The following is a 121,896-nucleotide window of genomic DNA, read 5'->3' on the forward strand; positions in this document are numbered from 1 at the left end:
ATTTTTTATTATTTATTTCTTGGTGGGGGAGGGGTTCTTTTGAAAGCTTGATTGAAAGAAAGGATGATTGGTAAGCTTTATTCTATGTTTCTCTGTCGCTAACTAAAGCGTGATGTTGGTATGGCCAGAGCAGTGCTCAAAGAGAAAAGGTTTGGAGGAACTAGCTCCCTTCTCCAAGACACTTTTGGGGTCGCTGCACTTTGCGCAGCTGATCAATGCTGCTTCTCCCAGCCCACTCACAGCGACATGGGGCTTACGCAGCAGTCCCTGTCCCCAGCCCTGGTGGGGCCACAGGGGTCCTCCAGCCCCACCAGCCTCGTCTGAGAAGAGGTTGCAAGTCATTTATCTTTGCACTTCGTGGAGCCACAGAGGCAGATCACGAGCCGACACCTGGCCGCCTCCCCCACTCGAGCCTCAGTCAAGAGCGGGGAGAGAAACCGCTGGCTGCAGAGTCACCCCGCAGTGCCACGCAGTGATGGATTCCTGCCGGCTGTCCTCACGCCGCGCCAGGGCCCCGGCTCCCAGCCCCGGTGGCCATTTGGACACGGTCCTGTGGGTGCATGGTGCCATTTGGCAAAGCTGGCTGCGGCTGCTCTCCCCGCGGAGGGTTACAGGCCCCTGGGCAGCGTGGGCACTGCAACGCGTCCCGGATCACCCCGCGACTCGAGCGCTGGCCTCTGCCTGCAGCAGGCTGACCGAGTCTTGGTCACACATAGTGAAGATCTGGGGGCAAAACAATGTTTGCAACACCTCCCACCAGCTGAAGTTGTGTGAAGAAAGAGTCCACCAAATGCAAATCACTGGTTTTCAAATAGGAACTGGGTGACAAAATGCACCTAAAATTAAACATGCACAATAACAAAACAGGACAATGTGAAACCTTACAAAGTGCACTTAAATTGGATTTTAATTAACTCCCATGCCATGCTGGAGTTCCAAGAATCTCCCTTGTTAGAAAAATAAAGCGACAATCTCACAGTAAAATACTTTGGTTCCTCTAATTACAGCAGACACCACCCAGCCACTTCACACCTGCATATGAGAGCTGTCTTTAAGCTGTGAACATCCCTGTGCCCCCCTTGCCTCCCCGAGGAGTGTTAGCCCCTCCTATTAATGGGTATTATCGCTAAGGACATCGTGAGGTCTGAATGGACCCTGTGGCCCTTCCCGTCCCACTGCCAGCTCGCTGGCCTCACCGCCGCTTGCTCCCAGCCCCGGCAAGATGGGAAGCTCAGCACACCGCTGGCTGCGGGACGCACACCCCTGTCCCAGGAAAGGGGGGACTGTAGGGTTGCATCCCCACCGCGCATACAGCAGCGGGGGCTCTGCTCACCATGGAGGCTGGGAGCTGTTTTCCAAAGGCTTCAAGGCTATTTTTAGCACTTCCCACAGCATTTGGCACTGCATGGCTGCCTCTGAATTATACGGAGTCTTAATTGGAGGAGTTGATGTAAAAGCAAAGTGAGGGGAAGGGAAATACCAGCAGCCTCCCTGGGGACACCCTGCCAAGCCTGTGGGGTGACATTCGTGCTCAGTGTGAACTGTCTTAGCACATTTGTACTAGCAACACAAAGAATTAAAAAAATTTCAGGGTTTGATTTTTTTCAGGTCTGGTGTTTTTCTTCCTTGCTGATCTAATTGTATTATTGCACCCACTGCTGGCAAAGGCTGAAAATTGCATTTAGAGATGCTGCTGGTCATTCTTCCTATTTGCACATAATGCTTAGACTCTTTGACAATTAAGCTCTAAGCCTATACATTATCTGCAAGGTACCTGAATTTAAATCAAAGTTTTGATTTTTATGTTTGCCCTCAGAATGGATTAATATTGAATTCCTGATCTACAAGGTATTTAAAGAGTCTCTGGACAATGGAGCAGAAATCTTTGAGTAGCTTAAGTTGGCCTGAAAGTGAGACAGAAAAGCTACTTTGTATGGTCCAGATGGTAATTGCTAAAATCATATCCTAGTAAGTATTCATGTGTCTTATTCATCTGAATCAGAGCTCGCTTCTGCTTCAACATGGAAGCTGATTTCTGTGTGATCTTGGGAAATCATGTAAGCCAGGCATGTTCAAGTAAAGGTATCTAAAATAAAATACCCAGATCAATATAGGAACACAAGGGGTGGCTGAGGGTGCTCAAACCTGCTGAAAATTGGGCTCCGTTGGTAAGGTTTCTGAATAGGAATCGCAGTCCTTGTTAGATGAAAGCAACCCCTCTGAGGGGGCAGAGTTTCCCTATCTCAGATGGAGCTAATGCTTTGCAAAACACTTGGCGATGTGTGGCTGGGGAAAGTGCTAAACGGTATTACCACGCATTTGTTTTTTCTTTAATTACACTAGAGAATATCTATGTTGCCTTACATATGTGTGTGACAAGAACAAGTCTGCTACACTTTCTCCAGCAGATGCCAGGAGCGGTGTCAGTTGATAAGCTTGCCAGCTCCCCACAGTACTGCTGCAACGCAAAATTTTAAGCAGCATGCCTAAAGAGAAAACAATCCTCATTGTCGAGCTAAAACCTGCAGAGAGTACGAACCGCCCACGTTCCAGCACAGGTCGTATCTGTTGTGGCATTGCCTTTCCCCAGCGGTACCCCGGGGCACCGGGCTGGGCCTCACGGATGAGCCCTTTGGCTTTGCTCCTCTCGGCTGCTCTCAGCAAGGTGCCCGCTGGTGCCAGGGCATGGAGCAGCTGCAGGTGCCGGGAGCCATGTCCCCACGCCAGGCCCCACATGGCCCAGTGCTCTGCTGTGCACCTTGGCCAACAGCGGAGAAAGGGAATGGGCTGCCTTGAAGGGTGGGCTTACATCTAGGAAGCTCCTGAGAAACCTCTTCCCTTCAGAGGGGCCTGAACAAAATCCCACCGCTGTTGCCCAGATACACTCAGTCCTTGTCAGTCCACGTGGTTGGTCTCCTGAGGGGTTATATATTCTCTTCTTCCCTTTCCTCAAGCTCCCTCCTACGTCTCTGGGAGGTTACCCAGTCTTTTTTTCCTGCTGTGACCTCATGTTCATTTATACACAGTCAATTTTTCGTAAGAGCAACTTCTATCCCAGCTCTTTGGTCCTTGAGAGTGTTGCTACCTGTGCTTGGGGATGGCCACGAGGGCCTTGGTGTCTGAGCCTGCTGACACGTGAAGATAATTGGGGCAGCTGCGAGGGCAGGAGATCTCCTCCTCTCTTCAGCCTCTAATGCCGTTAGCGTTATCCTGGCAATAACTCTGGTTTTCAGGGAAACCCACTGCAACCAGCCTGTGATTTCCAGACTGATGAAGCAAAGATTAGCAAAACCCTGAAAAGCAAGCCATCCATCTGGGTCTGCCAGGCTGAAGCAGAACGTGAGCCTTTGCTTGGGAAGACTCATATGACTCCAGCCCTTGCAGAAGGGCCTTGCCATGTCATGGTATTAAAATCAGGGGGGCAAGTTGTTCAGTGCATATGTGTTGTTATCATCAGGCACAAATGCCTCAAGCTGCTGCTGATGTGGAGGAGAGCCCAAGCACCTGCGAACAGCCAAGGGTCAGAGAGGCTCTCAGAGCAATAACAAATGGGGGTGAAGAGCCTGCCCCTGCTTTTAGCTGGGCTGGGAAGCAGTCTTCCCCTACACTTTTCCTTCTGATTGCTCCTCGTGTTGGCACTGGTGCTAACGCTGGCTCTGAACGTGCCGATGAAGCTGCAGGGTGACTACCACAGCTGGGCACATGCATGCATTCTTGTGATTATTGTATTCTTGGATCTAAAAATATGGTTAAAATTTGGCTCTTGAGAGACAGCATAAAAATGGCAATTTTAAGGGCCTAGCTTTTTCACAATAGGGAAATTGTTCCTCGCTAGCTGTAATTTAGTTCCTCTTTCAAGGAGAAGTGGTAGCGGTATTGCCTGCGCGCTGCACAGACAGGTGAGCTGGAAGGAGAGGCAGGTGTTCAGTTGTGCGAAAGGCAATGGTTTCACAGGCAGCATTGGACGGAAAACAAACACAGACTTTTATAAATCATTTTGGTTTATAGGCAATTCACCTTAGATCAGAGGAAACAAAGTATCCAGTAGGTGAAAAAACCATCTGACTTCAGGGATGTTACAATAGTTTCCTCCCAGAACATCTGCTAGCCCCAGGGTCAGTGCAAGGCAGCAAACACATGCTACAGCTCCCAGCATAGAAAGGATGTGTCACTTGCAAGAAGGAGTAGGAGGAAAATAAAGCAAGTTGACAGCTCACATCCTGTGCCATAATCCTAGAAATTGTTAATATTTGCAAAATTAACAACCAATATAACCAATGACAATCTCACTCCTCCTGGTTGTCATGAGAATATTAACAGTTACCACCTGCTCCAAACTTGGTAGCATCATTACCCCTCTCCAAAGTGCCTGCTGCTCGGCACAAGCAGGAATGGCACAGATTTGCCCTCTCACCTTCAGATACGCCAGTGACCAACCTCAGCACTGAGGCCTGAGCCCGTGCAGGGTACTCAAGTGTTGCTGGTGCTTGATACGCTTCCTCACGGTTTTGTGACGGTGCCTCTGGAGAAGGGGGGGTCAGGAAGAGATCTTGCTCAGGTCCCTCAAAAGCCAGCAAGACTGGGGAGATATTTCTGGAGCCTGCAACAAGGACAATGAAAAAGTGGGAGTAGTAGGAACGCAGGGGCCCCAGCACCCAGCTCACGTGCTGCAGCCCCGGGGGGATGAGCCCCGGCGGCTCAGGCAGGAGAACACCCACCTGGGACATGGGGTGCTGCAGGGAGGGGAGGCCAGGGCCAGGCTGGACCTCTCAATAAAGTGCCGTTTCGGGGAAGTGCTCATGGTGCTAGTATCACTTGCCAGCTGTAAGGTTGGCAGCTAATTGATGAACAGATGCTAAAGCGTCATTTCCTTCATAGGAAAGACCTGGCTAAAAACAAAATAAAGATGCTTGTATTCCAATGACTCTATGGAAAACATATTTTCAGCCTAACAATGATAAAAAGGTGAAACTTTTTAGGATCACAAAATACTGCCGGTTGTCACCCCCATTTATAAAAAAAAAAGACAATAACAGCACTGCCTAATTCTCAGAGTAGAGCTGTTTGTTCTGTTTTATTTTAACTATGTCTTTCCATGAGGAAGACTGTACGAGGCAATGCAGGTCGTTAGGGTTAACAGGCACCCTAAGCACAAGAACAACGTGGATGGTGCCTGTACACTCTGGGTTTCTGGCTTCAATTCCCCCTATCGTTAGCAAAGATCATTCATTCCCTTGGGCCACTCTTTGTACACACAGCAGATCAGTCTCTTCAGGAATTTTCCAAGCAGTCTTCTGGTAATTTTAAAGTTTTCTTCATTAGGGTGCATCATATACAAAAAATCCCCCAACTGTTTCCAGTGCACTGTATGCAAAATCAAAACAGAGAATTACCTACATTGTTATTTTCAAAGGAAAAAAAAGGAAAAGCTGTGAAAATCCAATTTCCTTCTCACAGGAGGCATTTTCTCCTTTCAAAGTGGCAAGTTCTTGGCTGTATGAGCGGTTGGCACAAAGAGGCAACCTGAAAGAGTCACTGTGAATGACTGGATGGCAAAGAAGTCCCTTTCAAGGCAAACGGAGATCAGAGATCTCACTGTCAAATTAAGCCAGTGAAATAATATTGACTGGAGGAGCAAGGGACAGCCTTTATAGAGCCCCACCACCACTTTGCACCTTGAACAGCGCTGGGGCTTGCTGGAAGGGGCCTCAGGTTGATGGCTCCTATGGTGAAGTGGCCACAGCGACAACCCCAGAGGCCATCAGGAGCTGTGACGCTCATTAATTGGTTCCCCACAGCCGGACACAGCATCTCCTTTCCTTGCAGTATTGTGGGGAAATAAATGTGACCCAGTAAAATGAAATTAGCTGTTCTTACATATTAAAAAAGGAATGGCTCTAGAGAACAGATACATAACACCGGCAATCTCACATTAAAACTGTTGTGTAGTTTGCTCTAAGCTGGCACCTTTTAAAAATACTAAAACATTAGCATGTTACATCCCCAATGATTTTCTTTTCTTCTGCACTTCTTTTATTCTGCTCTGAACATCTGAAGAGTACTCTTTTTCCCCCATTTTGTTTTCTGCTTGTGGAGCTTTATACATTTCAGTTTTACATCTTCTTCTCAGATCATTATCTTATTTTTTTCATTTTTCTTTTCAAGAGACTTCTCTTTTCCCCATCTGCCACCATCTTCAGTATAATACTTCTCCCTTCAGGATTTCTTTTATCCATCTCATCTTTATGCCTTTCACTTATTCTTCCCCAGACCCTTCATTCTTGCTTTTGCTTGTCAAAACACTCTGTGTTTTTTCATCCTTCATGGGGAAAAAAGTGGGAAGGCTGGGTGGATTTTTTTGCTACAGAAACCCAGGAATGCTCCTATCAGTACTTCAGAAATATTGCTGAGGAGAATATGATTCTTTCAACATTTTCAAAATTTTCAACAGCAGCTAATCAAAGTCTGACTCCTCCTTCAAAATCAGCAGCTTCTTTTAAAATCTTGACGGTGTAGCTCCCCACCAATAGCATCATCAGGCCTTCACAAACCAGCCTTTCTTTAGTATTAAAGACTCTGTCTGTGCTTTGAAACTCTTGCAGCCCCTTAGCCTCTGCACTTCTCTGTCCGAGCCCCAAGGCGTGTGGTCAGCGACAGAGGCATCGCAGGTGCCACACTGGCTGTGTTCAGCTCTGGCTGGATTTGTGTTCAAACCCGAGGAGAGCCATATGGCTGCTGAGCTCACAGATGGCCCCACGCAGCTGGACCCATGGTGATTTCAGAGCGGCGGCAGCTTTAGTTGAGGCAGACATGCTGCCTTGCTCGGGGTGTGCAGCCCTGGGTTGTCACCGCCCCGAAGGGCTGGGGCCACGTACAGCACCAGGCACTGATATTGCAGGAAGCACCTAGAGCCTCTTTATCCCTTCCCAATAGATGTGCCACTGCTATTTACTTTGCTCCAAAAGGAATTTGCAACACTAGTTTGACATTTCTTCAGGGCTTTCTGTAGTGTGAATATGATTGTCATTAGATACCCTAACATTTTAATGTCTACATCTAGATTTAACTGTGTGCATTCTATCAGGTGGCCACTTTTCACCGTGAGTTCTTAATAAGCAGCCAACCTAGCACCTCAGCAGACCTGTTTCAACTGGACCTGTTCCCCTAGATCACTTGAGGTTTGGAAAATCCTATCTAGAGCTTGTAATAACTAGAAATGACTCTTGCTGACAAGTCTACTGTTTTTACTGTTTTCCACCTGCATATCAAGACTGCCTCATTTTTCAGAAGTACTAAAGACCACTTAAAAATGTGTCTAAAGCTTGAAGCTGACTTCCTATCCCTGTCTGCCAATTCAAAAATCTGTTACAAAATATATGCCAATACATTTATTTCCAGACTGAGGCAACAATTTATTACTTAAATATTGGTGTAACCCTAAATGTAGTGGAGAGGCTGGGGGTAATAAGAGAATCTTCAGATACAAAATGGTTTTTACAGAATGTATCATTTCTGGCATGAGATATTTAAACCTTTTTATTTAACACAGCACACCTGCTTCAGCAGTCCGGGCATGTTTCCTGGCTTGCTGTCTGGATGATATCAGAAAGTCAGCAATAGGTTGCTCAGGTATGAAATTCATGAAAGCGGTAATCAGGGGGCAGGAAGGTCCTGACATGAGCCATCTAGTTATGAATACTTGTTCTTGCTCCATGAGTTTCCTGGTTAACTTCTGCTCTGCTAAGACTAAAATTATTTGGAAATCACCATGTGTAGTTTTGTTTTTTCCCACTGATGAGACCTGAAGCTATTTCAGATGTTAAGCAATTGGTTGTTTAATCCCTTCACAACTGCAGCTTCTGATCTTGGTTTTGGTGCAGGCTTTGTACAGATAAATATAGAACCTGTGGCATTTTCAAAAGCCATTTGGAACAGTTCTTCAATTTAAGCATTTTCATGGTAGAGATTAAATACATTATTTGGGTTTTCTGCTTAAAAAAATCACTTAAAAATTGGCAGAAATAACATTTTCTTCAAACGAGAAAGTTCTCTTTCCCCAAATTGAGGCTGGCAGTTGGCAGCTCTTTACACACATACAGTTTTTTTCTTTCCTCTCTCCCTTCCCTTACTCCCCAATTTTAAAAACCTTCAGAGCAAAAAAGCAAGAAACAGCAATGTGAAAAAGAAATGGAAACTGATTAAAAATTTTCACTCCTTGAACAGAATGTTTCACATTTTAACTAACTTGTATCAGATAAAATGCTATCAGATTCCTACAAAAGAAATCAACACATGGCAGGAAACAGGACACATATATTCCTCAAAAAAATCACTTTTCAGAAGTCCTACTCAAGAAAGCAAAACATGATACAAATAAAGATCTTTATTAAAATCATTTGCAATATTATATGAAATTTAATATAGTATAATATAGGTGCAGAAAAAAATCTGATATTAACAGAACATGTGATACATGTGAACAGAGGACATTAATATACATATAAATAGAAAAGCTAAAATGTGTTTAACAGTGATATATTAAATGGCTACATAAATGTGATCATAATTAGGAGAATATGTAATTTTATATTCCTTAAGCAATATCTTATAAAGCAGTACACATGGTAAACTACTTTTACCTATAGACTCTGCTTTCTTATAATACGAGTAACACGAGATATGTAGGAATATCGTAGGAACATGCAAAAAATTTTAAAAGACATAAAAACAGAGGCTCAAGCCAGTGACTTATTTGTTCTTGGCTGCCAGAGGTTTACGACTGATCTTCTTTGACTTGTCGTTGTTCTTCTTTGGAGGTTCTGGGTTTGCCTGCATGTGTCTGCCATAAAGACTGTAAGGAAGTGAGATACAGAACATTTGTGATACAATCATTAACCACAGGCTTTTAATCTAGAGCATGCATAAACAACGGATCTGGTTAGTAGAAATCAAAAAAATGGAGGCTCATTATGCTCATTTTGTCTCAATACACTGAATTTACTATTAGATCTCGTGCTGCAGTCCATAATATTCATTTTTTGTAACTTATCAGGAGAGTAGCACTGGAAAGGAGAGGCCTTTGGAGCAGTGAAGGAGCAATCAGTTTTGCCTTCAGAAACCAGCAACCTTTATTCCACAGTTACGGAATTAAGGCTTAGAAGGCTGCAAGTATGTGTATTCAAGTTGACAATGACAAAAATTGGGTTGAACTGGAGAGATAGAGTGCCCACTTACAGCAAAGTGAGCATCATCCCTAACCAGAAAACCCAAGGGCTTGATAATTTGACAGAGAGCAATGGTGTCACAGCCTTCTCTGCTGCTCACACATGATTGATAGCACTGGGACAGCTACCAACACATCAATGCCACATTAGTAAGTACCACTGATTAAATGTTGACAAAGTATCCTACAATTAAGATGGCTAGCACTCACAGCAAAGCTAAATAGACTACATGGCTGAGAGGATCTAGCTAAATATCACACAGTAATTAATAGATAATTTATGAGTAATAATGATTAAACTAAATTAAAAACCTACCCAAAATAAATACAGCTCAAACTTAACTTCCCATATTGACATAAAGTGTTTTTTGAAAATGTACTTTGCAGGGGTGTCAATGTAGCTGCAAGGGAGCCTTGCTTCTGCTCACTCAGCTGTACACACATTAGGAATGTTGCCGCAACTACTGAAATCCCTGTGAAAGGTGTCCCCCTACTCATACCTCAGCTGCCTTCTGCTGGGTGTCCACTCCAATCCCATACTAGGCTGTTGCCAACAAAGTTGGACACTAACTTTTAAAAAACTGAAAGGAATTTTGCTAAAAAAAAGCTAACAGCACCATTTCCCACAAGAGTCTTCTACGACAGACACTCCACCTTTCAGTGACGGGATTTGTCAGGAAACAGGACAGGTCTAGGGGCTTGGGTTGAGAAGCTCTGAGACTCTTCCTAGAATTGCCTTTTGGCATGTCAAAAGCTAGATTGGTAGCTGTCAGCACTGCCACCACAGAACCCAGGCCCTGCATTTTCATGTATTTGTGGCATACAGAGGGTCCTACCGGTCACAAAAGAGCTGTAACGGTCCATTACACACACTCGTGTGTACGCTCTCCCCCTCTGAAATTCATGTACATAGCTGGCATGTCTGTCCACCCCTTGTTGTGAAGAAGGACCAGATACAGATCATTTTCCTATTTTTGCTTAGTCCTGCCCAGACAGAATTTGTTACTCATTACATGTTGTTGCTTATCCAGAAAGCATGACCTGATACACCATTTTGCAGTGGATATCAACCTGAGTGAAGAAAGTCCATCTCTCCGCAGAAGATAAAATGACTTAGGTATAGCTAGATGTTTCATTAATCCACCCACAGCAATCCCTACAGTCCAAAGCCTTGCTCCTAGTGCGCAGGCTGAGCACACAGGGGAGATGCCTTAGGTTACAAACAGTAGTAATTTTAGTCCTAAGAAAAGGCAGAGCTGGCTTAGGGATGCTGATGAGAACATTTCTGGCCTGCTGGCTGCTTGTAATCTCAGCCGGTGAGGAGATCCTGCAGCCCTGCCCACAAATCCACAAGTCCCTGTGGCACAGAGGCTGTATGAATCCCTACCTAATTTTCCAAATGCCACCTGACCTCTTGGCTTGCTTCTGCTACAAGGAGGCTACTGATGTGGAAGTAGGAAGGATAATTTGCTCCCACAAAGATGTGAGTTTGCCCTGGTAATGTAGAAGGACATGAGCTATGAGGCATTCCCAGGCCCTGTGTGTTGTTGGAGTTCTGTGCCTCACTGGCCATGGGCACATTAATTCTCTGCTCTGAGGACCTGCAAGATGGTTTCCTACACTGGAGGTGACAGTTTGCCACAGGAGAGCTGAAGCTTGAAGAAACTTGCTGTGATCAACATGTGACCAAAAATGCAGGGATGGTGTCAACCCCTTTTACTTTGCAGGCTGAAACTAATTTCACCAGCAGAGGACCGTCCCTGCTTCTTATATGGGGCCCGGTGGACTATTCAGACACCAGGTCCACTGGCAACTGTATGCAAAAGATACTGAACAAGGATCCAAATAGACAGAGATGCTCTTGAATTCCCATGCTGTGTGGCATGGCTGTGGAGCAGCTATTTATTTCAGACAGTGAGAGACTTTAGCTAAGACATACTGAAGTCAGGAGGTTGAAACCTACCAACAACTGCTCTGAGCTTTATTGTGCTGCATCTGGAGGTACTTCATCCCTCGAGTTCCTGGATGCCAATGAGGGATTAGAGCTTCTCGCAGAGTGGGGTGGAGTGAAAGTATTCATTTTTCACTCCCTCAGCAACTGTAGTTTTACAGCATGCTGCTAAACAGGCCGCTGTCAAGGTGCACTGTTCCCAAAACAGCCTTGCTCAAGGAAAATACAACTGTAAACCAAGACATTACTTCACCTTGCTGAAATTTTATGTATGCCATCACCTGTTGTCAGCAAGGAATCAGATGCCATTTCCTGACCACGCAGACAGCCCTGAACCTCTATGATAATTGCATGCTGACTATTAGCTGGAACACACATATATTCTTCTCTTCATAAGAGGCACAGCCCCAACAGCACAAGGCTGTATTTTATCCAAGTACATGGCAAGTGTACTAATCGAATACTCATCCTAATGGAAGGGGTTAGATGAGTTGAGGAAGGGAAGATAGGGAAGAAGATGTTTTGGAATCAGGAAATCATATCACTGTTGAAGAGCACAGAAATATTTCAGCTGTTATCAAGGAGGCTGTCTCATCAGAAACCAATTTAAGGTAGAAAAAGTCAGGGGATGAAGCATCTTGTTCTCAACTATCTGCAGTTGAGCATTTGAACCACTGTCAGCACTAATTTTATAATGCTGAGAAGCTAGCAACTGAGAAGTGGAAACATATGCTGAAATGTGTGTAGTTAAATACTCCATTAATATTCAAGTTGCTTTTTGGTTCTAGAGAAATAGCATTACCTTGCAGTAGAATGTGGTTTTTCATATAACAAGGAAGTCCCCATTTGGGACTTCAAGTACTGAATTAACAGTGAATTCACATATCCGAGCACTAAAGAACCGAGTGGATGGGAGCAGAAGTTCCCTGTCACTGTGCTGTGTCTTCACCCTGCTGCTGTCCCACAGCTCCTTCTCCCCATTAGTGCTGACATAGAGAGGACTGGAATGGCCTTAGCATTTTTCAGGTGTTACATAGGAGTTTTTGCTCAGGTTGGTTTAGGCTACACTTTTTTGCTTTGGGAACTTTGTATGAATTTTCCGCTCAGATGACACCTCTGGCATTAATTGTGTCTCTTATTTTCTGCTTTCTCTGTGCAAATTTTCAAGTTTGTGGACTGGCAGAGTTCAGATTAGTGACCTTCTTCTGAGGTAGAAGAGTGTGGTGGGAATTTTACTGATTACATGGATGCTTTTGAAGTGGAGAAACAGAGTACTGACACCTTTAAATAAACTTTGAAATTCTGGCAAAGTCTATTTGGGCTTTTGACTATGAAATGATATTCAGCAACCACTGCATGTGCTAAGCGGTAAAAATTCCAATTGACCTATAAGTATTTTTGGTATCAGTTTTTCTTTGATATTTGCTACTTACAATGTTTGCTTATGTCAGTGCTCCAGCAGCTTTCCCCCACACATGCAAATATTATGTTAATACTAGTAATAGATCTGCATAAGTTGCAGATATCTGCAGCACTCTTACATTCTTTTTATCTATTCTCATGTATGACCACTTCTATTGGCATATGCCCCCAAAACTTTATCCAAAAAAGTAATTATGGAGTTTGAAATAAACAAATCAAACGTGTCTACTTAGGTTTCTCTGGCAAGGTTCCAAGGAAGTTTCAGCTGCACATTGCTATCTCAGCTGAAGATAAAATCTTTACAATCTATCACAGTAGTCTGCTACACAAAGAGCAAGGATCAGACGTATTTAGATTATATAAGCCTTCACAGACAGGGACTCTTGCTCTTGTGTTTGCACACATCAAATAGGAGAAGACATATGGTGTCACAACAACATTTAAATACAATAATGACTGTGAAAAAGCCTCTGGGACAGAATTTGCCTTCTGTTACATTAAGGAAAAGAGAAATCACAATTTTCACTGAACTTGTAGTACAACAACAGACCCCACTTTTATAGCTCCCAGGGAAAAACAAACAACAGAAAAACAAAAGAAAAAAAAGCAATTGAACTGATCCTCATGGAGAAGTTAACTATCTGAATTACAGGAGGACCTAAACCCCTTTGAAACGGAGTTTATATACCTAGTCCTGAATGATTTTGATCCCTATTGGAGGGACACGGCCACAGAAACTCTTGCTTGCAAGTCACCACCTGTCTGCCAAGCTGTATTAACTAACTGCGTACATGCTCTTGGTCTGCTATCACTGAGAGGTAAAACATGTTAGGCTGAGACACTAACATGCCTTCCTCGGCGGTGGAGGTCAGCTTAAAACAGGGACACAGACAGTTTCGCAGTCCAGCTGACGGCTGGTAATTTACTAAGGGATGGCACCTTGATACATTTGTTTGCATGCCTGGACCCTCAGCAAAGGCAAAGGGTCTTGATAAACAGAGACAGGAATATCGAGGCTGATTGTGCCTACTCTTTTTAGGCCAGATTTGTGAGATGAGTGCTGATAATATGTACATGGCTGGCACCTTTACACTTGGTATTTCAGAACATCCCCTCTTCATGGGGATATTATAGCTCTGCGGAGATTGCTGCGCACAACTCTCAGTCAAAAGCCTAGCCTGAAGAGTAACATCTGGAATGCAAATAAATATTTCATGTATTTGCAGTTTGCAGCAACAGTCAGAAACTAGCCATTATAACTACAGTTAACAAATTGCTGAGCTCTTGTAAACTCAGTAGCTACTGTATTGTATGCAGCCTTCTCATTATGTCAAGTTAAAGGGGAAATTAAATGCAAGACTGAAAATGCAGAAAACCCTCAGATAGAGATTTCCAGTTGCTTTTATTCCTCATATATATTTTTCAAAGTAAATATTTAACAAAAATCTCTTGAGAACACACATGTTTCTTTGTATGCAAACAAAAACATAAACATAAACAAAACTCATGTATTCTCTATCCGCCCCACTGGAGGTAACAAATGAGAGCACTATGGCTGCTGCAGCAAAACTAACAATATCAAGTGAGAAAGATGCTCATTAAACTTCATCATTCTGTCTACTTTAATGACGCTTTTACTTAACAAAAATTCCCTGAGCAGTTGCAAGGATATTAGGCAAGGTCTTTGGTTATGTATCAGGGGTCTAAGCCGTCACTAGCAAGCATGCAGTTCAGGAGGAGCATTCCCAAGAGGAAGCAGTGAATACAGCTTTCTTGTAATAAATTCAGAGAGAATCAATAACCACAGCCTGCTATGTTACTTAAGCATTTAAGAAGCAGGTGATCCTTCTAAATTAAACTATGAATTGCTAAATGTTGCAATTTACAGTATAAGTTCAAGCATGAGCCTTGTAATTTGAAAGTGTACAGTCTTGCTCCTAAAATCTCTGAATTTAAAAAAGAACCATAGTTAAAATTCTAAAGTTCAAAAAGACATTTAAAAAAATCACCTTCAGTACAATTTTCTCCAAAATTTTCTCTCTTGTATAACATAAATTGTATACAATTGTAAATTGTAGCTAAAGGCTAGATATTTTCAGAAATAAAGAGCGTGAACTAGTGTAAATATTTAAAAAATACTGCTAAATAAATAAACCAGTAGTTTTAGCCACTTTTGATCTTTCACCAGACTGCTTGGACCTTTCAGAACAGTGTTTGTAGATCCCTGTTTGATGCACATTGGTTTTCTTGAGTTTAAGCATTTTGAAATAGGATTTCAAAAATCAGCCATAAGGAATGTATTACCCTTTCACTTTATTTCTGTGACAGATCTGTAGGGTGAGTATGCAGAATAGAAAGGACATGCACAATTAAACATGATACTGGTGAGATACTATATTCAGATATGTACCATAATATGGAAGACAAACATGAAAGGTTCCTCTGTTGATTGACTTTTCAAAATCTAAAGCCTGGATTTAGCCAGGTATTTAAAGCTCGCACCCAAATTAAAACATGAGTATTTACAGTGACCTTAAAAAGATGGTTCCCAGGCCCACCTGCTGAATCAGGTTAGGGAAAGGCTAAATCAGTAACGCTGGTTAGTCTGTATTAGTTAAAATTCACAAGCACTTATTGCAAGATTCTTTCACCCAGGCAGTTTCTGCACTGATTATTGCTGTTTCAGTATCTCCTCTAAGCAACTGAAACTGGCCTTTTCCTCTGTGGGAGCTGCTAGTTTGTTAGTTCCTCCAACCATGTTCTCCCAGGAAGGAGGCAGACACTGGGGTTCAATTTGCTGGCAGTGTGCCAGTCAAGAGAAAAGAGGAGTTAAAATTATTTTGCAAGTGGCATATCATTTTGGTAGTTTATCAATAATTTATTTTTCTTCTCTTCGATATAAGTTGGATGATTTAAATTAATAGAAACATTACCTGGGTAAGTGATACAAAATATCCGGTTTCCTTGCAAGCTTGGATGGCAAGCTGCAGTTTTTGGATTCTTAATAAGGACGAAGAGACAAGAGTGACTCATTTTATTCAGCTAATCTTTTGCCCCTTGTTTGTGAGTGCTCTGAGAGCAGATGGCAGTAGTGTCAGAGACGTTCATCATCTGAAACTCTCAGCAAATTTCCTTCCAAAAAATCAGCTTTGGCCTGTAATCTGTTTGTGTACCAGCTCACTCTTCATACTGGGAAATTCAGGCAGTGCTGACTGGTTAAACAGCTCAGGTGCTGGGGTTTCTGCTTGTCTGCTACTTCGTAAAAGTACATGGGCTACTAAAGCGGCAGTTCTCACAAGCTGTAAAACTGATCCAATATTCTTAGAATTATAATGTTTTGTCTTCCTTTATTTTCCCACTCACACTCAGGTACCCCTAATACTTTAGAAAGCCTCTACACCCCAAATCCTAGCTCCCAAGACACTCCTGAGTGTAACAATCTGTGGTATTTTTCCCTTCCTTCCACCTGTCCCAATAATCTTCATAACCCAGTATTTCTACAGAGTCTGCCCATGCCCCACTAATCCCTCCAAATCCTGCAAATCTCTTCAAAGAGACTCACTGCATCCCTAGGCAGAGCACTGGAAATCCCAGTGCTTCTGGGGCCATCTTCATGCTACCTCCAACCACAGAGATGGCCCAATGGGTAATTGCTCACCTCTTCCCAGCACAGGTTGTTTGGCCCTAGCTGGGGAACCCCAGCTCTCCAGGGGGGGCATGATGCTGCTCAGGATGCTGCTGTGATCACCTCACTGCCCAGCCCAGTCTGACTTGGACATGGATGAGGAGGAAACAGCCTGTGCCGCATTAGTTGGCTGTTACCATTCTTGTCCATGTTAATAAATACAACAAGCTTAACATGGCTGCCAGAGCAAGAGCTTCAAGAAATGGAAGATAGAGGAAAGTGGGAGAGAGAGAAAAAAGTGTGCTGGATTTTCTGGGGTCCACTCCCAAATCCCTCACATATTAAAAATATGAAAAGAAGCACATCCTTCCCAATGTAAGAATGATGGCATTAAGGCATGGGCTAAATTGGGCACCCTGAAACAGCCTGGTTTAGCTCTTGTTTGTAGTTTCACATTTTGGAGCCTGAGTCAGACAAGAGGGGTGGGATTCAGTATGGGTGGTGAGCTAGATGTCCAAGCCCATGTTATAGTCAGTGGAGATTTGATTAACAGTCAGTGGGGTAGAGAGAGCTTTTTGGTTTACCAAATATAAGTGTCTGCTGTGAGATGCTTAGCTGCTTTCTAGATTCTGTTATAGATTTCCACTGACAACAATGGAGATCGCACAGCTAGCTCACATGTAAACACTTACATTTAGATGTCTTAAAATGCTAGATGAAGTCCACCCAGAGAAACCACTCCTTTTCTGTTCCCTCTTTTGCACACACTTGCAAGCTGTTAGCTACATTACATTATAGACGCATCTGAGTCACATAGTCCAACATTGACTTCTTGTGAATTCCTTTTTAAAAACACTCCAAGTGTCAATAAGCAAAAATAGTATTCTGTCAATATTGTCCAAGGGTTCACCATCTGAACTACCGGGTAGAATGGGCTCCTCCAAACAAGCCCATTCACTCCATATGTCTCTCAGTCGCTGGAGCTCTCAGTCTTTTCACTTCACCGTTCAATTCCACATAGTTCCCTTCTGCCAGATCCCCAAACCCAGTCTCTCCCCTTTACATTTGCTGTATCATATACTGCTGACTGCCTGAAGAAGGGGAAGAATCAGTCTCGCCTTGCCCTGTTTATAATGTTCTTTCTCTAAAGGTTACTGTCAGAGACAGACCCTGACCAGACGGACCTCTGGCCTGAGCTCAGGTGCTCCCTGTGGTGCTCCTCACCATAGCATAATCAGTCCTGCCAGGATGGTTCAGCAGCCCGAACAGCAGTGATGAAGTGAATACAGTCCAGCCAGACACAGAAGGAGGTGGTAGGTCCCTCTCTCGGGGGAGATATGTGCATGTGGGGATATGTGAGCTGAGGCAATTATGATTTACAAACATCTGCTCTCCTACAGAGCTGGCAATTGCTGGATGATTTTAATTTTGCCAGACATGTCAGCTCTTAAAATGGTTAATTTAATTCCCACTTCTTTGAACTCACTATCCTCTATGTTAAGGAGAACTACATTTTTTTTTCCAAAAAGGAATTCCAAGTAGGTGCTAGGTAGCTCTTTAATTAATATACAGTAATAAAAGAAAGCCATCTCCTGATATTCTCAGACGCCAGCAGCCTTTTGAAACAGGTACTTTAAATGAGAGGCTTGTTAGGGGAGCACAGCTGGAAGCTCATAAAAACCTAGCAAAAAAAGTCTTTTAAAGGAAAAAGTACAGGCCAAGATTTGCAAAACTGGTTAACGGCATTGCTCATTCAACTTGAAAGAGCTTACAAGAAATGCAGCATTTGGCAGACAGGTTTTTGAAAGCACATGCCACACTGGCACCTGTCTTCTGAAAATCTGACCTATCTAATACACAGGGAGTTGGGCACTGAGAATCTCAGCTCTAATACAAAGCCACAGAAACATACAAAGGGGACCTCCTTGGAACTGTCCAAAGATGGAAAGAAGAGGATGCATTTGTATCTTTAAAAACAGAGAGAAATCCAAATTAGGATTTCATTTAAGGAGTCTATTATGTTGATAAAATAACCCCCACCAGCCCCAGAATAATGTGACGGCAGCCTGAGAGAACCAAGAAGAACATGATTCGTTTCTGCACCTGGATAGAGTCCTATCAAATTACCTCAGTTATGACATATGTCTCATCTGGGACTCACATCCTTAAGTGCATCCAGGAGGGGTGATCTCCTTGCTCACACTCCATTTAAAATAGATCAGTGAGTAGTTCAGTCTACATATGCAGTCTCTGCATGAGCTCCAGTCGTGGAGAAACTTCCTGAGTCAAAACCTGAAGTCCTCACTGCTGAAAATTCTCACTGACTTCAATGGAAACTAAGGTATTTTTGCCCTTGTTTTCTTTTCACATATCAAAGAGTACTTTCCCACTTATGTATGACCAGAAAAAAACAATGTAGTGACAGAAATGGGAATCATCTGCAAACCTGAGGGCTGAGGTTTCCACTAGAACAAATGACATCCTCCATCTAATGAATAAAAAGGAATTAAGAGCTGCAGAATCTGCATGAACAGGCTCAGCATCTTTAGCAAAAGCCAGCACAGGTGGCTGCAGAGCAAAATGTATGATTGAGAAGAAAAAGACTGTTCAAGTGAGAAAGAAGTGTGTTGTGTTTACTTGAAGTCATCTGTATCATCACAACCCTTGTCTTTATGCATTTCTAACTCCAGGAGCATGTAGTGATACTTCATACCGTTTCAGTGAATTTATGTTGGTGGGGCTGTATTCAGGGCCACTGATCTGAGAACAGGCACACCTGCCTGCTCTCAAACCAACCCTGGAGGGGCAGTGAACATGGTACAGAAAACGTACTGGCATGCAGCACAGTCTCATCTTCCTTGGGCAAACTTCAGACTTGAAGACTCCTTGAGTCTTCTTCATTCTTATGTTCTTTTAATATTGTTGTCCCCACAGAGTCTTCTGGACTTAAGTAAAACAGCGCTCACTTTTCCTTCTGAATGCCACACTAAAGGATTCAACGCTTAGTTAAATTCCCTTATATAATCTTTACTATTGATTTACTACATGCATTTTGCTGTGCATCTAACTAACACTAAAAAGAAAATAGAGGGTAAAAATAGCTAAATGCAAACCAAGGAACTTTTTTCAAGTTATTCTATGGTTGGCAGGTATGTATTTCTTTCCCAGTAACTAGACAAAGTGTACCAATAAAATGTACAGAACAGGGACTCTGGGGAAATACTGATACACATAGCCATCTTCTTTTTTTTTTTTTTTTTTAACAAGTACTGAAGTGTCAGAGTTAATCTAAGCCCGCTCTGCTGCACACAGAGGATGGCTGATTTCATTGACAGTGGTAGGGCAACATTCGGGGACTGCAATTCTCCACATGCAGGGTTTGCAGGGCTGCCCTGCTCTACTGGGCTGCCTCACCTGCCTCTCCTGGGGTGTCTGCCTTTGTCATTGCTACGGGTTGTAAGGCTGTCTGCCTGATCGCTATTCAAACAAGACACGAAGGCTGAACAGTGATGAGGGACACAGTAGGAGGGTGGGGACCCAACCAACCTAACCCCTGAGTCAGCCCCTCCTGAGACCATGAGCCCTTGTCCTTGCTGCGCAACCCGTGAAGATGATTTAACAAAAGAAACTCCTTCTGGAGCACTATGCAAAGCTGGGGGGCCACTGTGCAAAAGGGTTATAGGACTTCTTACAGGATGCCTAGGGGGAGCTTGGGGATTGAGCAAAAGTATTTGAGGATTATACCAGACTTCTTACAGGATGTTTAGGAGCAGAGCCAAAACAGGAGAAAGGCAGGAATCAAGGCAGATGGGGGAGAAAAAGTGCAGGAAAATGGAGAGAAAGGGAGGGATAAACAAGGCCAATTGCATGCAAGTGGGAGGCTGGTCAGTACACTTGCTTGGCCAAGCCTGATTACCTCCAGTCTGTCCTACCTTCTTATTAAACTCTATTTCAAACTATTTTCTGTGCAAGTGTGCTGTCTATTCTGAGAGCATGTGTATGCAATCCACCAGTGAACTGCACGCCAGACCAGCCAGTCAACAGGAACAGAGTGCTGGCTACTGGAGACACCCACGTTTTGGGAGCCAAATACCAGAGGGACCACTGAAATGGTGTTTTCCCCGAGCATTGATCCGTAGAAATGGGGTCAGGCTGTTTGTGCTCTCTGTGTTTATGCAAGTGCCTGCCCTCCTGCCACATTAATCTGTTGGTGGCCGGTGGTGTTTGTATAGCATTTGTGTATATATGTGTTTGGGATTTGTGCTCAGCCTCGCTGCTGGCTGGACAGGCGAACAGGGCTAAGGAGCAGCTGCTCACTGTGGCCAGCCCGGGAGGGAGGAGTCCCCAGCTCCTTCACTCCACTGGATTGGCCCCCCCCAAATACTAATAGGAAAAGAGATGAAATTAAAAAACTCACTTCACCTTCTTGACGCAGTTGTAAAAGGTTAACAGGACTGTAAAGTGTGGAACTATACAGGACCATTATATTATCATGTCTGAAGTCCTGCACATCACAGACCATCACATTTCACTCAGTTACCCGAATTAGCTGTGTCTGACTCATGTTTGATTTACCTTCCAGAAAGGTTGTTCCAAGGGAATGTTCTTGGATTAATTTTTAAACTTGCATAACAGGTTAATGCAAAGATTGAATTTTGCCATCTTCCTTGTGAAATCTCTTTCCGGTTTCCAGATACAGCCCTTTCAACTACCCCCTGACCATTGGCTCAAGCAGATGTTGATATTCCAGATGCTTTGACAAGTTGTCCTCAGATAGCCCCATGTATGCGTGAGCAAGAAGATCCAAAGTCAATTTCAAAGGCGTTTTCACAGTTCATATTTAAAGGTTGGAATTTTGAAAGCTACACATCATTATGGAGAGACGAATGACATTGAGAAACATACAGGTTTTCCACTTATATACATTTACTGTGGCAGACCATAGATGGTCACACAGACACCATCCAATAAAATGGAACAGAGTATTCACTGCATTTTCCAGCCAATTTTGACCAAAGCATCATACCATTAATATTTGGCAAACAAGTACTATGTTAAGCAAACCTTTGGTGTTTTTCCATGGCTGTTACAATGCAGACAAAGCTGTTTAGAATCTTTTCAGGAGGGACCTATGTTATGTAGCAGCCAATAATCTTTATGGTAACACTGCAATGAAAATGTCGTTTACTGTAATGAGCAGAGATCATAAGTTAAGCCCCCAGCTACCTTTCTATTATTTTTCATTATACTCTTTCTGGGTTTGTTATGTTTCAAGGGTACTCAGGGAATTACACCAAACTAGGCTCACTAGTCAGCTCTTCATTACTCAGACCATACTGAAACTGAGCAATCAGCAATCTGAACCAGCCCTGAGGTAATACAAGACACTAACATTTGTTTGAATAATTACCATTTTTTTTTAGGTTGTCCTCTTTCTTAAAGCTCTGTTCTGAAAACAAACTTGCCTACAGTTGGAGGCGGTTCTGAAACAAAAGGAAAATCACACAGTATCTTTTCATGCAATTAACACCTTGAGAGAAGGACTGGACTTCCTTCTGTCTCCCAGAAACAAACCCTAATATACTCATTTTTGCAGTATTTTCCCTAGATTTGTGTTCCATTGTGCTAGATGAGCTGGGTGAGACAAGAAGTCTCACTTGCTAGGTGAATCCTTCTCACCCTAAGAGGATAAGACCACTCTATTGCAGAGCTTTACATTGCCTTCCTTCTCCCAAAGCAAAATGGTGGAACATTTGGAAAGCAGCAGTTCCACCTTTTTGCCTATTTAAAAAACCTTCTTTGGAAATAGCAGCAATGGCTGTAAAGGAATAAGCTCTAATATTATCTAATCTGCATGATACCCTGAGTTCCTTTCGATCTGCTTCAAGGCCCACAGTGCGCAGAATGCAGAACCTTTTGAAAAAAAAGGCTTCCTTCTCCCTCAATGTCCATTACGATGAAATGGTAATAAATGTTCAGCCTGATTCTAGTTCAATAAAATGAATACAAGTTTTCCTTCTGATTTCAGTGGGTGCAAGGTTTGGCTTTAATTATCAAGCAGTCTGTGCTTGACAACTGAAAATTGAATAGTGTACACTGCACAGGAGAGGCTTTCCTCTGAGCTGGTCTCATCACAATTGTCTTGGAAATCACCTGAATTTCTTATTTTAGCTCTCTACTGACCAGAGTGACTCGAAAAGTGCAAAGATCTCTAGATTACTCATGGCTAAGAACTACAATAGAGGTTTCATAATAGTTTGTCTTGTCGTTAGTGTTAGCAACTGAGGCATTTCTCAGAAACTGTGCAAAAACAAACACCTCTTTATGGTGGCAATCAAGCAACATGCTTTTCAGTATTTAAATCATCCAGGCATGGTCATTTTCATGAAGCTTTTCCATGCAAGCAAACAGGCAAACTGCACTGGCGGTGCAGTATTGGGTCATAAACCCCAAACTACATAACAACATATTAACATCATCTAGGCTGCCTATGAACAGTGGAGTGAAAATGGTGCCTTCTCATCAACTTTTTTTTTTTTTTTTTTTGAAGAACTAGGGCTAATGATTCACCCTGTAAATTTCTTTATGCATGCATTAACCAAAATAGTTTCTCTTGGGGCCATGCAAACCAATAGGAACTGTTTTTGCTGAACATCTTTTTGATGTAGGTAGGCAGTGCTCACATCCTAAATTGTTGGTGCCTACATATGTTGAGTTACAGGAACAAATGTGGAACTTTTACTTAAAAGGATAGGAACTAGTTTACTCAATCACCAGACATTTGCAAAAGGTACCTATGGGAGCCTTAAAGAGCGAGGCAAAATAAACAACTGTTCCCTTCTGCTTCTGGGCAAGCGGAAAAGAAACATGGCTTGGAAACTATTTACACTGAATCAGTACAAGTGCCACAGTACCAACAAAGGCAGAAAGAGCTCGAAAACAGGGAGTCAGCCCCCTAGATGCAGTTTTGGGTGATAAACCACATGACACTCGTTCTATGTCTTCTTAAAAACACGTTGGCAAACACACTGCACAGAGGGCAAGCACGATCCTTTGACTATCGTCCTCACTTTCCGGTTCCCTGACACACAGGCTACTAACATGTTCGCCAAATCCCACCCTATGCATGCAAGGCAGCAAACAGCTACCCTCTTTCTTGTGAAACTGTCCCAGTGCTTGTGGCATGGAGATTTCTGAGAAATCCTAGTGCAGGAGGGAGAAGAGGAGAACTAGAAAAAGGTTTGTCAACAGCTCTCTGTCAACCGGAAAGCACTTCATTAGCCTGTCAATTGCACAGTGTCTAGGAGATACATTTATTGACAACTCACTGCCAATTGATTCAACATCTATATAAAGCTCTTTTTATGCAATGAGCATGCTGACTCACATGATCATGAGATCTATAGAGAATTAATAGCCTTACTAAGCCCCAGGTTGCTCTCATTTCTAAACAAAATGAAACCAGAAGTGGTAAAATCCCACCAACATCTTAGCAGCTATATCATACCATATTTATAGTCTACAGCACAATGTTTTAAAATGAGACTCATTTTTGATACACTTCATAGCTGGAGTATGAACTCATAGTGAATAAAAATCCTTATACAAAACACTGTTTTCCACTTCAAGGACAATTTGTGCTTTATAGGATTACTTCTGAACTACAGGCAGTGTGCATTTTCTAGTCTCTGTTTAGTACGGAAGTACTCAGTGATATTAGTGTTTAACAGTTCAATATGCCAACCAACTACTCTATGTGGTCAGCTCCCCTGATCTTTCATGGGCTTAGGATCCTGCTGGGAATGGCTAATTGATCCTGCAGTGACTTCAAAGACTGGCAGTCACCTCGCACTGCCAGCAGCATTCCTCCAGTGCGTACTCTCCGAACCCTTGCTTGCTTTGCTCTGTCTACCTGTTTTATCACTTCATGATAAGGCAGCATCAAAGACAGCAGGAGCAACCTATCCTGGCACCTCTATCTGGTACAATATATCTGACTTGTGCTGCTCTGGTGGATTAGTTTCAGATCCCTGTTGGCAGATCAGAGGCAGCAATAATAACCACAAATCAATCCCTCTTTAAGGCTTAAAACATCTTCTCCCTTACACAGGATACCTAATTTCTTCACCACCCCAGAGCCCTTATAAATACTGACTTTGCCTAGACGTGATAGCTCTATGCAGATACTTGCACACTGGAGATTTGGCACTTCGTTCACTGTTGCCTTCTTCTATTCACTGACAAACGAAATCAGCAGCATCAGTAGAGAGGGGTTCATGTAGATGTATCACTTGATTCTCTCTCTGAAAGTTGGAAAGCTGCTTGGTGCCAAAGTGAGGGACATAAAGAAAAGATGGCCCACTTCCCTCAGTCTCATCCGAGGTACTTGAACTTCTAGCACCCACTTCTGAGGTATTACTGCATTTTCACTCAAGCAGCCTAGCTACTGTCAGCTCATGGCTCAAAAGCAGCAATTATAAACAGTGCTTTAAGCTGACCCATGGATGCTTTCAGAGCACATGTTCAGATACAGAATAGATGTAACCCCAGTCAAGCAACTGCACCATGGACAGGCTGGTTTCTAACAGTGTTCCCAGGCACTTTACCCACCTGATTAGTACGTGCACTAGAAAACAGGACTGAGAAGAAAGGGGATTCAGCAGGTTCTAGATCTGCATAGTCACTTCAGTATGGGCGATTTCGTAAAGCTTGTGACTAGATTCTTGAGATTGCACTTGAATTTTTGATTCTTACATGTTCGGTCTTAGCTTTAAGGCTGAAGGGGTTAAAATATGACTCAATGGATATTAGCTCTGTCCCTGGCTATGGCTTTACTGTCAGAATGTCTTTACTTCAAGAAAAGTAGCTTCTGTTTGCTCCCTCTCCATAACATCTTCATAAAGACTAAGACAAAACTGTATTTACCATGAAGCAGCTAGGCAGTTCCCTAGGACTGACCTTACCCAGAGAAATTGTGGTAAAAAATATCTGTGCCTTGGATTTTACAGTAAAGCATCTATTATTATGCAAAAGATACACCTGCATGGGCAGTGAAGGCATAAACTCTTCTTATCTTTCTTTAAGTCTTTCAGTTCTTGTAGCTTGCAGTTTGAAGTATGTCTCTGAAGAGACTGCAACATCGTCTAGAATAGAAATAGTTCAACATTCCTACATTTTTCCTAAAAATAAACCAAGGGATAAATAGTGAAAACTATACTTGCTTACAGATCTTCTGAAATCCTTAAGAGAAATATATCAATTAAAGGCAAACACCATAAAATCTTTGGTGCTAATACTGCATACTAGTACAGTTTGCAAAGGACAGAAAGACCTAATATTTCAAGGATGCCACATAAGGACCCAAAGAACATTTGGTTCTGAAATTCGTTTCAATACAAATGCAAAGTACTTCGATCCTCATTTTTTCAGTGCAGTATTCAGTTATTAAGATACAGCTCCACTCAACTGGTTGTTTATCACTGATAATTTTTTTACTACACACATAAAACTAGGACATTGTCTCAACATATGGAAAATGCAGATAGTACATATTGCTCATAGCTGCACATAATTTTAAGAAGAACTGTAACTGTACTATTTCTAGATATTTTAAAAACTATGACAAAGATGCATGCTATTGAAGAAAAATGGCAAAACTATAAAAAGCAACATGTTTGAGCCAATCAAATATAGAGAGTATAAATTTTTTCTTATAGTATGATTCTTTTTGCATGCTACAATAACTAGAAAGTCAAAAAGATTATCGAAAGATCAAGAAAAAAAGACCACCCTCCTCACCCATCTCACTGTGCTTAGAAAAATATCCTAAAAAGGAAAAAATTCAACACGAGCAGTTTCTAAAACAGTTTAATAAACCTCAGGGAAGGCCTTGGTGTTGAATTTGCCTTCCTGGTAGTATCAAAAGCACTGCTACTAAGGCAATACAATAAAGTTTATGAACTTGTCTTTACTGCTACATAATTTATCTTTGAGAAATAATGCTATAGTGAACAACTGTTCTCTATGAATCTCTTTGGGGCTTCAGTGTACTGCAGTGTTTATCACAGCAAGTAAACTGGATCAAGATTGAACACCAAACTGAAATATATATCACAATAGTTTTTATTTAATGAAAGATATTTAACTGAAAAGTTAAACACCACTACAATCGAGTGTTTTTTTATGATCTACATCAACTTCCCAACTAAAATCTTTTTGAGATAATTTACACTGAAAACCAAAAGAATCAAAATCCCAAACCACTCCAAGAGTGCCTTTCCTTTACCTTTCTGTTCAGGAAATTATCTCTGTTTTTTATTGTTTTATTAGTTTTCTGCCTTAGGAAAAGCAAATCTAGCCCTACACAGCAAAATAACCCCCTGCAATTTCAAAATAAACTTTACCAATACCCAGCAGCCAAAACCAAAGGCACACTGACTTCACTTCTCCACCTGGTCTAGTGGTCATGGAATAATTTGCTCAGACCATTTTCCAGTGCCATAGTGCTGCTGCTCTAGAAAACTAATCCTTTATTTTTTGAGTGTAGGCTTTCTGTCAGATTAGCCAGTTAATAAAACTAATCTTGCAGCTGCATGGTCACTAGATCTACTCCATTAGAGGCATGGAAACACCTAGCCAGAGGAGGAAGGTAAAGGAAGTAAAGTGGATCAATCCATTTTTGTTAAAAAAAAAAAAAAAAGAGAGAGAGAAATTAGATGTTATGAAGCAGAAGGTGAAACTACACAGAAGAGAAAGCATGTATGTTGTGAAGAAAACTTGATTACTCAAAGCCCACAAATATATGCAAATCTTACACAAAGACTGCTGAGGAATCTGCACAATGGAGAACAGGCTCAGAACAACGGCCAGCCAGAATTTCTTGTCAAGGAGGTATTAGACCAGTTTGTAGAACAGCTTTATAAGAAAACTGTTAGATATTCAGCATAGCCTGGAAAAAACAATTGCACTGAGAGACTGATGGCTTAAGAGTACAGAAGGATAGTTTTCATCCTTGGATCTTATGATGGTTGGCCGAGTGGCATTTCTCAGTGCATTTGTCTGTAATAAGCTAATTTCAGAACTCTGGATTATTTGATGAATTCCAGCATTTCAGGGAATGTTCTAGGCAATGGGCAATGTCATATTGATTTTGGCGAAAACAAGAAAATGGAAGGGGAAAGGTATATATACACACAGAGTCCCTGGCTTTGTGACCTCTTGCATTTAGTTAGAGGATTCAGCTGTGCCAGACATCCAAGTCTGCGGGTAATGGTCTATAGATCAAAGAGACAGTGGAGGGCAGCCCTCTTCTTTGCCAGCTTTGCCCCTTTCTCCCTGTATCCTCGCAGCACTTGCTCCCAGCATAGCTTAGAAACGCTGACACTCAGAGCAAAATAGCTCAGGGACAAGAAAAAGTAAGAGCTAGGGAAAGGATGGAAGAGAGGAAGGAAGAACTGTGAGGACAAGGGAGGCATGAAGAGACATGCAAAGCTTCACCTATGGAAAAGCAGCTGACCTTGGCATGGGAAAAAGAGGGTGACACTGGTATATTATCAGGAATACACAGGGAACCCTTACTAAGTCAAAAAAAGGGAGCATGGAGTGAATGAAGAAATGAATGAGTGTACAGACCACGTGAATTTAGGGAGCCCTAATGAACATGGGGGCCCTTGACTGATGCAAGGAACATATCCTCCAGGTGCTATGCAGCTTATGTCTAGTCCATGTTTTTCACTATCAGGACTTCAAGACCAAACACTTTCATCATGAGCACAGACTTCAGCAGACCCTTCCCCATTTAAACATACATGGTGCTTGTCACTTCTTCACATCCATCTTTCAGCCACATTAGCACCATTAATGAAAAAATAAATGTTGCAAAAGGGAAGTATTAACACAGCCAGTGCCAGGGACATTAATTTTAAAAACGCTATTTACTTTGCATCAGGGCAGTCATATATCTTGATCTTGAGCAGTTCTTAACCTTGTCCAGATTCTGATTCCATGTTACAGAGGCAAACTCTGTCCTGACTCTTCGCAGCCATGATTCACTCACTTGACATTTTTAGTACTGCACCCACTGGATGGGCTTCACGTATTTAGTAAAAGACAATAATTCTTATTAAAGCAAAAATGAGTTTTTAGTTCAAATCCTACATAGTGACTTATTGTGAAGTACAGACTCACACTACAACTCAAGCTGTTTGCTGACCATCTTCTTGGCAATTTGCTGCCTTCAGGAGCTAAGTTACCTGGCTCCAAACACGACAGTTGGCCTCATGTTTTGTGAGAAATATGCAGCTCCATGCTGAGAGTAGGTGGATTTCCAGGCTCTGGGAATAAGCATTCAGTGCAGTGAGCTGCTGACAGGTATTGCCCAATGTTTGGCTCTGAAGACCCGTTATGTTCCAGTGACCTTGGGGCTTGCACAGGTAACTCACACTATTAATGTGTTCCCCGACACAAACCCATGACAGCTAACAACTCTGCATTATCCCCAGCTCAAGAGAAAAAAACTACAGAGAGCACAAAACTCTCACCTAAACACAAGGAGGATGGTAGACCATGGTTACTCCTCACACTGTTCCTGAGTGGCCACAGAAAAAAGCAGCTAGCACGGGAGACAGCATGCAACTTCTGGGATACTAGATTGGTGCTTTCACACAGCACAGTGGACCTCGACATTCTTCTCATAGCAGGAACTGCCAGAATTAAACCCAGTGTTTCCAAGAACAAGAGAGAGAGCAGAGGCAATTACCCTGTCAGAAACTGTGTCAATAGATAACTTGGGAATGATCTGCAAATGGGAATACAAAGTGGGTTTATTTTCAGACTGAGGGCACCACCTCTCCATCTGTCTGAGCAATGATGTTACCCCCCCCCACCTGCCCAATGGGACTCTCACTCAGACATCAAATGCTAACTTAGCATTATTGAAGCCTGAGCTGATATTCTCTTCAAAATTCCTCAGTTCCCCACTTTCTTGGTCACTATGGCAACAACTATCATCCTGCGAACAGTACCTTCCAACTCTGGGCTTCTTCTTGACTTATTAATCTAAACCATTTTAAGACTTGCCTCTTTTCCCTATGAAGTGTTTCCAAAAACTGAGGTTTATTCCTTGCAGATCTCACCAAACTTTGACACAACTCCACTGTCTCAGGTCTCAAACCCATGGCTGCCCCAAATGTAGCCCCACTCAAGCCTATATAAAATAGCTAAAATTAAAAACAAATGTAGAGCATGTTTTCTAAGTATTATGTCACCATGCTTTACTGGACATAGACTGAGGACCTTCTCCTGCAAATCCTGGCTCTCAAGAGCAGTTTCTACCTTCAAAGGTTTTGAAGATCAGCTGCAGATAGCCAAAGTAAAGACAACAAGGCAGGAACAAAATACCGAGGCTTTACTTTGATCTGGATCTTTTCCAGTAAGCATCTCCCTTACTTGCGATTTTTTTTAAACTGGAACATTACTATATGTTATTATTCCTCACATTACATCCATTCTGTATTTACATTAATCCTGGCCTAGGAGAGACTACAAAACTTCATTTAACTTGATTCTGTTTTTACTTATGTTTTATTATATTCTTAAAATATTATTTCAATGCAGGAACAGACAATTTTACATCAGATATTCTCACAGTCCTTCTGAATGATTTTTATCTAGTAATTATTTTTAGGAAGGGGAGGGGGCACAGCTGTAAGCATTTTTTTTTTTTTAAGTCTGCCAGAATTGTGAAGAAAGGCCAGGGGTTCACTGCTTCAAGATAAACCAACAAGCACATAAAATAAAAACATACAAGACTGAAGGAAGACAGACACTTTCTTGAAGGAGTCCTCTGTAATTTTTGCAAAAACTACTTTAATAGTACTGCTGTTTAAGTGTATGTGGATAAAAGCTAAACATGCTACAATGGGAGATCTGTAACATCTCCCAATACATGGGAGAAAACCACATTTTCTTTGAGAAGGAAAAAGTCATTTTGGTTGAGGCAGTATATAATTTTCCACACGCAAATGTGTTCATCCAAACCCAACCTACATGTCTCTGTACCTTATGCTCAAATTTTCTCTCACTGCATTCAATACATTAAGTGCTGCCTGACTCCCACCTCCCAAACTGAGAGAAAAAAAAAAACACCCAACCAATTTTTCCTTTAAAAAAACCTTTAAAAACAAATGTATTCTTATTGTTATAGCCTACGAGTTAGAGGCTGAAAACAGCCATTCGTTAACAACCTACCCACTATCCTGTAAAGCCTTAACACCACAGGGAACGCTGTCGCAAGGAAACTGTCCAAAGCAAAGGGCAGGGTGCACTCCCTGATCCACTGCCTTCTGCAGAGCAAAACTACTTGGGGCTTACACTGCTCAGAAAGGCTGGCTCACTTATCCTCCCGCGCTGCTAATCTTGGCTAGTCAGCCAGCACCAGGACGGGCCACAGCACTGGCGAGGGTTTACTACCCCTGCACGGCCTCATGCATCCAGGTCAAAGTCAAGCTCTCCTGAAGACACTGCACTTCTCCTGGGACCACAATATCCTCCAATGGTCAGGACAGTTTTTGTGAGGACCCGCCGTATTTGGCACACTAAAGGCTCCACACCCCTTACATGGATGAGTGATCAGGTTTAAGTGTTTGCTGGTTACTGTATTAAAAGAGGGGAGGGCTATAACATGTGCTGACACTTGCACTTTATTGGAAGCATGAGGAAAAGAGACAATCCCAAACTGCTCAGAATCATTTTAAAGCCCACTAGTTCAAGTTAAGGTCCCAGTTTGTTTCAAATAATTCAAAGCATTCGCCAGCGATTAGCAATACATTAGTATTTAAGTGCACTTTACCCAAAATAACTATGGTGGATGCAAAATAACACAAAGGAAACTCAGTATCATGAGAAGAGAAACAAACTAGAAAATACAATTTTGTTGTGCCTTTGACTTTTGTCTCCATCATTTTATCTTCCTCTCTCCCAATTACTGATTGCTGATGGGGGGAAAAAGCAGCCCATAGCCTTTTAACTTCTATTCTTTGATTATTTGGTGTCCTTGATATCTGCTTTTACTAAATTCTCCATTTTTCTGCTATTGCTGCACTTCCTTCCTATATCTTTCCTTTGCCTAATCAGCTGATTCTCCTCATTTATCTTCCCTGTCGAGAATCTTGGCTCTTCCCATTTCTCTTGCCTTTCCAGCTCGTCAGCCTTCTCTTTCTTATTGGTCTCCCCCCTTACTTTTATGTTTTCTTCTTTCCTTTCCTTGTTTCTCATCATTTTATCACTTTTTTTTTTATGGGATACTCATCTTTCCATCTGTGCTCCCTTTTTGCCTCTCGGGTGGTTGGACCCGAACAGGAGTGACTCTGTTTTGAGACATTTAGCAGGAAAATGAATGACTTTTCTTGGTATTTTCCTCAGCAGATGGACACACTACACAGAGGGGATCTGCTATGATGTCTTTTAACATATTTTCCTGGATCCCATATCATAACTCAAAATAAAATATTTTAAAAGTATATATGGATTTCATATGGAATATTTCATATAAACCTTTATGAGGATTGCAAGAAGTTCCAATTTTTCCTTAAAAAGTAGGCATGAAATAACAGTTATTACTGACATCTGTCATATTTTAAATTCCTTTACAAAATTTAGTAGTGGCAGCAACAGATGTAGCATAAAACACTGAAATGATCTCCTTAATAGAGCATCCTTTAAGGAAAGCAGCTTCATCACTGGCAGTCACTTAGTAACACAGCTTTCCAGAAGATATTTGCTACTGTTGTATCTGAGGTAATTAAACTGTAAGGTGATTTATTTCTTTGCAACCATGCAACTGAAATTTCTAAAGCCATTAATGATATTTTATAAAGGTATCAGCAGATATAGAGCATGATTACCCCAAATAAAACTGTTTACAACAAAAATGTAGTCATTAAAATTGTACAAAATGCCATTTGCTGTCAAAACATTAACATATTAAGCCACAAAGGATGTGCACCCTCAGTGCACTGAGGGTAGCAAGACTGTCCTCAATGGTACTTCTCTCCCTCACCCTTCCCCCAGCTCTCCCTTCCCTGTGACTGACAGTGACTTTCTGACAGTAGGCATTATCTCCAGGCATGAAAATCTGTGTACATAAAAAATAGTTTTATATTAGTCCTACTGCAGCACTATTGACTACTACAGGAAGCTGGAGGCAACAAAACATATTTTGTAAAAAAAAAGAATGTGCATTTAAGAGGGGAAAAAAACCCTATCTACAGAAATTCGAAGGAATATCAATGTTTCACAAATTTCCCCCACCATATTAACTAATCCAGCAAAAAAGATCCTTGATATGTCATTTGCTGATTGATGAGCACAGAGAGCTGAGACCCAAGCACGGAATTTTATTGCTGAAGGCATTTTCATCTGCAGCCAAATCACCAGGGAAACACTTTGTCAAACAACTTCATTCTGCAGGGAGACTTTGTGACAATATTGGCAACTTAAGAATTTGTTCTGCTTTTTCCAATGGCATCTACCTGTCCGCATTGAGAAATATTTACAGTAGCCTGCAATTCATGCAGATGTCCAGCTTAAGACCTGGGAACAAGTGGAACGGTTCATCTTTCATTGCAATAATATGTAAAAAATAAATACTCACAAGCTCTATTTTTTAATATATATAGGAATGATCCAAAATATTTTTGGCAGAGTTTAATACCAAACCCCTATACTCTCATAATAGCAACTGATGGTATATTGAGCATCTGCAGGGCTACAAATTGTTGCTTGTTTTCAAGAGCTCAATCCTGTTTTAGTACTTTTTTTTTGCAACTGGGAGGACTGGATCTAACAAAATGCTGCTAACTTTTATACCGTCGGATAAGGCAAGATGTTGGGCTTCCACTGGGACACAATGAGCTAATACATCCAAACTGCTATCCTCTTGTTGCTCCTGAAATTGCTATGGAATTTGAGTCCTGTTGATGGTCTTGAAACTTCTAATTATTTTCTCTGTTGAATGAAATTCCCAGGTTTCACAATTTTTTACTGAAGCAGCAGCAAAAATGACCTGCAATTCCACCATGAGATTTTCTCAGGTGAGCAATAGGCATTCAACATTCTCAATGGTTCAGCTACAATGTCCACAATGGGCTAAATCTGAAAATACAGAAATATGTAGCCCAAATTGGGATTTATGTATAAAATTGTATGTACACACAAGCATAAGAAAACAAATGGTCAAATATGACAGTTAAGACTATCTGGCATACGATAGAGTGGGGGAAGTGAAGAAAAGTGCTACTATTCCTTTGCAGATACAAGCATGCTTTCAACAGAGTGGAAGAACATGGATAAACTCCCAGCTTCAATTCAAGATAATGATAAACCTCAAAGGCCTTGCATTCAGTGGAGTAAGAATTGCTCCTTTGGATTTTGGGGTTAAATCTTCTAAGCCCCATTTATAATTCAGAATCTGAAAATGGGAGTTAAGCTGAATGATAGTAATTTCTCGCAGAGAAGTTTCCCTAGGTACTGTGATGCCATTTTACCTGGGCAGTCTGCCAGTGGTGTTGTTCCACCAGCCAATTTAAAGGACAGGAGATCAAGTGTTTAATACTAGCTGCCAGTCAGCTTGCAAATAAAAAGGCTTTCATCTAGCACTGAGCATCCACTTCCACCACTCCTATCACCACAGGATCCACTCAAACCCCTGCTGCTGCCAATCTTCCTGATGTTGTCCTTGCAAAATACATAAAGAATTGTGCTTTAAAAAAACCCACAAGTATACTAAGCAAAAATAATATGCTGAAATATGCTCTGAGCAGGTCACCACCAACTTCATTACCTTTTTTATCAGCTACAAATACATTTTAATAGTTAGCTCTTTTGAAACAATTAACATGTGACACAGATATTTCACAGTGCTACCTCCTCTTATGTGAAATCTTTTAGGTCAAGTCTTACCTCAGATAAATCACCCCTTTTATTTCTAGATAAATTTTGGCAGGGATGAAGGCTGAAAGATTTGGCACAACATTTTTAAACTTCAGTTCTTCATATCTACTATTTCTTTTGCTTTTTTTCATAAAAGATGAACTAAGAAAATACACATTTTTTTCCTACACCATGGTCAGCTTAGCAAAAAACAAGTGGGTGGGTGGGTCTTTTACTGGCTAAATTACATTGTGATTAGAGTCACATGCCTAACACTCTTGTCCAACACCAGCTACACATCTTTCCAAATGACAGCTGTGCTCTGTCTTGCAGGGGACAAGTCTAAACCACTTTAACAGGTGCTGGTACAGGTTTCTGAGGAGAGTGCCAACCACCCTTTTCACTTGTCCTAGGTATGAAGTAATTCTGTGTCCTTCTTTCTGGCTGTACACAGGCTTGCTGCAGAGTATCTGACTGATTATCTCAAAATATAAAAATGCATTTATTTTCATAAGTGCGCGTAAACCACCTATTAAAGAGCAGTGCTGAAGACTTTATTCCAGCCAAAGACACCTAAGTCCTCTCAAAAGTACCTTAGTTTTTCTGAGAATGCTTTCTGACCCCAAAGAGAAGGGAGGACTCCCAACAGACCTCCAGCAGAGATTCCCTGAGGCCTGGCAAGGGAGGAGAGCAGCAAACTTCAGGAACTGCAGTACAGACTGCCCACAAGGACTGGATTCTGCAGAGCACCATTTAGATACTCTGGCTCCATTACTAGTGTAAAATAGCCACTACTGAAAATAGGTGTGCTGTGTACTTTCCAGGAATACCTTTCCATGCTTGATCCATTTACCAGGGTGATGAAAATACAGCCCTATGAACCTGCCACTGAAAGGGGGTCCAGCTGTGCAGTGCTGTGGGCATCAGTCTGGGTTAGGTATTCTCAGTCTAACACTGCTGGTTTTTTTCTAGCAGATCATTTTTTAACTTTTCCTTGACCTCTGCTTTATGACCTTTGGCTTGATCTCCAGTTGGTTACCACAGCATGAAGTTCAAAAGGCATGCAAATAAACATTCCAGACAGCAGCGTGGTAATTCTTACACTACAGAAGACAGATAGCACAAGAACAGGTTCAGTGGACACCTTGTCTCATAGCTGGAAGAGGAATTATTTTTCCTTTCCTACCAGAATGTATGAATACGGCTTGTTATTGTTATAGGCACTGCTGTGCTAATGTGACAAGTTTGCAAAGCCTTGGCTTTCTCAGCAGTAATGATCTTTCAACTTTTCTGTCAGATCAATGCCTGACTTTCCTCAGGACCCATTTACTGGAGCACTGGTCGGGGGGGAACCTAACTTTCAAAATAGAGTGTCCAAAACCGACAGCTCCCCTAGGAATTACGGTAGTAAGAGACAACAGGGCTGTCTGCAAATTCTTTGATTCAGTGTGCTGAAAGGATGCATCCCTGACCCTTCGCAGATCATGCTACAGCACAATATTTCCTTGTGTTATGTATAATCATTGAGGATTTTGACTGAATGATCCAGATTTGTTGCTAGTCCATTCCTGTCACTGGGCTGTAATTTCTTGCAAACATCTCACCCCATCTGGTCCCGGACACGGGCAGACCGGAGATAGTGGGAGGCAGGTAAGGCATTGTCCTGAATATACTTTGGCAATGTAACTGCATTGGAAAGAAAAACTGCAAATGGAAAGAAAGCATGCAACATATCATTAACAACATAAAAGCATGCTGTTTTTCACTCTTCCCTAAATATAACTGTAGCTACATGTAACTTGACTGTGATGACCCGTTAAAAAAAAGAAACAAAATGAAACATTCAAGAAATTATAACTTGGCAATTACCATTAGGTAACAAGTCATGTCTTACAGAGCCCGTACAGTAACTTCTTCATCTGAGACATACTAGCACCAAAACAAGGTATTTGGGTGAAGGGGGCAGAGGAGAAGGGTTTGGGTATTTTTCTTTCTAAACACTTGACCATTACAATCAAAGGTGCTGGAACTGAACTTAGGTGGTCTTTTTATTTTATATCTAAGCCATGAAGTTTCAATCCTCCTGTTTAGCCAAGAATAATAGCTAGCAACAGCATTACTATTAGTGCAAAGGTACTTCAGAAGGTAATTAGTTACAGTTACCTTAATCACAGATGGAGATCATATAAATAAATCATTTATTTTGAAATTATTATTTTTTGGACAATGAAAAGTCTAGCCCACAATTTGGAAGTTGTTTCTGAAGGATCTTCATCTTCACAGCTCATAATTACTAATTTCAAGACACCTTCTTTCCAAATGTCAAACACAAGACACTAATACTGCATGTGCTTGAGTCCCAAACACAGTTTCACTGAAGTGATGCTGCCTCTTTCAAAGCTGCCTTCTCAAAGAGGAAAGTCACAAAACCTTACAAAACTGTGCTAACATTGTCCCTCCTCAGGAAGCTGAACCTCAGCTTCTCAAAGAAATGTGAGAATACTTCTAGTATGGACTTAATAGCTAATAACAAGCTCTGGGGTACAAATGCTAGCTTCACCTAAAATGCATTAGTTTAGTCATAAAATCGGGCAGCTTTACAGTAACTCAACAGGAATGTACATTGCTTTTCAGTGCACACAATCTCTTAATAATAATTAGTCTTTCAGATCTGTTTTAAAAGAAAATCAAAACCAGAGTGCTGGATGACAACACTCCAAATCAGAAGGAAATGAACAAAAATAATTAGGGCAGTCTCACCACCAGCGTACCATTGTTGGGGGCATTTACACAGTTAAAGTTATAATGGAGCAGACGCAAATGCTGTGTTTTCAATCTTCCTACCAAACTATTATTTAATTCTCAACATATTGCTGTCGCCATCTGAACACCAGAAACAGCACAAAATTAGAACTCAGTACTTATTCATGAGATCAAATTTAAGCAATTCTTCTTTTCAGGATTACAGGCTTGAGTCTCCTCTCATTTGCTTGCACACAGAAGAGGAATAATTCTACTGAACTTAATGTCAGTGCACGAAAGGGAAGAGTGATTTTTTAATAGCAGGTCTATATTGAAAGGGAAGATGAGATTCCCAGCCAAGGCAGCACAGACAACAAGCAGTGAAAAAGCAGAGCTATGAGTTTCAGCTGCACAAGACTACTGAAACTTATGTTGTTGAACCTTTTCTGCTATTTCTACTCATTAAAGGTAGCTCAAAAATGTCTTGCCACAGTGAGGATCAGACTTTCTCTGAAGTACAGGCATAACTAGTGTCTGAATTGTGCTCTATCTACATGTCATACATCCTCTCTAGGTGTAAGGTGGAACAGCATGATGGCACCTTGACCTCTTCTACCAGTGGACCAGTCTCCTTACACCTTTAAGAGGCTAAAAGGCAGTGAAGCTACAATTTTGTACATTCTGGGGTAAAAGATCTAGCTTTTAATATCAACCACCTAGATTATACTCAAGAACTTGACTGGTGGAATGGCTACAGAAATCAGCAGGCAAGTCCACAGATGATTCAGAAAAATTACCCACAGAATCAAGTCACAGTGGTAATCACACATAACATGCAAAGACACCAGCAGATTAGATTAAAACCCACTGAAACAGCTGCAGTGAGACTGAAAGTTATTTAACAGGGAACAAGGTTCAGATGGACACACGTGAACAAAAATAGACAAGATGAAACAAAACCCTGAAGCTCCCTCGTCTTTACTGCAGAAAAGAACTGTATATTAAAAAAAAACAAACAGCCATGGGTATTTTACAAGTGTAAGTATTAATAATGATTTCTAAAACCCTTTTACTTCCCTTCTGAGGGAACATTTTTTTCTATTGGGTCAGTGATACTTCTTTGACAGACAAGAATACTCTTCAACTGCACAAGGCACCAACTTTAAGCTGCCTCTTATGAAGGCTCAAACACCTGTAAGAACCAAAGAACTTGTAGACTGCCAAACTTGGTGACTTGAAAACTCCTATAAAAATCTTGAAAATGAACCCCACAACCTCACACCTGTTTGAAACTAAAGAGACAAACAACAGAAAGAGCCACTCTGTTTGCAAGAAATTTCAACCAGCGCTACAAAGCCAGGATGATAGTACAAAGAAATCTGTCAGTCTGGACAGAGACTAAATTTCAGAAATAGAAGAGTGACATGACAAGTCAGGCAAAATAACACAGCAAACATGAGCAGCTAAAAGGCTAGGCTCACCACTGGGGATCTGCAAGGGAAATAATATGCAGATAAGACCTCCTTCCACATACCTGCTGTCTCTCTTGGAAGAAAGAATGACAAAATTTTAACTTGATGGGATCTGGATAAATCCCACAAGAACAGGAAGAAATTTGTTTTGCAAAGTTTAAAATTCATTGCAGCCTTCCAGAAAGGAAAGCTAGAGGAGGCCTGGATAACAGAATAAAGAAAGAATGGAGAACTAACTCAGTTTTACCAATCTCTACTCAGGAAGAATTAGCAACTTTGTCTTACAAGACAGGAATGGTAAAATGAGCTCTGACCTCAGTGGACTGGGCCGACCTTGAGTATGACAGGTATCATTAATATCCTGATGCAACTAGGCAACTTTTTTTTTTTTTTTAATTAGCCATGCACCCCCAGAAGATCAGAACTCACTTACCAACCACAAGATGCAAAAACGTGGGATACAGAAGGCCAGACTCGACCAGATGATTCATCACTGGAAAGATCCTTTGAGATCAGATCTGTGTAGTATGCAGAAGTATGCTGGAGCACCAATATATCTATTAGAGTTAAGCGGCCTGTGAGCACCAAAGAATGTGAAGAGAGGTCCTTCTCCACATTACATCTGCTCGCAGCGCTGTTCAGCTTTAAAACAACGCCTCTCTGCTGCCTACTCAACCACCCCACTCTCCAAAACAACCCAATAACTCAACTTAAGCATGTTTCCCCCCTATCTGTTCCGAACAGGCTCTTTTGGAATTGTCTCAGGGAATTTATCTTCGATGCTTTTCATCACTTAAGTTCTCACCTCCTTTAATTTGGCAAGTGTATAGCATTATGTAAAGGGACTTCAAAAGTTTAAAAATTCAGTTTCTACATTATCTGGATTGTGCCTCTAGGGCTTAAAAATGAGCATCTTTTCCTCCCTGAGAATTACTTTTTTCTTTTGCTTGACTGCTACTAGCATGTGATAACTATCATGAAGACCTATTGGGGAAACTAGCCGCTGCTCCTCAGAAATGCAACAGAATTACCTCACTTTTCTGCAAAGAGGATTTCCTAAAAGTTAACTATTTAGGACACTTCTAACCCGCAGGAAAATTCTTCCCCTGCAGGAAATGCAAGAATCTTTCTGTAGCTAAATCTTATCTGTTTCTCCAAATTTCCCAATCAGTACTTAAGAATGAGGTAATTTTTTTAATCAAAAGCCTATTCTGTGAGCTGTCTGCCCTCAGGTCCATCTCATTCATCTCTCTGGACATGGGTTTCAGTTTTCTCCTCCAAAGAGGTTAACGGATTGCTGTAATTGGATGGCCCCAAAAAAGCACTTCAAGCACCATAACAGCTAGAAACAGAATCCAGCTCATGTCCTAGCCAATGAAAGATTTTCCCCCTTGTTAAATACTGAAAACAATGTGTTTTAAGTATTTCAGAGGTCAGTATGTTCTAGAGAGTTAATCTACTGCCTTACATCTTGCTATGAGAAGGCCTTCCCTGACATTCAGGCTAAAACTGTCTGTCTCCCACCTAAAATTAATTGTAATAAGCTACCAAATTACTCTGACTACTGTGTTCATCTTTTAAACATCTGTAGAGTGTTATGAACCTGTAATTAATAACCTTTCTCCCCCCTACTGCATTACCAGCAACCACTACTGCCACAGTAGCACAGTTCCTTATGTTTTCTCATGTTTTATTTGCAAACCTGTCTCCTTAATTATTTCCTATAATGATTTCCTGAAAATGCACACATAAGAGAAGATGTCTTTACTGAGCTCTGACCTTGTAAAACGTGTACTGTATTTCTCATCATTAACAAACATCTGATTCTGTGTTCTTTCTGATCTTTTAGGGGGACTGTAACAAAGTTACAAGGTATCTAACTGTAATTAAAACAACCAGAAGATAACTTTCAACTAATCACTCACAGTCCGTTAAAATAAATGTCTGAACTACATGCAAAGCAATGTGAAGCGCCATCTTTTCAAAAGAGTATTTCTGTAATTGAAAACTTATTTGTCACATACTCCATCATAACTAAGACTTCCCTAGCAGAAGTTTCAATCTGAATGTGCCTTACGCTTCTCAATTCTCAAAAGAGTTGAAATATCCATCTGTATTTCCTGAACACTTATTCAGAGTTAGCATAACACAGAATAATCAGATAAGGGTAAATATATACGTGCAATACTCCTTGATGCCTGTGAGAGAGAGAGAAATTATCTGAAAAACACTAACTAGCAATTCAGATTAGACCTTTTAGTATTATAAACTAAACCAAAGCCTTCGTCATTTTAACAAAACTGAATATATAAACTCTGCACTGACAAAAACTCAGTTGTTATCTGCTGATACCACTCACAGATAAAAATGGTCTTGCGTATGGCACAGCATCACACAACTGCAACCTAAGGTATGCAGAGCTCTGGGAATAAGTCCCACAATACCCAACATTCTCAATCAAAGAAGATACATCTGGACAATGTCAGTTAAACACATAAATATGGTGAGTCACTGAAAGGATAATAAGATATCATCTCTTATTGAATCAGGAAGTGCAATGATGGAAACCCTAAAGAATGATGGATATGCTTTGGTTAGAGTGAGAATTTCTGCTAGACATATGAATATATGGGGTAGATCTGAAAAAAATATTTACAGCCTTCAAATGAAACAAAAATATTATATCAAAAGCATTTGCTATATCGCTTAACCCAGGCAAAGATATAAAAACACTTTAATGTGTCATCTTTTAAAAGCAGATCTTTCAGAAAAATCCAGTTATCCAAAATATATTTCTTCTATTCCCTGACACTAGAATTTTGAAGCAACACATTAATCATTAATCAAAACTGTTTCTAAAAAGTGGTGGGGTGTGTGTGCTTTTTTCTAGGGTCAGAACAAAGCAGTGAGGTGAAAAGGACAACAGACCCATTCATTAAATTATATACACACACCCATTCTTTTACTCACACAGAACCAAGAAAGTAAAAAAAAAAAAAAAAAAAAAAAAAAAAAAATCACCATCACCCAAGTGTGAATAAAAATGTAATTATATTGAGAGTTCCTGGTTAAAGGCACAAGAATATCTGTCACACCAGAACATTATTCTGCAGGTCTGACGGACAACTTTGAAAGGTATTTGTCACTGACCCGATTCACTAGAGTTACTGAACCAATCTGCACAGGAAAACTGTTAAATCGGCAGCAGCTAAAATGCAACTGAACTGAAAGAAATACTTGCTCAAAGTTTAAAGCGTGTAAGACATAGGGAGAGAAGAAAGCCAAAAAAGGTTTCTTTAAAAATACTGTAACTATCAGCAAGGGTTGTTTTATCAAGCACAAGTGAGAGCTCTCTGGGAGCACAAGCACACAAACACCAGTGAAGCATTTTTCGTACACTAAGCCCTGATCCTAGCATCATTTACGTGTATTGTTATTCACATGCTGAGAAATCCTTACAATGCACTGAACTAAGTGTGTTTAAGTCTTTGGAGGAAAGACTTAATGACAAATACTATTTCTACAATAACACCTCCTTCTTAACAATGTTGTCTTGAAATCTAAGTACAGATATAATATATTTACTTCTTAGAAGCTCTGATGATTTCCCAAAGCCTTGCGTTATGATTGTTCCTCTTCTCAGACAATCTTTTTCAGCAGGTTCTAAAACAGCATGGCAATTTCTAACATAAAAACTAAACATATCTCCCAAAGCATCAAAAAATACAACCAATAGATAAAAGCATTTTATCTGACTTTTTAAAATACTGTGCTGGAGTTACAAATCCAGGAAACATATATAAGAACTGGGGCTACTATGTGCTGTTAAAAGTAAACTCTTTATATCTTTATACGGTTGCTTTGAAGCTTCTATAACTCTGTCAAAATGGAGGAGAGAGATTTTATGGATCCAAAAAAATATTCCTTAAGTTCTAGGTGCTTCAAACTCACCTAACAAAACATAAGCACACTGAATATATCTGAACACGGGCAGACAGGCAAAGGACCCCTACATTACCTAAGATGCAGAATATAGGTCCAATAAGTATACGATTTCACAATCAAGTCACTATAGGTAAACTGGGCTGTGAATTTACTGCTTGTTAGCTATTGCCTCAGGAACTGCCGCGTGCCTGCTCCAGCTGCGCAGTAGAAGGCAAGAGGCTCTCAGTGGAGGGGGAAAGCCCACCTGCCCCTGGCACACGTCGCGGTGGGTCTCACAGAGCAGCTGCTACGCCACGACCACATAGCCTCAGTCCTGCAGTAAGGTCATCAAGGCAAATTTGCATTAGCTGAAGTCTAAAAATAGCTTCCAGCCCAAAAAGCTGAACTGGTCCTGAATTAATCATATCCTCTCGGGCAAAGTACTGGTTACAGAGCTACTTTATATAGACTACGGGTCAGCAATCTTACCCAAAGGGCATGTCAGACTGCATGTATACATCCCAAATCAAAGGGTGGAGCTTACCAGTAGAAACCCAACTGGTACCAGAACACATTGTGTATTAGAGAAACTGGGTTTTCCTGGTACCAGCAGCATCTATCCTCTGCTGAGGAAGCTCTTCTGACACCAGAACTGGGTGGGCAGCAAGTGCCAGAAATGCAACCTCTCCTGGACTCCTCTCATGATCCTACAGCTGCCAGTCCCTTTCTTGCTAAATGCCCCTTGAAACATGGGGCACTCTCTCTGCACTCTACTCTTATGCAGGCCATTTCCAAACAGATGGCTGATGTAATTCCAGGTGCACAGACGAGAGGAAGAAAAATCCATACAACAGGGTATTCTCAGTCCTAGATCTCAATCCATCACCTCTTACGTTTGTGTCATGCTCTCTTCCTGTCACCCAGAAGTGACTTCTGCACAACTTTCTTCTCACACACATCTTCTCTATAGCACTGAATAACAACAGTTTTCCTGCCTGTAGAGCTTGAGCAGATACTGAGGTGAACCCAGCCCCACTAACCTGAGTATGACTCATTTACCCGGAAGATGAGTACTCCAGCTTTGCACAAAGAATCTCCAGGAGACTGAAATGCAGCTCCTTCCTGAAGGTAACATTATGGCTGGAGGGTAACAGTGTAGCTGGGACATGTGATGGTGTGCTGTGTTACTGATCACCCTTCTACATACATACCAGATTTCTGTGTCGTATCAGAGGCCGTGTGTAAACTGCTCTGTAGATGCATGCTACAACATCCCACCACTGTTCAAATCAATGTGCCTATTCCTATCTGGCCCATGCACTCTAACTCCTTTTCCATGGGAATAATGGTGTAAGGGGATATGAAGAACAGCCTTGCTTTGGGACAGCATCAGTATTGAGGCTGGGGCATACATCTGGACAAGGAACTTGGAGGTTCAGATACAACATCCATCACTTTCTCTGACATGCTGCTCTTCATGTGTTCGTATCACTGTTATGGTGGTTAAGCAGTAGAAAAGATCTTTCAAAAGCTAAGTGTTCAACTAGAAGCACATTAAACATTCAACTATAATATATACATTTCTTAATGACCCTAGAAGCAAGAGGAAAAGGATGTCACATAACAAATCTTTTTGTACACGCTCTTTTCTTGTACCTATTAGAAGCATTGTGAACTGAGGACTGCAGGACTGGATGGGTCTTTTTGTGACTCAGCACAACCATTCAGAAACAGGTACAGACAGTGCTTTCCTGGGGCATATCCTCTTCTTTTTCTGCAATCACTTTTAGACAATTCCTGAACTGAGGTCACATCTATCTAACAGTCCTTTATGGGCCTTTCTTCCATCAGTCTGTCCTACTGCTTCTGCAACCAGTTTATACTATCAGTCTCTACAACCTCATGATGTATGAACAAAACCAAACTCTCTCTCTCTTTCTGTTTCTTTGTTTTAAATCTGCCTCAGATTATTATTAATTCTTGGATTAAGAGAAATAGTGACTGAAGTTCTCTATTCATCTGCCTCATGCCACTCATTTTATAGGCCTCCAACATACCCTCTTTGGCCATTTCCCTTCCAGGATGGAGAGTTCTCACCTGTTTTTACACATTTGCATTTCCTTCCTTGTATTTCTTCACTGACTATGTAGTTTTCCAACTACATTCATATCTTAGTTAATTTAAAAGCCTTTCCTTCCTAACTAATTAAAGTCACTCAAAGCCTGCAGGGCCTGGATCTGCGACAAAAGTTCAACTGCTTCTACTATAAATCTGATCCAAAACTGTGGATTTCTTTTGTCACCCAATGGACTTATTTTTAACTCTTCTCTTTCCATGTGATTCAAGGCTGAAAAGATTTTGTTATACTTCTACAGATGTGTACTACACAAATCACTTTTAGATACAGATATGGATTATCTTAAACTACTATTTTGAGAGTTACAGAACAAGAGAAATTGTTTTACGGTCTTCAATTGGCAAACCACCTCTACAGACAAAAATACTATTTTTATTATGACTGCTGACCTAGCATACTGTTTTTACCTAATGAAATCCAACAGAATAAATGAAGAATTACAAATTCTTTTTTTTTTCTTTTTCTAAATTCAACAATCCTTATGTGTCATAATCTCCCTGCTGGGCTGTTCTAGGCCATGCTGCCCCTTCACTCAGGAAGGGATTTAAATCTTTGTTTTGAAACAAACAAAAAGCATTTCCCAGAGGAATAATTTTATCACTCTCTAAGTAAGCTCCCCCCCCTTATATACCCCTATTACTCTTGAAAGACACTGACAGCAGACTGAAGGCTCTGTCACATGAAAATTACATCTGTAGAGGACAGGAATTTAATCTTGTAATACTTGGAACACATCTTTCGACTGGATACAATTTTTGTATACCCTCTCCTAAAATGGAAAGTGCTTTTCTCTTTCTAATGTGTTTCTTCTTTTGGCAAAATGAGCCTTCAGTTTCAAAGGAGGGTTGTGAATGTGCTGATTCATCTGAATGGAAAACAGCATCTACTTGCTTTCTAACTGTCACAGAAAAGAAACACAATTAAAATATTAGCCATCCCCTACTGAATAGAAAGACTACAGGAAATAGTTATTTTCCTGAAAACTTGCTAAGAATATAACTGTAACTCTATCTAGTCAGAGATTTTGAAAAAAAAAAAAAAAACAGAAAAAAGAGAGTTTGAAAAGGAAACTGCACTAGGTGGAGACCTGTGTTTTAGGCTGGATACAATACGAGTCTGGTCTCAAAGGCATGCACATGTTGGTCTGTGTTGACACACCAAACTTCAAATTCTAGAAATTAACTAGTCCCACCGCAAGCAAAACACTTCAGGTAATGACAGGCAGAAATCCTGTTAGTGATAACCCAAATATTCCTTTCCAGTAACAGATGTCCACTGCAGTACAAAACATTTCAAACTTCAGAGTTTGTACTGTTACTCTGAAAATGCTTCACTAACAAATACAGATACAAAAATAAAGAAATAAATTTGATAAATACTTAGCAAACTTACTACTTAAGGAAAGAAAAACACTATCGTGCAATAGAGAAAACTTGAAATCAAAAAAAGCAAGATGATTACCAAAAGAATGTCTCCCTCAGCTACACTGAAAAATAAGAGCAACAAAACACACGCATTTTCCTAAAGACAGTATATGTAGATCTTTTATTTCATTTTTTTATGCATACTAATTTTACCAAGCACATTTCTAGGTTAAATAAAACACAGCTATTTGAAACATTTTACATTTGAAATGTCTTTTTCTACTTTAAAACAACCTGGCATGATAGTCACAGTTTTATAAGATGATAAAACATCTCTATTATGGGGCAGAACTACTTGGAGCATTTCTAGAACTTCATCTTCGTGCTCAACAATGCACCCAGTGCTGCAGCCGGACAAACAATACCTATTTTGCCATCTCTTACTGTTTAAGGAGTTTAACAGTATTTTGTTTACATAAGTACCTTACAACCGAATACTTTGGCATCTATTTTGGCAGTCATGTATCTAGAGTTTACTGTTAGCCACAGCAAATGCAAATTTATTTTTTTGAAAGGAAAACTACAAATGCTTATTCTTGAAGCCTGTATTTTACACCTTTTTTGAACATAAGCAGATAAATTTTCAGTGTCACTGTTGCTGAGTTTTCCTGCTATTTTTATTTTCTACTGACAGAATATTCAAAGCTGACAAATGTTGTAGAACAGACATAGTTATTAAAAGCTTCAATTTACAGCAAATAGTGACAGTTTGCTTTTGCTGCTCATAAACCAAAATCTAAGAGGTGTAAATAGAGGGAAGGTGGCAGCAAAACACTTAGATAGTTCTTTAAATAATTCTACTAAGTAATGCTGATAGAGAATAACACACTTGCTTTCACTGTGCGCATCCAACAACATCAATGTTTACGTATCTTGTAATAGCCCTTTTAAATTTGGCTTACACAAAAAAAACCCACAGGTATAATGCACCTAAGTGAACAAAAAGACCAAAACGGATAAAGAATATGCATGCTAAAGATAAAGGATATACTACATTTAAATACCCCTCCTCGAACTTCTGGGCCTTGACATAGAATAGCACTGCAGCACTCATGGGTGGTGCTTACGTTTGATGAAATGTCTCCAAATTTTCTATAGCTCTAGTCACTAATATGATTATTCTCCTCCCTCACTCCCCTCTCTTGCCCACCACAAAATTTGCATAGCAATTACTACTGAAGTTGAATTCAACACCCAAAAGGTTTATACTTCTCTTTCAATAACCATATCAAATACCAAATTTCAAAATACAGTAATCTGATTCAGATGAATTCTGATATGTCAGATGAGGATATGAAGACTTCTTTGTGCAAAAGTGAGCTGGATGTATGCGATGATGATGATCCCTGAAAGCATGGCGTTCTCTCTCCTTAGAGATGGCTGGTTAAATGCATAATACATTCCTGGTTTTAAATACTGAATTGCTAGCTGTACATACTGTAAGTTAATAATATTGTAAAGTAGAGTATGAAGGATAAGGAAGGAAAGCACACCTGCCACCACTTCAAGTAAAGACTAGCAAGACTCTGCTATGTCCAGGAGAGCTTCAACACTTCATATTTTGGATATTTTGCAGAGCAGCTCTGCAGACAGGCAGCTCTGCAGACAGGCAGCCCCCCTCTGCAAAGGAGTTTAGGTGTTTGATCTCACTGCTAGCAAAGAGTACGGGATCAACCACAAGACTGCAAAGTCCTAGGACCCTGTAAAAACCTGGCAAGTAAGCACAACCAAGTAAGTCTGATTGTGCATTTAACTTTTAAGAGAATTCCCCGTATTTCTTCTTCCTCCTTTTCCCACCAAGAATTTATTTATCTATCTATTTTTACATATTCAACTCTCACTTGAAAAAGGCCTCACTGTGCTTGGAAACTCTGTGTTAATAAATCTGCATTTTGCACAATTGACACAAAACAGTTTTACATAATTTTTCCTTTTACTGCACTGTGAAAACTCCCAGCACTAATAAAATACAGCACACGTTGCTTTGCTCTCCAATAAATTAAAAATTCCTAATAAGACTAATTTTCAGAAGCTCAAGCCTGTAGGAAAGTATTTTTTAATTTTAGGTATAATATTCACAGAAACTGCTTTGAAGGTTGAAGCAATGGGTGTTTCAAATAAAACACCAGTTGTCGTCTCACTGGGAAGAATAATTAAAATATAGGTATGGATTTTGACAAATACAAATTGGAGCATGTTTCAATAATACAAGTGGTGATACACCATCCATATACCATGGAATGAATAAAAAGGAATATTTATTACATACCTTATTGCAAATTTTAAATAAATAAGAAAGTTAAAGATAGCAATGTATGGTGCATCCATTCTAATTTTACTGCTTACTTTCTCCAATTAATGTTGACTAACAAAACAGTGAAATTCCATTTATTCCAACTTTTGCACTTAAATTCCTAAAGATGACCTACAGAAGACAATCTTTCAGCATGGCTGTTTCTTCCAAAAAAATCCCCAAATGAAAAACCTTTTCAAAGTCACCTTCAGCAAGAGAAGAAAACAACTCATAAGAGTGCAGGCACACTGTGGCTCATTTTAAATACTTATTTTTGCTTACTAAGAAACCATGATTACAACTGGTTGAAAGCTTCTGTCCACATTCTTTTCTGACAAATTTGTGTTTTCATCTATATGAGTATTTTGTAAAAGCACTTAACGTTTCTTTTATAAAGTAAACAAACTTCCCTACTTCTGTCATCTAAGAGTCTTTCAGGCTTGGAATAGAAAATTATTCAAAAAGAATTTCAGAAAAGTTACCGCAATGTCTTAAGCAACATGTAGTTTGGATACTTCACACCCCCCCCTACCAAAACATAGGCCATAACACATCATGATGGGTGTGAAAAAGGAGGACTATACAGCATCATGACAGACGTAAGATGACAGAGGTATTATCTTGTAATGAACTCTGCCCACTGAGAAAGCGGGAAGCAAAATTAACCTCCAATCCAGATTTCATGAAGTCTTTAGAAACAGTTGCTTATCAAAATACTGGTCACTGCTGAAAATTTTTTTTCCACTAAAAATACGCACACTTCCAAGACTTTTTCCCCCCGGGATCACTATTTTAAACTTTGTTCAATTAAATATTACATATCTGCATAATATTCATGTTATATACATGTATATATTACATAAATATTATACCTAGAGCACCATGGACAGAACTGAGGATCATCTAACACTACTTAGCAACAAAGAGGGTCTTACTTTTTTTTTTTTTTTCTATCACTCCAGTAGTTGTTTGGGAGAATGAAAGCACTTAGTACTTTACTTCTTTATCCTTGTTTTGAGGGAGGGGTTATAGTGGGGGTGGGAAAGGGAGAAGAAGGGAGAGGAAAGGCCAGACTTTGAAAACAGAGTAAGAAATAGAGTCAGAAAAATAAGGCTGACTGGACCTTGAGAGGTCATCTGGTTCAGTCTGCCTCATGACGGGATAACTCTAGTTTGTCTTTAGATCTCCTTAAAGATCTCCAGAGATAACAGAAGTCAGTTGAGTCCAGCATTTCTCGTAGTATTCCCACCTGAGACACATAATTTTTTCCCTTTGTCTTCTTCAAAGTCTTTCATATATTTGAAAACTTTCCAAAATTTCCTTCTTCAAGGTTAACAAAAAACAAACAAACAAACAAAAAAACAAAACACCTGTCCATCTTTCCTCATAGGGCAATTTTTCTAGACTTCTGATTTTTTGTTGCTCTCTTCTGGACTGTCTCTAAGTCATTCACTTCTTCCTTGCAGCAAGATACTACCTTAAAGGAGGGCTCATCAGAGGTACAGTAGCTGCGTTAGCTCCCAAATGTTACATATGACATTACACCAGTGACGTGGTGTCATTTGCTCCATTTTCTGACCCTCTCTAGTTCAGAGTTCATTCTGCAGACCTGGTGCCCAGCAGTAATTCCCAACCATGCATTCATGCAGCTGGTACTTTATGCTCAGCTTTGCCAATCTGTTGTCCATTTTTTCCATGACATAGTAGTGGCAGTAGTATTTGTATTTCAAATGTTATTTTATTTCCCCAAATTACCAACAGTGGACATTTACTGTAACTGCCTACTGTATTCTAACTTCTCTTCAAGTCTCACTGTTAATCATTTTATCATGCTGTCACATCTACAGAAAAAATACTGGTTTACTGTTCTGAAATATGCAATTTTTTTTTTCAGCTGAATGCTTTCTCATACAAATAAACTATATGACTAAGCAGTCGGTAGGCAAGTAGTACAGGAAGTAGAAGTAAGAGAAGGAAAAACAATGACGACGTCTTAAACACTGATATAGCTTGTACCTGTTGTTCATTGTTCCTATTTTTTCCTTTATTCTTAGCTAGAAACTGCTTATATTTCAACTTCAAGACCAAGCAGTAGAAGGAGATGTGCTTTAACCCTTTGTGCAGTGGACAGGCAACTTCTGACAAACAAGCAGCAGTGGAGGAAAGTAGACTTGCACTATGAGATGGGGTTGAAGACGACTACCAGAAGGAACTCCAGAGATCTTCTGCTGAAACTTTTGGCATCTCCTACAGAAATACTAGCTACTGTAGGAAAAACAGCAATTGTCTTCCTGTAAGTTTTCTTCATTCAGACTCTGATCCAGAAAGAGGCTGAAGACTTGAAAATATTATCAAACATTCATGCTAATGCTGAAAAGTCATCTTCCAAATAGAGACACCTATACTCTAATCTAGTAAAATGCTAAAACTAATGTCCTACAGGCATAGGCACCTATAAGTGGATATATTACTATTAACTGAATTATGTAACACCTGAGTCAGGTGCCCAGTGCAATAAGCAAAGTAATGACAAACAGGAGTCAGAGCTCCAGAGGGTTTAAAGCTGTGGTGGAATAAGCACAGGTTAGCTGATTTGAATGAAGTCCTGGGTGAATTAAGTTTTGGTGCAAAGCCTGAAAATAATTAATTCTTTCATCAGAAATCAAACTTAAGTTGCAGAGCTAACAGAATTTGAATTCTGATGCTGCTTACTCCACAACAATCTGAAGTTCTGGCCATTCCCCTCTGTCCAGACAGCAGAGAGCATCCTTTTCCCCTGAATACATCACTCCTCTACAGTCCATGCCAGAAGCTACCAAAGATAGTTTCCCCTTTCTTCACTGCACTGTGCTCAGGTTTCTTTTTGTCTCTTTAGTGGTTCTGCCCAGCTCTACCCTGAGACAGAGAGACCATCTTTTCCTGTCAATCCCATTTCCTTTGCCCTATTAATGATGTTAGCTTTGTTGTCCCACTTATCCATTTCCCATGTAGCAAACTGTTGCTGTTCTTCCACTGACTCACATATGGACATGCCTCTTCTGACATACCATGGCATGCAATTACCCTCTTATACATCAACATTTTCTTGGTTCCATTTATATTGTGAAGTAGCTTAGTAGTTATACAAAAAATAATCATGAAATTAGAAAGCTATTGGAAAATGTTTATTCCCTTTGCCATTTTTTTTGTCTTCAGACTCCTGAGTTCTTAAGAGCAGGAACTGTTTCATATTTTGAGTGTCATCCAGGATATTTTGGAAGCATCCAAAATCCAAGTAAACAATCATTAACAGCAATAAAAGCAATAACACATTTCAGATGCTGTCCTTAGAGATTTCATGTTGCAAAGGGTTCAGCCAATTAATGGAAAAATCAATGTAGCCATTAATTGCTTTTAGAGTCAGTTGGTTCAACCCCTTTTAATATGATGGTTATATTTCCACCCACTGGGCAAACAACCATGATAGAAAGCTCATTTGCATGATTTTAGAACACACCAGCACAAACTGAAATGATCTGCATGATTTGCAAGGCCTACATCATGTTTTTTCAGTGCATGTGCCAACATTAAAAATAAACCTCTCTTGCAACTCACTGAACAAGTAGGGTATTAGGAAAAAAAAACTAATAAAATGCTGTCTTTTTAGTTATAACACCTTTTGAACTTCTTGCACCACTTAGTCAACAAAATTAGCAATCAGTAGAAATCCTAAAGTGAGATGGATGGTTTAGTTACTGTCAGTAACCTATTTCATAGGTCTGTAACAAATAGCAGCTTCAAAAGAATAAATAATGTTCAAAGTCTAACAGTCGGCTTCCCTAACAGTGTGAAAATATGTAAATGTTACATCGCTTTAGTCTTCAAACTGGCTCTCCTTTCATTCCTCAGAGACTTTTCTGTCAGAATAACAAGTTAAAAACAAAATGTGAATGACAAGTGCACATACTTAGCTGATGGAGAACACGGAGTCCAACAGTAACCATATTAATCTCTTCTCTCAAAGAGGCTGTGTGAATTCCAGGCAGAAATATTGATTTTGATCTAGTCTACTGCAATGTGGACTGATAATCGGAGTGCTTTCCTCCAAAATGGCAACCTTTAGAGTGCCTTCCCTAGTACAACTAGGACACCTAGAATTTTATACTTAAACCCATTAACGATGCCAAAATTCTCTGCTATCACTATACATCCTTGACAAACAGCTGACTTGTAAACTTCCAGAATATACATAATCATAGTCTACATATATAAGAAAACAGTGAATGTTATTAGTGATGCAACTCTTGGTTTGGATTTTTTCAGAAGCAAGTACTTGTCATGCTTGAGCCAGTTCTCTCTTTTGTGCACTCTTATTTGTCATTCAGACCTGCCTGACTGTAATACTGCAGTGACATTATTACTCTTCACACTGTCCCCAGCCCAGCTTGACACGACCATCCCATGCTCATTCTGATGCTAGGTGTGCAGTATACAGAAGGGGACACTCTACAAGAACCTAAACTCATTTCACAAAATTCATCGTTCTCTTTTCTGCACCCCCCCTCCTCAAACTCCCATCCAATTCACACACCACCTCACCTGAAGATGCTTTAAACACGTATGGGACTAAGATACAGTGGATTACTTGGTACACAGTAGCTTACTTTTGTATTTAACAGTGGCTTTCAGGTCCCATCACTATTCATTATGCTGCCTCATCTGAAAAGCTATGGCTGGCTCAGCCACGGTCACAATGACAGCTGTCAATATCTCTATTTGGGTGTTAGCAGAAGAATTCTATCTTAAATATAATCAATCCCATTGTTTGGCCCTCAATGAAACTAGAAGATCCATTCAAATCAAAAAAAGAAAGTACTTCTTTGCACAGCAGCTAGTGAACTTCCGGGACTTGCTGGTCCAGGAGATTGTGATGGCAGACAGCATCAGTGTGTCCAGAAGAATGAGATAAATTCATGGACAACGGGTCCATAAACAGAAGATAAAGAGGAATCAGTGATGTACTCTCCATCCTCCCTACCACAACTGTGGGTGCTGGGAGAGTACAAGGGGAATGGAATGTAGGAAGCAGTCGGTCTTGTATGTCCTTCCTGAACAGCACCTCCTACTGCATCTGTTGGAGAGAGACTGCTGGGCTCAGTGGGCCACTAGTCTAACACAGGAAGTCTCTCCTTATGTCCTTAGGATGTCTGTTGCAGCAGCTGGGAGTTGAAGCAGCCAAACCACAGGTAAGACCAGCCACAACAAATGAATGATGCTGTGAAGGTTTTGTTCAGAAAAAAAAAACAATATATTTGTCCCTAAAGGTCAAGAATCGTTATTTTATATCTAGCCATCAAAAACTTTCAAGCCACAAACTGAAAACTGAAACATTTTGTTTAGAAGTTCCACTGTGAGAGATGAGGGAAGCAGTTGCCTAAACTCCTATTAGTGCTGTATCCCGTGATTTTCACACACTAATTCACAAAGGCTCATTTTAATTAAAGGAAAAACGCCAGGTCACTTTTGCTGGCATCATTAGGTGGGAAAAAAACACACAAGGCAACAGCAACAAAACCTCCAGCAGGCACAAGAAGCTGTTTACCAGCCTGTAATGCCATAAATAACAATTACATTAAATTTGTCTTCAGGAACAAGGCCCAAAGTTTGAACTAGTGTTATTCTTTACTGACTTGAAAAGTTTCTGGGATTGTAATAGCAATAGCATTATGCATTTTCCCCACAATGGAGTAGGTTCACAGGAAAGCAAAGGGTATAATAAAATTGATTACAGTATCTCATTGGCTGCTGTTTGCAGAAGGACTGACCAGGGCTAGTTATTGGCCCAAATTGCCTATTATGTTGGTAAAAACAAAGCAGAGGCTGAAAGTTTTTCAGGCTCCCCTGGTAAAATTGATGTCATGTTGTTCTGGGAGGGAAAAGGGCTGTCTGCTCTCTAAAGGAGAAAAGAAAGGTTAAGCTTTCCAAATGATCCATCTTTCATCCCCAAAACAATTGTACTGACAGTAAAGCTTGAGTTTGCCACAGCCCTGAAACCCGCAGATAGTCAGTAGTGTCACTGCTCCCAGAGACTTTGCAAAGATATTAATGCCACTGGATCATTATTAACCTATGAGCACAAACACGTACTGATCTCTCAGTAGCTTCCAGCCAACTTGCCTCTTTGTGCAGGATACCCTAAAAGAACCTTCTTTCAATTACAAAACTCCCGGAAAGTCCATAATTTATCTTTTATCTGCACTGCTTATGCTGGCAGAAGAGATGAGGGAGGCTGTTCAAACAGTGCACTTCTTTTAAACTGCCACCCAACTAGATGTGTAAAACATTGGGCTATGTAAAGAGAATACCTATCTTTGCTAACTATAATGCAAATTTATTTTCACACAGGGCACTTCTCCAAGCACTGCTCAGTTACCTTGCTGGATCATCCCTTCCCAAATCAGCACTCAGTTTGACATGTGCTGTTACAGGGCTTTAAGATTTTAGAATTCGGTCACTTCAGATATTTGTCTAGTCCATCTGCTACAGAAAAACTTCTAGTAATCACCATGTCTTCCAGTCCATTCATTTTATTACACTGAAAGGCTAATACAGGCAAGTCAGCCCCTATAACCCAGTAGAAGAGTCCCAAACATCTGAATATGGTAATTAGATGAATAAATACCACTGTAGAAAAGTATTTTACTCAGTTTATGGAAAACTCAGATAGAGAAAGGATTAAAAAAAAAAACAAAAAACAAAACCTTAGATTTCTCCTCATGGATGTCTACACTTCCATCTCTTTCTTTCACTGGTTTCCTTCTCCTGCACTTTGTTTCACCCAGGCCAGGAAATCCAGCTAGAAACATCCCCAGGCATATTGCATGCATGTTCTTTCTTCTAGCTTTTCTTATTTCTTGTTCTTCCCATTTTATTTGCAGTGTTATGTCTACGTGAAAGACTTTAATCTTGCAATGGGATTTCCTGTACCACTTGCAGTCCAAACAATTTTTGCTTTGCAAAATCTTTTGAAAAAACAGTGAGATAGTACACTTCTTTGGGAGTAAGGAATACATAGCTATGACATCATCTTTTGTTTGAAAGTAAAGCAATTACTATACCTCTGGCATTCTATTGGCAAATCATGATCATAGCAACAGCAGTCACAAAATGAGTTTCTTTCTGCAGATTTGTTACAGTTAATTTTTGAACTAATAAGTGGTTTTCTCTTAAAACTGTTTTCTGTTACAGTATTATTCCATGTCTTGCTGGAATATATCTGAATTCCTATTTATAATGAATAAAAAGGAACTGTTCCTTTATTCTCCACTAAGACGTATTTAATCAAATGGAAAGCATCCATCTGAAGGTTTGCATAAAATTTCATCAGCCTCTAATTGCTTTTGACAACTTTCTGAAATAATGCTGCATTACCATACAAATAGTGCTACAGTACCTCTTTCTAAGGTATTCACTATAAAATAGAACATTTCAACTACAATATTAGATTCTTTGGATTTACACAAGACCCATTCAACGTATAATTGTTTCTTATTCTTAATCTGAAAATGTTTAACTTTTTCTTCTTGAAAACTAAGCTTCTGCTGCTGTTGCTCCTCCAAGTTACATTACTTAAAAATATACAGAGCTGACAAAAAAAGATACACAAGATGTACTGTCTTGGGTTCTTTCTGGAGAGTGGTACACGCAGACCTTTTTTTTTTTTTTTTTTTCCTGGAACTCCACTGCTAATGAAGATGTCTTACCAGTGCACAAAAATTAGCCAATGCATTTGTAGAATAGCTAGCAAACAGGTAATTGTGACTATCTTATAATCACTGTAACTGCTTATCTGGTTGGTGCAAAGCCTTTCTGTCCCACATTTTTTCAGTTAGAGTCCTGTTTCCCTGACATATTCAGGAGAAACAGTTGTGAGGTACTATTCCACCCTCACTATTTAAATAATTGATTTTCATAACTTTGCTGGGACATCTGTGTGCAAGTTTATGCAGTTGCATTAGGAACATGTTTTGCTGTCCTATGGTATCTTCAAAAGAAGCAATTTATAGTCATAAGCTTGAGAATGGACGAAGGCATAAAAATTTAATTAAATACATATTCTAACTCTTTTTAAGGTGTATATGCCCTTTTCATCTAAATAAAACTTTTTTTTTAAGCAGCAAACAATTATATGTAGAAAATGTGTATTGCTACTAAACTCTTTGAAACTATTCTTAAATGGAAACTGAAAATACATGTTTTTAAGTGATGCTGATAGGGGTTTTGGAAAATGTCCCATGGATCATTCTAAAATTTAGACAAATTTCCATTATAATGCCATGATAAAATGGTTAAGATAATGTATTGAACCAAGATATAAGAATAGAGCAGTTCATCTAGGCAGCTACCAGTTATGAATAATTTCAATAAATATGCAAAGACTACATTCTGCCACATAAAATAGCTAGTCAGCTGTAAACCTGCAATACATTTTTAGGCTATAATATGTGTATATCTAGAATTAAATAATTAATTATGATCCCCATGAATATAATAATTTGGATTCTGCAATATCTGCATTTTGCATCAGTTCTTCCCATGATTCACTCTGATCATCTCAGTATTTTATCTATGAATATTATTTTTACAAACTTATTTTTAACACCATTTGTATTTTTATTTCATACCAACAGAATTCTACATGCTTACACTGCAATGCCTGTTGTTTTCTAAATCTACCCTTCTTCCTCCTAGAGAATAAGATGGAACTGAGTTAATGGATGCATCTATTGAACAATACCTACATTATATCAGCACTAAACTAAATATATACATGAATGTGGAAGAATGCTTATAAATAGATGTGTGTGCATAGACACATAAACCACCAGCATATATACTCACCACTTGTTAGAAGTCCACCTCTCTCTTTGTAGCAGAAACATAGGGGGGTGTTTTAGCTTATCTTATCCCAGACCTCTTTATTTCTCCAGTATGTATATTCATCAGTGTTCACGCATATTTCCCCACACAAACATATTGACAACATACTAATTTGAGTGAAAGTGGCCTTTCTGATTCCAAACTTTACTGTCTATGAGATGAAAGAAGGTTTGTGGAAAGGAAGATTTCTTGTGAAATATATCCTAGTATTGTCTAATATCACAAATTAATCCTTTATAGGGAACGAGAAATGACTAATCTTCAGTCTTGTTATGAAGGTCTCATTTTCTTACATATAATTATTAATACCTTTTCCAGTGAGGAAGTAGTGAAAGCAACTCACACTAGTTACTGTGTGAAGATAGGCAAACCTGACTAGCAAACCAAGTTACAGAGGACTACAATTAAACATTAAATATAATTAAACAGTGAAATAAAGTTCATGAACAATTATCTGGACTAGAACTACCCCAAACTGGATATATTAGTTGCCAGGCAGAAGGAATATGAAGTTTCAATTACCATTCATAAGCAATACAATGCCAGGCATTTAAAATATGTAAGTATTAGTGCAAAAAAGTCAAACGAAGCAATACTTAGAAAACTAAATCTTCAGAATAAGGAGCAAGCATCAGTATTGACATAATCCAAGGGGAATCCATACACGACACTAATATTTTAAAGGAAGATACTCATTTTTGAAAACTGAAGTGCCACAAGCATTTTTGAATACTCAGGTTACTCTCAGCTGGTCTAACAAAATGCATCTGTGGGTTGCAAGTTGGTCCATACCAAGAACCCTTACCTGCAAATTCTTCTCCATAAAACAGTATGGGATGTGCAGATTATTGCAATTCTCAGACACTTATTGCCACCCCCAAAGCTAAGAATCTATGTAGTGAATTATTTGGAATTGATAAGCTACCAGCCAGATTTTGATCACAGATAGCTGAATCTCTAGAACAGTCTAGTTTGCAGTATGTCATTATATAAGCAGAACTGGATTTATGAGGAAAGCAAGGTGAACCAACTTTTTCAGAGGATATTAAAATCTAATTTTGGCATGTGTCTACAGAACAATCTCCAAACAGAAGCAAAATTAAACAAATTAATCAAAATCTAAATTGTGAAATGCCAGACATGATAGACTGAATTTCCAAGAATATCACCTGACCTGAGAAAGAAATTATTTCATGTTTCAATTCCCAGGGTAAAATTAGAAATTGGAGCCACAAAATAAACAGAGAAAAAGAACTAAAAAAAAAAAAAAAAAAAAAAAGGCAAAATGACCTGGCAGAGAAATTTGTAGACAATACAGCATGATTTGGTGTACCCTCACGTATAACAGTTTTTGAGCTACCTTTCCCATTTATATCAAAAGCATCACACTACAGAGCACCTCAGATGCCTTAGGTCAGACACAGTAAGTATCCAAATAAGCCAAACAGAATTCATCCTCAGTAGTCTCAACTAAAAATGCAGCGTATGAGAATCAACCTCATATAAAAGAAAACATCATCCCTCACTAAAGTTCTACAACTTATAGTTTTTGTTAGAGCAGCTCTTGAACCTTTCCATTAGTGTCAGGCCCCATGGAAAGGGCTGCAGGATCTTGGATCTTAAGGACCCCACTCCACTAGAGCTGAAAGGGAATCTCTGCACTGAAGAAACAGTAGAATTTTATACTTTTGTTGTAGCTATGACACTGAGAAATTTCTAGTCATTCATGGAAAATCAAGGATTGGTCAGGTAGATTTTACGTTGTGAATGAGTAAACAGAATCACAACATCAGAAAAGTGGCTGGCAAGAGAATCTTCATAACGAACTAAGTGAATAGAAATTGTATCTTCTAACATCTTGTATCTTCTGCTTTTAACTGGTTGATTTGTTATTAGCCATCTGACTAGGAGATTCTCCATTATAAAATGTATATACATTTTTGTATACTGTATATACTACACTCAGCATCCTGTGACCCTTAAGCTAGAGTTACTTTGTGTTTGGAAATCCTTGAAAAGAATCCCTATACAGAAGATACTAAAGCCATGAAATCTGTGACAGATGCAGGACTGGTATTCTACCCTACACCATTTCATCTTCCTGATCCCTCTCTAATTTATAGAATGACTTGGATCTCAGATTCCCACTGTTGATTCAATGGGTGCTTCTAAACTTACTTCAGAGTGTTCTCAAATACACAGATAATTTCCTCCCTAGACACTATCCGAATCACAAACCTTAATTCCCAATGTTTAACAAACCTATTCACTGTAGGTGTTTTTGTATTTCTACCACAAAACTGTACTTACCTGAACGAGTCCAAAACCATAGTCTACCTTAAAATCAAGGCCAGAAAAGATCAGGCCTTTATATTCCAATTGCAGATGCTAGAGGGGTGACAGCCAGAGAGATGGATAGCTACTTTGACATATTAATGATAAATACTTCAGCTGTACTTTCAAACTTCCAAGTCTCATTAGATTTGTTTCAAAAATAAAAAGAAGATAAAAATCCACCCTTGCAGTAAGATTCACGCAGATCAAACTGCAGGAAGGTTGGTTGAGAAAGCTAAAGAAAATATGCAGCTCCAGTCAGATGTTATCATTAATAAACGGATGTTATCATTAGTTTTAAACTAACCACACCTTTATAGCATGATAATATACCAACTTACTCAATTTCTTTGAATTTATTTGTGATGGGGTCTAACAAGCTGGTGACTGTCTCTTACCATGTCCATATCTAGTTCTCTTCGACTTTGCATATACCACTAAGTAACTAGCCCACAGCAACTATTTTCAGCCATAACTGACTTGAATTGGAATCAGACTAAGGAGATAAACTTTAAGAGTTACAAGAGTGCTTCTCTAAGATCTTCATGTCTTAGACATCCCTTTTTCCAGTTGCATCTAAGCTTACAAACGCAGCATAAGACAACTCCGAAGTCAAATATGTTTCTCCTGTAAAAATACACATTGGATAGGAGAGGGAACAGCAAGGTTTCTTTTGTGTATCGTTCGTAGTTCTGAATTGCTCAGGTAGCCATCCAGAAACATCTTTTTCTTTTTATCAAAAGAGGCTCCTAAAATTCAAACGCACTTCAGCTATTCCTTTATAAGGCGAAACATAGGAGAGCTAGCTGTCAGAACATCACTAATGAGACTTGCATACTTTCATCATTACTAGATTCAAGTGAAATACACGGATGGTCACGGCTTTTCCCCCCCAGCACTTCTCAGCACATTGACAAATCCAGACTTTCCATTGGTTCACCAAACTTGGTGAGTTTTTACTTCTAAGTGCTTAAAAATATCTGTATTTTCTTCACAGGAGGTTTGCTTCAGACGGTGCATAAGGTGAAAAATGCACATAAGGACCTGGGTAGTCCTCCTCTTGCTGTTAGATGCCTATCTGAGGAGGCAATGTGACAAACCCATGCAACATAAGCTTACCTCAGAGGCAGCTGGGGCTACCTCGTACATGGCTGTGCATTCCTTCCCTCTTGGGCAGCCAGGCACTAGACAGTTCAAGGAGGTGATTCAGCTTAAAACTAATCCTGTCAAGAAAAGTGATTAGTTTCCAGTCATATAGGCTGCATGAGAGCCAGTGCTTCCAGGGATGGAAGCACGTGGCTGGCATCACCACGCCACGCCAGCAGCATATCTCCCACACGGCAGGAGCTGAGGCAAGGGGAGGCAGAGAGAGACCTCCAGAGCATGATTCAGATTTTTGGTTAACTGTCTTGACCCCTGAGGTGCCCCTTCGCTATACAGACAATTTAAGGTGACTATTTTGTCCTTCTCATGACTGCTTAAGTGCCTACATTTGAGAACAGAGTTGAAGCCAAGCCCCATTAAACAATTCAATTTTCTATTTTCATCCTTCCACATCATACTCGCCCTCCTCTGAAGACAGGACTACTTCCTTTCACATGGACTTTTCCACCGACTTATTCCTACCATGGAGCCAAGGGACATTGCAAAGGGAATGCGAAGCCAGGCAACTACATTTTCAAATGTGTCACCAGTATGCATACCACTGTGGTTAAGACTCCTTGCAGTCTAACCATTGGGGAGGAGATTCAACCAATAAAATTTTTAAATGCATTTAAAATGCATAAACAAATTTTGTTTTAATAGAAATGTGGATTTTTGAAGTATTCAGCTTTGGCTTTACTCAGTTGCCAGCAACTGCCACAGCAAGCATGCCTGGGAAATTAATACTTCTTAAAATACTGAACAAGGAATGTGTAGTCTTTTTAGAAGTAAAAATATTACTGGATCAAATAAGACACATCAGGCTGAACTGGAATGAATATCAGAACTCCTCAGGCAATCAGATCTGCGACTGAAATATATTCAGAACACGCTGGTACCACCCTCAATATGCTTCCATCCTACCTTATTCCTGAAGTGGAGACTGCCTATTGTAACTAATTCTAAAAGGTTAAGATTTTAAACAAAGTTCTGTATTAGATTTTACATAGCATTTTCATGCTTTACCAGAACGGAGCTAAAGACGAAATATACATATACATACATACACATATATATGTACATATATGAAAAATTAAATGAAGAAAGAACTAGCACAAAAGGAAGCAATTTTGTCACTGTAATTATTTTAATGAAATTACAAACAAACCTTTGACCCTAGCAGTAAATACAATATACAAGTGTCAAAAACACGTACTCTTGAACGATCTTTCACATGCCACTTTGTTCACCCTATTAAGATGCTAGTTGTTTCTTTGATTTATCTGTTAATAAATTTTTGATGACTAGTGAGTCTCATAAAAATTGCTCTGGTGCTGACTACATTGATTAATAAGCCCAAAGAATCGAAACTGTCAGAAATTCATGTGCAGGAGTAAATTACTGCCAAACATACATTAGATATTCCATAAAATATAGAATAAAAAAGGTTGATTTGGTAATTTTATCTTGCATCAATTTGCTTGATATAATTTATATTCAGAATCATCGCTGTCAAACCTTGCATACCTTTCCTTTTTTTAAAGTCAACATTAGAGTAAATCTAAATTTGGGACAGCCAGGAAATGAACAAGAGAGAGAATAGAAAATACAATAATCAAAACTAATATTCAGAATTTTGTCTGGAAATTATATTCAGTTGACAGGTGACTAAAAACTGTCTTGTCAGAGTTTCAACTTTTGTATTTAAAATTCACTTGTATTTTAAGAGACAAAACTGCCACCCAATGCCATGTCTAAATCCCAGTCTTCTAAAACCATGGTATCTCCTTCCAGCACTTATTGAGGTTTTTGCATGTGGCAGGCTCTTTCAATGCATCTGAATTAATGTCTTTGAAAAGTCCTGGACTCCATGGCTCTATTCTCCTTCTCTGGATAACTCCCGAATACATGTTTAACAGGCAGAAAATCCCATGGAACTATACACAGAATACACAGGCCAGAGGTAGGGATCTGTGTTTATATGAATGGACATCAAATATTCTCCTTTTCCTGTCAAGGGGAACCAGGTTTTCGATTTGCTCCCCTTACTTCTGCATATATCTACCACCATGTTACAGCAGTTTGTTGCAAGATATACAACTGCAGGATTGAAAACCTATCTGATTATGAATTCATAAGTGGACTATATTGATAATACAAAGGATTCAGGGTATCACTGTTCCCCATTCCATGTACTGAATGCTGCTGTTTACATCTAGCACTGGAACTAGCATCTTAAAACATCTGACAAAACTATGAAGAGGGTTAATATTCTTGCATTTATTATTATCGCTTTGGTGAAACTGAAGCAGTTGAAATGGTCAGTACCCGAAGCAATTCCATTTACTGTGTATGCTCCTGTATGCCTCATCTTAGGCTATAATTCCTTTTCACAATTCTCCAACCAAGAGCAATAAGGAACAAAAACTACAGGATATTTTTTCCTGGTATATTTGATTCTAACTGATTTTCAGTATACCAGGTTTGTAGGGTTAAAAGATTCATGCAACTTGGTATAGCATAGAAAAAAGACATTGCATAGCTGTATTCAAAAGGACTTGCCTAAACAGGAACTAAGTCTGACCATCCCCAGTTGTAACAGCAGGATATTTCTTGTATATATCCTCCTATATATAGGAGGAAAACGTTGAAGTTCAGGATTGAGAAACCCTGTTTCACACAGTAGAATCTTCTGACTTTCAGGTTATACTTTTCAAGAAAAAGTTAATTTTAGTAAAAAGAATTTCAAATGAAATCTGATCATAACCATTTTCAAAGCTGTGCCTTAGGTATTATTACAAAGGCTTGTGAAAGTACATATGAACCTGATGGCAGTACTATCTACTAAAATAAAATCATGGCTTTTTACAATTTGTATCATAGCTAGCACTACAAGTGGTACCAGCAAATTATACCAAAATCATTTCCACTTAAGCCTTCTGCTGGATAAACAGTTGATAAAGGCAACCATAAAATTAGGGACACTTCTCTATCTAACTGATAGCCCTCAACAGGAGGGTAAAAAAGACTGCTGAAGATCACAAAACCCTCAAATAATGCAAGAGTGAAATAAGAAACCGGAGTTCAATAAAAAACAGCATGTAATAAAACAGATATGACTGTGTAGAGAATAGAAATTGCAGACAGTTCTGCTTGATTATAAAAGCGCCACTTTTTAATTTATCTCCCAAATAAAAACAGCAAATGTGTGCAGTAACTCTTCTTGCCTGGTTATAAAGAACCAATCCGAAGAAGAAACCAAGAAAACAAATCAACTGGATTTTGAAGATTACAAAGGGTTAACAAGCTTTCCACTACTTGTTGTTAGCTATGGAAGCTTACCAAAAATCCGTTATCACTACCAACAAGTTCTCCACATTAGTTCTCTCTTGGCTTGTTTTGTCTGCCTTTTCCTATTTCTTCTTCTCCCCACTGAAGTCTTGAGGATTTTCTTTAAAATGTCACACTCTTTCTGTTACCTACTATATAGGCCAAATTCTGTTCTCATCAATACCCTCACAAAAGAAGATTATATAATGCACCATCACAAAAAATCAGTAAAGCTCATTAATCATGTATATTTTGGACATGCTGCCTTTGGTTATCTACACCATTTTCCTTAAAAAACGCAGTCAGGCAGGTTGAGAAGACCCCTTGATTCCATTAGAGGTGAGGAGCTGAACCCGCCATGCCCACGACAGCTAGAGCAGTGGGACACACTATGCTGGATATGAGGCCTTAAAATCATGGCAGTTCCAGTAAAGTCTAAAATCAGGAAATAGATTGTCATGTCTATGTATTGGGCGCAACATTATTAAAAGACGTTATATTTCATATAGCAAATCTTATTCTGAGATGTTGATCTAAAGGACATTTTCCCCCAAAATATCCAGACTTGATCAGAGAATAACAAGAGAAAATGAATCTGCTACTTGCCTTGGCAGTTTGTCTTAGTAGACATCCTTTTACAACATTTTATCTTGTTTTCTTTTCTTAATCTGCCTGGCTTCTGCTCTCAAATCATTCTGAGCTTTCTGCATCTTAACACATTTTTAACACCCTTTAAAATTACTGACACCAGAACTGAATTCAGTATCAGCCTCAACCAATGCTTAAAGAAATAAGTTCCTATTCCCATATTTACTAATCCAAGACTTCCTTTAGGCCTTTTGGATACAGCATTGAACTACACTCCGACAGCGCACTTTTGTTATTTATTGTCTCTTCTACCTCTTTCAGAACCGACTGCCTTCTAGTAACAGCATTCACTCCTTTTATCTCCTCCCATAACCATAACCTCAATATGTGGTATATTCTGCATGCCTTTTTCACAGATGCGCAACTCTGCTTTCAGCTGCTTTAAAATCCACAGGCACAGATTAAGTGATCCAGGAGAGCCCATACCTTCACTGTCTTCATATCAACTTCTGGGTCATCCACAATTTTCAGTCAGTAATGCTTGTATACTTGCTTCCAAGTAACTAAGGAAAACACTGAACAGTTTCAGATCAGATCTTTGTAGAGCTCACTAGAAATGCCCTTGCTGATAATTACCTCCCAAGACCTATCAGACAGTTGCTAATTCTTTTTAGTGTGTTTTATTGAAATTGTACAGTGCTAATTTTTAATGAGAATGCTGTACAGCTTTACAAGCTAAAGGCTTCACAGAATTCTGTTGTAGCTGAAGAGTTGTCTTGACCAATCACATTTATAATCTCTCTTCAGGACCTAGTTCTCATAAAATCATATTCATACATTAATTGTATTATTTACACTCATATTGCAGTCATATTCTTTAAATCTTCACTAGTGGAATCTCATGCTTCTTTTTCACTATTTAACCCAAAACTGATGTCAAACTAAACTAGTTTATAATCACACAGTGTGGTCTGTTTGCCTTCCTTAATATTGGAATGATATTAGCACCTCTGTCACTTTTTGGCATTTCCCTGACACTCACAGTTTAATTAAGAATGAACTGCAGCGAGTCCAGACTCTTTCAGTCAACTCTTCTAGAGCTGTTGGGTGCATGTACACAGGCCTGGAGGTTTAAAAGCACATCTCGCAACAACATGTTGTTCAGGCTTCTGCTTAGTGGACTGGAAAATAATTCATCTTCCCTAAAAGATACATAAATACCATCCTGCTTGTCCTGAACACAGAACAGAAGCATAACAGAACATGATTTTCTTTTCTCCATCATTATTAATAATTTGAATATCATCAATCAGAGAAGGACCATCTCATTTCTAGGATTTATCACAATCAGACAGCCATAACCGGTCTCTCTGGTGACCGAGAGCCTCACAAGCCAGAACCCACTCTGCATCGGTCCCTTCTCTCATTGGCACATACTTCATTCGATCCCACCTATCACTCCTTCCCACACAGGGGGCTATTAGGCTGCATCTGCACATCTCAGTCTTTGCTTGCTTAGACTCTACCCTGTCCTCTAGGCCAGGCCCTGGATTTTGTCCCTGACCAGTTTTTTGACACATCTCTACCTGCTCCTCAGTTTGGATTTTACCATTCCTTGATTTTTAACCCAGCTTCTGATTTTGTCAGGCTGCAAGATTAGAGGCAACTCTGTCTTGTTTGTCTGCTCATATCCTGTATCCTACTGGTATTCTTTCCCACTTTTTGGTTTCATTGAATCCTCAGCTTTTGCACTTACTTCAAGTCTTCATTTCAGTTCTGCTTCGAACACAGCCCTAGACATCAGCCCCAGGGACCTAAACCCTGGGTTATCATCCTTGACGTGTTAAATGGATTACTGCATAATATTCTTAACTTTGATCTGAACTTTCATGTACAAAGAATGGTAATATCAGTAGTAAGATCAGTATTTATATGTGCAGTATCTGTATCTGTCAGATACATCAGTGATAGCTTCATTTTTATTACATATCCATCTTAGTAATATATAGACATAAATATATATAGAAACTGTTTTTCCTGTTTATCTTTCAACATGGGTTCCAATTTGTGTTGGGAAAGAGTTACAGATTTGCATATAAATGTTGTCTAAAGATGTCAGGACTCTGAGTCATCTATTGTCTCTGTTGGAAATAATGTACTAATATATTTATCAATTTTTAAAATACAGCCAATAAATACAACATTTGGCTGGAATACAAATCAGTATTTTCACATAAAATACACAGTACCATGCTTTTGATACAGCAAAGCCAAATATAAATGGTATTTTTACATTTTTTCACATCAAGCTGATAGAAAATTTTTATTGGTTAATTGAAAATTCTTATGGTGTCTAACTGAAATGTATGAACTAGGATTGTTAAGTCTTGCTTATTTGTTAACTATCATGGAACTTGCTAAGGAAGTTTAATTTGCCATGATTTCATCTTCACAGGAGATGTGGCATCTCAGAGAATCTCACCTAAAGTAAAGTACTGAAGTCAGCTCTGTTCCGCTATCATTATCCTATCTTTGAAACTACCCTAAAATACACAAGATCATAGCTACCGCTGGCACAGATAGTGCATCTACATCAGGGACCAAATGCTCAAGATGTCAAGCTAAAAAGCCACCGATATGTGGAAGAGAGCTCCAGTAACGGAGAGCTGAACACACAACACCATCTTATTTCTTGTACAGGGCCCACAACAACCACACTGTGCAAATGAGAAAGGAAAAGTTGAAGTACTTAAGGGTTCATCCTAGCAGCACATGCACATGAGCAATCTCTATAGGAACAATGAGAATACTTGTTCTAAAATTATAAGTACTTGTAGAGCTGAGCTTAAGACAAAACTAATACATGAAGCCTTCTATTCCACAAACTGCCAAAGAATATTAGTGACAGTAAGAAAGAAAAATATAGAAGAAAAGATAATTTATTATGGCTTTTTTTTTTTTTTTTTTTTTAATCAAGGTAGGGTATATGTACACCATTTAAGTGCTTTGAATCTTCACTGACCTCTGTTGAGCATACAAAACAGCTGAGGCATCTAACCATAGTCCCTTGAATCAAACCTATATTAGATGTTTAAAGCAGTTGATTTGCATTCCTCTCTATGGTCTTTATTTCCCCCCGAGAGTCCAGAATACCCACATTTTGCTCTGACCATTACAAATTACGCCCGAGATGACACTATGCTCAGTCAGGTTCTTTTGCTATTGTTACATGATTAGATAATACAAAAGTATTTAATTTTACTTATAGACTGCCAAATATTTCTAAACTGGCAACTCTCTCTATATCTTTTAAATATAAGTGGAGTAAAGAATATTATGAAGATGTGTATTTATAAACTTGAAGGAATTATTTTTCTAAGAAACATATACCTAATAACTACTTGTTATTAGATTACTTGAAAACTTTTTTAGTCATAGCAAACTATTGCATAAAACTGCTATACAGCAGTTTACTGTAAAAAATCTATTAAATGCAAGAATTATGCAAAATAATCTCTTGCCTTCTGTAACAGACAAAGGAGTTTCATCTCCCTTAATTGCATAGTGCAACTGCCATTAAACCGCCTTAATATGTTGGGCTTTTTGCATCCCGATTTTTTACTCAAAAATTAGCACACAACAATACAAGAGTACAAAGATCTGCCTGTATCACATGTGCTGTCCTCTGCCACAAGCAATCACGTCATATATTCCTGTTCACACACTGATGAGTGTTCACTTTGAAACAAATAAGAATTTTGCTCTCGTTTCTTCTATCAGAAAATTATTTCTATCAGGTTATTACCTCGCTCCCCTAATAATCAGAAACCTTCCTTCAAATATACCCCTTACCAGCTTATTTGTATTTGTTCTCATGTCTACCCCTTTTCTGCCTTAAATGAATTCCCTTCCTCCCTCTCTTCCCACTCAATGACAGCAACCACCTCTGTTATCAGACTTCACTTTGCTAAATAAAAGTACTTTTTAGATCTTTCTTGTCTCTTCATGCCTTTATCATCCTGTTATCCTTCCTCACTTTGCCTGTTCCTGACTGAATTAATCTTTTGTGAACATGCTGACCAGAACTGCATAAATTTCTCTCTTCATACTCCCTCTCTCTTAACACATCTTTGGAGACTGTTTCTCTTTCTCTTCCTCCCCACCCCAGCATACCACATCGGTGGCTCACAGATACCCTGGAACTAATACAGCCAGGTCTTCCTTCTCCTTTGCCACTCTCTTCCATAGTGAGAAAGCCTGCAAGCTTTGTGTCATCAGCAAATGTCACTTAAATACTCCTGCAAATGAAAATCTTACAGGTCCAAGACCATACTACACTAGTAATCCCCTTTCAGGATAATCACTCCTCCTACTATTTCAACTTCCTGATGTCTCCTTCTCAACCCCTGGTAATTCCCACTTTCCCATGGTGCATCCTGACCTCCAAAACATGCTTTTTTTTGTTTTTTTTTTTTTAGCCTCCTTTTCCACTCCATGAAGTGGAAATATTTTCTAAGTGGTTACTTATCCACTGCTTCACATCTTGGACAACACCAACCACACAGCTGAAATTAAATAAGCTTAGAAACTGTGGAATAAGAAAAAGAGTTATTTCAGGATATGGTTTGCTTTCTTATACATTACTTTGAGTATCTTGCCAGCTTCCTCTAGTTGTTAAAAACAAATGCTGAAATACTCTTCATTAATCTAACCCATAAAAAGAATCCTTTATTTCATGACCTATGTCCACTGACCCGGAAGCAGAGAGGATTTGCTGCCACAGAATAGCAGGGGCCTAGTGGAACTGTTCATTCTGGAGAAAGCTGGAGAGAAAAATGCCTCTAGATAGAGGACTGAATCAGCTGTGGATCTTCACAAACTGCTGATAAAATGAGGTTTTTGATTACAATGCGAGAAGCTGTCTGTACAAGGAAACATATGTTCTAGTGTCACCAAGTGATAAATGTCCAACGTAGCCTTTGTCAAACCACTTCCTCTGCTAAGAGTTATTGTGTCAGTCTTTAAATGGCTTGCTCTTCTACCACCTTTTCTGATGGAAATGTGAAAAGTGCAGGTTACTTCCTTTCACAAAACATCTTGTCAAGGTTCCTGACTCCAAGCTGACTGCCTCATGGGGAAAACCTGCTTTCTAGAAGCTTAACAAGTGGTGACTATTTTATCATAATTCTGCCCTGCTGAAATAAGGAGGTCAAAGAGAGAGACAACAACCATTTAAGAAAGTGTTATAAGGTGACCGCTTGGTTCAACAGCAGCTTAAAAAATGCTAGAAGTCTGAATGCTATTCCAAGCAGTCAGGACGTAGCAAATTACTTTGTTTTAGCTGAGATTATGCCATCAGGTGATGACGACTGGAATAGACTCTGCTGTGACAAAAGCAAAGCCACTGTCCTTTCTGTTACAAGAACAAACAAAGAGCAAGCTTCGCATGAAGACTGATCAAGAGCACATGATTAATGCCAAAAACATACTCAAAGTGTAGCTTTCTGGATCTAATATGCAGAGAATGCCAGCAACCAAACCCACCCACAGGTACCAACTACACATCGGAGCTTTACCTCATCTTAATCAAGTCACTAATTATCTTACACCCATCCTGACGAGCATCACAGGATTTAAGTTCTTCACAGGAGTTTAATTCACTGTTTTCTTTCAAACATTTATGTCTGTCTGCACTTGTCTAAGTATATTATAGCCACTAAATCACACAATCTATCATCTCTTTGTTACTACTCTAGACAGAGAAGATCCTCTGAGAATATGCTTACAACATAAAGGTCACTTTGAAAGTTGACTAAAGACATGAATAAAAAATAAAACATTTAGTTAAGCCCTTTGAGGAGATGAGGTTGCTATTACCCTTTACTGTTTGAAGAAGTTTTTCAACTGCTTTTTAGCCCTACCCTGACACCACGCAGGGAGTTTAATGGCACCTCCACAGCATATATAGAATCAAGGCCAAAATTCAGCTTACTGCTTTAACTTTGAGAGAGCTAGTACTACAGTCAGAGATTAAGGACCATTACGTACTTGGCAATCTGATCTATTTCCAAATGATGCTGTCACAGGATGATATGTGCAGTGGGCATATTTTAGCCAACAAAAGCTAGCAAAGCACCACAAGCTGCTGAATTTCCTGTCAAGGATTAAGAGCCCCTCCACACACATTTTCTGACACAACATATGACCATCTTTTTGTCAGCACAAGTATTCCTTGAAAAATGAGGGCTGAAAAATCACCTGGCATCATTTCTCATGAAAAGTAAGGAAATAAAAGGAAATGAAAGATCGTACTAGGTAAGAACAGCTGATCTGAGGCCTACTGGCTAACAGGCTTCTGTAGCAGGCTGCACTCCAATTTTATGCTTGAGGTTTAAGCACCATGTAAAACAGAAGTGTGAAAATGTAAAAGTTTGTAAGACAGACATCTTATCTTAAGACATAGTCATCCCTAATGGGTGTCACCCCTACATACCAATTAATCACTGAAGCAAGAATATCCTAAGAGAAGGATGCTCACCCTAAAAACGGGGTGAACATTTTTGGTGAATATGCTTGAAATGGTTTATTTTACATAGGAAAGAAGAGGGTTTTGATCTACTTCATAGTTGTGTCCCAAGTGCAATGTCACAGAAGCTGAACGGAAATCTCTGATCATGACTGCTGCGCATAGTTATGGCTTGTACCTCCCATCAGTGGAAACCTCAAGGTTTATTAACATGACTGCAAGTGGGTGAATTGCCAGGACTTAGTGAGTTACTAGTGTCTGGCTGAGATCACAGTCACTGAGTAAATATGATGTCCTAGTCATTGCAAACACAAAATAAAATACATTAGCATAAACCACTCGGTGAAACATAACTTGCTAAGCCCCTGAAACTTGGCACTTGTGACTGTGTGAGCATACCCTCTCTGTCTTAGCTAGTATAGACAGTGTTAGACTTGTAAACACAGTAAAATCAATACTTCCAATCAGCCAGCAAAAAGCAATGGGCATAGGGAGGCAATTACTACTTTTAGAGCTCAAAATCTATCTACCATATATATGTACATTTCCTAGTTTATGAAAGTCCACATCTTCCAGTACCTGAAAATAAACTTACTGATCAGAGATGAAAATACCTATCGTAAGCTGCTAATATATGTCAGTTCTTCTCTTCCCTCAATATTGGAAGGGAGGTTATCTAAACAGCATACCTGATTTTCTATCCAGTCATTCAACTATACTACTGTGTCTCAGAGTAAAAGTTAAGGTGCCTGTGTCTATCAAACACTGTAAGTTAATCTTAAAATTTTTCTTTTGGTTGAATGATCCAGAGAAATCCAAGAGCTCAATTTTGCATAAAGTTTGAGACATCTACAGAGAAAATTACTACACTCACATCTCAGCTTGGTGATTTGGTTAATGAAAAACAAGATACAGTACCTGGAGATAGTCTCTGAAAGAAAAAAGCAGTTGAAGAAGTAAAAAGTGAAGTTGTTAGAGGGAAAAGATCAAAATTTCATCACAAAAAAGTATTTTCATTTCTTTTGTGTTCACAGCTTGTTTGCTTTAGTGCACGATAATGCTGCTTGACCTGTTAACCAGATTATGCCATTTCTTATAACACCTAAAATCTAACACAAACAGAAAAATGTCTGAAGCAGGTGACATCCAAGTAATTCTCAGATCACACATGTAAATGAAAGTGGAAATAAAAACAAAAAAGGAGAATCTTTTCCAATAGGAAAATCCACAAACTCTCCTTATAGTGTATGTGAAACTAGTACAATCAAGAATCAAAAGCAATTGCCACTGGGATTCTAGCAATAATATACTGATATTTTTAATTTATGGTCTAAATATAGTATGGTTATATGCTGAAAACAAACAAATAAAAATCTTCTCTTGTTATTTACATCTGCATGCACTTAGCTTCATCACTAGTCTTTGAAACTAATGACATTTTAACTGAATAACCTTCTAAGATCAAATGTAAAATTCTAAATGAATACTTCTTTGACTCCATTTATTTTTCCAATTAATGACTAGAGTCTGATTTTGCTTACACTGTTAACTATATGGGCTTTAAATATTTACCGTGGGCAAGATCAAAATCAGCCCATTAGCCAGCCAGCCACTGTGTCACGCCTCAGCAAAGAATAAGACAGCAAACATAATATGGCTAATTTAAAACAAAGAACAATGATTAAGGCAAGGTGATGAATTACAAAACCTTTTATCTTAATTTTGGATGCACGAGAGAGGCTACCAGAGCAGTTTAATACTCCACAGTTATAAAATTATTATCTATTTTTTATTATAGATACATAACAATAGCCCTCAAAAAAATGAATATAGGTCTGCAGAAATTCTCATCCATTTAGTTTTTCTCTATACAGGAACTAAGCAAAACTTTACTTCAGCCCTTGAAACTGGGTTGCTATCCTCAGAAAGCCCAGAGCTGTCCCTGCGAGAGCTGCATGAGGGTCCCCAAGCTACACTGCTCAGCACACAGAAATACAAACTGCCAACAAGAAACTACGCCATGTTAACGAGAAGGCTAGATGTGGCTGCAAAACAGCCTGCGAGGGAGGGATGGTCAAAGAAGAAAGAGCTACTTCCCTGAACCATGTCTGCAGCACGGACGCAGGGTGTTATGGCCTATTTAAATCCATGAACACATCTACCTTGAGAACAGCGCATTACTGCACAAAGATCGGGCCACTTCCGAGACACAAACTTTTTGTAACCGCACTCACATCTGTGATCCTTTTCAGCTTAAATTCTGTAAATGAGCAGCAGCCTACAAAGGCCATTGCTGGATGAGTTACAGTTTTATACAGAAGCGTACACGTCAGTTACATAATTGGGAGCCCAAATCTACATCTACGAATACTCTCTTTTGGTAATTAAGTTCAGACAGCTATTGTATTAAAAATTGTCAGAGACGCTTCACAATTTTAAAGTAACTTTTTAAATTAAGAGGAAATGCAAAAACTAACTTTCCAACCTAGAAGTTGTACTATTTATTGCTTCTAAAAAGACAGCAACATGTTAGTTGTCAGACAGAGAAAAATAACTTCCCACCTATAGTTTTACCGTGGACTAGTAACACGGAAATTTTTAGTGAGAAGAAATATTTCAATTCTGTGAACCATTAAAGACGTTCTTTCCTAAACAAATGCCTAGCATTTATACATAGCATTTTGAATGAAAATGGAGAAGCCCCAGCACAAGGTCTACTTTCAACCAGTAACACTGTTGAAGAAAGTACTAGTACCCGTATTTGAATTATCAGGTGATAAACTTTTGTAAACCAGTCCAAACCAATCAGGGATATTTTCTTTCAAAACATAACAACCTCAAAACAAAAACATTCTTAACAAATGCCTATTTCAATCTATAAAACCTTACTGCACATATTTAAAATTAGTACTTCTCAGAGGTTTACCAATTCTTGCTCTTTTATACCTCTTAAGTTACTTAACAACTCTTAGAAAATACACAAATGCAGGGCAATGTCACACAAGCTTTGTGCTTTCCTAACGTCTAAATCATACTTATTTACCTGTTAGCAAAATTCCTGAATATAAGTTTATAGGTTTGCATGTTTGCCCTGAATACCAAGCTACTGCATATATTATGAAAAAAGGGTACAACTGATAACACTTTCAAACACAGAACAAGAGGAAAAAGGAGAAAAAAAAACCTATAGGATACAATAGTGACATGCAATACTTACTATTTATATGTTTCTGAACGAATATATTCAAAAACATGAGATACTCCCAGCTGGAACTGGTCAGCAATAGGGGTAACCCAAGGATTATTTTCTGCTTTGAAGACTTGCTTTTGACCAGTCAAATCCAAATTACCTGAAAGGGATTAAACAAAAAGACATATGAAAAAAAGTGTCTTATCTTAAGGAAATATCTTGCAGTGAATAACAAACCTTTCATTCATTCAAAAGAGTACAACCATAATCAAAGCAAATATTTTAGGCTTAATGGAGAGGAAAAGGAGGACATAGTAGTTCCCATCATGACAGATACAGAGCCAAGTTCCACCCTATTCATTTCAGTGGTACTACATACTGCACAGCAGGATTGAATTCGGCCCACTGCATATAGTATTTATTCATCCAATTAGTTCTAAGCAGGTCTTAGTAGTGCATAGGTGTTGGGCTGTCCATCTGCAAGGGAGTAAATTCACTCAGCACCGACAGAACAACTGAATTAGAACTTGGGGGGTTTCGATCATTCTTGCAACATGCCAGTTTTAACTATTCTGGCGATAGGAAAACTTAAGAGACATATTAAGGGCTTTTTTTTTTTTCTTTTAAGCTCACCACCCAAAAACAAAACAGTACAAGTTCTGCTGAAATTCATTCTGTCTATGGATACAACAGGCTAAATTCCAGGAAGGTCAAGCCGTTCAAATGTCCTAGATATTTAAATTATTACTCAATTTGTCTAATTCAAAATAAGACACCTGCGCTACCATTTCAAATTTATTTTTGTGAATTTTATGATGTAGAAAGCCCCAGACCTCCCCCCACAACAAGCAACAAATACTAAAAAATCTTCATAGACAAACATGGGAGACAAAACAAAAAAATACAAGGTTTTGAAGCCTCACCCAGTCAGAATGGTAGAGAAGTCTTAAATCAATCTGATGAGCTTGTTTTTCAAATTAAAGGCATTTGTGCAGTAGCATAAACACACATGTATGCTATAGAAGCTTCTGCAAGCCATTTGCTTTCTGGCCATTTCAGTTACATTTCCCCCAGCTCTGCATTACAGTTAATCCTTAATGTGTTTCTCTCTGTAAGAAGGGTTAACATAATTAGAGCAAAGCAAGACCATTATATTGTGTGGAAGGATGTCATGCATCTCATATCGGCCTATCAACAAGTTACCATCACCTTAGCAAGCTCATCTGTCAGCTGTCTGAGGCCTGTTCTTTTTAACTAATAACACGCAGGAAGCATTTCACCCTTCTGCCAGTCAGGCGGTAATCGCCCTAACTGTCTTACGCTCCAGCGCGTCTCGTTAGGAGCCTCACACCCATCTCCTTTATTAAAGGACTCCACGGCCCTGGTGTTCTAACAAGGATCAGGAAGCAGGATTAAGTACTATGACAAAAAGGACCTAATAAGCTGGAAACTGGTGTGTCTAAATCTACGCTGGCTGGCTCAAGCCACAGACTCACACTGTTCACTATTCAGTTTCAAGGCACAGGCCACTAGGGAAGTGAGCTAGCTTTGTGATTAGCAGTGACCCTCTGACCGGTGCTGCTATGAAGATCATGTATCACTCAGAGGCTTATTTTGCGATTGCAAATTGGATTTTCCATTTTATTACCTGCAAAAGAACCACATACATTTCTTTCCAAAGCTACCAACACTGTATGCATTCACTTACAATTATAGCTCTGCAAGCACAGCATCAAGATAAAATGATCAGCCTGTGTACAACTAATACAATTAGTTAAATTCAGGCAGACAAACTTGGCCCCCCTTCAAGGGTCAAATTCAATGTCACTTACAGAAATAAGTTACACATTCCCAAAGTCTCAATAGAAAGGTTCTTAGCTGAATTCTCTAGTCCTGAGTTGATTCGGAAATTTACAGTCCAGGGAATGCTGCCTTATGTTTCACATCTCCACAATGTAGTGTGCCCACTTCCAATTCTAAATATCACACAGTCTATTTAAATTTAATTAATTGAAAGAAATACTATTCTACTGAAGCCAAAGAAATCTTACAGCAGAAAGAGGACGGCTTAAGCAAAATGAACTGTAGAACTTCATGCCAGAGTAATCACTTCATTTTCCTCTACCTTGTGTTCTTCCCCTCAAAAGTTGGGGGCAGGTAGAGAGATTTCTTATTACCTGCCAAGGAAAGGGGCAGGAAGAGGTCACAAGGGTAAAATTAATCTCAGTAGGGAGAAAATTGGGGTGCCCAAAAATCCAGAATCCAAGCTTAACTCCAACTCCTCTCTGCCCAGGAATCACCTTCGCAAGCCTTCCTGGCAGCAGCTGGTCTGGGAACACTTTTCAAAGCTGCCTACCGCTAGCAGTTGGAGTGGGAGGTCAGCTGCCACCTCACAGATTGTTTTTTTTACTGAAGAATCTAATAAAGCGTTGTAGTGCGAAAAATAGCAACCCTTCTGTCTTCATGGCAAGCAGTAGCCAGAGAACAGGAGCTTTTCAACAGAAGGAGTCAAGGAGGTCTGCCTCCATGAAAGGAGAAAGGACAGGGCACTGATCTTCCCCATGTAATACTGAGATTTCCAGCTGGAAAACCCAGTAGGCAATGAAGAAACGAAACAGGCAGAAGATTAAGCATGGTAAGAAGTGGCAGAGAGCCTGACCTACCTTATCAGTGTCAGGGGAAGAATATAGTCTCACACTCCTGTCACCAGGCAAGCAAGTTGTGAACAAAGAAGCCTTATAATTAAATACCGAAACAGGATGAAAATCTGTCACTCACATGCATCACAATATGTTACTTCACATCCTGGGGTCCTTTTTACACTCACAGCTAAAACATTTATGAATTGAGGGCTTGCCTAATTCTGCTCAGAGCGCAGGACGTCCAGGAATCCCATGCACAAGGCCAGGTTCTCAGTGACACCCAAGGGACAGTTCGTGCCTGGGTAACCAAACTCGTGGGAGCCGCGTGAGCTCTTCTGCCCCAGTGCACTGACACGAACCCAACGGGGGGAATGGACATTCAAACCAGCCTGCAACTATGGCTCTGTTACTGGGCTTGCTCGCGGAGGGCACTCTAACTGGACACTTTCAGATGTGTCCCCCTGAACGGTCTCCTTGCCCAGGAAGTTTTTCACAGCAGCACTGTGCTAAGAAATACTGTTATTCTGCCCCGGCAGCACTAGAGCCATGGACCAGGGAAAGAGACATGGCAGATGCACCTTTATGCGTATTGTCTAACAGCAGTATCAGCAGAACACTATCCCCAGGCCTTTAGGAAATTTATATACTGTTCTGCTACACAGATCACACCAAATCCCTCTGATATTTTTAGCAAGCAAAATACAAACTTGACTCTAGTAAAAATCCAGGACTGAAGATTCAATCACAAAACATATTAGGGCTGGAGATTGCATTCATCATTGCTGGTTTGTTCTTTCCATGAACATCACCATATTAAAAAATACCTGTTTACCATCAATAAAATTTGTATCTGGTAGACTACAATTATGTTTCTTTATAATGGACTTAAGGTTCTTCCTATTTTGTCAATATAAAACAGACCAGCTCCACTGAAATCCACTCCAGTCACATACATGCCTCTGGTAAGAGAGGAAGTGAAGGCTATGTTTAAGTCTAATCAGCAAAGCCCCTTTCCTGGTTCCCTGAAATGTTTTTCAATATGACTTTTCAATTGACTTTTGAGAGCTTCTAAAATTCCTCCTAAAAATAAATAAATAATCAAAATTATATATCCCAGAAGCCAGTTCTAAAGTGCTTAAAGAACTAATTTCTAAGAGCCTAAAAGATAATTCTTTACTGCTTTGTATCTTGAACAGACATAGACTTACAAGTAAGATGAATGCAAAATGGATACAGGCTACTATCAGATTGGACAGTAGCATTTTAAGTTTAAAAGACAGAGTCTGGAAAAGAGAACAGTAGAGATAAAGAAATGTCTAATAGCTGACTGCTATGGAAGACCTGCACAGAATGGCCAAAAAAAGAATGCTCCTTACTAAAAGGAGTTAGATGTGTGTTAGAATTCTGCCTCAGCATTTACGGTATCTAAAAAAGATCTTGAGCCATTAAGTTTGACTGGATCAGTGTGACTGAACTTCTGTGTTTAACTATCTGAAAAGTAAATTGTTCCTATGCCCAACTAGTAAGCTGTACAGACTTGAAGACTGCCTAAATTTAGGTCTGCTGCCTAAATCTATTGTTAGTTACCACCTGAAAGCTACAGTGAGTACTCCTAAACCAAAGAAACACTTGAAAATTCAAGAACAAAATCAAAGAATATATATTTTTAATTTTGGTCTATTCAGGCTTTTTTCCTCACATTGACTAAAAATACCATTTATCACTGCTTGTATTCAGGGATCCCATAGCCATGGTGAACAGAAGGGACACTGCCTCATATGACAGTGAGCACACATCATTGTGAGTGATGCTAAAGGGGAAAGGGAGCTACAGTCATCTCTGCATCTCCCTCAATAAATCTATCCCACATTCATTTTAAAATATGTTAGTTAATATTCCTTGTTATTTTCCTTTGGTGCCGTTGAAACAGAAGTGGTTTGTATGAACATTCATATTTTGCTCAACTGCTTGCAAAGGTCAGAAGAGCTCCTAAAAGCAGGTAAAATGCTGCTACCCATAGTCAAAACAATCTCGTTTGCAGAAAACAAGTGCCATAGCTAGTGATAATGCTACCTTTCACTCTGACCCAAGGGCACCTCCGGATTTCCTAGGCTCCTCCTGTCTATTAGATCTAGACTTCAAGCACCTCTTGTATGCAACTGTAAGCCCCTCATCCTCTTGCAACGTACGGTATACCCAATGTGTAATACATGCCTAATGTATGCATACCTAACATACAATAAGGCATGACTGGTATGACTGGTATACATAGGCATTACATAGGCAATACAAACAGAAGTTAACAAAATAAACACAAAACTGGCTTGTCCTTTCCACTCTAACACCCCTTGGCAACACTTTAAATACTTTCAAAAATTAAAAGGTGAAATAAAGTAATTAAACAATTCTGACATTTGAGAAGTAAGTATTGGCATTCAGCACAAGAAACATGATCCTGGCTGTGAAATGCCAGATCAACTCTTCTTTGTAATGGTTTAAATTCATCCCTAGTGGAGCATTACTAAAATCAATGGAGTTCCAGCTGAAACAATTTTTGGCCCATATATTGCTACATTTCACATCTATTTCCTGTTGATACCCTGCCTCATCTTCTGGCCTACACAGTACTATACTGACCTCAAGGAGAGTCCTCAGGCAGTAACACATCCATTTTTCTTACTGATTCCTCTTAAGACTGCAATTTAAATGTTCTTTCCCTTTACAACAGAAAGGTCTTACTCCCTCACTGTTGTACATAAGGACAAGGGGAATGAAATTAATTTTATTTCTTTATTTAGATATAAATACCCTTGAATCCTGTTTTATTAAAGGCTAAGTAAGGGATCAATCCACTACACTAAATTTAAACTTCGGCTATATGTAAAAATATGTCTGCCCTGCCTTGTTTAAGATTTGCTTTACACTCCAGGGCTTATAACTTTTATTACTTTTGTGCCAAGTGCTTTGTCTCCACATAGAGAGATGGAGTGGTATAAGCGTGGGGGTGGAATAAATGTCATGACTGTTATGTCATAAAATGATATCAAAGCAATTAATTGTGAATAATATCTATGCTAAATTCTTTATTAAAAATATACACTGATTTCTATGCTATAAAGTGTTATCAAAAGCAAATGATTTTTAAACAAGTCTTAATGAGTGTAAGCTGTGGATCAGTAACTCATATAATTCCCTATAAAAAAGTAAGACCATCTCTGCTTTGTAGCCCTCTATCGGTTTTGAAGGTTTAGTAACTGAAGAGAGTAGATTGAAAAGGAAGTTACAAAAGAGGAGTAAGACAACAAAGAGCAGAGGAAAAACTCCTTGTACATAAGCTAAGTGTGACTCAATCTTTTTTGGCATCAGCTAGAACAATCACAGAAATATGCAGTACGATAAACAAACCTACAGCTCCATAACATATGTTGAAAATATACATTTGCTTATTAATGAGATTCTACACACTAGAAGAAAACAACTAGTAAATCTAAACCTAGACTGAAGCACCTCCAAAAGACCAATCCCAGCAATAGCACTTTTCCTTGCTTTGCTTTTGCCCTCTCACCCCTAAGATCTTCTACTGCAGAAGCTCTGCCAGTATCATTTGGAGTCATCAACATTTCAAAGAACCCTGAAATGGCATTTTTGTTTGGTTTGGCCTGAAGTTGTCTACCTTTTACTTAACAGGTAAAAAGGTTCAAATCTCAGTCAAGAGAAGAAGTCAAACCAAGTACGTATTAACAAACCAGACAAATACTCCACAGCATGCATCAGCCAGGAGCAGGCTGGGATTCCTCCTCCGCCTGCTTTCCCGCGCTCACGAGACAGGCATCCCCAAAGCCTTGCCTGGGAGTGCAGGGCTGGAGGCCCACGATAAGAGAAGGCTGAACGAGCAATCCGAAAGCCAGACACTGAAGCCTAAGCCCATCCTCAACTGCACAATTATTTTCAGGGACAGAAACACAAGCACAGATATTATAAAATTGCACATACATTCTAACAATTTCTTAGATTTAAATAAGTTTCCAATAATGAGTTCAGCAATTAGACCCCGACTCTCTTGTTTTCTCAAATACAGCTAATAGCAGAGCTCTGTCCAGCTATCCCTGTGTAAATTCAATAATTTAAGTGTTTAACAGAGACATTTCAACCAGAAAACCATTTGGTCTGAAAAATATCAGGAGATGGAAACGCTACCACTGGTGTTTTGTTCAAATGGTTCCTCACCCTGTTAAAATGCATTCTTTATTTCCATTTTGAACAAAACCGCCTTAGTTCTCAACCACTGCTTTGTTCTGCCCTTCTCAAATATGGAAGGATGATCTGTACTTTCCTCTCATGGAGATAGTCATGATCTGCATCTAAGTCTCCTCTTACTCTTCCCTTTGATAGGTTAAATAATGACTCTAATTATTCTGTGTGATTCCAGAATAGCAATTCCATTTGCCATGACTCTCAGCAAAAAGACCACACTGGAAAAGTTAAGCAGACCAACTAATTCTTGAATTCTTTAACCTTGAAGTCAAGGTGAAGTGATACAGGGCAAAGCAGTATTGCTTCAGTTACTGCTATTACAATTCTGCGGGAAGAAGATTTTACTCTCCAGCACTGTCCCACCAGCACCTTTCATAGGACTAAATTCACTTTATTTTAAACTCTCTTCTGAGATATTTATATGAAATTCCAACATCATAGCAAAGGTCAGGCAGAATCTTTATACCAAAGTGTAACAGGGAGTCTGGCACTAGGGGACTTTCATTCTAGAATGTGTCAAGATTGAAGATGAAGCCTGGGAAAAACAACAGAATGCATAAAATGTTGAACTTCTCCCATGAACAATATTTCAGGCCTTAAGTACAGTAGGAATATAGACCTAAACTGGCTAGACAAATTCACAGTTCCATATTCCTGTTAATAGGAAGACTGGTTAACACTCTTGGAGCAAAAGATGAGTCCTGGCAATTCCTACCATCAGCTCCATACAACAAATCCGACATTAGTGGGATGACTAGTAGAAACAGTAAACAATATTAACATTCACAGTAGAGAGCCACAAAACAGGAACTTGTTCAATATAGTACACAAGGCCCTTCCAGTCAAACAACACTCTGCTAATGACTTGCACTTTTACATGACAAATCATGCTATTTCAACAGACAAACTCCACAGCACACAGCCTTCAGGAGCAGGTACCAAGGCAACCAGGCTGATGCCATTGTGTAGGTAGCTAAGGGGAACTGGAGGAGAAACAGCATTTTGACAAAAATCCAAGAAATTATTTCAAAATGCTTTCTATATTCTTTCTAAAGATAATTCAAATGATTGAAGACTACATTAAATTCAGTTCTCTAATATTCCTAATATATGTGAAAGAGACCACTTACTAAAAGAAGACTTACAAAACTTGCAAACTTTCACATTTTTTTGAAAGGTGAAATGCTGTGCTGAAAATAACATTCACTTCATTGCTCTGTGTAGCAAATATAGGGGTCTTACTGGGATCTCTAGGAGCAAGATGATGGTCACTGCAACGTGTTCCCAGTGCATCAGCTGAGAATGCAAGAAACATACTGTGCAACAGACCTTTGGCAAGCGTCCTTTTTTGGAACAAAGAGAATTAATGTGATGTAAAGTAGTTTAATATCAAAGAAGTTTTAATGGAACAGGCAGTATTATGGGCTTAGAGGATCAGAATCCCAAATTATCTTGAAATACATTACACGTTTTACCAACCTCAATCCCTCCCATGGGATTCTCAATTACACAAGAATTCAACAAAGCACTGCCTCTTCAAAGGGTCCCTATCAGACCAAAATCTAGTTAATTTAAAGATAAGAGTTGAAAAAAGATTCATGGTATTCATTTTGCCCCTTTGTGCCTTTGAAACTTCCATACAAATATTTGTAGCTGAATACATAGAAGAAACAGTGAAACCAATTTTAAGTATCATAAAACATAAAATGAGCAAAACCAACAAATAACACATTTGCCCTGATTGCTTCTGATTACAGTACTCTTACCTACTACACCTCTGACAGAATAGACAAAATATTTGCTGATAGAAACATCATTATTATGCTAATAGTACTTAGGATCAGAACACGGTCAACATGAGGAAAGGCTATACACACACTGTAGTCATCTGAGAAGCAATAACAGGATTTGCACATTTTAAAAATAAAAGGATGCATGTTTTAAAGTAAGATCAAATCTGAATCTTGAAAAGTTTGTTAAGAATTACAGCAGTATAAGGAAATGAATGCCTGTGATGTAAATCTAAATGACTAGCTATAGAAAATATCGGTCTGGGTATAATGAAATTTTGCAGAGTTCTCATCTCATCCCATATACCTTAACTCTCATAAACTACTCCATGGAATCAGTCAGGTTGCTAATTATATAAAAAGTTTGTTTTACCTTAAACTAAGCCTGAAATAATAAATAGACCAATATTTGTCACTAAGCAACACAATTAGAATATTCACAAGTTTTCAGAAATGTTCTTCCTTATATAAATAATCTGACTGTGACCTACCTTGTCAAGTGCATTTTTCTATTATTCCTTAACTAATAACTACCATATCAGCAGTCCTGGAAAACATGTTCTTTTGACTATTCACTGGGAAGTTTAATAAAGCTCCTTATTCTCTTATATCACCTTTTCCTTAGTTCCAAAACTAGAAATAGGTAATTTTTAAAACTGCAAAGTACCAATTAGCTGTTCCAATGCTCAGAAGCTGGTGTCCAGACAGTCCCAAGCTGTTCAGGCCTCCAATAAGCATCAGAGGGCTGAACTTGCAGACATGAACAGCGTTGTCTTGTGACACAGGAAGAGTGCAGCGATAGCTTATACAGCAAGAAGAAAAGTTTGGTGTTCACCTGAAGTATACTTAAAAAGAAGTACCCTTTGTGAAATAAGTGATTCCTCTGTTTGCACATGCCTGTTATAATTCCTTAAGTAAACTGCTATTTCGATTAATATTAACTTGAATAAATAATTGCAGCAACTACTTTGAGTAATATAATATTCATTCACAAATTCTAGATTTATTTCAAAAGCCTAATCTGAAATGTCTTTCTGTGATGGAAATACTCAGACTTTTGGCAGGTTTTCTTGACCTTTTCTATTTAAAGCCAATACTTTATTCTTAGAAGATAATTTAGCTGTTTAAAAAAAAGGATGAAAGAATTACTTCCATCCTGATAAACAATTTATGAAAATGTTTCACCCTCCTTAAAAGGAAACACAGCTACTTATCCCATCAAGACTTCTTTTAAAAGCTTGAATTTTCCATTTTTCAAGTATGCACCTTACTTCCTAGTCAGAACAGTAGAACTAGAACAGTATTGAATCATATACTTCAAAGCCATCTGATTCCAACATTCAGTTTTGGAAAAATAAGATGATAATTTAAAATGTATCCTTGGAAATCACTCTTCTTTCTGCATGCCTAAATAAGAGCAAACACTGTGTGTGTGTGCATACATACGTGTGTTAGGGGCAAGGTAATTAACAAAGTCAACATTAGAATGAGGGTTTTAAAAATAATGCTATTTGTTTTCATCTGAAAAAAGCAAACCTAAAGGTAAGTTACATTGTCTGCGCAGCTATTTACATGTGACTAGAACTTTGTGAATAATTCTGCACCATATAGTACTCTTACTCTGCTGACTCTACTAACAAAATCTTTTAATGGTCCACCCAAACGACCATGCAATGAACTTAAAACACCATCACTGATCTTACTAATTGCATCTGCCACTTTACGTGGTTCCTTTTTTCTACTCAGCTTTCTTTCCAAACACCATTCCAATTGTTAAATGGTCAGAATACACAAAGTGACAGATTTAGTGCTTCCTTGGCAATTTATATAACTGACTGCAACTCTGTTGTTGCAGTGAATCATGATTTATTTGTCTCACAATGCAGCACATAACCTTTTAAATGCTAGGGAAAAAAATGCCAGTGCCTCTTTGAAGTTTATATATGACTGCCCACCACCATTCCTCATGAACAGGGTTTTGAGAGACAAATGATAAAAACAAGCTGTGAATTCCACCCACCTACTCCCGGCCATTTCCTGCATTCATCATCCACACATACTGTATTTACAGACAAGCATCCTCGTCAAGAGAACCAATACACTGTTCTAATCTCCTCATTTCCTCTTGGGCAAGAACATTTATTTTCTTAAATTAACGGTAGGTATTCTCTGCTAAATGTGGATAAGGATAAAACTGATCTCCACTAGCCCTCACACTGACTCATGCCACACTCAACCACATCAGGTGAAGTTAACAGCAGACTAAAGAGTTTTATTTATTGATATATTTTGATCCCAATACCTGTCCATGGCCTTTTCTCATACCCTACTCTCCATAATTTCTTCTGCACTTACTTCCATAAGCTCATTTACTTTTAAATTTAGATTACCAGGCTCCCACTCCCTCACCTCCCTCAAATATACTGTTTTATTCTGGTGTTTATATTGTGCCCGTCTCCCTGGTAAAAGAACACCTAATGACTCACTCTTGTCCACTAGTGCCCAAGCTACTAACACTCATAAGTCAGTCAAAAGCCTTCAGCATCTTTAATTAAGAGAGCGATAATGAGACATGGATGTTTGTTTACTTTAAATGGAACAGCAGTACCTCCAATTAATGCAAATAGCACCTGCTCATTGAAAAGTTATTTATTCAATATGCACAGCACAAAGTACTTGGATAGTTCTCCTTACATTATAATTCCATTTTTAAAATTTAGGAGGGAGACCTTGGGCAGCAGATAAAATTGTTTTTTCCCCACAAACTGTGACTATGAAATTAGTATTCCATTCATTAGGGTACAACACTTGCACACCACCTTGTATTTGTGGTTGTCAAAGCGGTCTGCAAAGGAATGCTTCTCTAAAGTGACCCTCGTTTGCAGAAGGGAAAACAGGGCTGTAGAGAAGAAGTGACTTTTTTTAATCATTCAGTAAACTCATGCTCGCCTGTGGTCTTCTCCTACCTGGTCTCAAGGAAGTCTTCTAAAGCCTAGTCCAGCGCTCTGTTTACTAAACCGCATTCCCTACATGTCTGCTAGATGTATAACAAATAAGCAGAATAATTTTTCCACAATAAGTATGCATGCAAGTTGAACAAGATACAAACCTAGACTTCAGTGTAATGTTCTCTGGAAAAAACGCCCAAAATCTGAGACATTTTAAGTATTTGATGTACTACCGGCACTGTGCATGGCATAGTCTACAACAGAAATTAGGCCAACAGATCATTACTGAAAGAATTAATGAACTTCCTGAATATGATCATAAAGTGAAACATTGGGAGATTAATCCATGAACACAGAGGTATAATTCATAGAGGTGCAGTTGAGTAGTAAAGAATAGAAGTGACAAGGATTTCAGTTATGTCAGTGTATCTCATCCTGATCAGGTGGGTCAAAATTACAGGCCCTTTTTCTGCCAGATCGTGGTACTGTTCTGTAGTGCAAACAAATGATAGCTAAAAATGAGAAACGCTCCCCTTGCCTATTCTGAATTTGGCAGGTCAGTACAAGATAAACACCAAGAACTTTGTTTCAAGTGTTTCCAATTGGTATGGGCAATGACTGTAAAACCATTTGAAGCGAATTTGCTGTTATGACTGTAAGACAGCAGTCTGTTTAGAACATTTAATTAGCCACAGAAGGTGCTCAGACTCAGTGCAACATTTAACTTCCACTTTGAGGAAAAATCCAAAGTTATAATTTAGGAATCCACAGAAAAGTACATTCACAGATACTGTACACTTCCAAAATGTTATTGCAGTTGAAAGAGACTAAACATGACTGTGACAAAAAGCTAAAGAAAGCATACATCAGTGTCACAGAGTTTAAAACATGAACATCTAAAATGAGGGAGACAAGAGCAACTTTCATTCACCAGTGGTGAGAAGAAAAGAATCATCAGCGTCCTGTAGTCTGCTACATTGGTAGAAGTGAGAAAAACCCACAGTGGGTGAACAAATAGAGCCAAAACAAAAGTACTTCTTCCCTCACCCTGTAGAAAAAAGCAGGCACTTTTCCTATGCTGCTTAAAACAAAATGCTTAGCAACACCACATGTAACATGAAGCATATATTGTAGACTATCACATTTATGCACGGGGATACCAAATACTGCATCTCTAATAGGCTGAATCAAGCTTTTGTGACAACAAATAATTTTGCTGTATCATGCGACAGTTCAGGCACTATCTTATTTGGTTTTAGGAAATACTATCTGGAAGGAACTATTAGAAACAAGGAAGCATCCTGACATAACAGCCCACAACAACAGGAAACAAGGAAAAATACCTACATAACAGGTGTTTTAACAACAGATAATTGATGCTGCTGCATTATTCCCAATGAAAATATTTTAAAGGATGTCATGAAAGACCTTTAAACCAAATTCAGGCTTGGCACAAATTGGCACAACTTCTAGTGAAGTTAACACTCCTCACATAAAATGAAGTACTGAAATACAAATTCATCAAAATTGATATATTTAAGTTTCAAAGAAAAACTCTACCTGCTAGGTTGAAAAAAGCTACTTTTAATCTTATACAAATGGCAGATATCACAGATTCAAAGCACATCAACCAGCTTCACTGTTTTAAGTGAAAGAGCTGTCAACTCAGTACAAATGATAGGCTACTGAAACAGAAAAACAAAAAATTTCTCTGATTTAGCCATATTTTACTCTAGTTGACCAAACTTCCATTTTTACAGAAAGAGTCACAAAAAGCCATTCCTACTGCTGTCATTTCTGCTTACATAATTTTTGCTGATCCAAATAGTGTTTTCAGCACTATGAGTGTTTTCTGACACTTGGTCAGAGACAAGAATAATGTTGCAGAGCCAATACTCAATATATGCTATATAAAGCAGGATATTCTATACAAATTGGCAGTCAGGTGGACTAATACACAAGGAATACATAACATGTAAAAATCTAATAAAGCCAAACATGCAACATCATCTGGTTCCTCTCACATATCAGTAAGAGTGAAAGAGACAGTGAGTGTTTTGGGGAGGAAAGTAAATATTAGCAGCAATGATGACCTCAGCATAAGCATTTCTTAAAGCTTAACAACTGGTTTTGTTTTAGAGGAAACACAGTGCATCATAATTATTCAAATAAATAAATGATTGTCTACAATCTTACCTAGTTCTGGGGGCAGCACAGTAAGACGATTCCCCTGGATATGAAGTTCCTTAAGCTGAGTGAGCTCACCAATTTCTTTAGGCAGTGATATCAGGTCATTGTCTCTAAGACTCAGCTAAGAGAGAATATAAAGCAGTCAGAACAATTTTCAGTTACGATAAAGCAGCTTTACACAGAACCCTACTCTGTCTACCCCACCTTTCCCTCAAATGCTCAATTCTGCCAATTTATTTACAAGTGTCTGCTGATAAATAAGAAACAGTTCCAGGTGTAGTGGTCTATTCCTGCAAACATACCTTACTACTTCTCAAATTGACTAGATTCTACTCTACAAGCGTTGTGAAAGTGAATTGATTTTCCAAGAATTTAGATAAATTACTTACTATCTGCAACTTTGTGAGCTTCCCAATATCTGGCGGCAGGATTTCAAAATCGTTGTCACTTAGATAGAGTGCACGCAGGGTGGCTGCAAATTAAATAGCAATATATAAACAGCGTGACATATAACCCAAACATTTGAGATCTAATCAATAAAAGGGAGTCAGGTTTGATTAATAACCCTGACTTGGTGAAAAGCCTTTGACATACCCAGGGCACACAATAATAACAAGCAGGTCAAACTTAGATTTACTGGCTTATTGTATTGTTGGTGAGTTCAGGAAAACATCTATATTCAAAAGAACTGTCACAATTAACAATTTCTACAAGAGTAGACTCTGGCAGGTTCTGGCACATAGTTTCAATGCTCAGCTGTCAGGATAGAGTCATTACTCTTTATTACCCCCGATTCTTATTTATTACCCCAATTTGCCTCCTAAATAAGCACAAAAAATCAGCTGAGTTTTTTTGGACAAATGCATGCTTATATTTAACACTACAGAAAGCACAACCTAACACTGGGGAGATACCTTAAAAGAGAGTAAGTACCCAATACAGCCGACTCAAATTGTATCATTTGTAATTTTCACACTTCGTCTCTATGAAATTCCCAGAGAAAAAGGATGACCTAGCACAATCATGTAGCTTGATATTATTGAATGAGCATACACGACAGTTTGCAAGAAAATTTTAATGGAGACATACAAAGAACTGCTGGGGGCACAGGGAAGGAAGGCAGCCAGGTGAGAAAACCTTCTCCTCTCCTCCAGAGAAAAGCTCCCATTTCCCTTATGCAGTTTCCGCCTCTTCTTTTCATATAATCACATGAGACCATTTTTAATAATGATCATTTTAAGATTTCCCACTGTTTGGTTAGTCATGAAATCTTTCACAGACTGCAGCATTCCTTCCCCTCCCCTTGCCTGTCCCTTTTGCTGGTTAATGCACGGATCCTGAAGTCACTTCAGGATAGTACACTGAAAAGATCTGTAAGGTAGCAGAATCACTGAAAGCTAGAAAAAGTCAGAATTTAAGTTGCTTAGGCAACCCTAATTCAGTCCTTTCACACATATGCATTACAATGCACTTATTTTAACTACATGAGCATGCTCTTTAATGCACATAAAGGTCAGCTCAGTTCCACCATTCCAGTGCCAAGCTCTGTAACCTTAGCATATTTTTAACACACTGGACACTTGAAGCACTCACAAGCTCTTAAAACTGTTACAATAACGAACCATCAAGAACCCAATTATTTTCAGAATCAACATGCAACAGTTACACTATTTACTGTCCCCTGAGGCTTTCCAGTTTCCATAAAGTTTTAACTAAGTATGAGACCCAAAGAAATATTACTCAGAAGAAAACTAATATACCATTACTAACCAAGTCTTCTCATGTCCAGTGGTGTCAGGTGACTGTATATCAATAATACATATTGCTGAGCTATGTAGAAATATTCAAGAGGACCCAAAGAAGAGAAACATAAATATCTGAAAAATTCTGTTGGAGTTTGGCTCTATCAAATAAATTTTGCCTGCAGAAAGCAAAGCATCATATCCAGAAGATTTATAGATTAAAAAAAAAAGCTTTCTTACTCAGATAGAAGAAGTTTCCAGGTAGAGAATTTTCATTTAAGTTGTTATAAGTCAAGTCAAGAACCTCCAGAGCTGGTAAAGAGCCAAATCCTCTTGGTAAGGTATTTAACCTGTTCATGCTGTAAGTGAAGAGGAAAGAACAGAACATGACACAAGAACTCATTTCATTAGGTAGGAATAATACAGGCAATAAGAGTCTTCCAAAAAATGTAATCTATACCAAACTTTGCTTTTTCATTTCTTGTTGAAAAGGGCTTAATGCTAACAGATACTGAGAAAGCTTTTTGCAATGCAGACCTTTCTAATCTCTTGCTCCCATAATTATGCTCAAACCTTATGCACTCATAAGGCATCCAGGTTGTTTGGTCTATCAAACCACTGCACCTGAAACATGAAGCAAATGTAGAGAGGAACCACAGTGTTATGTTCAAGCTAAACAGTGTGCACTGAGCAAGCTGGTCCTTGGTAGGTGGCCTATATCCTCTTGCTACACTATAAATTACCCTTTTGCATCTCATAACATCTTGACCATCTGCCAGAGTTCCCCCATACCATATAGTTCTTCACCGTAGTATCAAAATACAAAGAGGAACGTTCATTGTTTAAATGTTGCTCAAGTCCCTTCCTAAGATCAGCAAATTTTTATCATTAGGCAAATTTTTATCATTAGCCATCATTAGGTGCCCATGGAGCATGAAATAAATGTCAATCCTCTGCCGATGAAACTTAGTCTAAACATAGCTACCTTCAAGCAATCTTAGAGGGTTTAGGATAGCAGTTCTCATTGGCAACAGCCAGAGGAACATGTAGAAAACTAACAGACCTAACAGAAGGAAAAGGTTTCTCTGATAAACTGGAGAAGACAGCTCCAGAAAAGAGAGCAACTTTTATCTGAACTCAAAAGAATTGAAGAGGGAGGTCCAGACAGTCCCTGGATCTCTTGCAATTAAAAAGGCAGGCAAGGAGATGGAAGCGATATTCATACCACCATACTTCCAATGTACAAATAGAGCTCTAGATGCTTATAATAGGAATAGAAGAGCACCAGCAGCTCAAAATTCTGTTCTCTCCAGTGCATATATACCAAATATACAGCTTGCTTGCATGAATCCTGCTTTATTTGTCACCTGTGTCTGAAAGTGCAACAAAGAAAATAGGCATCTCCAGCAAGTGCATGTAAGGTTACAGGTTCTTATTTTCAGGAACTGGATTTTATTGTGCATCTTCCAGAATTCTTATGTGATGATGGGAAACAAACATGACTTTTCACATGCGATCACTAAACATATTCTTAAATCCTGAGTATTTGACTCAACTTCTGACACAAAAATGATAAATAGCAACAGCCACAATTGAAGTCTAGAGGAGATGTAACATGAATATAGAAGACGTGACATAACACTAACAACTGAAAACTCAAGTCAAAGCTTTGACAAAGCTGGGTACTCAAAATTGGCAAAGACTTTTTGCTCTAATCTCTAGGGCCTTCCCTCCCACATGCAGTGTTTGTCAAACACTTGGTTATACTATGTGATAAATACTATGAAGGACATCCACAGGAAAGCGAATAAACCCCATCCTCTTAAAAGCGCTTTGGATACTGTGAATCAAAAGCAAGAGCAACCTCCATACTAAGCATGGTGATTACACATCCATAGGAGCTAAGGCAGAAGGTGCATATATATCTTTTCTTTTACTGACTCTCTGATACTAACCTCATCTCGCCTCTCCCACTTTTTCATAAGCCAGCCCCACTGGAACAAGAAACTGTAGAGATCAGTTCTCTGAAGTTAAATTCTCATAAAATCTTCTTTGTCACTCCCGATGAGTGAGGCACAGATTCAGGGAGAAACCATCTCTTTCTGGATCCATGACTTGTGCACTCTTTCCACCAGAAGCCTAACTTCAGAAGAAGCCACAAAGAGCTTTGCCACACAGAATATGCCATAACAGGAGAATGAATCCCTAAGATACTATGAAGTTGTAGGTTCAAATCTCTCCAAAATAAAGAGGAGCTAAAACATCCCATATCCTGGGCACATGCTCTAAATACTGAAAGAAAAGGGTTCTGAGGTTAGCTGCTTGGATGCTGCCTCAGGTAGGTACTGGCAGCAGCAGTCCAGTTTCCCAGGAAGCATGTGCACACTAGCTTTCCAGAAGTCGACAATCCATTATTGCTACTGTCCTCCTCCTCCCACAATACATCCTTCCTTTGCCCCAGTGACACTCACCAAAGAGAGACCTAAACTTCATGCTGCCTGCCCCATCCTTACTTGGGCATGGGGAACTGAAAAATGAAGGTTTCAGAGCACAGCTATAGGCCTGAGTGTATATGTTCAGGATGGTGGCAATGTCAGGAGCAGCAGCAGACCAGCATAACTTTTATAGTCATAGTAATACACACAGTAACTTGGGAACTGCAACACTAAGCTTTTAAAAGCCTCTGCTTAGGCATCTAGAGAAGCTTTTAACCTTAAAATGGAAGTACTTAAATGATTTGCTCTTTTTAGGCATATACCATCAGCAGGTTGTTCTGCATTGCTCCAAGTCCCTACTTAAATGGTCTAAATAAGATCCAACCTTTGTTTTGACACTGTAGGTTAGAATTACCTCATTCATCTGTTTGTGCATGTACATTGTTTCTGAGAGCAGTGGTATTTAAGATCATAAAATGAGGATTAATAAATGCCAATGTAATCTCCACAGATTGTTTATGAACCCAGATTTAACATACAGTTTATAGAACACAATACTGTAACAAGGCTCTATTTGATATGTGTAGGAGAGAGATGACTGGCTTTACCATTAGCAAATCAGCTAGACCCAGCTTTTACAAACTTATTCATGTAATTAAGGCAGATCAGGTAGTAAGAGTCATTAGTTAAACATTTGTAAAGTACCAAATCCCAGTGGAAGTCTGCAGAATTGAAGTCTTAATCTCACTCTGTCACAGTTCTTCTGTAAAGAGCTTTGCTCATATTAAGTGTATATTCATGCAAGTAGGACTTGTCTTGCTGTACAGTTGGTCAGTAGGTGGGAAGGACACCTGTCCTACTAAGGACATCCTTCCAGTATTACTGTTATAGTAGTAGCTATTAAATTAGGAAAAGACAGCCTAGAGGATGTCTATCATTGCTACTGCAGACTTATCACTGTTTTAAAAGCTGTCCTTTGCATCAAACAACTAACAAAGGCAGTTCCTTTTTCACTAGTAACAGGAGTGAAGTTAATGGCACTGATTCTTGGCCTTTCCTTCTGTAAGCAATGAATGGAAAGGAAAAAGTGTACTCCTATCCATAATAGGCAGAATGGTATCTATTCTTCCATCTGGTGCTCTTTTCATGCTAAAGTCCCTGGCCAGCACTATTCTGCCCTGCAGAAGTTCAGTGTTTGAACTTGTGCCAGAGAAACAGTGTCACAGACACTTTCCATATTTTTACTTTCAATGCACTAGCACACTTTCCCTTTTCCCACCTCACCACTTGACCCTTCTGCCCCCAAATCCTCCCAAAAGTATTCTATGCTCTTACTCAAGCTTTCCCTCTCCCCTGAAGTACGGTAGTTTTGATGCCTTTTGGGTACACACCTCCACCACAGACAATGCAAAAAAATGTTTTAAGTTGGTAGGGCAGAGCAGTTTCCCCTTAGTTGACTCCACAAGCAAGAAAGACACCATAAGAACTTCTGAAGCAGACCCATTTTACAGTGCTAAACCTGGGTTGTAAATCCAGTGTCTGAGAGACTGGGGGTGAGAAGGGGGCAAGAAGGGAGAGCATTTAATCTACAAAATCTTGGGCCATATGACACATGAAGGTGGCAACGGTGTTTCCAGACCCAAACCAGTGGGTATGTAACAAAATGTTCCATGATGTCCAGTGGACTTAATCAAGTGGACTTTCACACTACAGTAACAGAAAAAAAACATAGCAAAGATGAGTATTTGAACTGCACAACCACTTATCACTGATTTTATTCATGGAAAGAGTCCAATTCCCTCCTCCATACATAGCACTGTTTTTCATATGCCATTCCAAAATTGTGGATTTAACTCCCAAGATATAAGAAGTGCTGCTTTTCCAAGCAAACATTAATTCATGATCAACTCCAAGTTCAAATGAATATTAGGATGTGCTAGAGACCTAAAGAGACCAAATAAAGACCAGAGACATTTGCAGAAGAGAGACCATCATGAAAACATTTATTTACATTTCAGCAGTTCAGGATGCAATTCAATTATCAGCACTTTACAAAGTTATTTAAAGCAGGAAACATAGGCCCTAGTCAAAGTCATTTGGGATTTTAAAAAATTTGAAATTCTCCATCTCATTGAGGTGTTTGGAAGTTTGATTTGTTTAAAATACAAACATTTATGTCTATAAGAAGCCTATGAAGCCAAAGCTTCCCTCTACCAATGCTTTCCTAGGTAGCTGCATTTTAATATGTCCAATTAGTTCTGAAAAGGTTCTATGCTTTAGGTTTTTTGGGTTTTTTTTTCCTTTTTTTTCTTTTAATTTTTCCTTTTCTAAAGCCTTTTGCAATAATTGTAGTTATAGTAAAGTATGACCAACCCTACTGGAATAAGATGCCTGAGCACTTAACAGGAGTGTTTCCAACTCCTATTCCATTAGTATTACCTCTTGGAATTATTATCAATGCCACATTTAAAGACTTGCTGTTTCTTTACAGATTCAATAGAAATTGAAGTTTCTTTAATCTCAGATTTTGGACTTTGGGATTAAAGTCCCAAATTAACATTAAAAAAGCTAAAACAAATGCTGAATTTTCTACAAAGCAGACCAGGAAATAGGGCCTGGCTTTTTTGCAGTGACCACAGAATTAAGAAACAGTCATTAGGAAAATAAAATTCAACACTTGTTAAATTTGGCTTCAGTATTAGACAAATGTGAGTTGCTGCTGCCCCTAAATGGTTATTAGTATAACAAAGCAACAAGTGCTTCATCCCTATGTATCTGATTATACAGGACACTAGGTAGAGACTCTGAAGCCACAACTACAGTTATAATAAACACTTTCAAAGAGACAATTTAATGGCAAAGAAAAAACAAGTGTTAGATTCAGTTGTAGCAACTGGTTTGACAGAATTTCTATTACAGCAAATTTTTGCATTAAGATACGTACCCAAGATTTAGGTGTTTGAGCTTCTGAAGGCTGCTAATCTGCGTAGGCAGCTCCTCAATCTGGTTGTTGAAGAAGTTGAGCACTTCTATGTTTCTCAGGTCTGCGATGTTTGCTGGTACAGCTGTGAAAAAGTTTTCACAGTGAAAGACTAATTATAGCAAGCAATCTAGACTGTAGATGCTCTGGTAGCACCTGTCTTTTGTTCTGTTTGTATAATGGCTGACAGTAGAAACAGGGTCCCAGAACACAGCATCTAAGAGCTATTGGAATAAAAGTAGTTCATATTCAGAGAGCCTCATATCTGGAATCTATTTTCACTGCTGACAGCAATCGCTTTGTACTCTTCAGAAAAGAACTGTTAGTGTTGTAAGATATTTTGACTAATAAAAACGCCATTGCAGAGATAGACAAGCACCACAAATGTTTTCACTGACTAAAAAAAGTAGGAGGTATTTCTGTGTCTGTATAGCACCAAATACAGATACGATGCTCAAAAGAGCAGAGCCTAAGATATTTGGATCATTCCATTATTTGAGTCAAAAAATGGATGACTCTAGTAGTTAGACCAAGAAGGTCTTTGACAGCAAAGCTGAAACAGAAGTTCACTCCAAGCAATAGCCCATTCTGCTCACTGCTTAAGTAATCTGAGTTCTTGTCCATTTAAGACTCAAAAGTTACAACTTAAGTTCAACTCTAAATGATGAGCGGTTCAGCCAAGCCAGTTTTTGATCATCTCCCATGAGTGAAGAACTGATCAATACACATCAATGATTACATTACATTAGTAACAGATCAGTGTCTGGTTATTATCTAGAAATAAGAAAAATAACGCAGAAGTACAACATGAATACACCTGTGCAGATAACAGGTTAGAAAAACTATTTCAATTTGCATCTTTTTTCCCCTTAAAGGGGAATTTAAGCACACAGATGAAGTATACATAAGGGAAGGTTGACAAATTGCTTGCACTGAAGCTTGCACCTGTGTTCAATATTCACCTTCGGTCAGTGTTAACTTTGACTGCATCAGAAACCCAGAGAGTGCACATCTAAATAATTGCAAGTTTTTATGACGCCATGATTTTCTTTTATTTGCTGGCATGAGGCAACCTCCATCTTAGAAAGGAGTCAATGTTTACAAAGCAGAACATTATAGTATGTCACATTTACTAGATTATAAGCATAATTACATTGTTCACAATAATAGGATCCCTAACAAACATTCTAATTACACTGCATAAATATTATTCACTATTGAGGGTTATATTCATTGCAGGAGATGTTTAGCATACTTTTTAAAGGCAACTCTGAATATTTAAAAGCCCTTACTTTGTGGTAGGTTCTAACTGGTCCATGCCTGTCTGTCACTCAATGATGGTAAAAACTACATGCCTTCAAAAAGTAAAGGGTAATGTACTACTTCTGCTGTTTCAAATTATTCCCTAACTGAAGTTAACTGAGGATTTTAATTGACATAACTCAGCTGTTTCCAGCCTCAATATTTCACCAGAACAGTAATTACCACTATTAAAATGTTTTCCTTTCAGAAATTAGACTTTATAATCTGACTTTGATGAGATGGAATGAACTGGCAATTAGTATTTCTGCTCTTCTCACAGTGATACTGTGTTTAAGAACAAAAATCCAGAGTACTAGCAAATAAAGGCTTTAGTTTAGTCACAAAACCGAAACAATTCAGAGCCAAATGCAATTCTCTTGAACTTGCATTGCTGATGCAATTAAATCCTGGTCTGAAGGTACTGGTCTTTTAACAGGATGAGAGATTTCACTCTCCTAGAAAAAACAGTTCAACTTAAAGCCACAAGTTATACTAACTGTGATGCAGAACTAGGTTGCGGGACCACGGAAACAAGAGCCCCGCAATCAGGAGGCCAAGCTTACCAAACCTGCAGTCAGCTGGGCTGTCTGTCAGCTCTGTATTTCAATTACTTAGTCTGAACACCATCGCAACAAGATGATCAAGAAATTAAGAAGCTATTATCTAAGAAATTGAAAGTTCTCAAAGTCAACTAAAAAAAGTACATCTTATACCAAGGACTACCATTACAAGGACAGAAAGCCTAAGAAATTTCTCTGATCTTCGTGAGAGGCAGGACTGCAGAAACTGTGAGACTATGGAGACAATTTCTCAGTGCTATCCCAATGCAAAGAAAGCCAGCAGCATGAGACATGCACTTATCCAGTTGAATCAGTGCTGGTTAATGGGCATCCTCCATTCAATCAGTCCCATTCACAGTGGATTTAGTAACCTAAAGGCCTTTGCATTATGGAGATCACTGTTTTGCATATGCAAAACTGTTCTGCATCTGTTAACAAACCACAATGGTGGGGGCAGCAAATATCCTCCAAGTGCCCTGATAGAGTCCAAAGAATAAGTGCTAAAAAGTTGGACTGAGTTACTGAGCTGACTTGCACTACTGACACTCATTTAGTGGACCTGCCCTTTCAAACACCTGTCCAAATGATCTAACAGATTGTTCTCCCCCCAAGAATAAATGAATTCCTAAGTTTGTATCATGTCACTTAGGTCTTAAGTTAGGAGGTGGTGAAGAGAGGAAGAATTATTTCAAGGAAAAATACGAACTGTTTTTAAAGCTATGTCTCTGTCTGGAATAAAAAAGTGAAACTGTCTGGGGAAAAGGTGACAACTGGAGTTCAAGGTAGGAAGAAAGTAGCTTCCAGAGATTTGTTCATGAAGCATTAAAGATTACAGCATCAAAACGATCCATAGCTTAAATGGGTTACTGCAGTTAGTCTCAAATTCTGCTTGGTCATCCCACTTGCAAATATGGGCGAAAGCTTCATTGGCTAGTTTATCAGAGGCTTTTCATTTGGTTTTCTTTTGTCAGGGCAGGGGTGTAAGTAGGTGTCCCTTGTGAACAATAGCAGCTGTGGCCTTGCACACTGTCTGTTAAGTTTCTGATATATCTGTATAATTGCTGCATATTGGATTTTATATTGTGAATCACACTTAGGATACCAGTATATTATTCCTTCCACCATTATTTTCTCCAAGCCATACTAAAAGCTGCATGGGTAAACAGATTGAGAGGAGGGAAAGACTAATAATTTAGTAAAGAATTTGGAAGACATACTTTGTGTCTGTTAAAACAAAATAGAAAATCCCACCCCACTATGGTACTTTTTGGTTTGGATGGAGGGGCTGAAGATATTTGGTGGGGGAGGAAAACATGGAAGAGTAGCTTGAAACCAGGCCTGCAGTAGGAAAGAGAGCATTTTTTCCTGTAACAGCTTATTTTCTGGTTCAACAAATCAGATTCATCTGCAGCATAAAGGTATGCTCTCTTGGATTCAAAGGTAAGAAGACTAAAATTAATTCCCAGACTGGTCTTTTAGCTAAACTGCACAGGTTCAGTATCTTCAGGTCTAAAGATCTGAAAGATCTGATATAGTAGTCAAGAAAAGCTGACTAGGTACATAACATGGTTCTTTGTTCCAAACTTTACATGTCTTAAAGTGTGTCCCCATTGGCATCCTACTGTTACGTCTCCAAATTCTTCCCAGATATATAGCAGACTCTGCCAAATCCTAAGAAATCCATGTTCTGGCACTACTGAATTCCACTCAAGTCACCCTCTTATCATGAGCTGTGAGAATGAACTGTCAGCATCTTGGTTCCATTCAACCCACATATTTACAGTAAGATCCACAGTGTCTTAACAACTCTTTTAAGACCATCTGCTGCCCAGTGTCATTAACAACTAAACTCCTCCTCAGCAAATGCTAGCAAAATTTGGCAGTCCAATGCCTTTGCATTCTCCTGTGAAGCTTCAGTCATATCATGAAGCCCCATTCATATCAAGCCACACCTCATAAAGCCAGGAACAGCTTCCTTCCTCCTGGTCAATACTGGAGATTGCATCCAGTGATTCACTATGACAGCCATAGACTTCACCCTTAATTCAATAGCTCGGTTAAGAAAGAAAGAATCTACAAGCTGCATGTCAAGGAATAAGAAGACCTTCTACAGAGTCAAAATGAGAATTTGCAATTTGTTATGCTTCAAAGGGTTTAAAAACAAATAGGCTCTTTTTTCCCCTCTGAAGTTAGTGGTGATTCTTTAGGAACTAAAATATCATATTCTAATCAGAGGAGCCTTTCTTTCAAGGCAGATTTCCAAATTTTATTCCTACATAAGAAACAGATGTTGAAAAGTTCTGATATGATTTCTGAAACATACACAGGAAGGATTAAATGCTACTATTCAAAGCCTGTATAGCTCCACATCTGAGTATCTTGGATCCGAACCTTAGTTCTCTCTCCACATCCAGAACTGGAAGCTATCATTAGACATCTATCTTGCTTACTTTCCTAGAAGTCTGATGTTGCCCTCTGTTGGGGAACAGATACCAGGTTAGACAGACCTTTTATCTGAGGCAGCGATCATGCAGAGCAACACAGTAACAATGTTTAAAGCAGGCATGGAATTACAAGTGGTTCAGAGGTAACTGCTTCCAATAAAGTAGGGAGTCAGACAGTTCTCATAATAGTATTTTAGCACTGACTGACATTTACATCCAGCTCCTTTCGTACATCCAGCATCTGTGAAAGGAGGAAGATCACAGAAAAAAATGGAAGATGACAAAAGAAGGTATATTAGTATCTGGGTTTTTTTATTTCTTTTCAGTTCCACTCTGCCACTGCTCTGTCATTGATAGAGGTTTTGGTACAATTCCTCTTGCGGTGGCAGAGCCCTTCATACAGCTGAAAATGCACAGGCTTTCTGATAAATTCTCTATTTCTGCAAACAAACTCCAGGATTTTTTCCATTTAAAGCTTCTGTGAAGTACTGGAAAACAAGAATCCTCACAACTTTAAAAGTAAACACACTCAAGTGTTTGCAGGATTAACTCTTCATTTGCTTTTCACCTAAAAGGTAGAGTCTTGCCAGTTTTTGTATTTAGTAGTAACTGATTTACAATACACATCTCAAATTCCTGTACTTGCTAAAACAAAATTATACAAAATTTTAGACTAGGAAACCTAGATTGAAGAAGTGACAAAGGAATGAATAGCCACCCAAGTGGACAACCAAAATAATTCGGTAAAAATACAAGTCTCCATGAGAAAGACAAATGGCATGTAAACTGAGATAAGCATTCCAATTCATTTATATTTTAACCTGGATTTTTCAAAATAAATATTATCATACTTCAGCCTGGAAAACAGTATCTCTAACATTTGCCTATTCATAAAACCATGTACAAGTAAGCTTATTTCCTTCTCAAATATAATTCAATGGCTTCAGAAAAACTCCCACTGAATTCAGTGGATTCTGAATCAGATGTCAAGTGAATTAAGAATTTTAATTATGTAAAATAAGTTTAGTTTTTCTTTGACATCCACATTTTCAGAAATATAAGCTGCAGAGTCGATGGTTTTTTAGAATGTTTCTTTAGCTGATGAACTAATTATGCAGTACCAAGAACATGACATTCAGTAGTATTCCAAATCTTTAAAGGTTCTAGGGGAATATTTATCCAGAAGAGCTATTAAAATAGTACTACTTGTCAGAAAAGAGATTTATATGACTATGCCAGTTTCTCATTAAGCTGTTCCACTTATAAGCTGGTCAAGAGTAATACACAGTAAAGAACTTAATACAGAACTTATAAAGCTGCTGTTAGTCCTGGTAGTCCAATGTAAATCCAAATTTAGTTTCCCCCCCCTCCAAAAGCATGAATGTACTTTTTAAACCTAAAGTAAAATCTGATGGTTACAATATAATACACCCAATTCTGCAAGCTGTTATTAATCCAGTTACTGTCAACAGGAACCTTCCATGAGTAAGGACCCCTTATAGTAAAGGTCACAAAGACATGAAATGTTACTCACATTTCACGGGGAAGGAAGAATTTAAAATACTAAATATATAATGCATTCTGTGCACCCAGTATAACTGTATTCATAGAGCTGGAGTCATGTTTAGATTTATTTGACAAGGATTCTCCTACTGAGAGAGAAGCAATCAACTCCAGCAAAATGAGAGAGGAATTAGCAGGAGAATACAGTTTTTGTTTTAAATATTCATAGGTGTGCTGACATCATACTTGGCAGTTAAGAGAATCCTCTTCCCAAGTGAAGCATACAGCACTTAATTTACACATCATGTAGTTCAAATTTCCCCTTTTGCCCTCCCTCCCCACTCTTCCAAAGATGAATACTAACCTCCTTCACATTGAAAACATTAAAAACAAACTTGTCTCCTCAATCTTCAGCTCTTTCCAGAAATCAGCGGAGTTCTTTTTTTACAATTATCCACAGAAGCACTGCAGTTACCAATATGCTCTTATGAACATGTTTCTCCAGATTATACTATAGCTGACTGATCTGCTACTGTGCTAACAAAGCAATTTAATCAATAAACAGTTTTAATTTAGAAGCCAGAGTCTAAGGAGAAATGCTGTGAGCACAGGGAAAGCAAATAACAAATTGGGAATGAAGTGGCATCTAGTGAAGAGCAAGAGAAAGGACAAAATGCATACTGGTCTCTGAGAAGAATGCTTAAGATGCACGTAAGAGTTTGGAGAGAAAAAGCTAGGAACCAGGGACGGAGGTTAGAAAGGTTTGAAAATACACCATCTAACAGTAAGGAACTGCTACCACACCAAATAGCTTATAAAAGTCTGATTTTATAGCAGCAAGGGATAATACTATTTGAGGGTGGGTGGGTATGAAGATATGGATATAAGGTTGTCCCCTCATTTCTACATGTAATCCTGAAGAAACCAGAATATTAGCCAAGCTTTTCAAATGAATTTGACATGTAAGCACTTTTAGTGGACCACAGCATTTTCAGCTTTAGTAATTGTTTTGTGAAGAGTGCACAGTTCAGCCAAGGTGATTTACTATTTTCTTTTTATGCTAGAAGAAAAATTGTGTGATACATCATGCAAAAAAGTTGAAGAATACAGGCTAGATTTCCTTGTTACAGGTCAGATCATCTATATGCATTGATATTTCAACAGCAGGGAATGGCAGCTGGTGGTACAGAATGAAGTTGACAAAAATAACTTCTGCAGGACTGAAGAACTTTAACTAGTAGTGTTAAACTGAGATTTATTAAGCTTCCACCAAATACAATTACAAATGGTCTCACTAAGTATCCATGAGACTTTCAGGTGGATAGTTGTTTAAGCATGTTCTTTTCAGAGTTTCACACAACTGCACAACATCGGGCTTCAATTAAATGAAACTAGTTGAAGCTCAGCATCCTCACCTTCCCCTCTGTCAGTATTCTCTTTACTCCAGTCCAGACAGCAGAACAAATAAAGGTCAGACCTCACAGGTCAAGGTCACTTCAGCTTCTTGCTCAGGAATATATACTTACCTGCCTAAAAGAAGCTTGCTTAAAAAACTCAGCTTTCACTGTAAGAGTATCTAATAAGTAGTCCACAATTTTTAGTCTGCTTTATTGTGCAGTTTTACACTGTTTATATCACTGAAATGCCTGTAAGAAGTCTGACTCCTGCAGGACTGTTTTGCACTGCTACTTGGGTCAGCTGACTTCTTCCTGCCATTCAGCATCATGTAGGCTGCCATGCGGCCACATTTCTCAGGGAGACCAGTCATCTCAACATGCAAAGGGAAGGGGCAGCAGTAAAGCTCGCTGTTCAAAAGCGACATCAGCACACGTATGCACATGTGTTGTTCTTATTTCAGCTCTCAGAGCTGGAACTGAACTCAGCGCCTTCCTGTTTTGGGCTCCCTACACTCACAAAGCAGTACTTAAGACAGCTTCTTTGAATCTCTATGGTATACAGTTGCCCTTGTGACTGTACAGTAACTGGTTCCAGCCTTCAGCTAACCATACTTTTTCAGTTTCCAGGTACAGACAGATATTCCTCATAGACAAGAAAAAACACGTTACAGCAAACTGCCCATCCTCGGATAAAGATCAGAAAACTATTTCACCCTACGAATTTTGTTTTACAGCATTTTTGATAGAGGGCACCAATGGTACAGTATAAGAGGCCAGATGGATCAGCGATCTGAAGGGAAACACTATAACATTATCCACTTCAAACCAACACACCTGGTTACTAGAGTAACCAGAACACCACACATAAAATGGAGACCAAGAAAAGAAAAAGGAAGGAGTAGGCATGAGGAAAAATTACACTGGAGTATCTCAAAGAGGTTAAAAAGTGGTCAGGAAAGAGCAAAGGACAGCAACCCAGAAGAAGGAAGATGACAATAGAACATGACAACAGGTACTAAATGGAAGGTGTCAAAAGCAAGATAATTGCTCCCAATCTCTCATCATTCAGTCATTTGATGACATTGGGCAAAGAGTCAGAGCAAATTCATAAAAATAGTCAGGAGAGAGTTATGAATAGCAGAGAACTTTTGAGAACGTTTAAAGGCAGCACAAGACTATGGTGAAACTAGCAAGTACAGGATCATCTAAGGCTAAGGTGACCGAGGAGGATAGCAAAACTAAGATACTGTTTGCCTTTTAGGTGGTGATGAACAATTGCTACTACAAATGAAATGAACAGCTAAAGATATTTAAACAGTGACCTCTAATGGACACATCACATAATACCAGTATTTCTGGTGAGAGCAGAAATACTCAAGGACTCCAACTATGACCGCACATTGGTGCAAAAGCCAGAATCTCTGAATAGATTCTTCAAGTGATTAGTGATCGTTATTCTAATAGGCAGATAATTCAAATAATTTTATTACAGTAGTTACTCACAAGCTATCAACTGCAACTTACAGCATATCCCTATAATAAGTGAAAATAAAACACATGAAGTTAGCAGCATAACAATTGTGTATGCATGACCAACGCTCAGTTTTAAATTATAACTGTTGCCAATGCAAAAATAACCCTTAACATCCCAGCCTGCTTTCCAGTCACATTTTCCTCTCCATGCAGTACAGGGCTGAACTGCAGTTAATCTGAAAGCTCTTCAAGCACACTTTCGGTTCATGCTACAATACAGGGCTTTTAATTGTTTAACTTCAACAGCGTACCAAACAGTGACTCTATTGGATGTGAAGTTATTTTCATACACTGTAGGTAACTGAAGAATACCTTGAGTTAGCACAATGGTCTGAAGTCTAAAGCTTCAGTACTAATTCACACTTTGTGGCAAAACAGTTCACAACAGCTGCTCTGTAATGAAAAAAGCCAGGTAAGGCATAAACCATAATATACATGCTCAGTCTTAGATGTTTCCTAAAAAAGGAATTTTCTTTATTGCTAATTCCATTAGAGCTCACTTACAAATCTAATGGCATGAAGACACCAAAAAGCAAAGCCTAATCTGTCCTGCTGACTTCAGTTTTAGCCTATAAAGGTACCTTCTTTCCAGTCAGAGGCAGCCACTTTGTTTTCTAGTACACCTAATTTTTTAAAAAGCTAAGCTCTCAAAATCAAAGCAACATGAATGAAGATTTGTCTACTCCAATAAATAGAAGCTATACCCAACCTTAATCATAGCTGGGAAGAAACCCACACCCCCTCATCTATTATATTTTCCCTCCCAGAGCACCAAAATATGTTGCTTGAAATCACTTGCTGCCAAGCCCCAGAGTAGAGAAGACAACCAGTCCTTTACAATTTCCTCTCCCTGCTCTGAGCTCCCTTGGACATGCCTTTCTTCTTCAGTTCCTAACATCTCTCCTCCAGAACTGGCATGAGACCATGAGCTTTAGCCAAAGAGGTTTGAACAAAATAGGATGTTTGATTTCAAGAATTTCTACAAGCAATTCCTGGATGCAAAACTTCAAAAGCCTCATGTAACTCCAAATTGTTAGAAACAACTTGAGTTACAATTGTTCCACAAGAATTCTTGGAAACAAATTGCTGTTGGAAACAGCAGAACATGCTACTGGCACAGCCACCCCAACAACCATGTCTGGTACATCCACCATGCAGCAGCAACCTAAGAGGAAGAACACTGGGTGGCCCTGCAAAACATGCAAGTCTACACTGACACTTGAGTTTCATTTGCCACCCCGCATAGGGTTGCCAGAGAGAACAAGTAGCCAAGGCAGTTTCCTTTTAAGTCTGTAGCAAAAATCCCGCTTAAAAACTTAAGAGTAAAGCAGTCCTAAGTAGGAGTGCAAAAAACTTAGTAGAATGGAGATCCATAAAGATATTAGTGTTGCACAGAAAGCGTGAAACAGTATTTGCAATTAGCCAGACTGATCAAACCTGGTTTCTACAGGAGCATGTCCTGTGGCTCTAACTCCCTCCTTCCCTCTCTAGCACAACAATCCTAATTCCCTACCATTATTCATGTCCCTATTAACAACCCCAAGAGCAGATGAACGCTACCTATATACCACTCAGCTCCCACCAGATCAAACAAAGACAACTTAGTTGCATCCACCCAAATTAACCCACGACACTGAAGGACTGATCCCTACTACTCAGTCACCGACTTCCACAGATCTGAGGAACTTTTATCAAGGACTTTATTCTGTTTTCAATTTGATGTTAGCCAATGGATTCAAAAGATGCTGGGTCAGAGCAGACAACTTATGCAGGCTAAGTGCATAAGCCCAACTGTCTTTAATTTTGCTTCTCAGCAAAGTTTGGCTCCAAATGATGGAGCAAAAAAAAACCAAAAACCAAAAAACACAGTATAATATATAGAGATAATTGGCCCATGTGTCTAAAGTAAGTTGAAAACAAAGACAAGTACTCACTTTCTCCCTCTACTTTCAACTGATTTGTCACTCAAGACCCTAAAATGGGATCATACCAGGCTTCCAAGCACTTATGCAACAACTGGCTCAGCAAGACTGCAGAATCAAAAATATTCAGCCTCCCTAGAGTTTTTGCTTCTGATTTTGAAGCTGTTCAGAAGAAAAAAACCCCACGAAGCAGCAAAAGGAAGAACTGAAGCGCTTCAGAAGTAACCTGGAACAGAAGCAGCAAGTTCAAGATTCCTTCATTAGCACAGCACTGGACAGCTGAAAAAACAGCAAAATATACTCTAAAAAAGTCAATGTGATTTGAGTGGGCGGAGAGGAACCTCATGAAATTCAACAAAGGGAAGTGCAGGGTCCTGCACCTGGGGAGGAATAACCCCATGCAGCAGTACAGGTTGGGGGTTGACCTGCTGGAAAGCAGCTCTGCTGAGAAGGACCTGGGAGTGCTGGTGGACACCAAGTTAAGTATGAGGCAGCAATGTGCCCTTGTGGCCAAGAAGGCCAATGGTATCCTGGGCTGCATCAGAAAGAGTGTTGCCAGCAGGTCGAGGGAAGTGATTCTCCCCCTCTACTCAGCCCTGGTGAGGCCACATCTGGAGTACTGCGTCCAGTTCTGGGCTCCCCAGTACAAGAGGGATGTGGCACTACTGGAGCAAGTCCAGCGAAGGGCCACAAAGATGATTAGGGGACTGGAGCATCTCTCTTATGAGGAAAGGCTGAGAGAGCTTGGCCTGTTTAGCTTGGAGAAGAGAAGGCTGAGAGGAGATCTTATCAATGTGTATAAGTATCTGAAGGGAGGGTGTCGAGAGGATGGGGCCAGACTCTTTTCAGTGGTGCCGAGCGACAGGACGCGAGGCAATGGGCACAAACTGAAACACAGACACTTCCATCTTAACATGAGGAAAAACTTTTTCACTGTGAGGGTGACAGAGCGCTGGAACAGGTTGCCCAGAGAGGTGGTGGAGTCTCCTTCTCTGGAGATATTCAAAAGCCGCCTGGATGCAATCCTGTGCAATGTGCTCTAGGTGACCCTGGTGGAGCAGGGGGGTTGGACTAGATGATCTCCAGAGGTCCCTTCCAACCTCAGTGATTCTGTGATTCTGTGATTCTGATAAGGAATGATTTACAGACAGTGCAAAAGCACTAGCAGTGTGAATGGCATACTAATAACATTAACTAAAGCATGCCACAAAAATATTCCAAGCAGTATGATGGATTTAATAGTGTCATCCTCATACTTGTTAATGAAACTTTGCTTACTTTTAATAGATTTGGCTGGCAAGTATGAGATATGGTTACATAAAAATATGCATATCCACTTTTTACATATATTTATTCTTCCAGATAGACATATTTACTCTAAACAGCAGAAAAAACAGCAAGCAGAACATTCATTTAAATGGCAGAAAACTGTAGAAGATGCTAATATGACCTTAGTGTAGCATGTCAAGTGTCACTGCCACCAGCTTCCTAGTCATTTTAAGAACAATCTGCTAAGACAATTAACTACATTGCACAAATGATTAGGTCAAGCATGTCAAATATGAGAATATGAACTTGAAATTTAGCCTTTAAAAGATGTGTGCTGTCTGTTTAAATGTCTACATCACAGTTTGTGAAAGAACAGTAAATTCCTCACAAACCTTTATGAGTTACTTTTCAGGAAAAGCAGGTTTTTTGTTTTTTTGTTTTTAACCTTTCTATAAAGAAACCCAAACATCCCAATTAGGTAGGTTGACAGTATCCCTTTTTGAGGGAACAGATACTTGCTTCCATATTCATATACCCTACTGATCTAAGTGCTACTTTCTTCTAAAGTAGCAGATAAAACTTTTTTAAAAATACTTTTAATGAATCACAGTTTTAAAGTAGTGGTAGTCCAAAAACTGGTATTTTGAAAACACTGCTTTAAAAAACTGGAGCTGTCTGGATTTTTCTTGAATAGTTGAAATTAACCTGAACACATCTTTCTTGAGCACCCCATGTTACCATAGGTTTTTCACCTTCCAATTGGGCCTTCAGCTGAAGGCTTCCAACTATGACATGGGTTATTTATTTAGCTTTCAATTTTGGCATTCATGCTAAAGTATGCCATGCTCTCCAGGTTCAATTCACAGACAGCCAAGTGTTCTTTGATCAAAGTTTCCTTGCAGGAGTTTCACCTGCCTTTTCCTCAGACCAAGGTAGAGGTCTGCTCCATGCCCCAGCCAGTTGTCTGCTCAGCTAAATTCACCCCAACTGCATTTAATATTTGTAATGTGTCACATACAAGAGGTGATTAAGCCCTTGGAAGTCTATTAGCTTTCAAGACTTGTAGGTTTGTGGGGTTTTTTAATTTTTTTTTTTTTTATTACACACCCCAGAGAAGGGAATAGTAAAGTTTACCAAGAGTAATGCTTACAACTCAATCCTTGAGCCACAGGTAAGCAGTCATTCAGACAGTATAAAGTAGAGCAGACAACCAGCACCTGAGAGAAGGTCCGCCTGGCAGCACTAGGTGGCATTCATTTAACCCAGCTTTCTTTGAGTACTCTGACCTTCTCGCACAGGCATTAAATAGAGATGACCAAAATGAACTGCTATCTTAAAGTGCCCACAACCCTTCAACAACTGCAGAAAAAGCCAAAATGGCTAGATATAATTAACTGCCTAGCTTTTAGACAGCTCAAGTTCAGAGACAGGCATCCCCACTCAGCAGGTGTACCTTCTCTGGAAGAAGAACAGTGACCTGAGGGAAAATAAGAGCTACCAGACTGGGCCAGACTAAAAATCCCTCCAGCCCAACATCCCAACTCCATCAGTGGCTAATAACAGATGCCGCATAGCAATATGACCAAGGCAAACATACAGTAATACTTTCCCAAAACACTCCCTTAGCTTCCAGCTATTTGCAATTCCATGACCTTGTAAACCTGACACGGTTTGTGCATTTAATGCATAAAGTTTTCCTTTCCTGACTTTACCATGAATTTGCCCATCAGTCACTATTTACATGATACTTAGCTGGAAACTGCTGGCTAAACTTATAATTAAATTGAGAGTTCTTTGGAAACTGTTACAGGGGCAAAAACAAATAGCAAGATGACAATCTAGACACCGTACAAAAGCAGGGCTTAGAATAGCTACTTCATATTTCTCATAGTCTTTCACATGCGGCCCATGCTTTTATCTATTTCACACTACCACTTCAAACCCTTTAAGCCACACATTAATACTCAGTAAACCACCTCCAGAAAAGAGGAAGTATTCACATGGCAGAATCTAAAAATATATTCATTTTTCCCCCTCAATCTAAACTCTATTCAAATGCCCAAAGCCTTAAGCACAAAGACAAGCTTTTCACATTAATGCATACATTTTAAATAACAGATGCTATTTTATAGCTCATCCAGAAAAGTTTAAAGAGTTGGATAGTTTTCTTCCCCGACCTCAACTTGTAAAGCATCTCTTAGGGATAGCTTGATATACACTACAGCACTTGCCCAGTCACCTCCTCCAAGGTACACATCCTCTTTGGTAGCTCCATTCCCCCCTACTCTTAAAAAGGTTCCAAACAGAAAGGAATGGTTGAGACAGAAATCCACTGGCACAAGCAGAGAGCAGACAGACAAGCAGAAAGTCACCAAAACCAATACTTTTCTTCTATGTACAAGAAGCACTGCAAAAGGGATCAGATGAAACTTGATGCTTTTATTTCAACAGCCAAGAAGCAGGAATTTTTGCACAAGGTATGGCCAGGTAATGCTGAAGCTTTCTACTACAACGAAATCATTTCTTTTGCCTCACAAAAGTCAGTTTGATATCTCAGCATGTTTATGCTGCTCTCATGACATGAGATTCACCAACACCTCACTTTGACTTCTTCAGTACGGGACAGTAGCAACCAGATAGTAATAGCAGAAGGTGCTGTGTACAGTACAAGCAAGAGACTATTGCTCAAAAAGATTTTTCTTGACGGAAGTAGACTGCTTGGCTTCTTTCAAGCCGGAAGACCACATCCAGTTGGCCTCCCTCACATAAGCTGGGTTATGAATATAATACAGTCACAGTCAGGTGGTAATTTTTTTTCACTTGTTTCAATTAAATGAATTATCCAGCTACTAAAAAGCAAGCCACAACCTTTTCTGAACACTTGAAGATGAGTACTTCATAGAATTGTGGTATGGAAAGTATTTTTTATTTAACAGGACAAAGAATTACAGATCTTATTCTGGTATGTGGCAGACTTGTACTGAAGCTGGAGATGCATGTTGAACACGACTGCTAAGTCGCATCTAAGTCACATCCTCCATCTATTTTTTATGAAGCAATTCACCAACAACCCTTTCATGCTCTTATCATAAGTGACATTCTGCTCTACAGAAAACAGACTAGCAGTGGCAGCTTTTAAGTACTGCTCAACTGCCTGCAATGAAGTCAAAAAATAGAAGTATACTTACTTGTAAGCTTGTTGTGACTGAGAACCAGCTGTGTGATATGAGACAAGGTAACTGTAAGTGAAGAGAGAAAAAAGTTAGTTTATGAGCAGACATGGCAACTCAGAGCTTATATCTATTTCAGCTAAAAAAGATGAGTTATTCTCTACGCTCAAGTTGCACCAGATTCATATCCAATATCACAAAAAACAAGACAAGCTCAAGAGTTAAGGACATATCTGGCCATTCCTCTGTCCCTTTACTTTGTCTCCACTACTATAGCAAGTACAATTTAAACAGCAAGTACTCTTTCCTCTCAGCAGAAATCTGGTTTTATTCACAGCATACTTCTATACAATACATATAGAAACATCTTTAATTTCTACTTTTTGAAACCTTCACAAAGAAAAACTGATACATACTCCTCTAGAAACTACATGACTGCCCTTCCTAGGCAACTTGGAACTTTCCCTTCCTCAAGGATAGCTGTAGTGTCTGTCCCTCATCACTCATAGCTTTCTTCAAGCAATAGACACTGCTACAGTTAGTCCAATTCCAGAGATACTGTTGCCTTAGGAAACTGCAAGATCCGGGTGAGCACTTGTGAAAATTGGCCATACCAATCAATGCTAGGACACAAGTTGGAGAAAACAGCTTGGGGAGATTTTCCCTACTGATACAGTAATCTGCCTGTATACAGTTTAAGCTAACCCTTAAAAGCCCGTAACTTACCACGGGCAAATACAATCTGACAGCAGAATGAAATCAGTAACTCGGAAAGGCAGAAACCAAACAGACAGTTCAGTGTAAAAATGCATCACCAGAGGTCCCTATGTGACTGCAGGCTGTGGAGGAAGGAAGGGCAGGGAGGAGAAAGGAAGAAACAGTGTACCCACCCTCATTTCTCTCAAAACACAAGCACTCTTAAGTTTGCCTGCAGCAACTCCCTAAGTAGAGCAAGGACAAAGAAAGGGGCCCACAGAAAGGCTGTAAGAATATTAGTATAAAAGCTGGCACCAAGAGGCAGACAAGTACAGCAGCCACACGCAACAGCTCTAAGCTTTAAAACATAAAAGCACTTTAGCATCAACATCTAAACCATAAGCAACCACGAACACTTAAACTATTAGTTATAGATATATATCTAAATATATGAATACAACTTACACAAAAAGAATTGAAGCAAGATGATGGAAGACAGCCATTTGTGAACATATGTTTAAATATTCCTTAAACAGCATTTATTTCTCTTGCCTTATGATTTTAAATATTTGAAATAATCGGTGAAAGTCATTTTTTCCAGAGACCCTTGATATCCAGGCCCAGCCAACAGCAGCAAAACCATTCCTAGAGCAATCAGTCTGTTTGCATCCAGAGATAGAAAGTGTCCTAGCCAGACACCTCCAGGTCCAAGACAACCTAATCCTCATCAGAACCAGATAGGGAAACAAGTGTACCTTAACATAACCATACTGAGTTACTTTGTATCCTCCAGTTTTGACTCTATTATATATCAAAGCAGATAAATAGCACAAACTGACAAAAGAGCTTTAAGTTACAATGCAGGGGAAAGGTATTATCTCATTTTCATGCAACATTAAATCTTGACAGCAGCTTTCAGAATGATTTCACTTCTCTCAATTTCTGCTTGTCCCAACAGTTATTCCCTGTTAGAGCCTGCTATTAGCTATTAGTCTTTCAGATACAGGCTAAAAATTCTCAGTTCCCACTTCTGAGTCACTTATGCAGAGCAAGCTATTTCAAGCACCTTTCTCTGAACTCTTACTTTACTTTTAAACTGACATCAATTATCTTTTTCTGTATTTAATTTAAACAACCAAGTCATTCCAGAGGCTTTGTCTAGATTCACCAGCATCAACAAGAAATCAGCCTTGTTCCACTGTGTGTACAAGGAGCCAACGATTTTCCTACTAGGAGACAGAGTTACCTACCCTGGCCTGACCTGTTTCACACACATACAGGTGAATAGATAGTATTTTCTTCATTATAATTTAAATGTCTTCTGTGCATATCTAAATAACCTCCTTTTATCCAAAAGGCTCCTACCGATGTAGGAAGAGTACAATCAGTCAAGTAATATTTTGCCAAGCCACAAATAAGTCCTAGATGATCAAAGCAGCAGCAAAAGCACACAGCACACACCAAAGACTTGGCTCAGCTCTGTACTCTCAGTAACTTCTACACTGGCAACAATGAGGACAAGCTATGTCATCATACCTTTACAAATTGCCATGTATGTATTTCAGGCAGCTCTGAACATTAAGGATACCGTGAGCAATGCCTTTAAGGTTCAGCTCTGTGGAGCACTGGACTCCACAGGGTCTAATGTTTAGACTGGCAACAGAACCACAAGATGGCATTCTAGCTTTGTTTTTGAAGATTTGGGATACAGGAACTTTTAGAAATTTCTCCTTCTCCCTGCCCATGGCAGAAACCTTGGGAAGTGAAGATTTAATCTTTTTAATGTGCTTTTCAGAAGAAATACAATTTTGATCTTCAATACTGTTCACAATGTTGCTTCCACCTCACCTTAAGATCTGTTTTTAAAACTGAGAAGGTGCATTTAAAATGTAAATTAAGTCCAATTACCACAATCTCATCACCATACTAAAATGCAGCACCTCATCAAGAGCACGAAAGACAACTGAACTCCTAAGAGGGAGAACCTCTGCATCTCTGCTGCTAGACAAAGTTCTGCAACATGAACACCAAATTGCACCTACGCAGAGTGAAGAGACAAACCAGGCTGTCAAGCACAGAGTTAAATTTACACTTTTGCATTCTCTTTCTTCCTTTAAAATTAATGCTTCCTTTGGCATATTAGAGCAGAACAAAGACTGAAGCAGGCACTACACTTAACCTAGCCTTGAGCAGTACATTCTATTTTTGCATATGCTTTGCCAGCTTTATGACAGAAACTCAGATTCAGATAGCCTGTTCTTTACCTTACAAACTGATATACTAAACCACCAATCCCATGACAAGTCTTTTAATAAGCAGCCTAGACTGACTGTAGAAAACACACAAAGAAGGGCTCAAATTTAGTTCATCCTTCTGCCAATATGATAGGTCTTTCCCAACTCTTTTCTGATTAGGAGACACCTCTTCTGTGAGGAGAACCAACTTCAGTGAATGACTACTTGTTAATACTAGACTAGATATGTCCAAGGTTATCCAAATAAAACAAACTCCTAAGGCAGCAGTAAAGAAATAGCCTTCACCTCACAACTGAAGTAGTTACTTAAAGTGTATGAGTCAGAATGATAACTCAAATAGGACAAAATTAGTGTCTGAGAGTTTTTTGTTTGCTCAAGAAGTAATTCAGTATTTAAAAGAAAATCACACCAAATAGTTATTTTAAATTTCTGCAAGAAGCCAGCTCAAGAGCAGAGATCACTTGCATGCAATTGATTCCCACCACAGAAGTATAAAGTCCTCTTAATTCCACTAAGTGCTAGACAGCATATATGCAATTACCATACCTACTCCGAGTTGCTTACAAACTAAATTAAGAAACAAAAAGGTGGGAAAAGAAGTGTTTTACAAATAGGGAACTAAGACAGGTACAAGGGTCCAATACGTCTTTATATGCTGAACCTTACCTGCCATGAGTACAGGATTTTTGTACATAGGAAGTGAGAACACTTGCACATGGGCAATTAAGCTTTGAGGGGGTGGACTCAGGTCTTCCAAACATATTTGAAATCAGCAGGAGTCTGATATCTTAAAAAGTTCTGTCAGTATTTACCATTTAAAAGGTAAGTCTGCTGGCTACACCATCAACCTGTACTGCTGGCCTTCTAACACTACAAGCTTAGAAGCATTATATATTCTCATTATCCTCTCTCTGTATTTGTGACATATCCATTCATCACCACTGATCAAGCAGATTTTTAGTAGGGTTGCTTCCCACATGTCTACGCAGAATGTAACAGAACAAAGTCCCAAGGTTAAAAAATTTAAAAGCTGAAATCCAAAGACCAAAGGCATTCCACCCTGAACATCAGACTCAGGCCTAAGCATCTTGCCTGAAACCCCAATACCTGAGTCAGTGCTGATGCCTGGCAAAGAATCTCATTGCATCTTTCACCTGCAAAACATGCTTACATCCCCCCCCCCCAAAAAAAAAAAAAAAAAAAAATCAGTAAAGGCTCAGAGAGAAAAACACTACAAAGGTTCAGTACTACTAAATACTATGGTGGAGACATTTCTATGTTATTTTGAAGAGAGCAAAGCTTTAGGAAACTGTGCCCTGGATTGCTTCCAGAAGTCCATATATAACTATATCTAGACAGCAGGAACTTCAATTTTGAGAGGCCCAAAGCTACTACCACTCAACAGACAGATTTGCAAGCACGATAAGAAAGGGAAGCCAGATATAAAATGGTATTTGGTCACTCATTATACAGAGGGAATTTGCTCCCTTAAATTAAATTGTGAACTTCATGAAACAAGCAGCCTCAGGACACGTGAAGTCTTTCAGTATGCTGCCACAAGCCTACCCCTGTCCAAAGGGCTGTGCTGCAGGAACACCTGATTGTGGATTTCCTCGTTCTACATATAAAGTCAATTCTGCATAACAACTGAACTATCAACTCTTTATTAAAAGACATAGCTGTCTTAAGCAACTAATGAATATCCCAGAGCAGTATCTGGAAGGCTGAAGGGTGCATGATTGGGGCCATTTGGCTTTGGATGTACACAGATCATGTAAGTATGGTTAGAAGCACTCAGCAGATCACGTAATTCACCCCCGAGTTCCAGTCAAGCGAAATTCAAAGAGCACATCAACTCCTATAGGACAATTACTATAACTTCTGTATGAAGCCACTGGACGGGCTGGCTAGACACTAAGAAACAAAATGTTGAGGACTGCAGACTTCAGAAGCCTTATTAACATCACAGTAATTAACAGAGATGCTAAGTGTTTTAGATTTCAAGAATGCATCAAGTGCTCACACCCCAAGCTTACTCTAGTCCCACTCAAATTCACATTGCAGTTTAAGGGTTAGGATACTAACTAACATTTGTCAGGGCAATTTACTTTTATAGTAATTAAAATTTTTCATGGTCCCAGTCCAATGATGCTTCAAAATGGAGTGGGTCAGGAAAGAATCTTTAAGCTCTTCTCGCCTTAGTACCGAAACCTTTTTGTACACTGCTTCCATCCAGTGCAAGAGAAGGCTGAGAGGAGATCTTATCAACGTGTACAAGTATCTGAAGGGAGGGTGTCGAGAGGATGGGACCAGACTCTTTTCAGTGGTGCCAAGCGACAGGACGCGAGGCAACGGGCACAAACTGAAACACAGACAGTTCCATCTGAACATGAGGAAAAACTTTTTCACTGTGAGGGTGACAGAGCACTGGAACAGGTTGCCCAGAGAGGTGGTGGAGTCTCCTTCTCTGGAGATATTCAAAACGCGCCTGGATGCAATCCTGTGCAATGTGCTCTAGGTGACCCTGCTTGAGCAGGGGGGTTGGACTAGATGATCTCCAGAGGTCCCTTCCAACCTCAGCGATTCTGTGTGATTCTGTAATTTAGCTTAGCATAAAATGTTTAGATGACAAGTCTTGACTTAATTCTCTTAAAAAAGGAAAGAAAAACAGGAAGACTTCATAGACCTGTGCTGGACCAAGATAAGACACTGCCTCTTCCACTGGAGGAAGTCAAGGGAGAACAAGCGATACAGCATTCTACAAAACATCTCTGCAACACTTGTGAGTAGCCTGCCACTCCATCTTCTGTGCTTCGGTTATTTTAGGAGGCAACAGTTAAATTCATACTAACTTTTGGTAGAAAAAAAGAGAACTATAGACAGATCAATTCCTATCACATAATTATGTACTTTATGTAAAATACTGATAGCTTACAGATGGAATGATAATGAAAGCAAATTAACACTTACAAAGTAAAGAGGATTTCATCCAATATTCCTTCTCTGACAACAGGACTACAGAGCAGCAGATGTCTCAAATTATTTTGGCAAAATAATTCCTGGATTCATAGCTTTCCCATATCTATTGTCTTGAGATAAATAAATCAGACTAGAGGCTGGTCCCTTCTCCAAGAACAATTCCACAATTCAGAGATGACTCCTTAAAGTCCTACCAATAGATGCCCCAACCATTAGGGAAAGGCACATCTTCTACTCACTGAATCTAATTGTTTACTCTACTGTACATCTACTACCCTCTCTACCAAAATACCCGAGTACTTTGTAAAAACAAACACAAAACCCACAACTAACTTATTTCACAATATGGTATGAGGAAAAACACTAGAATACTTCTATAGTATAGGATATTTGTTAAAATTATTCACACATAGGTACAAAAATATAGTATACATGTACTAACAAAGGGGGGGACACAACATTTTTCTTGCATGCCAGATAATAAGAAAAGCCTTTAAAGTTTAAAACTGTTCCACATGAATTTTGCATTAGTGTTACAACATGAGTTGAAGTACAGAACAGACAAAAACATTCAATTCAAGCAATGCTTTTAATCTCAAAGGAAACCTCTTTTCTAGAGAACTACTTCATTGACTCTTTGAAGACAGATTTCTCATATTACATTTCTGAAAGCCTAGAAATCCCAGATTACTGCTTTGAAGGCCTGTAGCATAATTCTAGTTCATACTTTTAAAAGTCATTAGTATAAAACACTGAAGTATCCAGATTTTAAGTAGAATATTCAAAAACCAGAATGTGACATTAATGAATGAGCGAGCAGCAGTTTGGGAACTACTCAGCTTTTCACTGTGAATCTCAATACCGCATTATAAACAAGATGACCACTCAACTTTCCCTTTACTAAATGCAAAGCGGGAACAGAGATGTAGAGCTAGATCCAAGCTTGTTTAAGATAATTTCAGCTACTGAGAGCTAATCTCAATCCAGATATGAAAGGTATTTTCTCTTGATTCAGAAATCAACATTAATTCCTTAACAGAGAGAAGTTTGGTCTGTTTTATTCCTCTCTTACAACCTCCACAGAGGGTGGAAGCGAAGGCAAAAGAAAATAAAGCAGCTGTCCTGTACTGTAGCAAGTCATTCACTAGACAGGAAAGAGAAGCCAGATCTGAAACCCTATCCAAGCCATAGCATATACTCCTTCATCCCTTTTCTCCTCCCCTCCCTACATGGTTTCCTATGATCTTGTAAGATTTTTTTTTTTTTTAAACACACATGGCAACAATGGGCCTGTACCTGGAGGATGAGGATTAGCACATACTACATGGTGCACTGCTGCCAATTCAGTATGTTTACATTTACTTTATGTGAACTGAGCTAAAAAAGTTTAAATACGAGTTCACTAGCCACGCTGCAGTGGTACTCAGCCTGTAGCGTGACAAGGCCTGGTCTGTTTCCTGAAAAATAATTAAGATTACAGGGAGCAGCTTGTTTTAAGAGTTACTAGCCAGTGTGTAGGTGGGGTTCAAAACCATTAAATAACCTCATGGGACAAAACCCCTATCAGTGGCTATTAAACATAGACTTAGACACTAAGCATAGCTTAGAGGTATCTTCCAACCTATTAAGTCCTTAAACCTCAAATTGCCAAAAACAGGGAAAACACCACTTAAAGGCTCTCTCCTATCATGCCCACTCTTATGTTCATCACCAAACATCAACTGGTGGACCCCATTAAAGATAAGATGATAAGAAAGACGAGTTACTGGGTGTGAATCAGGATGGTTGTTTTTAACCTAGTAATGATTTTTGTTTTATAGGAAAAACAACAACAACAACAACAACAACAACAAAACAACAAAAAAAAAAACAGAGTTCCTGAAAACACAAGCTTTAACACTGCACTGCACTGGAAAGATACTCAACTCACCTGGAAGGAAAGGCACTGGGCTCATTTAGCTTCCCTGCCAACTCTGAAAACCAGAGAAGCCCTAAAAACCCCAATCTGCATTAGAAGAGGCACCCATTAGGAGTCAGATGACAGGGTTAGAAAACAGGGTAGTCTAACATCTTCCCAAACGCTTACCTAAAATTTGCCAAAGGTACTACCTATTCATTACTTCTTAGAGGCACACTTAGAGGAAGTTACTCCTTCTCCAGATGGACACTGTCAAATAGCTTGATGGAAAAACCTTATTATGCCTTCTCTGTCAATGTGCAGAGAAACTGAAAAAGCAGGAAAGTCTGGATAAACTGGAGAAAAAACAGAGTTGGCATTTCCCCCTCCACTCAACTTCCTTTTTAAATTAGACAAAGCCCCAAATGCCCATGCTAAAGCAAGCCACACAACACGTACCAAGAACTCTTGCATAGATTTGTTTGATGCAGTTTAACTAACATACCACAAGTCTACACCTTGTGCAGTAGACTCCCTGCCAGACAAGTTCCAGATGCTTAATTAGCATCTCAGTATCAAGGATCATATCTGCAATGTAATGCCATGGGCAAATCCTGCATATAAATCAAGCACAATGCAGTCTTTGTACAGGAAAAGCTTTTTTACTTTAGCATTACTGATACTGGGAGTGCTCAGTGTTACAAGTTACTTCTTGGTAGAGTGACCCACGCTGGAAAGCTAGAAGTGTCCTTTTAATCTAACGGGACAATTGAAGAGACCCAGGCATTACAGAACATTGATGAGAAGTTCTAGACAATTTGCTGTTTATATAGTTAATACTAATAGCAGTAAGTAATTCAGAGGTAAGGAAATTCAGCTAAACTTAACTGCAAATCTATGTGATGCAGAATCAACTAAGAAGGATTACAAAAACACCCTTGCATGCCGTTTTAAAGGGAAAACATTTATTGGTCCATATTTCTACTGAAAACACTAGAACTAAGTCATCAACACTGGTCACATGTTTAAGAGAACAATGTGCACAGGAACATGAATGAACTGGAACTTTCACTTGATGTATTTCAAAATTGTCCTTTTTCTACCTGAAGGATCAAAATTCGCCAATGAATTGCAATGACATGGTACTGGTTAATAGACTTAGTGTCTACTAAGTTTAATAGAAGCAGCAATACTGTGTTCTTGCCCCACAACTCTTAAAAATGCATTAGTTTACTTGATAGGGGTAAATATAGTTCTGAAAATGGGTCTGTAACTGATGTGAGCTAAACACTACTTTGCCTGGAACAGCTGTTCATTTGATTGAAATACAGTGAAACTTTCTATTTAACAGGAGTTCATATATACAGGTTTTAAAATGTACTCTCTCTGAAATTCTATCAAGCATGATTCAGAAGCCCCAAAAGAATCAGGAAAACAATGAAGACATAAGCACAGAACTTAGTTCTGCAAAACTTCATGCACTACATCAGTTTCCCCCACCCACACACTAGTCTGGAATTGACATAGTTTGGTCTGCTCCTAACTATGCAGAGGCAATCTATACACTTCTCTGAACTCATTTCTATCACAGGTTATATACCCTTGCTCATGATTGCTATTACATTTAACAAACATTACAAATATCTAAAACCAGACAGAGTTAAGGGTTTTAAGCAGTTCAGTGTCCTTTTTTTGTTTGTTTGTTTGTCCATTCAGATCACACACTCAGGAAAACTTCAGACTTTGACACACTACAGTTAATCACAACTTTAACAAGTTATTGCATATAAGCTGTGCCATGGTACCATATGCACTCTTAGCCAAAGCAAAAGCAAGGCAAAGTTACCTGCCTTGCTCTTCATGTATGTGTTCTCAGTCTACAGGGATTGCAATATACCAGTACCACTGTACTGTCACAACTCTGGAAGTACATGGAATAAAGCAATACCCAAAGTATTATGTAGCTCTATCATCAATAAAGTACTGTCTTACCCCCCTTCAAAGACCAGCTATGCCTATCTTTGGGCTAATCTCACCCTATCCCAGACCAGGGGAGATGCTGCCTGCCTGGTTTCTCTGCTTGAGTAGCCAAAGGAGGTCAGAGTGGACAGGAGGCATATTCTCCTCACCCCTCAAATGCTACAGTGATGGTGCTCAGAGGCCCAGGGGGCATGTGGGGATGCAGATGGGACAAGGGTGGAGGTAAGAGGACAGACGGGCAGAAGTCCCGGCACCACGGTGCTGGTGCCCCAGGCACAGCAGAGGGAAGCTTCTCCCGAAGAGGCTCGCAGACCATTTACTCGTGCTATGGGGTGCTGGGAAGCGTGGCATTCCTCCCGCCCCCCACCCCCCAAAACCTCTGACCCTCTCACTCTCTGCTGAGCCTCAGCCACCAACAAGGGGCGCGGGGAGCGGGGTTGCCGCGGCCCCCGACGCCCGGGGCCGGCCCGGACGGGCCCCCCGGCTCGCCGCAACGCCCGGGCCCGGCCGGGGGCCGCCGCCAGCTCCGGCCTGCGCCCCCGCTGCGGGCGGGGCGGCCACAGCAGCCGGCCCGGGACAAATAAGGAAGTTTCCGCGCTCTCCCGCCGCGGGCCCAGCCCGCCGCCGCCGCTACCTACAGAGGCCGGGCACGTCCAACATGTTGGAGATGCCGCGGTCGCACATGTCCACCTCGGGCTGGTTCTTCTCCCTGCTCTCCTCCACGATCTTCTTTAGCGACTTGGACATGGTCTGCGGCAGGACAGAAACAGCCACCGTGAGGCGGGAGCCGGCCGGGGCAGCGCGGCCAGGGCAGCGCGGCGAAGGGGCTGCGCGCCGGGGGGGGGGGGGGGGGGGGGGAGCCGCCGGGAGCCCGCCGGCCCCGCGCCGCCGGGGGGCCCCGTCCCGCCCCCCCATCCCTCCCATCCCGTCCTCGGCGGAGCCCCGGCCGGGATGCCCTCCCGCCCTGGGCGGAGGGACACACTGGCGGCCCCCAAGGCGACTCACTGCGCGGTGCCGCGGCGACGGCGGGACCCGGGCGGGACTCGGGAGGGACACGGCACAACGGCTGCTGGCGGCCGGCGCCCCGCTCCCCGCTACAGCGCGCCCGCGCCCTGCCCCGCCCCGCCCCCGCGCTCCCGGCCCGCGCGCAGGCGCACTGCCGCCCTCCCCCGGGGAGCGAGAGGCGCATAGGCGCTCCCCGCGCCTTCTAAGGCGAGCCCCTCGCGGGAGGGGTCTCACCCACAGCTAGGAAGGTGTCGCTCCGCCAGGCCAGTCAGCGCGCAGCCTCGATCCCGGGCCGCTGGCCATTGGCTGGGGGAGCAGGAGGAAGAAGTTCGTTGGCCAATAAGCGCGCCCCGTAGCTGACAGCGGGATTTGGGCCGCAAGTCTCAGGGGTCCCGCCTGCGCAGAGTGCACCTTGGGCGCATGCGCAGGAGCGGCCGTTAACGGTCGTCGTGCTTCCCCAGCGGGGGCAGCAGGGAGAGGCGAGAGGTGTGGTGAGGGGAGGGGAGGGGGGCAGCAGAGGAGAAACGTAAAATAGCCAGAGAAGGGGGAAGAGACTTTTACAAGCCCGTGCTGGCAAGACCTGTTTGAGTGAAATCCCAGGGTACGCAAGCTTGGAGGCACCAGACCAGCTCCCTCAGAGGGCCCTTGGCTGCCCCAGCCTCCTGTGCCTGAGGGAGCCTTCCCTCTAATGGGCCGGCTCCCAAGGCCTGAGGCGCTGGGTAGCCATTTCAAACACGCTCCCACGAGTACCATAAAAGTAGTCTGCCAGGTGAAGAAGCACAGTCCCTGAGGGAGATTTGCAGTATGATTTCTGCTGTGCTAGTAGACACTA

At 39.7% G+C, this 121,896-nt stretch overlaps 1 protein-coding gene across 1 annotated transcript; it reads right to left on the reverse strand.

Moving 5' to 3' along the window:
- Window positions 1–8,368: 8,368 nt before the first annotated feature.
- Window positions 8,369–121,181, reverse strand: RSU1 (Ras suppressor protein 1). The gene is made up of 9 exons (XM_067291762.1): window positions 121,065–121,181; window positions 120,698–120,809; window positions 110,271–110,321; window positions 95,117–95,237; window positions 89,978–90,096; window positions 88,385–88,467; window positions 88,002–88,116; window positions 74,199–74,331; window positions 8,369–8,851 (listed from the first exon to the last, which is right to left on the reverse strand). Exons 2-9 carry the CDS (start codon window positions 120,804–120,806, stop codon window positions 8,749–8,751), a joined length of 834 nt encoding a protein of 277 aa, XP_067147863.1. The 5' UTR covers window positions 120,807–120,809; window positions 121,065–121,181; the 3' UTR covers window positions 8,369–8,748.
- Window positions 121,182–121,896: the final 715 nt, after the last annotated feature.

This window comes from Apteryx mantelli, chromosome 2, assembly GCF_036417845.1.
Source record: "Apteryx mantelli isolate bAptMan1 chromosome 2, bAptMan1.hap1, whole genome shotgun sequence".
NCBI classification, from domain to species: domain Eukaryota; kingdom Metazoa; phylum Chordata; class Aves; order Apterygiformes; family Apterygidae; genus Apteryx; species Apteryx mantelli.

What these genes read in the sequence shown, in the direction of transcription:
- RSU1 (XM_067291762.1), bottom strand. Translation starts at nt 120,806, where the DNA reads ATGTCCAAGTCGCTAAAGAAGATCGTGGAGGAGAGCAGGGAGAAGAAC. An exon ending in AGCTCACAAAGTTGCAGATA is followed by an intron (nt 88,117 to 88,384) that starts GTAAGTAATTTA and finishes ATTCTCTCTTAG; the next exon opens with CTGAGTCTTAGAGACAATGA. An exon ending in TGTGCTGCCCCCAGAACTAG is followed by an intron (nt 74,332 to 88,001) that starts GTAAGATTGTAG and finishes AATCCCTTTCAG; the next exon opens with GTAATTTGGATTTGACTGGT.